General features: G+C 44.2%; 6 protein-coding genes and 1 long non-coding RNA gene across 19 annotated transcripts; 3 read left to right on the top strand and 4 right to left on the bottom strand.

The window, feature by feature from the left end:
* Nucleotides 1–29,500: 29,500 nt before the first annotated feature.
* Hyi (hydroxypyruvate isomerase (putative)) lies at nt 29,501–32,025 on the top strand. 4 transcript variants are annotated; one of them, XM_021719683.3, is made up of 8 exons: nt 29,501–29,910; nt 29,986–30,097; nt 30,809–30,923; nt 31,096–31,174; nt 31,265–31,314; nt 31,422–31,491; nt 31,574–31,736; nt 31,866–32,025. In XM_021719683.3, exons 1-7 carry the CDS (start codon nt 29,712–29,714, stop codon nt 31,711–31,713), a joined length of 765 nt encoding a protein of 254 aa, XP_021575358.1. In that variant the 5' UTR covers nt 29,501–29,711; the 3' UTR covers nt 31,714–31,736; nt 31,866–32,025. The 4 variants fall into 4 exon arrangements, with proteins under 4 accessions (XP_021575358.1, XP_021575356.1, XP_005317970.1 ...); XM_021719681.3 differs by having other exon boundaries at nt 29,503–29,910; nt 31,574–31,754; XM_005317913.5 differs by having other exon boundaries at nt 29,506–29,910; nt 31,620–31,736.
* Nucleotides 32,022–81,280, bottom strand: Szt2 (SZT2 subunit of KICSTOR complex). Of its 5 annotated transcripts, none has more exons than XM_005317910.5 (72): nt 81,159–81,280; nt 73,828–73,953; nt 73,188–73,361; nt 72,722–72,892; nt 68,301–68,432; nt 66,943–67,084; nt 66,425–66,531; nt 63,013–63,223; nt 62,643–62,813; nt 61,971–62,205; nt 61,654–61,783; nt 60,772–60,914; nt 60,416–60,568; nt 60,165–60,279; nt 59,755–59,972; nt 59,458–59,673; nt 59,047–59,125; nt 58,588–58,682; nt 58,138–58,306; nt 57,850–57,964; nt 57,631–57,744; nt 57,262–57,432; nt 56,993–57,084; nt 56,628–56,751; nt 56,348–56,506; nt 56,053–56,257; nt 55,691–55,806; nt 55,320–55,566; nt 54,295–54,436; nt 54,080–54,172; nt 53,788–53,866; nt 53,386–53,679; nt 53,096–53,237; nt 52,836–52,943; nt 52,686–52,749; nt 52,278–52,463; nt 51,749–51,916; nt 51,583–51,670; nt 51,376–51,447; nt 51,019–51,220; nt 50,030–50,129; nt 49,185–49,314; nt 47,003–47,155; nt 46,819–46,921; nt 46,624–46,729; nt 46,425–46,536; nt 45,699–45,817; nt 45,424–45,588; nt 45,107–45,191; nt 44,785–44,949; nt 44,504–44,671; nt 44,015–44,148; nt 43,475–43,641; nt 43,252–43,349; nt 43,034–43,166; nt 42,719–42,849; nt 42,492–42,592; nt 42,244–42,420; nt 41,804–42,071; nt 41,622–41,701; nt 41,410–41,535; nt 41,096–41,295; nt 38,856–38,946; nt 38,561–38,641; nt 38,404–38,478; nt 35,919–36,132; nt 35,421–35,574; nt 35,163–35,285; nt 34,647–35,052; nt 34,424–34,540; nt 33,018–33,086; nt 32,022–32,866 (listed from the first exon to the last, which is right to left on the bottom strand). In XM_005317910.5, the coding sequence occupies exons 1-72, from the start codon at nt 81,183–81,185 to the stop codon at nt 32,723–32,725; spliced, it is 10,290 nt and encodes a 3,429-aa protein (XP_005317967.2). In that variant the 5' UTR covers nt 81,186–81,280; the 3' UTR covers nt 32,022–32,722. The 5 variants fall into 5 exon arrangements, with proteins under 5 accessions (XP_005317967.2, XP_077882219.1, XP_077882218.1 ...); XM_078026093.1 differs by having other exon boundaries at nt 51,829–51,843; XM_078026092.1 differs by lacking the exon at nt 34,424–34,540.
* Nucleotides 81,281–81,307: 27 nt separating this feature from the next.
* On the top strand, nt 81,308–86,664 carry Med8 (mediator complex subunit 8). Of its 2 annotated transcripts, none has more exons than XM_013362153.4 (7): nt 81,308–81,396; nt 82,650–82,768; nt 83,418–83,544; nt 84,000–84,140; nt 84,313–84,394; nt 84,750–84,998; nt 86,281–86,664. In XM_013362153.4, exons 1-7 carry the CDS (start codon nt 81,391–81,393, stop codon nt 86,343–86,345), a joined length of 789 nt encoding a protein of 262 aa, XP_013217607.1. In that variant the 5' UTR covers nt 81,308–81,390; the 3' UTR covers nt 86,346–86,664. The 2 variants fall into 2 exon arrangements, with proteins under 2 accessions (XP_013217607.1, XP_005317965.1); XM_005317908.5 differs by having other exon boundaries at nt 81,309–81,396; nt 83,400–83,544.
* Nucleotides 82,236–89,033, bottom strand: LOC120890745 (uncharacterized). The gene is made up of 3 exons (XR_013427743.1): nt 88,797–89,033; nt 86,104–86,174; nt 82,236–82,414 (listed from the first exon to the last, which is right to left on the bottom strand). It is a non-coding gene; the product is annotated as an uncharacterized LOC120890745 (long non-coding RNA).
* Nucleotides 89,034–89,103: 70 nt separating this feature from the next.
* On the top strand, nt 89,104–104,256 carry Elovl1 (ELOVL fatty acid elongase 1). Of its 4 annotated transcripts, XM_078026096.1 has the most exons (9): nt 89,104–89,185; nt 90,247–90,309; nt 102,117–102,174; nt 102,358–102,548; nt 102,714–102,794; nt 102,920–102,976; nt 103,060–103,165; nt 103,247–103,383; nt 103,514–104,256. In XM_078026096.1, exons 3-9 carry the CDS (start codon nt 102,129–102,131, stop codon nt 103,733–103,735), a joined length of 840 nt encoding a protein of 279 aa, XP_077882222.1. In that variant the 5' UTR covers nt 89,104–89,185; nt 90,247–90,309; nt 102,117–102,128; the 3' UTR covers nt 103,736–104,256. The 4 variants fall into 4 exon arrangements, with proteins under 4 accessions (XP_077882222.1, XP_005317964.1, XP_077882221.1 ...); XM_005317907.5 differs by lacking the exons at nt 89,104–89,185; nt 90,247–90,309 and adding an exon at nt 99,475–99,634; XM_078026095.1 differs by lacking the exons at nt 89,104–89,185; nt 90,247–90,309 and adding an exon at nt 101,293–101,465.
* A 107-nt stretch (nt 104,257–104,363) lies between these two features.
* Nucleotides 104,364–113,901, bottom strand: Cdc20 (cell division cycle 20). 2 transcript variants are annotated; one of them, XM_078026094.1, is made up of 11 exons: nt 113,882–113,901; nt 108,107–108,339; nt 107,847–107,995; nt 107,664–107,760; nt 107,389–107,517; nt 107,094–107,290; nt 106,883–106,977; nt 106,525–106,753; nt 106,239–106,364; nt 104,915–105,032; nt 104,364–104,604 (listed from the first exon to the last, which is right to left on the bottom strand). In XM_078026094.1, the coding sequence occupies exons 2-11, from the start codon at nt 108,285–108,287 to the stop codon at nt 104,426–104,428; spliced, it is 1,500 nt and encodes a 499-aa protein (XP_077882220.1). In that variant the 5' UTR covers nt 108,288–108,339; nt 113,882–113,901; the 3' UTR covers nt 104,364–104,425. The 2 variants fall into 2 exon arrangements, with proteins under 2 accessions (XP_077882220.1, XP_005317963.2); XM_005317906.5 differs by lacking the exon at nt 113,882–113,901 and adding an exon at nt 108,494–108,995.
* Mpl (MPL proto-oncogene, thrombopoietin receptor) lies at nt 112,272–124,733 on the bottom strand. The gene is made up of 12 exons (XM_005317905.4): nt 124,655–124,733; nt 124,364–124,496; nt 123,884–124,062; nt 123,032–123,330; nt 122,486–122,648; nt 122,097–122,223; nt 118,136–118,320; nt 117,834–117,976; nt 116,698–116,857; nt 116,362–116,458; nt 113,882–113,969; nt 112,272–113,668 (listed from the first exon to the last, which is right to left on the bottom strand). The coding sequence occupies exons 1-12, from the start codon at nt 124,731–124,733 to the stop codon at nt 113,375–113,377; spliced, it is 1,947 nt and encodes a 648-aa protein (XP_005317962.1). The 3' UTR covers nt 112,272–113,374.
* Nucleotides 124,734–132,527: the final 7,794 nt, after the last annotated feature.

The following is a 132,527-nucleotide window of genomic DNA, read 5'->3' as shown; positions in this document are numbered from 1 at the left end:
CTAAGATAACTGAATAAAGATTTCACTGGACACATACATACAATGAATATAGATTGCATAGAATTAGTTTGGTAATGTCACTAAATAAACAACTACAACAAGCAGTAACTACAGGGCTGGGGATATAGCTCAGTTGGTAAAGTGCTTGCCTTGTATGCACAAGGCCCTGGGTTTAATCCCCAGCACAACACACACAGGAAAAAAAAAGAAAAAAAATCAGTAATTACAATAAACACTGGAGAAGGAGGAGAATTTGATTTCTAGTTACCACATTATAGTATTTTCAAAATCCACCTTTTTTTCCATTTTCTTTCTTTTTCTTTCCTTTTTCTTTCTTTTTGTGGTGCTGGAGCTCAAACCCAGGACCTTGCATACATTAGGCAAGCACTATACCATTGAGCTAAGCCTCCAGTATCAAAAATCCTCTCTTCAGCTAAAAATTATGAGAAACAAGAATGTTTGGGGCTGGGGTTGTGGCTCACGGTACAGCGCTTGTCTAGCAGGTGCAAGGCGCTGGGTTTGGTCCTCAGCACCACATAAAATAAATAAATAAATAAATAAAGGCATTGTGTCCATCCACAACTAAAAAAAAAATTTTAAAAAAGAATGTTTTCACAGGAAAAGAAAAGAATAAATAGAAACTCTCTCTGAAGAAAACCAGGTGTTGGATTTACTAGGAAAAGACCTAAAAGCATCTATGTATTTTATTTATTTTGTTGCTGCTGTTTTTATTATTATTGCATCAGTGGGGATTGAACGCAGGGCCTCACACATGCTAGGCAAGTGCTCTACCACTGAGAAACACTCCCAGCCCCTTATCTATTTTAAATATGTTCAAACACTGAAGGGCCATGTTTCTAAAGAACTAAAGGAAGGTATAGAAATGATAAATTATATTCAGAATATCCATAAAGAGATAGAAATGATACAAATAACCAAATGGAAATTCTGGAGTTGAAAAATATAATAACTAGAGTGGAAAAGCAGCAAAGATGGCAGAGGAAATACTGATCTTGAAGATAGCTCCAAACTCAAACACAAAAAACTGACAATTATACAGAACAGGAAAGAAACAGAAGAAGTAAACAATGCAATAAACAAATTACCTAACAGATATCTATAGAACACTCCACTCAAGAGCATGGTTTTCTCAAGTGCACATGAACAACTCCTCAGGACAGACCATATGTGAGGCCATACAACAAGGCGCAGTAAATCCACAAGGATTGAACCCATACAATGTATGTCCTTTGATCACAATGGAATGGAATTAGGAATCAATAAGAAAAAGAATATGGGTATTCACAAATGTGTGGATATTAAACAACAGAGTCTTAAATACAATAAACCGATGAGTTAAAGAAGAAATTACAAGGGTAATTAGAAATTACTTTGAGAGGAAAGAAAAGGAAACACAACTTACGGATGCAAAGCAAACAATGCTCAGAGGATAATTCACAGGAATACATTTAATAAGAAGGAAGATCAACAACCCTAACTTCCACCTAAAAACCTATAAAAAAGAAGATGAAATTAAATCTAAACTCAATACAAGAAAGAAAATAATATAGGTTAAAGTAGAAATAAACAAGAGACAAGATATAAAAGCAATAGAAAAAAAAATCAACAAAATTAAAAGTTGGCTCTTTAAAAAGGTCAATGAAGTTGACAAAACTTGCTAGGCAACCCGAGAAAAAAGGGATAAGAGTCAAATTACTAAAATCAGGTACAAAAGTGAGGATATTACTACTCACTTAACAGCAATAAAAAGGATTATAAGGGAATACAACAAATAATGTGTCTAAAAAATTAGACAATCTAGATGAAATAGACAAATTCATAGAAGGATTTAAACTACTGAAACTGACTCAAGAAATAATCTCAATAACCATGTTATGGTTTGGGTATCAGGTGTCCCCAAAAGCTCCTGTTTAATGCAGGAATGTTCAGAGATGAAATGATTGGATTATGAGAGCTGCAACCTTACCAGTCCATCTAGTTTTTTTTTCTTTCTTTCTTTTATTTTATTTTATTTATTGGTTATTCAAAACATTACAAAGATTGCAGAATCACATGGGTTACACATCTAGTTTGAATAAACTAACTGGGTGGCAATTGAAGGCAGGTGGGGTTTGGCTGGAGGACATGAGTCACTGACCGTGTGTCCTGGAAGGATTCCTCTTCCCCTTCCTTTTACTGCTTCTAGCCACTATGAATGGAGTAGTTTTCCTCAGCCACATCCTGGGCCCAAAGCAATGGAGCTGTCTGAACATTGATTGAACCTCTGGAACCATAAGCCCCAAATAAAACTTTCCTCCTCTAAGTTGTTCTTATCAGATATTTTGGTCACAGAGACAAAAAGCATAACAAAGAGATTGAATTAGTAACAAAAATAATTTTTTAAAAAAATATTTATTTTTTGGTTGTAGTTGGACACAATACCTTTATTTATTTCATTTATTTTTATGTGATGCTGAGGATTGAACCCAAGGCCTTGCACTTGCTAGGCAAGTGCTCTACCGCTGAGCCACAACCCCATCTCCAGGAATAATTTTTAAAAAACTATCTACAGGGCGGGAGTTGAAGCTCAGTGCCTAGCATGTGTGAGGCCCTTGGTTCAATCCTCAACACCACATAAAAATAAATAAATAAAATAAAAGTACTGTGTCCATCTACAACTAAGACAACAACAACAACAAAAATAAAACAAAAAACCATCTACAAAGAAAAATCCAGATACAGATGACTTCACTGGTGAATTCTGTCATTTAAAAAAGAATGAATACCAATTCTTCTTTTTTTTGGGGGGTGGGGGGTACCAGGGATTGAACTCAGGGGTACTTGACCACTGAGTCACATCCCCAGCCCTATTTTGTATTTTATTTAGAGACAGGGTCTCACTGAGTTGCTTAGTACCTGGCTTTTGAACTCATGATCCTCCTCCTTCAGCCTCCTAAACTGCTGGGATTACAGGTGTGCGCCACTGTGCCCAGCCCAGTTCTTCACAAAATCTTCCGAAAAAAAAAAAAAATAGAAGAAAAGTGGGGCTGGGGTTGTGGCTCAGTGGTAGAGCACTCGTCTGGCATGTGTGAGGTGCTGAATTCGATCCTCAGCACCACATTAAAAATAAATAAATAAAATAAATGTATTGTATCCATCTACAACTAAAAAAAAAGGATTTTAAAAAATAGAATAAAAGTGAACACTTTCTAATTCATTCTACAAGGCCAGTACTACCCTGATATCAAAACCAGACAAAGCCATCACAAAACTACAGTTCAATGTCTCTTATGAATATGATACAAAAATCCTCAGAAAAATAGTAGCAAACTGAATCTAGGAACATAAAGAATTATACACCTTGGCCATGTGGGATTTATACCAAGAATATAATTTTAGTTTTCCATCTGATAATCAATTAATATAATACACCATATCAAGAGAGTGAGAACCCAAAAGAATATACTTATCTCTATAGGTGCAGAAAAAAATATTTGACAAAATCCAACTCCTTTTCATGTTAAAACACTCAACAAACTAGAAATGGAAGGGAATGTCTTCAACATAATAAGGGACATCTATGGAAACCCCACATGTGACTTCATCCTTAATGGGGAAAGACTGGATGCTTTGGATAAGAAACAAGATAAGTATACCCATTCTTGTCATTTCTGTCCACCATTGTACTAGAGGTTCTCCCTTGGACAGTTGGAAAAAAAAAAGGAAAGAAAAAAATAATAAGCATCAAAATTGTAAAAGAAATATTCAAAAAGAAAGTAAACTATATCTGTAAATGGCATAATATGGTAAATAGAAAATTCTAAGGAATCAAAAGACTTAAAATTAATAAAAAATTAAGTAAGGTGACAGGATTCAAGATCAACTTATTTCTATACATTAGCAATGAACTCTGAAAACAAAATTAAGAAAAAATTCTATTTATCATAATATCAAAATGAATAAAATACATGTAAACTTAATGAAGATGTGCAAGACTTCTATACTGAAGATTACAATACATTGTCAAAAGAAATTTAAAAGATTTAAATAGATAGAAAAATATCCTGTTTGGGGGCTGGGCATGTAGTTCAGTGGTAAAGAGCTTCCCTAGCATGTGTAAGACCCTGGGTTCAATCCTGAGTATGAAAAAAAAATTCCTGTTTTCATTGTTTGAGAGATTTAATATTGTTAAGATCAATCAATTGATCTATAGATTCAATATAATGCTTATCAAAATTCTAACTACTTCTTTTGAAGAAATTACAAGATGATTTGAAAATTCATATGAAATTCAAAGGATATGAATAGCCAAAACAATCTTGGGAAAGAACCAAGTTGGAGGACTCTTATTTTCAAAATATACTGCAAAGCTACAAAAATTAAGACAGTGTGATACTGGCATAAGGATATAGTCATATGTATTAGTGCAATACAATTGAGAGTTTATGGTCAATTAATTCTCGACAAGGATATTAAGACCATCAGATGAGTAAATCATTTTTCAACAAATGATAGTGAGACAACTGGCTGTCTACATGCAAAAGAATGAATAGTGACTTCTCATAGATACCTTGTACAAAAACTAACTCAAAATAGATCAAAGATTTTAATGTAAGAGCTAAAACTATAAATTCTTAGAAAAAATAGGACTAGCTTTTCATGACCTTAATTAGACAAGAGTTTACTAGATATACAATCTAAAGCAAAAACAATGAAAGGAAAAAATAGTTAAACTGTACTTTATCAAAATGAAAAAGTTTTGTGCACAAAAGGACACATCAAGAATGTGAAAAGAGGGGCTGGGGATGTGGCTCAAGCAGTAACGCGCTCCCCTGGCATGTGCAGGGCGCTGGGTTCAATCCTCAGCACTACATAAATAAAGATGTTGTGTCCACTGAAAACTGAAAAATAAGTGTTAAAAAATTTTCTTTCTCTTTCTCTTCTCTCTCTCTCTCTCTTAAAAAAAGAATGTGAAAAGATAGCTCACAGAATAGGAGAAAATATCTGCCCATCACACACTTGACAAGGGACTTACATATAGAATATATAAACAATATATAAAGAACTCTTACAAATCAGTAATAAAAAAATAGATAAACCAATTTGGAAAAAGATAAAAGACCTGAACAGAATTTTCTCCAAATAAGTTCTATAAATGGCCAACATTAAAAGATGCTTTTTTTGTGGGGGCTGGGGTTGTGGCTCAGTGGTAAAGTGCTCGCTAGCATGAATGGGTTATTGGGTTCGATCCTCAGAACCACATAAATGTAAAATAAAGAAATTGTTGGGCTGGAGTTGTGGCTCAGGGGTAGAGCGCTCATCTAGCACATTCGAGATGGTGGGTTCAATCCTCAGCACCACGTAAAAATAAATAAAGGTATTGTGTTCAAATGCAACTAAAAAAAATTTAAAAAAAGAAATTTTGTCCACCTAAAACTAAAAAAAATGAATATTTTTTTAAAAAAGATACTTGACATGAATAGTTATTAGGACAAATGTAAGTCAAGACCATAATGAGATAAGATTTCATACACACTAGAATGACTACAACAATAATTTTAAGAGGACAATAACAAACATTGGTGCAGCTATGAAGAGACTGTAGCAGTTATACAATACTGGTGCAAATGTACAGTGGTGTAGCTTCTGTGACAGTTTGGCAGTTTATATAATAATCAAACACAAGGTTACCATATGCCTTAGTCCCTTTTCTGTTGCTTTAACAAAGTGCCTAAGACTGAGTACTTCATGAAAGATAGAGGTTTATTTGAATCATGATTCTGGAAGCTGGGAAGTCCAAGAGCATGGCACTGCATCTGGCGATGGCCTTCTTGCTGCATCATAACGTGGCAGAGAACATCACATGGTGAGTTACAGCAAGCAGAGTAGCTCAGTTCCTTCTTTCTCTTCTTAAGCCATTAATATGGTCTGGGAATGTAGCTCAGTGGTAAAGCGCTTGCCTCGCATGCAAGAGAGATCCTGGATTCAACCCCTAGCCCTGTGGGGGAAAAAATGCCAATGCATCATGAGTACTGAACTCTTATAACAGGTAATCTTAATTATCTCCCAAAGGCCCCACCTCCAAATATCAATAAGTTATGACTTTGGAGATTAAGTTTTGAGCACATGAATTCCAGAGGACACACCCAAACTATAGCACTATATGACCACTCATAAGATTTACTCAATATGAACATTAATAGTAGCATAATCATAATAGAGAAAAGGTGGAAACAAGCCAAATGATTTCCAACTAATGAATGAATAAACATATTAATATATCCATATAATGAAATATTATTTAGGCATAAAAAGGAATGAAGTATTGATTCATATTACAACACAGATAAACTGTTAAATATATGGTAAGTAAAAGAAGCCAGACACAATGTTAAGTATTTTATTATTTCATTTATATAAAATGTCCAAATCCATAGAGATAGAGAGTAGATCAGTTGCTCACAAATGGAAAAAGGGGAAATAAAAAGTGACTGCTAATGGCTATAGGGCTTCTTTTTAAGGTTAAAAAAAATTGTTCTGGAATTATATAGTGATGGTGGTTTCAGAACTTTCCAAATACACTTTGAACTACTGGATTGTATAATTTAAAATGGCAAATTTTATGATATATAAATTATAGCTGAATTAAAAATAGGCAGGTTGAAATTAGAGAATAGAATAGTGTAAGGGTGTGGTGGAAGGTGAATAGAGAACAATGGTTAATGAGTAGCGGGGTACATTTGGATAAAGGGAATAACTTCTAATGTTCTAAAGCACAGTAGAGTAACTGTGATTGACAACTAGTGTATATATCAAAATGATGTTGGCTGGGTGCAGTGGTGCACGCCTGTAATCCCAGTGGCTTGGGAGGCTAAGGCTAGACGATCATGAGTTCAAAGCCAGCCTCAGCAATGGTGAAGCACTAAGCAGCTCAGTGAGACCTTGTCTCTAAATAAAATACAAAATAAGGCTGGGGATGTGGCACAGTGGTTGAGTGCCTTTGAGTTCAATCCCTGGTATTCCCCGACACCTCCAAAAATGATGTAGAGAAGATTTTGAATGTTTCTAACAAATAAATGATATATATTTGAGGGGATAGCTATGCCAACTACCCTGATCTGATCATTGCACATTACATACATGTATTCAAATGTCACTCTGTACCGCACAAATATGCACAATTACTATGTGTCATTTAAAATGAAAAAAAATATATTAGGAAGGTGGTGGTGCACACCTATAGTTACAGTGACTCAGGAGAGACTGAGGTAGGAAGATTACAAGTTCAAAGCTAGTCCAGCAATTTAGCAAGACTCTGTCTTAAAAATAAAATAATAAAAAAGTGGGTTGGGGATGTAGCTCAGTGGTAGAGTTCTTTCCCATCATGTGCAAGGCCCTAGGTTCAATTCCCAGTACCACAATAATAAAAGACAAAACTATTTTAAAATAAGAAGGTTGAATACATTAAAAAATAAAAGATTAGGGAACTTGAAGATAGGCAAATATAAATAATCTAAATTGAAGCAGAGTGAGGGAAAAAGAAGGAGGAGGAGAAGGAATAGAGATAACAGCTCATCAGTGACATGTGAGTTAACATCAAGAGGTAACACCCACTTAACTGGAATCTAACAGGAAAAAATAAATAGAATGAAGCAGAAAGCATATTTGAATTCTATTTAGAGAAGTTTTGCCTGAAAATGTTCTAAATTTGATTAAAAATATATAGCAACTCCAGATCCAAGAAACTCATAAAGTCCCAGCCTGAATAAATATAAAGATAATCACATTTACACACATCAGAGTTAAACTGCTGAACACTAAAAATAAAGAAATGAATCTTAAAAGTAGCCAGAGAAAAAGAATACATTGTAAGTAGAGGATAATGATAAGAATGTCAGCCCACTTCTCATTAGAAACAACAGAGTCCAGAAGACAATGGAATGGCATCTTTAAAGTGCTGAAAGAAAAAGATTGTAAACCTAGAAATCCACAGAGCAAAAATATATTTTAAAACTGAAAGTGTAATATAGACATTTTCAGATAAGCAGAAGCTGAGAAAATCAATTGCCTATAAACTGTCTTACAAGAAGTACCAAAGGAAGTTTTTCAGGTGGTAGAGAATAATGATTAAGTGGAAACACATCTGGTAATTGCACAGGGGGAAATGAAGAGCAAGATAAATCTATGTATCTGTATCTATCTAGATACCTATATATCTATATCTATCTATGTATCTATATTGTATATCTATATCTTTCTAGATTGATATAGATATATAATATAGATAAATATATGTAGTATAGTAATTCAGAATAGACTAGGCTGATAAAGATGAATGCCATAATCCCTATAAAGCTCATAAATAATAATAAAAATGGTATACATAAAAAGCTAGTAGAGTCCAAAGAAGATATACGAATGTCACTAAATACATGAAAAGATGCTCAACATCATTCACCACCAGGGAAATGCAAATCAAAAGCAGGATAAGGTATCATTTTACATCACCAGATGGTTATAATGAAAAGGGAAGATAATAACAATGATTGGTGAGGATGTGGAAAATTGGAACTCTCTTGCACATTGCTGGTAGGTTGTCAAATGGTACAGTGGCTTCAGAAACAGTCTAGCAGTCCTTCAAAAGTTTAAACACAGGAGTTACCACATGACCCAGTAATTAGACCCTTATGTGTGTGCCCAAGAAAAATAAAAGCATGTTCACACAAAAACTTATACTCAGATATTCATGGTGGGGTTATCCATTAATTGCCAAGAAATAGAAACAACCCAGTGTCCATCAACTGATCAATGGATAAATAAAAATTGGTCTATTAATACAATGGAATCTTATTAGGCAATAGAAAGGAATGAAATATTGATAAATGCTACAATGTGGATAAATTTTGAAAGCATTGTAAGTCAAAGAAGTCAGAAACAAAAGCCACATATTGTAGGATTCCATTTATATAAAATGTCCTCAATAAATAATGCTATACTGATAGAAAGTAGACTCATGGTTGCCTGTGGCTGGGAAAGGGTTGGCAGCAGGCAGAAGGGAATGACTGCTAAAAGGTAAGGTTTTTGGAGGATTAGAGAAGTGATGAAAAGATTCTAAAATTGATTGTGGTAATGATTGCACAACACTATGAATATGCTAAAAACCATTGAATTGAAGAAACAAATAGAGAAAAAAACAATGAAATCAAAAATCAATAAAAAGAGATACTTACAATAACATGGGTTAAATCTTAAAAGCATGTTAAAGTCAACCCAGAGCAAAAGGTTACTTACTGTATAACTCCATTTTTAGAAGGTTCTAGACCGTGGTCCTTTGGCCAAATTTGTCGTGGTGCCTGTTTTTTGGTAGAGCTTTGAGTTAGGTAAGAATATATTTTACTGTTTTTAAGGCTGTAAAAGAGAAGGATGAGGGTGAGGAGTGATAGAAACTATATGTACCCTGAAAAACCTAAAATATTTACTAGCTGTTCCTTTACAGAAAAGTTTTCCAGTGCTTGATGTAGGCAAAGCTAAGTTGTGGTGACAGAAAAGAGGACGGTGGTTAGTTACCTCTGGAGGTGAGAGTGGGAGATGTCTGGAACAGGGCATAAGGGAATTTTTGGTGTGATGGAAATGTTTAATATTTTGATTATGACAATTAGGATGTATGTTCTTATCACCACTCATTAAAACCTGAGTATTTTATTGTATATAAATTTTCTCTTAATAGAAGAACCAGGAGGTCTTTCCTCCCAGCTGGGTTGCATTCACTGATTAAAGCAAAAAACACCTTTAAAGAATATGTTTAACTTTCCCCCATATCTTTCCTCCTAAGTGGAAATGATCTTTTGAATAAAGAGCTTGATTCTAGAAGCCTTGTTTGATATTTTTAGCTTGATTGAGAGCTAATCAAATAAAAATCAGTGTTTATAGGGCTTCAGAAATTGTTTCCTTGGGATTGTGCTTCCCAAGTAACAATTTAACATGATTGAAAATATAAATTTATGTTATGAAAACTGTAACAGATATTTTCTTCTAAATATCTGTCTGTCTATATGTGAATGGGGATGAGCAGTGTATAATTCACTCTATTTATACTAAAATTTATGAAAAACTCATGGTAAATTGTTTTGCAACATGTTCTATTTTCTCTCCTTTGATATGAATTTGGCTGATAGAAAGTCGACTTGGTCTTTAAACTGATATTAAGCTCCTTTCCAGGATGACGTTTGGTTTTGAGAATCCAAAGTTATAAATTCTTTCTTCTTCCAACAGTGTGAATTTTTTAATGCAAAATGCTGTTGACCTCTGTTTGCATCATTTGTAGGTCAGAAGACCTAGTTCCTTTCTCTTTCTGATCAAATTGCTAACATTAGATTGTTAAAAAAAAACTTTGTTATAACGGATTCTGAAAGATTGTTGATTTATTTATAAAGCAATGCACAGGAATAAAAAACCAAGAGCCACCAAAATGGCCAATAGTATTACAATTTTATCTTTGAGATATTTCATTTCCAAGCAGGTTTATAATTCTTTTTAGATATCCAGCTGGCAATGAGAGAAAGAATATGGCGGGCGAGATGTTGTTTTAAAAGCTGATTTAAAGATATCACTTCAGAGGCAAAAGAAGGAAAAATAAACATGGTAGCAGGACTGTTAGACTCCTGCCTCCCATACCACATTTGAAAGCAAAGTTCATACGGGTAAAAAAACCCCACAAATACAGTTAGTCCTCTACAACTGTGGGTTTCACATTCGTAGATCCAACTAACTTTGGATCAAAAATATTTGGGAAAAAATATGTCTGTCCTGAACATATGAAGACTTTTTTTCCTCATCATTATTCCCTAAATAATACAGTATAGCAACTATTTGCATAGCATTTACATTGCATTAGGTATTATAAGTAATCTAGAGATGCATTAAAGTACACAGGAGGATATGTGTAGGTTATATGCAAATACTGTGCCATTTTACATAAGAGATTTGAGCATCCATGGATTTTGGCATCCTGGGGTGGTCCTAGAGCCAATCCCTCACAGATACCAAGGGATAACTGTTGTCTATTTCCAGCAATTGCTGTCTGGAGAAACTCTCCCAGTATAGAGTACTTAAAATGCTGGATGAAATACAAAAAGCATCTTTCTTTTTAAAGGCATGGCAATGTTGTCAGGAAAGGAAGGGAAATGATCAAAAACAAGGAGAAAGCTCCATTGCTGGAAAATTCCAGCTGAAGTTAGTGCTTGCCTGGTGACATCTGCCAATCCTTGGTGACCAAACAAGTACAGAGGACAGGAGTTGAAACTTGAACCCTAAAGGGTAGGGAGAGTGGATTGGAACCCCATCCTCCTCCACAAAGCTGAGATTTCCTAAAGATAAACCAGAAAACTGAGGGAACTAGAAAAATTAGATCCAACAAAAAGAGAGTGAAGACAGCTGATGCCTGATAACTATATGCTTTGAAAAAAAAAATCTTCAAGCCTAAAATGCAATTAAAGTGATTCTGAGTTTGCAGTGCCCCAAACTGCCTGGTGGAATCAAACACAGATTTTCCATGGAGGAACACATTTTCACCCAGGCCTTAATTCCCACAGATCAATTTCCAAAGAATATGAATTGACACACACCATAAGAAAGTCTTCAAACACAGGAGGTAGTAAGAACTACGCGTGTGAAAATCAACAGAAACAATACACAGCAGAATCAGACCTGTAGGTAGGATAGCTACTAGAACTACCAGACATAGGATACAAAATAAGTACTTAACTATGCTTAATGTACTACAAAAGACATCAAAAGCTGACAAAGGAGCAACAGAACATCAAGAGGGATTAGGTGGAGTTCAAAAGAAACCATGTAGAACTTCTGGAAATTAAAACTAAATGGGAAAAAATAGAGAGCTTAAAGCATAGTTTATACAAGGGTGAAAAGAGAAGATATATCTGGGAAATTACAGACAGGACATGATGGTGCATGCCTGTAATTCCAGACACTCAGGAGGCTGAGGCAGGAGGATGACAAGTTCAAGTCTCATCAACTTAGTGGGACCTTGTCTCAAAATAAAAAATAAAAAGGACTGGGGATATTGCTCAGTGCTAATATGCACAAGGCCATGGGTTTAATTCTCAGTATGGCCAGAATAGGCAAAGATAGTGAAAATATGAAAGGTTAAGAAACACGGAGTAGCAAATGAGATCTAACATAAAACTAATAGAAGTTCTGAATAGGAGCTGTGTAATACTCAGAAATTATAGCTGAGATTTTCCAAAATAGAAGAAAGATGCCATTGGTCAGTATCAGATTAAGAAAAATCAAATAATTCTCAAACAGGATAAATAAACATCCTGCACATATGTTAGGGAATTCACAGATCATCAAAGATCAAGAGAAGAGAGAAAAGACAGATTATTGCAAGGAGACACTAATTTGACTGAAGCTGGATTTCATTAGTCAGATGGAAGTTAAAAGATGGGAGAATATTATCCACACAGTGCTGGGAAGAATAGCTGTGGTTCAGTTGCAAGCTCCCAAATGAGGGCAAAGTAAAGGCACTTCTGGGCAAATGAAAACAGTATTTTAGATTTAATTTTGTAAAGAAATTGCTACAGGTTAAATGTATGAAATATTAATCTTCAGTAGTCATTAGGGAGACACAAATTGAAGCCACAATGATACATCTATACACTCACTGGGATGGCTAAAATTAAAGAAGACTGACAATATCCAGTGTTTATGAGAAAGTGGAACAACTGGAACTTTCACGCTGTTGGAAAGTGTAAAGTGATACAATCACTTGGGAGAACCATTTGGCATTTTCTTAAGAAAATATACTATACAATCCAGCCATTCCACCTCTTGATATCTTCCAAAAAGAAAAGCAGATTCTAGCAGTTTTGTTTGTAATAGTAAAGAAACAAAATAAACAAACAAAAACTGAAAACAACTCAAAAGTCCATCAACAGGTGGTTGGATAAATAAATTGTGTATAGTCATGTAATGTAAATATTATCTAGCAATAAAAAGAAATAGAGGGGCTGGGGTTGTGGTTCAGCGGTAGAGTGCACGTGCGAGTCCCTGGGTTCAATCTTCAGCACTACATAAAATAAATAAATAAATAAAATAAAGGTCTTGTGTCCAACTACAACTAAAAAATAAAAAGGCAATGAATTATTGATTCACACAAAATGAATGCACCTCAAAATAAGTATGCCGGAGGAAGCCAAATTTTAAAAAAGTACATTCTGTATCATATATTCTGAATGATTATATAATAATGATGCAAATAATCTTCGGTTTTAGGAGAGTAGACTTGTGGTTTCCTGAAGAGAAGATGGGAGCAGGGATGGGGAAGAAGTGATTACTAAGGGAAACAAGGAAACTTTTTTGGGTGATGGATATATTCATTAATCTTGATTGTGGTAATAATAATATCAGAACTTATAAAATTATACCCATTGTATATAGTTTATGGTTTATCAATTATACTTTAACAAAATTATAAAAACAGAAAGATAATGGGGAGGGGGAGGGAAGGGAAAATAAAAGAAAAAAAGAAAAGAAAGCAGAGTGAATTCAGTGGGGTCCTGGAGCCCATCAATGTGAGCATCTCTTCTACCCTTTACATTCAGTGGTATTACATTGACAGCTTGAAATAAGCCATCAGTGGAATATATTTACACCACAGGAATTGGCTACAATTCAGAGCTAACCCAGAGAGCCATTTATTGCACATGACTGCATGTACATCAGACAGAAGGAGATCAATCCCAGAAGCAGCATCTTAAATGAAAGAAAAAATTCTGAACCCAGAACAGGAAAAACATATGAATAAATCTAAAAATAAAACTATAATATTGGTTAATGTCAAATTTGTGATATTAAAAACTTTGAGATGGATATAACACACAGGACAAAGTGACAGATATGGGGCTGAGGTTGTGGCTTGGTGGTAGAGCGCTCGCCTAGCATGTGCGAGAGATACTTTAAAATTAAATAAAAATAAAAATAAAATAAAGGTATTGCATCCAACTATAATTAAAAATAAATATTAAAAAATGTAGCAGGCTGGGGCTGTGGCTCAGCAGTAGCTCACTTGCCTGGTATGTGTGAGGCCCTGGTTTGGTTCTCAGCATCACATATGAATAAATAAAATAAATAAATAAAGGTCTATCAACAACTAAAAAAAAAAGTTTAAAAAAATGTAGCATATATGATGAAGTAGGGCAATTGAAGTTAAAACATCTTGAGGTTCATGAATTGATTGGGAGGAAGATTTAGATATGACTTTAGATGGGGGTGCTTTACCACTGAACTACATCCCCAGCCTATATATATTTTTAGTTGTAGATGGTCACAATATCTTCATTTTTATTTATTTTTTTAATGTGGTGCTGAGGATGGAACCCATGCATGCGAGGCAAGCGCTCTACCACTGAGCCACAATGTCCGCCCCATTTTTAGTTTATTTTTTAAAATATTTTTTTAGGGGCTAGGGATGTGGCTCAAGCGGTAGCGCGCTCGCCTGGCATGCGTGCAGCCCAGGATCGATCCTCAGCACCACATACAAACAAAGATTTTGTATCCGTCGAAAACTAAAAGAAAATAAATATTAAAATTCTCTAAAAAAAAATTTAAAAAAATATTTTTTTAGTTGGAGATGGACACAATACCTTTATTTTATTTATTTATTTTTATATGGTGCCAGAGATCGAACCCAGTGCCTCATGTATGCTGGGCAAGTGCTCTACCACTGAGCCACAACCCCGACCCCTTTATTTTTTATTTTTGAGACAGGGTCTCACTAAGTTGCTTATGCCTAGCTAAGTCACTAAAGCTGTCCTTAAACTTATAATACTCCTGCCCAGTATCTTGAGTCTCTGATTACAGACACACACCACTGTGTTCAGCTGACTTTAGGTTCTTTAAAATTAAATCTGAATGCTAAAATGTTTACCAAAATAACTAAAAGTATACAATTCAAGTGTATAGTTTCAAAACTAGTAGAGGAAAAATGCAATGAGAGAAAACTTTTAACTAAATCCAAAATGAGGCAAAAAGTGCTGTGATGGAGCCATCTTTTACTTGCTCCTGAAAGTTAAATTTTCAGGAATTTTGTGAACCAGTTGTTACATAGCCACCATTGGAAATTAAAAGAGATACCTTAAAATTAAATAAATCAAATATATTAAAAGCAATGGTAATAAATACTCAAAACTTACCACTTCATAATTTCTTAAGTATTATCTGGGCTCTTGAGGTTATTTACATTGTCAGGTGGGAATACTTTATAATGGCGTGCTACTGCTCAGTCTTTCCAAACTGCCTGTTCAGTAATGTTACATTGGTAGTTTGTAAGGCACCATAATGGGAGTAATTTTGCAAACACTACAAATCAGGGTCTGACTTACTATTTTGTTCATTATTTAGGCACAAGGAGATGATGGGAAAAATATTAATAAGGAAGGGTCTCTCTAAGCTGTGGAGGCTGGCCTCAAACTTGTGATCCTCCTGTCTCAGTCACCTGCATTGTTGAGACCATGCCGTGCACCATAGCACCTGAATCCATTTGTAAATATGTTTAGTCATTCATTTCTATCAGGATGGGCTCATGAATATTTATTTTTATTTGGGTTATAATCCAATACCATTTTTCTTATATTTTTGCTCAAGCTTTTCTAACCTTAGCCTTTAAGAGCTCTTTCATTTGATTCCCGTGTCCTTTTGATATATCCTCATCACTTTTTAAGCACATTTAAAAAAAAATTTTAATTGTAGTTGAACACAATACCTTAATTTTATTTATTTATTTTCATGTGGTGCTGAGGATCTAACCCAGGGCCTCACAAATGCTAGGCGAGCGCTCTACCCCTGAGCCACAACCCCAGCCCTAAGCACATCTTTACTTTATAGCCCTACAAGATAATCAGGCTCATCTTTAGTCATCTATTTCCTTATAGAGATTTGATTTCTTTTACTGGAGAAAGGCATTGATCTGGGTGCTAAATGTGCTCTCTCTGTCATTTCTTCTAGGTCCCCTTAGCTGAGAGAGTAAGAAAACGTGTATACCTGTGTGAATACATACACATGTGTGTGTATATATATAAATGTGTGTGCTTATGTGTGTGTGTGTGATATATGTAAACATATGTATCTTTATTTGTAACTGTGTGTATCGTTATCACTAAATGAGTAAGAAGAGGTTGTAAAATTGACAAGATGATGGAAGAAAAAAATAGAATCATAGCCAGGCATGGTAGTGCACACCTGTAATCCCAGAGGTTCAGGAGGCTGAGACAGGAGACTCACAAGTTTGAAGCCAGCAACAGTAATTTAGCAAGGCCCTAAACAACTTAGTGAGACCCTGTCTCAAAATAAAAAATAAAAAGGGCTGAGGATGTGGCTTAGTGGTTAAGCACCCCTGGGTAAAAAAAAAAAAAAAAAAAAAAATCATAAAAATAATTGGTCCCAAAGAAGGCAAGGACAGAGAGATAAAGGAATAAAAACTAGGTAAAACAAATAGAAAAACAAAGAGCAAGATGGTAGACTTAAACATAGGGAGTCAGAAAAAATTTAGGGCGACAGTTGCCTCTCCACATTCACTGTCTGCCCTTGCTCCTTGCAGCTCAGGGTGCTAGCCTGCAAGGACTGTGCCAATAGGTTCCTTGCCTCTGGCTTCTTGTTGAGCTCAGCATTGCAGATCCCCAGAGGGAGATCTTCCTTAGAGCTCTACGCGGGCTGTCTGTGTCCTCTGACCAACAGTTGTTCTTTCTCTCCAATTGTCCCACTGTACAGAAATTTCATTTTGGATTCAAGAAACCATCTAAATTCTTCATTCTTTCAGTAACTCTGAGGTTATTAGTTCTGGATCATGACTTTATCCCATGTGGGTCCCCTCTATCTGTCCAGGTCTTCATAAGTAGTGCCTGCATAAAATCTTTCGTGAATTATAATAATTTCAATGTACCATCTGTTTCCTATTTGAACTTGGAATGATATCGTAATTATGGAATCAGGAAATAATCCCTTGAAATGGGATTCTGGAATTCAGAAGTTCATAATGTGAGGAACACAGTGATAATCTTGCTGGGAATGAGTTAGGAAATGGGTAATCCATGGCACGAGTGACATCACTGTTGCTCAGATTATCCACGGTGGGAGCATGTGATGAAATGCAGGTGAAGAGCAAGACATTCCAAGATCAGGTGGCTCTGGAACTTACTTGCTATGGCGACAACAGTGATTATAAAACAACAAAACCAAATGGATTCTGTTTACCATCCCAAAATGTTTATATAGGGGAAAAGAAAAAAATAAAAGCTATGAAAATACAATTAAAAAGACAATGGAAAACCAGAACACTATGGTGGCATTGAAGGAGGCCCTTATTTTCCAGTAATTGCAAAATAACCATGCTAAGAAGCAAGACCAGTGCCTGATTTTAGGGCTATAAATTTGCAGCACCAATTAAATGCTTAACACCAATAAATCTCTTAGGCTGAGACAAGGCTATTGAGAGAAGTGGGACTCTAAGCTATAGGAAGGGGATACATGATACCTCCAGAAATGATGAGATGGGGCTGAGAACTTTGAACCTCATGCTTCTCTGAACTTCTTACTCTGATGGAATTCTCTCTCTCCTCTTCATATGGAGTCTTAGAATATTTGTACCCAGGGAAGTTGGCTCACAAGCTGAGGTTAATGCTCCTCAGATCCTATCTGCTTTGCTCTGATCACTCTCAGGCTCCAGAAGGAGATGGGTGATAGACTTAAGGAGTTCTAAATCCCTGACAAGGTGCATAGTCAAGAATCTAGGGAAAATGAGTTGATGAAATAGATGGCAGGGTATTAGACAGGTATTCTCCCAATATGGTCCCTGGACCAACAGTATCAGTATCACCTGAAAACTTAGATCTATACAATTCAAACTTGTGGAGTTGGGCCCAGGAATTTGGGGTTTCCTAAGCCCTTCAAGTGATTTTGATTCATACTAAAGTTTGAGAACCACAGATGTAATAGATCCATGGTTTCCCCCTTTTCCTGAGTCTTCAGAAACTTCCTATATAGCATTGCTTCTGACAGCTGTGATCCCAGAGGAGAAGCACTGGCATTACCTAAGATCTTGTTAGAAAATGCAGAATCTTGGACCCTGCCCCAGACTTACCAAGGCAGATTCTGCATTTAAAAAGATCCTTATGTGATTGACATGCATGTTGAAGCTAGAAAAGCCGTGTTCTGCTGCAGTGGTTCTCAAATTTCACCTTGTATTAGAATTGCCACACTTTGAGAACCACTGTACTGTGCAAACCTGCTCATCTCTGCCTAATGATAGCCCACAGGAAGGCCTGGAGGAATCCCTCACCAAGGCATTAAGAAATCCTTGAAGAGCTCTAGGGAGATTGTCATCATAGACTGGAGATGACAGTTGAAGATAATGCAAAGGAGTTGGGTTCTTTGATTTCAAAGGGAATAATGGGAAAAAGCAGCTAGGTGACTGACTGACTTGATGAGGTAAGCCCTGTGACAGTAAGCCACAGCTACAGAGTGGCAATCAGAGTGTTTCAATTTACATGGAATAGTGGCAAGGAATTCTAAAAATGAAACATTTGGGCGGCCTGCTATTTGATAAATATAGATGAAAAATGCAGTTTCTTGGTAGAGACTGGAGGTAGACTCATGGTCTCTTTTATCCAATTTCCAGATCTAAGTCAGTTCATAGACTCAGAGACCCTTAAACAAAGAAGAACCCATCAACAAGTCCACAGATGTACACTGTGTGTACAAAGCCTGCTCTGGAATGACCTGCAGCCATGAATCAGGATACCTGTACCAGTGGAAGGGAAGTACTAGACTTTCCCAAGGTTAACAGATAATAGGCTCTGCACTCACTTCCATCAGGAAAAATGATCCTGGTTCCAATGAAAAGAAGTTCTCTTTCTTAGGTTGGTGATGAATACTGATTGCCAGAGAAAATTGTGTTACATTGCACAATAGAGGCACAAGCCTTGTTTTTAGGATTCTTAGTTCTCTCCTGCTCTAAGTCCTGGTCAGTGGAAAACTGACAGTTCAAAAATGTTAAGACTCCCAAAGACTCAGATCCTTCAAGAATAAAAGTTTGGGGGCTGGGGATGTGGCTCAAGCGGTAGCGCGCTCTCCTGGCATGCATGCGGCCCAGGTTCGATCCTCAGCACCACATACCAACAAAGATGTTGTGTCCGCCGAGAACTAAAAAATAAATATTAAAAATTCTTTCTCTCTCCTCTCTTATTCTCTCTTTTTTTTTTTGAGAGAGGAGAGAGAGAGAGAGAGAGAATTTTTTTTTTAATATTTATTTTTTAGTTCTCGGCGGACACAACATCCTTGTTGGTATGTGGTGCTGAGGATCGAACCCGGGCCGCACGCATGCCAGGCGAGCATGCTACCGCTTGAGCCACATCCCCAGCCCTCTTATTCTCTCTTTAAAAAAAAAAAAAAAGAATAAAAGTTTGGAACTGGGGCATGGTGTATGCCAGTAATCCCAGTAACTCAGGAGGCTGAGGCAGGAAGATCTCAAGTTTGAGGCTAGCCTCTGCAATTTAGCTAGATCCTGTCTCAAAAAATACAAAAGGCTGGAAATGTTGCCCAGTGGTAGAATGCCCTTGGGTTTAATCCCCAGTACCACACAGAAGAAAAGGAAGGAAGGAAGGAAGGAAGGAAGGAGGGAGGGAGGGAGGAAGGGAGGGAGGAAAGAAAGAAAAAAAAGAAAATTAGTAGTTTGCTTCATCCCATCAAGTACAGAATGCATCCAGCCGAGGTGCTGGATGACAATGGGAACCTGGGTAGAATTATGAAAGGCAGTGGTGATCACCTGTTTAGGCTCCTTTACCAGCTGTAGAAATGGGGACTGTCAAAATCCGTATTTCATGTTACTTTATGTTTACTCCCTGTGTTAGTTTCTAATGCTATCTAATGAATTACCATAAGTTGAGAGGCTTAAAGCAATACCCACTTATTAGCACACGCTTTGTAGGTCAGAAGTCCAGGCATGGCGTAAGCAGCTGGTTCTCTGCTCAGTTTCACAAGGCTAAAATCAAGGTGTGGGATGGGCTGCTGCATTCCCATTTGGACTTCACAGTTCTTTTCCTAACTCATGTGGTTGAGCCTGGATTCAGTTCCCTGTAGTTCCCTAGAAGAGTGAGGCTCCCATTGCTTTGCTGGTTGTGAGCCAGGGGCTGCTCAGTTCCTAGAAGCCACCCACATTCCTTGACACATGGGCCTCTCCATCTTCAAAGCCACCAATGAAGAATTCCTCATATATCAAACTTTGAATCTCTCTCACCAGGCAGAGCCTAGATCCTCTGAAGAAATCACCTGATTAGGGTAGTCTGACCCGGGGCAACCTCTCAGTAACGGATCTGGGAACTTTATTACATTGACAAAGTTCCTTCACAGAAATCCCTTGATTAGGGTTTTACTAAGTAACAGGGAGAAGGTGTGCATACTCCAGGAGGCAGGGATTTGGAGAGGCTACCTTCAGGTTCCATCCAGCCTACCTTTCCTCACTATTACCCAATTCAAGGAACCAGTGGTTCTGCTTTAAGTTTCAGGAGAGATTGTGCCAGGTTGAGATTGCTTGATAAAATGGTAGCCAATGGGCCTTTGTCTGTCCCCTTTGATGAGGACACCACCTTACAGAGGGAGGAAAAGGCGGAACTGTGCCAGATCTACTCTGTTTGTGCCTCCCGATCTCTTTTCTTCCTCTCTGGCTGCCCCAGTAGATGGATCTACGTTGGGTACGTCACTGGGTTCTCTTGACCTTGGCCTCTGCTTGGTTTATCTCGTAGGGAGGCCTAGCAGGAGTGGGGAGAGTAAGGTCAGGGCATTTGTTTCTAGGCTTCCTCCCTGTAATCTGACCTCAGGCTCCCTGTGTTCTTCAGTTCAGGGCCCTTCCTCCTCTCAGGGCAGCCATTCCTACCTGGCCCTCTCCCCCTGGTTTCAGCCCCCCATCTCACCCTTCACCCTTTTGGGCCTCAGAGGCCTTGGGTTGCTGTAGGATCTCACATATCTCCACTACATCCTGCCCACACCTTCACCAAGAGCCCCATTATTAAATCTCCTGAATTATCCTAATTTGAATGTGCCATCTGTTTTCTGTTTGGATTCTGACTGATACAAGACAGGCACAGGAGTGCGGCAGATGGAGATACAAATATTACTTTTATTACCATCAAAACTGATACTGGACAATATGGCCTCGGTCTGCTAGGCAAGCATGTTTGCTAATACGTGACCTCGCAGGTCAGCCCTGCGAGGGTTACCCCTGTGAAGCCCACAGGCAGGAAGGGACAGAGCAGGATGTGTGATTTTTTTTTTTTTTTTTTTAATGAAGAGGGAGGACATAACTGAGCCGAGCATTTCAACCGCTTTCTGCCGAAGTCACCAGCGAAGTCACCAGCCAGTTGAGTCAGTCCCCAGCCCCAGGGGAAAAACCGAGAAGTTGGGGGCAAGAGGCAGGAGACTTATCTTGAAAGGGCTCCTTTTACATGGGATTGTGAAGCTGGACAACATTTTGAATAGCGAATAACACTTTTAAAAAGTTAAACAAACCAACAAATACAAATAAAAACAACAACAACAAAAACAAACCCTGGGCACAGAAGCACATGCCTGTAGTCTAGCACTTGGAGGCCAAAGCAGGAGGATAACTTGAGCCCAGGAGTTCAAGACCAACCTGGACAACATAGCAGTGCCCTATCTCAAAAATTAAAAAAGATCAGCCTATAAGCAAAAGCAGCCAAATATTAAATATTCATAAGTCTCATAAAGAATACCTATAGGGCAGGGGTTGTGGCTTAGTGGTAGAGCACTTGCCTGGCACGTGTGAGGCACTGGGTTCAATCTTTGGCACCACATAAAAATAATAAATAAATGAAATAAAGGTATTGTGTTCATTTACAACTAAAAAAATTTAACACATGGGCTGGGATGCTGGCTCAGTGGTAGAGTGCTTGCCTTGCATGTGTGAGGCACTGGGTTCAATCCTCAGCACCTAAAAATAAGTAAATAAATAAAATTATAAAAAAAAGAACACCTACAGATTACTTGATGAAAACATTAAGAATCTCCTTGTAAAGTGGACAATGACTACTAATAAGTATTTCATATAAAAGGATTTTTTTGTAGTGCTGGATATTGAACCCAATGCCTGGTACATGCCAGGCAAACACTCTACCATTGAGCTATACCCCAACCCTGAGAAGAAAATATTAATGGCCAATAAACATTTGGAAAATGGAGGTGTTCAACTTTAGTCATAATAAAGGGCTTGATTTTTAAAAACGGTTTCTCCTTCAGATTGTCAAAAATTTTATTTTATTATTTTTGTTTCTGGGGATTGAAATATATCCTCAGACCCTCTTGTTGTTTATTTAGAGACAAGGTTTCCCTAAGTTGTTGAGGCTGACCTCAAACTTGTAATCCTCCAGTCTCAGCCTCCCAAATCGCTGGTATTATAGGCCAGAACCAGCACACCCAGCTAGATTGGCAAAAATTTTAAAGACATATTATCTAATATTGAAGATGTAGAGAATTAGGCACTCTTAAATGCTTTTAGTAGGAATGTAAACTGAAGATGTGCTCATCCTTTGACCCAGCAAGTCTGCTTCTAGGGATCTTTATTGAAGAAATATTTGTATTTGTATGCAGAAAAAGCATAGACAAGGATGTTTATTTTTGTAATAGTGAATATTTGGAAGCAATCTTGTTATTCATCAATAGGAGAATAATAAAATCTTCCAATTTTGGAATAAAATGCAGTTAAATACTGGCCAAAGGGAGAGAGAATAATAAGCTAGATTGATTTTATAGACATTTTAAAAATAAGAAAATACTTTCTATATATTGCTAAGTGGAAAAACCAAGTTGCAAATATATATATATATATCTATATCTATCTATCTATATATATGTAATACCATGAATAGTATCCCTGTGTATAAAAAATAAACATGGGAAGGATAGGATTCTGTAGTCAAGGATACTGAGATTTTTCAAAATTGTAAACTTAAAAACTTAAAAAAATTACAACTGTGCCCTTTAATCCATGCATACATGGGTTGTATTACTAAGTTTAAAGTTTGCATGTGGGTGGGTATTCAATTAGTTAACATTCCACCAGACGGCCGAGAGACTTTATTTTTTACTAAGCATACATATGTAAGAGAGGGGATGAGAAGGGTGTTTGGATGTGATCCAACCCCCAGTAATAGCTTAGACAGTAAGGGTAAAGGGCCAGTTATGGTAACTTCCTTTTAAAGATAAAGGTGTGTAACATGAACAGCAAATATTATTATATTCTTCCAAGAATATGGATGATTGCTCATACAAGCCCAAGTTTTGTAAAATGATTCAGTGCTGTTTTGTATACTGACGTTATTATTCAATGTACTGTGTGTGAAAGATCAATGTTTTTTAAATGTGCTGACATTTTAGTTCTAGAGTTCTAATGTACATGTACCATGCATATTCTAGTATAAATGCCTGGAAACAACGAATATCTATGAAAGCAAAATTTAGTTTCTTAGGGGGCTGGGGATGTGGCTCAAGCGGTAGCGCGCTCGCCTGGCATGCGTGCGGCCCGGGTTCGATCCTCAGCACCACATACCAACAAAGATGTTGTGTCCACCGAAAACTAAAAAATAAATATTAAAAATTCTCTCTCTCTCTCTCCTCTCTCTCACTCTATCTTTAAAAAAAAAATTTAGTTTCTTTTTGACATGCTTACAAGCTGAGATGAATCCATGTGATATGAACTATTACTGGTAAAATGAAGTAAAGTAGGAAAGTTAAATTCTAAAGTCTTAGAAATACAGGCTTAATGGCTCAAAAAATAATAGAGTGACACTTGAATGTTGATATTCTTAACTCTAGGCAGCTATAACTGAACACATGGTTGGGTGTGAAAATATATAGCATGATATATGGATTCTGATTTGAGCATAATGATCAGAAGACTAGCAGCTCAAATAAGAAAGTTAAAGAGAAATGAAGATGATCTTGTAGAGAACAAGATAGGGAAGAGTTTAATGAAGAGTGGGCGAACTAAAAAACATTAGCATAATTTCATGACATTGAAAGACAAAGATTCCCTCTTAGATATTGAAATCTCTTAAGTTACTTTGGGATCACTCAGCCTATCACTACAAATTATATGAAATTATATAAATTCACCAATTGATATAAATATATAGCTCCAGCACCCTAAGTTTTCAGGCTTTAAATTGCTTTTTACCGAGAGAACCAGGTATTTCCTGAAATGGTACAATGCTGTCTACTGGGATGGGAAAAGTAAGTTAGTCCTGAGACATCTTGATTTTGCAAAGAGTTAAGATGAAGCAAGAAATCCTACCTGGTTGATTCCCTTATGTAGGTTCAAGTGCTGCCCAGAATACCTCTTTCAGTTTTTCTTTGCTACTTCTCTCTACCTTGGCTTTATCTTCCTGAATGTGCTGAATGTGCCCAGGAGTATAATTCTACTAGGAAGGAGAACAAACGAAATAGATGTTGAATAGGCAACCTACAATGTCTGTAACAAGTACAACGGTTGGTCCAGTTTGACTCAGGTGCCCACTAACTGACCAACACTGTGGTTTGGAAATCAGAATCACATAAGAAATTGGCAACACCTGTTTACATCTTAAAGCAAAGAAGCTTTGAAAGTGCTATACAGTTGTTCCCCTAAACAACAGGACTGTTCCCAGAAAAAGATATCGGTCCTCTATTAAGGATCCATTAACTATTGTTATCTATTGCTACTAACAAATTATCCAAAATTCAGTGGCTTAAAATAACAAATGTTTACTATCAAAGAAATTTCTGTGGATCAGGAAACCAGGTGTGGTTTAATTTAGTGTCTGACTCAAAGTCTCTCACAAGCCTGCAATCAAGGTGTTGGCCAGAGTACAGTCATCTTTTTAAGGTTCAGTTGCGGGGAGGATCTGCTTCTAAACTCGTTCATGTGGCTATGGCCTTGGGTCCTTGACAGCTTGGTCAGTGCTGTCGTTTGGATCTTACGTTTCCTCCCAAAACCTATGTAGAAAAGACTCTTTCTCCAGCTTGTTGGGATTGGGAGGTAGTAGAACCTTAATGGGGCCTAGAGGCAGGTATTCCAATCATCAGAGGGTGGGAATGTGCTCTGGAAGGGAATTGTGCGATTCCAGCCCCTTTCTCTCTTTCACTTCCCAGCCATGAGGTGAATGGTTTTGGTTTACCATGTGCTCTTGCCAAAGGCCCAAAGCAACAAGGCTAATCAGTCGTGGACTGAAGGCTCTCAAGTCATGAGCCCAAATAAACCTTTTCTCTTTACAAGTTGGTTATCTCAGGTATTTGTTATAGTCGTGGGAAACTCACATAGGCTGCTGGACCAAAACACCATAGACTGAGTGGCTTAATCAACAAGCGTTTACTTCTTATAGTTCATGGAGGCTGGGAAGTCAGAGATCAAGCTCTCCTGGTGTGCAGACAGTTGCCTCTTCACTGTGTCCTTATATATAGAAAGAGGGAGAGAGCTCTGGTCTCTTTTTCTCTTCTTACAAGGACAATAATACAATCAAGAGACCCTGCACTCATGATCTCATCTAAACCTAATGATCTCCCAAAAGCTCCATCACATTGGAGATTAGGATTTCAATTATGCATTTTTGTGTGTGTATGGGACAAATTTGGTCAAGAATAATTAACTACATCAGCTCCCCAATACATAGTTTTTTTAAATTGGGCATCACAATATGGTATCTGTTTTTCTCAGAGCAGGCAAGTGAAGGAGAGAGTGTACCCTAGACACAAGCCACAGCCTTTTTGTAACCTAATCTCTGAAGTGACATCATACTACTTTTGTCCTCTTCTCTTTGTTACTGGTGAGGCACACATTCAAGGGGAAAGGAGTACCCAGGGGTATGAGTACTGGGAGATAGAGATGATTGGAGTCCATTTTACAGGCTGTCTACTACTCCAGGTTCTGAGCAGATAACACAATAAAAGACCACTCTGCTAAGCAGAGGCCATCTAAAAAGTAGTGATCATGATCCAAACTATACATATAAACCATACAAACAAGCAGGATCTGTAGATAAACTTCAAGATTATGATGATACCGCAATGAGAATGTTAATATGAAATGTGCTAACAGGTGACAATGATGTGCACAGAAGGTTTTAAATTTGTTTTTATTGAATATGAACCCAACATGTAAAGACAGTATCTATGAAACATTTGTAATCTATAAAGAAGAGTGATAAAATGAACATGACTGTACTACCTAGTATAAGAGAAGGGATGACAAGGACTTTCAAAGCCTCCAAGGCCTTCCCATTCCTTCCCCCTGAAGAAGTCATCTTTACGCTGAATTTTGTGATCATTATTCATTTATCTTCATCATTTTACCACAGATGTTTGTATTCCTACTCAAGATATTCTTTGGTTTTCCCTGCCTTTGGCTTTATAGAAATGGAATCGTACTGTATGTATTTCTTTCAAAAGATTTTGTTTCTGAGATTTATCCATTTGATGCCTTTGCATTGGTATTTTCAACTTGACCCAAACTTCACTAAGTTCTTCATATATTGTTCTAGTACAAGAGCAAGCTCACATTTATCACTTGAGCCTCCAACTTTCTCTTCACTTTTCTTTTTTTTCCTTTTTTAAGGGGTGGTACTGGGGGCTAAACCCAGCAGTGTTCTGCCATCCTCAGTTTTTTTTTTTTTAAATTTTGAGATAGAGTCTTGCTAAGTTGCTTAGGACCCCTCTAAGTTGCTGAGGCTGGCTTTGAGCTTGCAATTCTCCTGCCTCTCTCAGCCTCTTGAGTTGCTGGGATTGCAGTGCACATGAGCACCTAGCTCTGTTCACTTCTTTATACAAAACTGTTTGACTATACTACAACTCATCTGTATATGTCTTGATGGACATTCGTGTTAGTTTCATCTTTTTGCTACATAAATAGTGCTAGTATCAACATCACAGTGCTTGTTCCTGGCACGCTTGTGTAAAAATTTTCTCAGGGAATACACCTGGAAAAAGAATTGTTGGATCAAATACATATAAGCTTTATGAAATAATGCCAAATTGTTTTCCAAAGTGTTTGTCGTGATTTCATTCTTATCAACTGTGAGTAAACATTCCAGTTGTCCCAAATCCTATCCAATATTTGATACTTTTATTTTTGCCAGTCTGGAAGTCATCATATGGAATTTCACTGACATTTCAATTTATATTTCACACATGAATTGTAATATGTTTTACTGCATTGGTAAGTGCTATCCAGTGATCAAATGAGACTCTGAACTCTATACTCGAGTTTTGGCCAATTTACAGGTTGTTGTTACCTTAACTGAACATCAACCCTGTGCAAATTCTTTGGTGAAATGCAAAGAATCAAGACTTGTATTTAGTATAATGTCTATGTTACAAAATGGTATAAGGTAGAGACAATCAAATGGTGAATATAGCAAATAATTTTTAGGCTGGGGTTGGTGATGTAGTTCAGTGCTAGAGCATGAGGCTCTTGGTTCAAGTTTTAGCACATGTATGTGTATGTACACACAAATATACATGCACAAAAAAGAAAGAAATTAAAACAATTTTCATGGATATTGTATTCCTTATATATTTGTTTTAGAATATTATGTGAAGATGTTGTAAAGTAATTAAGAGGAAAAGTGAGTCATGTATGTCTAGTTTATGCAACATCTCTGCTGCCCTAAAGGGTATTCAAGGAAAAGGGGGTGGGCCATTTTGGGTTGGACACATTTTATTCCTGATTCAGAGTCCAAGAGATGAGGGTGCTATAAAGGTCTTCTGTAGAATTTGCATACTCAGGTATTTACAGTGAAGTCTTAATAAAGGAATTACTCCCCTTCAATGTCATTCTGGATTGTCAACTTTGGATTGTGAACCTGCTGATGTGGGGATTCATTAAAATGATAAACTTAATGAAGTCACATCCTGATTGGACTTTACCCAAGAAACACATTCCAGCATAAGCCAAAGGTCCAAGTATAAAGTCAGCTGCTAATGGGCAAGAAATCAGGTGATCAGGTTTAGCTGGTGACAGTGTCCTTGGTGGCAAAGCTGAAAAAATGGAACCTGCCAGTGATATTGGTCAAATTATATTGTTATATTGTATATTGTGTGCATGTATGAATATATAACAACAGATCTCATCAGTATGTATAACTATAATGCACCAATTTTAAAAAGTGAGGAAAAATACAAAAGAAATGGAACCTGACAAGTACTTGGATGAACGAAAGGATGAGACTGGACCCCAGGTGTTTGAGTGGGCTGGCTTGGGATCCCATAGAGAGCAGTGAGAAAACAAATAGTGGAAGCCAGGTACTGGGTGCACCTTGAACTTTTATCAACATTAGCACAGAAAACAGATCAAAATGACTTTACTTGTGGATTGTTGGGAGTATAAATTTACATGTTTGAAAAGCAATTTAGCACATCCATCAAGAACATATTCTTGTTTTTTGGCCATCTAAGTCCACCTGTAAGAGTATGCCCAGTAGATGAAAGTGTATTCATTCAAATTATTTCAGAAAACACCAAGAGGCTAATTAGATGAGGGAACCCAGAAAAGTGGGAACATCCTAACCTTGGGAATTGCACAGACCTAGGAGCAGGTGTGGGTTTGGGCTGCCCTGGAACAGCAGGGGATTCTCAGTGTGCTGCTTTTTCCCTTAGAACTGTTAGCCTCCTCTCTGCTGTATCTTTTCTCTACCATCTAACTCCTGCTTGTCCAGTTTTTACAACCCCATCATCTGCTGGCAACATTACTTCTTAACTCTCAGTTTTTCCTTGTTTGAACTCTCCATAGGGGAATCTGATTGGCCAGATTACCTTTCCAAACTATTTAAGTAAGAGTTATTCCATCTGTCTGTGGATTGGTTGCTCTTGGATCAAGTGTCCCTCCCTTGGCCCAAATCAGCAGGGCTAATATTAGGAGATAGCCAGCCCATAGCTGCTGACCAGTGGTGTGTCAGTTTCCCTTATAAAGGACAAAAACTGAGGACAAACACTGTGATGGACTTGCCTAGAAAAGGAATCTTTAAAAAAAGATGCAAAAATGGGGACCAAGAGGTTCATTAAAGTGCTGTTATAGCACACACAATGTCTATCAATGGAGTAGCATGATATTTATGGGCTGTTTAGGTATGCAACAATGAGCAGCTTAATGAAATTACTGAAGACTATTGAACACAGAAAATACCCACAAGATATTACAAAGGGCAAAAAGGCTATATAACTGCATACACAACATGATTAGAATTTTCTAAGAAAAATGCACATTTACTTTTCAATTTGTAATGGATAGTTTAGGTGTTAGTGATGTGATACCTGGTGGTATAATAGTTCTTTATTTGGTCATAACTTTCAAATCTTTCTTAATTAGCAGATTTTTTTTTTTTTTTTTTAAATAATAACCTGGCCTGGGACGGCCCCTTCCCGGCTCCTAGTCCAGGGGGCGCGCGCGGCCTCTCGGCCTCCTCTTCTCCTCGCCCTTCCTCTTCTCCAGTGGAAAAAGGTCCTTTTCTGCATTGTCGCAGGTTCCAACACGTTGCTTTTCTAACCACAGACCCACACCCGCGGATTCGGAAGGCCAGCCCAGGGAACGCTGGCGCCGCCCGCCGGCCTTCCGCCTTCCGGTGGCTAACGGACACGGTCTGGTCTGTCGCTGCAGCATGGCTCCGCTACGCTTCTCCGCCAATCTGTCCTGGCTGTTCCCGGAACTCCCCGACCTCCCTGCGCGACTGCGGGCTGCGGGCAGCTCGGGCTTCGAGGCCGCCGAAGTGGCCTGGCCGTACGCGGAGCCGCCCGAGGCTCTGGCGCGCGCCGCGCGGGCAGCGGGGCTGCAGCTGGTATTGATCAACACGCCCCCGGGTGAGTCCCGGGGCGAAGGCGGCGGAGCGGCGCGCGGCGTCCCTGAGTTAGAACTGAGGCCCGTTTTCTCCGCAGGAGACCAGGAGAAGAGGGAAATGGGGCTGGGGGCCGTCCCCGGGAGACAGGCGGCTTTCCGAGAAGGGCTGGAGCAGGCTGTGCTGTACGCCAAGGCTCTGGGCTGTCCTAGGTATCCCGCTCTATCCCCCTCCCAAGACCTTAGAGTCAGGGACAGAGAAGAGGTCGCCAGTTCTGAGATGCCGGGACTTAGGGGCCTGGGCCCATTGGCCCTTCTCCAGCCCTCTAGTTGGTCTTTTGTAAATTGTGTTTGTGTATTTTTCTCTGTTTGCCGTGCTTTCATGCACATCCGTGCCCCGATCCCATGCTGGGAGCTCAGTCTGACAGGGAGATAGCAACTTAAATATAGCCTGGGATCCAATGAAGGACAAGAAAGCTGTGGGAACAGGGTGGGCACCTAACCCTGACTGGGTTTAGAGAAAGTTGCTTACAGGTAGCTATAGAAAGGAAGTCAACAGGCAGCATGGAATGCCCAAGAAGGGAAAAGGTCAAAATTATTTTAAAATACTGAGAATCAAACATGTTTATAAGCTGAGGGGAAGGCCAGGGGAAAGGAGAAGTTGAAAGTACAGGAGTTAGGTGAAGACTTGAGGTTCCTGTGGCAGAATGATGAGTTGACCTTAAGATGGCATCTCAGAAAAGACTTGACCTTGGGCTGACACAGGAGTGCCTGAGGATGAGGGGATGCTTGAAACCCCCTACCAGGGTGGTATGGACCACAGACCTGGAGGGATGGGTGAGGGTCAGCATAGTCAGAAGGCATCTGAGAGGAGGTGTACAGGGAACAAATAGCATGAAGCTTCTAGTCCCATTTTCCTTATAGGATCCACCTGATGGCTGGCAGAGTACCCCAGGGGGCTGACCGAGCAGCAGTCACAGGTGAGATGGAGACAGTTTTTCTGGAGAACCTAAGGTATGCAGCTGGAGTTTTGGCTCAGGTAAGTGGAAATATGCATTTACATGTGTGTAGGGAGAGGGGTGCACAGTGAGGAGAGATGAGGCACAAGGGTGAGCACCTGCCCAGGTCCGACTGACAGGTGTGCTGGCCAGTGGTTGATGGAGAACAAACTTGGGAAGGAGTCCTATTCACAGAATCCAATATGGTGCTAGGAGAACCTCGTGGGACTGCTGGAGCCCATTAATACGCGTATCACTGACCCCCAGTACTTCCTGGATACACCCCAGCAGGGTAAGAATCCAGTCTGTTCCTCTTCCCATTCCTTTTGATTCCTATGGTCTCCATGAGTCTAATGGCTCCCCTCCCTGGCTTCTTTCCCAGCGGCTGCCATCTTACAGAAGGTTGGAAGACCCAACCTCCAATTACAAATGGTGAGTGGGAAGAAGGGAGTGCTTCTGAGAGCCTGTTCTCCAAATATAAGAAAAATGGTGGGAGACACCTGAGAGGTCCAACTATAGTATAGTATTCTCTTCCCCAGGATATATTCCACTGGCAGATCATGGATGGGAACCTGACGGGAAACATTCGGGAGTTCCTGCCTATCATTGGTGAGAGGGCTCCCTTTCTTTGTACCTTCTTCATCTGCAGAGCTGCTTCTTTTGCCTGTCCACCTCTGTCTCTGTCTCTTAGGCCTCAACAGGAGCCTGGCCCCATGTCTTTCCACATCTGTCCCTAGGGCACGTACAGGTGGCACAGGTCCCTGGCCGAGGGGAGCCAGGGAGCCCTGGAGAGCTGCATTTCCCCTATCTGTTCCAGCTGCTGGAAGATGAAGGCTACCAAGGCTTTGTGGGCTGTGAGTATCAGCCTCAAGGTGAGATTCCAGGTGTGGCCCTGGGGAAGAAGTCTCTAGAGGGACAGGTATTGGACAGGGGCTATTTTTCTCTTGGTAAGTTGAGATGCCACTGCCTCCCTTTCTCTACAGGAGACACAGTAGAGGGTCTGAGTTGGCTACGTTCATACTGGGATAAGCGGGGCCACCCACGGGTTGTCCAGTGAGGTCCTGCACACTACCCACATGCCTCTCTGGGGCAATGAGTGAGCACCCCGAGTCGTCTTCTTTGAATTAAAGACAACTTACTGAACATTTTCATATGTATATGTTATGGGGTAGAGGACACACAGTGTCTAATGCTTCAGTCTCTTTGAGTTGCTACCCTCCCATTGAGAAGGGACACACAGCTCATGCTCAAATCTTCCAGTTGGTGCCAGAGTTGCTGTGGGAAAAGGAGAGATTTTAAGCCTTCCTCTCACTTACAAGTGAGGAACCAGGGGCCAAGAGTAAAGGAGCTTGATGCTGGTCACATGTGCTTCAAAGGCAGAGTTCAGATAGGAACCAAGGTTTCATCTCAATAGCAATGTCCAGCAGTGATGTCCAAGTGGGAATGAAGACCAGAAGGCTAAGGGGGGCAGGATTCTGGCAGAGCTTAAGGGGTGAGTGCTTATTACCTGCTGTGAAGAATTCCCAAGACTCTAATAGGTGGACAGGAGGGAGTTGTCCCCTTATAGAAGGTCTAAGGAGTCTGAGAGGGGATGGGTGCCTTAGGGAGTTGACCTTACCCCCTAGAGTCCTGGGCTGGTCAGCAGCTACGAGTGTTTGGGGAAGATAATCCCTGCTGCCAGGCTGCAGCAGTAAATCCCCAGAAGTATTCACAAAGCCTTTGGTGTCGCTCAGTATGCAAGTTAGCCCTGGAGCCTGAGAGGGCTAATTAGTCATGCCTCAGGTGGGCAATCTTACAGATTCATGATTCAATGTACAGTGGCGTCCAGTGGTCCACTTCCTCAGAGAAGGCGGGTCCAGAGGGTGAAACAGGCTGTATTGATGACGGACTCTAAGTGGTGGTAGGTGGAGACCAGCTGGGCAGGGGGACTCTCGCTGTCCTGAGGCTGTACTGGGAAGGGCTCTCGGAAAACCACTGTCAGAGACTGTGGGGAACACGGTAAGGGTGAGAGAAGGCCACAGAAAAGGACAGGGAGAAGGGCTCAGGAAGAGTGGGCACCCCGACCTCAGTAGGCTCTGAGGTGATCATCAGGAGAACAGCCTCCCACTGGGCTGTCACAAAGTCCCCGTTCTCACCGTCTTTCCCAAGTGGGAGTCCAGAAACACTAGCACAAAACAGTCAGTGAACTTCTGATTCAGCACAACCTGTAGTGACAGATGATGTGAGATGGGGAGTGAGGTTTGTCTCACTTGGGGGTGGGGTGCTGACCTCCTGCAGGGCATCCTGTGGAGATGGCAGGAAGAGGAAAGGCCTTCTACACCATGCCCAAGCCCAGCTGGACCTGTCTTTACCGAATCTCAGTCCACATGCTCAATGGCCCGCCAATCAGCCTGTCTCACCCTCCTCAAAATGATTCTAGAGGCCCTGCACAGAGCTTGGCACACTGAAGCCAACCAGCAAGGGAGAATTCACGATCCTTGGCATGATGCCTCCTCCTTACTTCCTGTCCTGGGTCTCTTATCTCCGATCCCACCCTTGGAACTATCCCTTAATGTCCAGGTGCTCCCTAACACTTGGCTTTGGGATTCACCCCTGGGTGATTTCTCCTCCCTGCAAGGCTTCATACCACTTGTTCACATGGTTGCTGTGTAGGTCTCTCTCCTGAGCGCAACCCCTGATCCACACACCTCTAGTCAGTGAAGGTCCCTGGCTCAACTTGGCCCAGGCTGAGCTCATTACCCTTTTCCCAAACCCACTTCTGCTTCAGCATTCCCAACACTGCAGGAGCACCCTAAATGCCCATACCCACCTATACCACTGCAGCCTTGTCCTGATGGACCTTGGTTTCTGGATGACACTCAAGACATGACTCCTCGCCACAAGCACCATGTTGCGGGGCCCTTCACTAGGCTCTGATGCCTACTTTCTCACTTGCAGTCTTTTCTCGAATGTCTCGTCTCCTGAACCACAGCTCTCTCTGGGCCATCTGGTTAGTCTCTGTAATTCCCTAGGCACGTGCCCACCACAGTAGTGCTTTTCTCCCTACCTGTCCTTTACAGCTGTGCTTTCAGACTTTATCATGTACACATCACCTGGGGATACTGCTAAGATGCAGATTTGAGTGTGTGTGTGAGGGTGCCATCTGCTTTTCAGCAAACTCCTATGTGATGCTGACACTGCTGATCTGAGGATCATACTTTGAGTAACCAGGTGTTAAAGCCCAGATTCCCTCTGGGACTCCAGACTCCAAGACCAATTACTGATGAATTTCTGAGAGCTCCTTGGGTTGCCAGTTCTAGAGCTTGGTCCTCAGAATTTCAAGCCCAGGTGTGTGTTCTTGGTGAGCTGTTGAGGGCAAAGCTCTTAGTTAATTCTCTGCAAATCACATGCTGGGAATAAATGCTCAAGGGTTTTACATGTATCTGTAGTCATATTCCATCTAGGTCTTACTCTAGGGAAGAGCTTGTGCAGTCTGGCTAAGCTCCTTTGATGAGGATTTCTGTTATCATTCTCCTCTTGGAGGAGGGTCAAGGGAACTTACCAGGTACTGAGTTCCCAAATCTGGGCTCTGGAAATGACGACAGCTCTGGGGGAAACGGCTCAGGAGAACCTTGATCAGGCTCTGGTACCAGGAGACCGTCATGGACAGGAAGCAGTCCTGGGAGAGGGTCCACAGCTCTGAATACACTGTTCCTGAATCTCCTAAGACTCCTTTACCCTCTTACCCTGGCTGTCTTTGGAATTTCTGGAGTCCAGTCTCTTACCAGCTGGGGGTCAATGTCTCCAATAGATTTGGCATGGACTGCCTCTAGGAGCTCCTCCAGCTCTGCCAGGGCCAGGCGCCCCCCAAGCCTTAGCCGGTCAGGTCCTGGTGGCTCCAGCAAGAAGAGGCGCTTCCAGAGGGTGTCCCGACGGCAGTGCCCACCAGCCAGCCGGACCAGCTGAGCCAGCCGTGCCCGGGCCATGCCCACCTCTGCAGCCAGTGGTGGGAACAAAGGAGCTGGTCCAGGGACTAGGACAAGCCCTGAAGTTTCCCCAGGGCTACCAGCTGAGCTCCCAGGAGCCTCTGGCTCAGGGGGCAGTCTGGGTGGCTTCCGGAACCGGCGCATGTCAGCAGTGAGTCTGGGGAAGAGTTCTCTTTGGCTGGTGAGCACCACGAAGAACTGCAGCCTGGTTTGGGGAGGGCAGAAGAGTGGGGGGGGGGGTCACAGTAAGGCACACAGGGCAGGAGCAGGAGGCAGCTGGGAAAGGGGCATGTTCAAAGTGAGGGATCTGCTGACCGTAGAACATGCCGCTCAGCTTCGCCTTGCTCCTCAAAGGGTGCAGCACAGTGACAGACGAGCAAAGACACATCAAAGTCATCCTGGTGGCGAAGTCCCTCAGAGTCTAGGTAGGAGCCAGAGCTGTGCAGTGGGGGTGGGGAAGACGTCAATGAGATGCTAATGAAACCAACCCCACCTTTATGCCCAAGAAAACATGGGTCTCCCTATTTGTGTGACCCCAACCTCAGCCACAACATAGTGTGTTTCCAGTCTTACCTGTGCCATGCTGACACTAGAGCATATTCATTATGTTCTGGACCCCCTGGCCGGGCCATACGTAGTGGCTTCATGTGGTAAGAGCTTGCATGATCAGCCACATAGTTGTACAGCTGGTGGGCAGCAATGAGTGGTGTGGGAAGCTCCAGTGTCCCTAAGGGGAGGGTCACAAAGACAGCAGACACTAAGCCTGGGACAGGCACTCTGATCTGGTGGGGCGGGGGTGGCAGTTGCTAGGGCTAACTGGCAGAGTGGCTCTGCCTTCCTATGGAACATTGAGATAGGATGAAAAGAGACTCAGAACAGAGGGCAGGGTACACACAACATTAGGCCTAACTTTGATATGACAGACCCAGAATAGAAACGGGGACATAGGATGAATGATACGGACAATTAACAATAGGGGACCACTTGCCCTGGCAGATGGTTCTACCAGCCCTGGAGACACCTTGTGGCCTGATCGTTTTGGGGTTCATTGGCTTGCTCTTAGGCACCAACCTTGGTAAATATGATTGCGGCCAAAGTGGGGTCCATCCGGGTGGTGGGCCAAGAAGTGTCGCAGGAAGGTGGTAAGGTGGTAGCCATGCCGAAGCACCAGGTGGGCACCCAGCACATGCTGGTGCACAAGGCGCAGGTGGAAGTCATAGCTGAAGGAGTGCACGTGCATCAGATCCCGCACCTTGTCACACTCCTCTGTGAATAGCATGGACAGCTGGGGAGGCAGCAGCAGGGAACAAGCTATTAGCATGTGGCAGGACAGGCTGCCCAATTCATATTTCCCTCCTTCTGGAGAAGAGGAAGCTTGACAGATTTCCTCTGTTACTGTGGGCCTCGCAGAAATCCCTCTGCCAGAACAGCTTCTAGGGGAAACCCAGTACTGCTGTGGCTGGATGCAGTACTGGACTACCCAGGGTTCAGTCACAGCACCAGAATGCAGAATGACCACTGATGTAGCCAGGCTATGGCACCAGATCAATCACTGGGCCAGACTGCCCACTACATTCTTTGAGGCAGGATTTCCCTATGTTGCCAGGCTGGTCTTGAACTCTTAAGCTCAAATGATCCTCTTGCCCCAATCCCCTGAGTAGCTGGGACTACACCTGATTTATTCTCATTTTTTTTGTTGTTTTTGTTGGACCTTTATTTTTTTTGTATGTGGTGCTGAAGACTGAACACATGCTAAACAAGCACTTTACCACTGAGCCAAAACCCCAGCCCTTATTCTCAGTTTTTAATACCGTATTATCACTCTAGAACCATTCTGAGAGGCTGGGTCTTTTTACTCAGTATCCTAGACCCCACCAGAGTCTAGCCTCCTCTACACTTTGTACCTGTGTGCCCTTCACTGAGAAGGCTGTTCTCCCTGAACCCAACCTGGCTAACTCCTACTTGCTCTTCAAGCTTTATCTGGAACACTTCCCCAGGTGGAATAGGTATCCTGATATGTTGGGGTGGGGGTGGCAATTGCTAAGGCTAGGCCTGCCTGCCTGCCTGTGAATGAACCACTGATGGAAGAAGGAAGGCAGGCTGAGACATGAAACGGGTACAAGTCTTGGTGGAAATCACCAAAACTGTTAAAAACTGGATGTGTGGTGCTGGCATGGCAGAATGTACCTAGCCACTCTGGGGGCACTGGGCTTATGAGTTAATAGGGCAGGAAACAAATGACTGTAGGATTCAAGACTAGTTGTATGACCTTGCATAGTCACAATCTTTCTGTGCTTCAGTTTCCTCACCTGCCATGGAGATAATGAGCTTCTTTTAGAGAAGCTCCTGAATTACAGGTAGTGTGATGAAACAAACAAGGAGAGCTGAGATTTCAACCCCAAAACAGTGCCCCGATGAGCTGTGTGTCCAGGGACAATCCTCTATGAACCTGTCTCCTTATCTAGAGAAATACTGTCTTTACCTAGTATATACACTAAGCACTTCATGGACAATGATAATCATGAAGCAACTTAGAAACCTGGGCAGTGTTAGATAAGAGAGGGCATAGCTGGAGGGAGATCGGGGGACACTGAAGCCAGAAGGAAGCTCAGGACAGTAATGGGGTGGGTCTTTCCCTTCAATTCCACAGGGAGGTCAAGAAGCCCATCCATACTACCCTTCTGAGCACTCTGGCCCAAGCAGTTTCTTGCAAATAAATGTACCACGCTTTTTTCTGAGTCACATTATCCTGTGATCTTCAGTGACCCGGTATCCACACATAAATCAAAGGCAACCATCTATGACTCGATATGAACTGCCAATATGAGCCCCACACAATGGAGAGAAGTCTATGCTGTCTGAACTGGACCCTGTCAGATCCTAATCTTTCAGAAACTAAATACTAGGCAAGGCCCTAATGTGGCATTCCTGGAAACCTGAGGAGCTGAACTAACTAAATACAGCAAGGGCTCCAGGTCCCTGACCTCACCTGATAACCCAACTCCGTGAGTATTCCTGACTGAGTGCTTGGCTCTCCTGGGATACAGAGGTCTGGCCTGGAGGCAGACTGGCAGGGATATAAATAACAACTTAAGTGCCAGGGGTACACTGTGTGGGTCAGAACTATGGTTCTCATTCGCAGTGTTAGTGACATACAGACAATGCCAGGCTGTCTCCATCTCTAGATTAGACCAGGATGGTGCATGGCACTGACCTACCCACTGTGCTCAAATGTCTTTATTGTTCAGCTATCCACAGTTATGGATGACCACTGTGGTAGCTACTGTTAGTGTCAGAAGACCATAGACTGCCTTCTGCCTTGGTGCTGTGGCTGGATGCAGTACTGGACTACCCAGGGTTACACTGGTAGGTGGTTCAGTCCCAGCACCAGAATGCAGAATGACCACTGACATAGCCAGGCTATGGCACTAGATCAATCACTGGGCCAGACTGCCCGCTACATTATTTTTATTACCCACTAGATAGTTCATGGAGCCATGCTGCCCTGACTATGCCTAAGCATTGTCCATCACCTACCTTGGTCCCTCTCACATACCTGAGAGTTGACTGCCTGCCCCATTGGGATTCGGGAACATTCTAAGGCAAACTGTTTGACACAGAAGTAAAAGCCCTGCAGAGAGGGTAAGATGGAGTCAGGTGAGTGAGAGACAGGTGGGTTTGGTTCTTTCCACTTAGTGATTCCCCATGCTCACCTGGAAAGTTAACTCCATGAGGATGATGCCTCCAGGTAGCGCACGCTGCAGGTGGTAGGTAGTGACTGGAGAGCCAGAACTCTGAAGGAAGAAAAAGGGGGGGCAAGTGTTGGGGACTCAGCAGCCTTGAACTAACCAGTAGGATAGAAGTCCCTTTGGGTCCCTGACTTTAGTGGTGTCAGTCTGGGGTTAGCAACCTCAGACCATTACTCAGGGCCACTAATCTGGTGCCTTGGGGAAATAATCCAGGGTTGCTGACACTTGCTAACTGCAAGATTATATGAAACTGAGTTACCTTGGGACTCCCTTCAGTCTTGGTTTTTGGGCAGGAGAAGGAGCCTCGACTTTCTGTTCCAAGGACAGCCATGGCACGCAGCCGGCTGGTACTGTAGGAAATAGAGAAAGGCAAGAGGTTGAAGCAGACTAGGGGGTGAAGGATTATTGTTAGCAGACCATTTTATATGGAACTGTTTTGTAGGAAATGAAACAGGCTCAGAAAGGGGACCTGCTCAGGGTCCTACAGTGAGCAAATGACAAGACTGGGCCTGGAGTCCAGGTCTAGACTGCAGGGCAAAGCTCTCCACAGCTGCTGCTGCTCTGTGGGTGAGTGAGTTGTGCTTGATGGGGAGGGGAGCACATCCTGATTCTCTACTAGTGGAGAGGAGTGGAGAACACAAGAGGGAGGAGGAAGATGAAGCCTAAGACTACATTAGGAAAATTCAAGGAGATGCTTGATGTCCTTGGTAAGAACTCTCTTCTCAGAGGGAAGAGTTGTTCTCTTTTGATTAGAGAATGGTGGTCCCAGAATTTCATAAGCCTACTGTTCTTTATTCTTAACTGGGAAGCAAGGGGAGATGAGAAGAAGGAAAGGACAGTGAACAAAACAGAAAGGGTCTCATTTATTTATACCAAGCAGCCATAAACTGCCAGAACTCTTGCTGGGGGTCAAAACTTGGGTCACTGGCAGACAAAATGTCCTATTTAATCCTCAAGAAAATTGAAGTAAGACTTAAGTAGTGATTGGTGATCATTAAAGATTGGTGAGAAAGGAAGGCTTGACTATAAATTGTTTTTTAAACCTAATGTCTTATAAAAAGGAATTGAGGGCTGGGGATATTGCTCAGTGGTAGAGCACTTACACCCCAGGTTTGATCCTCAGCATTACAAAGGAAAAAAAAAAAGAAATTCAGATTTCATAACCAAAGAGATATAACAAAGAGGTATAAACTAAAGTCTTTTAGAGAAGCTCCTAAAGCTGGGCACTGGCTGTCCAGGAGACCATACTAAGCCACTCCTCCCTGGGATTGTGGAGGAGTGAGCTGGTCACTGTGAATCAGGGATGGGGCTCCCAGGAGGGGCCTTCTCTTCCTAGTACCTGGACAAAAGAGGTATGCCTGGGAAGAAGAGAGGTGGTTACAAAAACACCAATGAGTCAGAATTGGCTTTCTGGACCAAGGAGTTGTCTTGAGTAAGAAAGAAATATATTTTATACTTAAAAAAATTTATATATATATAAAAAACAGAAGCTGGGTATAGTGGTTCACACCTGTATTCTTAGCAACTGGGAAGGATGAAGCGAAAGGATTACAAATTCAAGGCCAGCCTTAGCACTTAGTAAGATCTTGTTTCAAAAAAAAAAAAAAAAAGTTAGAGGACAGATGCTTGGGATGGGGATGTAGCTTGCTGGTAAAGAGCCCCTACATTCAATCCCCAGTACCCCAAACAAACAAATAAATAAATAAAAGTATCTAACTGAAAATGGAGAGGGGCAAGAAAATGTCTTGATAAAGTTACAAGTATGAAGACACAAAAGTAACTGTGTGTGATGTGAACAGACCATTTTTCTCACATAGCCACTGGGAAGGGACTGGGAACACAGACCTTGAAGACCTCAAAAACAGGACTCTGAGATCTTATGCAAGATGGGAAATGTGGCCACAGAGCTGCCAGTGAGTGCAGGGGGATAGAAGGTGGTAAGAGAAGGAGCTTCCTTCCTAAGAGTCAGACCTGACAGTAGGGCCAGGGAGAGAACATGACCAAGAACAGGTCACTGACAGTGATGCAAGTAGGCCCAAGGCAGATGTCCTTGGTAAGAAAAGGACACTGAATCTCAGGAGGCCAAAAGGATGACCAGCACACAAATCAGTGAGGCCTAGACCCAAAAGCTTATTAGAAGCTTTTGGGCCCAGGGGAACAAGGACTAAAGATGTCAGGCTCTGAACCCCAATGGGAGGAGAGGGATACTCATTTACACGAGATTCATGTGTGTATGAACATATGAACAAACATATAAACACATGACGTGTGGGTGGACACAAACTCAGTGAGACTGCACCCAGTTCTGTATGGATGTGCTCATGAGTTCTGTGAATTTTATGAGGTTTGCAGGACATGCATGAAGGCTGCATGGGAGTGTCCAAGATCCTCATGTATGCATGCCATCCAGTTGGATGAACATATACAAGGTTGAAGTTGTCAAAGTAGGAACCATGTGAAGAGGAAGGGCTATGAAGAGGGAAGGAGGGGTAGGCTCACCTGCGAGCGGGTGAGGGGGGCCGCAGTGGAACCAGCACAAAGCCTATGCTCTGCAGATACTGCACATATTGCTGCAGAAAGGCCAAGCTGAGCTCCTTCAGCCAAGGCTCCTCACGGGCTCCTGGTGGAGGCATATCCAAGGATTCACAGCTTGTGGGAGCCTCTCGACTCCCAGACCCTGACTCAGGGCGATGGCGCCTCTGTGGGAGTGGAAATGAAGGTTCTACCCACTGTCAACCACGCAGGCGGGGGTGGAGGAATGAAGGCCACTGTGGGGGTAAATCTGTGGGGAGAAATCTTGGAGTCTGAATCACCTGTCCTTCAGGGGGCCCAGACGTCTCTGGGGGTCCATGCAGCCACGCAGCTGGGTCGAAGAGCAGAGCTGTCGCACAGTAATGCACAAGGCGGGATGACTGTTTTAGGGTCTCCAGCTCCCCGGCCTGGGGATAGGGGGCAGTGAGCAATAGAGCAGTGGTTGGGGAAGGGCACAGGATTCCCATGGTGGATGCAGGTTGGGGTAACTTACACTGATGGGCATGCTGGCTGGGGCAGAACGCTGCTGCCAGGTTACAAACAGGTTCTCCATCTTCATCTGGCGCTCCAACTCTGGGTGTAGGGGACATTAGTAGTAGCCCCAGGAGCTGTCACCCCTCTCCCTCCCAGACTCCACAGATTTCCCCTCCCTACTGCTTGGCTCAGGGTCCTCACCCCTGCGTTCTGACATCTTGATCTCCAGGAACTGCTGTCCATGGTAGGTGACAGGATCAGGAGGTCTGGGCACAGGACCAAGGGTGGAGCTAGGGCGGGTAGCCGTGATGTCCCTCAGAGCTTCGTCAAAGGGGAATGTGTCCAGAGGAAGAGGACCCCCTCCACGAGAGGACCCACTCAGCCGGCCCTGCTCGCGGCTCAGTGGGGGACTAGCACTCCGGATGAGGGTCTCCACTTCCATGGTTGGAAGCAGGAATGGGTTTGGCTCCTGGGAGAGATGGAGGGTCACAATGGGCTTGTGGTATTTGCCCCAGACCCTCTCTCACTCCGGGGTTTCCTATGACTCCTTCCCTGCTACCTCTGCCTTTAATCTGTCCCTTCCCTGCTGCATCATTTCACTAGCTTCTAGCCAGAGCCAGAGGGGGAGCCAGACCAAATACCTTTTCATCTCGCACGGGGAAGTCCAACTGGCCATAATGATGGAAGAGCCCAAGCTTTTGGCTGAGTAGGCAGAAGATAAGATGGGCCCGTGCATTTTGCCACTGCACAAGGCGAACCAGTGCTCGGCCCAAGGCTGCCCCCAGGTCTGGAGCCCAGTTGTAGGTCAGTAGCTGTAGCTGTAGGTTAGGGGTTGGGGTCAGTGAGGTCACAGAATCATTCCTCCCCAAGTCCTTGACCCCACATTTACCTTTTTGTCCACAACCTCCAGCAGTAAGAGCCTCTGTCGGGGAGCATTTCGCCCTGAGCTCCCGTCTCCTCCTGGCTCAAAGCGCTGCACAGCTTTGGCAGCTATAGGGTGGGGAGGAGCACAATGGAGGTCTGTGTGCAGATTACCCTTGATCCCACCCTGCCCCTTGCAGGGTCAGAGACCACTTATGTCACCCAAGCCCACCCTCCCCTTGGCCACACCCTCACCCTGCTGGGTTGGTCTCCTCCACTGCATGAAGTTCCTTCCCAGAAGCAGCAGATGTCGCTCAGCTGCTGGGCGGGGGGCTGGGCCCAGTTGCCCAGGGGAACAAGGACTGAAGATGTCAGGCTCTGAACCTCTATTGGAGGGGAGGGGTACTCAGAAAGGAGAGCATCTATGGCCCCATTCCCTGGCCCAGCTTTCACCTCCCTGGGCCAAGTTCCCACCTCTCCAAGCTCAGCCTCTATGAGTTTGGCTTCCCATAAGTGCAGCTTTTGGGACATCTGGGAAAATTCCCTTCAATTCCATGAGATCCCACTTACAAATGCTGCTCAAAGACACGGACACTGGTGTCGCCAGCCATTGAGGTAACCAGAGTGGTGAACTCAGACAAAATGGAAGGAAGGAGGAATCGGGACACCATGTGGGTGGAGCTTCTGGACACTGAGGCACAACCTGGAAGGCAGAATGTACCTATGACACTGCAGGATAATAGAATAGGCCAGGGGTTCAAAGGATAGGAAAGGGGCTGGAGTCTCACCAATCTGAACCATAAACTCCATCCAATGCTGAATGACATGAGCAAACACAGGGTGAAGGGTTCCCACTTCACCTTCCTCTAGCTGTGCAGTCCGGCGTCTAAAGATAGAGCAAGAGTTAAGAACTTTACTTCCACATATGATACACATTTATGCAAACCAAATGCCCATCTATGACCTCACACCACCTCCTGTAACACAACACCTCAGCATACACATATGTACCTTTGTCTCTGGGCTCCAGAATCTGGGCCTAGTGCTCGCTCAGTTCCACCGGGAGTCCGAACACTCTCAGTTTTATGACGCCTCCTACCTCTAGTGTCTTCCGGTCGATCCAGAACAATATCATCAGTTGTTTTTGGTGAACCCAAATCCCCACCTTCTGTTTTACTCTGGGGAAAATGCAGTGAATGAGGAAGGGCTATTGGGAAGAGGAAGGGGGTGGAACAGTAATGAGCTCAGGGAATTTAGAAGCCTGGGTTCTCGAGGCAGAAGTTAAGTAACCCTAGGCAGGTTACTTAACTTTCCTGAACTTTACTTTTCTCATGTGAAAAATTTCTGCTTATCGGGATATTGTGGAGATCCAACAAGAAAAAGGGAAGTGAAAGCATTTATTAATTTTGGGCTGTCTATATCAGTGAGAACTTGCCATGTTCTATAAATTGCTATCCAAAGAACAGAGTACTCTTATTTCAAAAGAGAACTGTGGCAAAGTCTAAAGGAGGCAAGAAGGTAGAGGCCAACTTCACCACTTGTTCCCATTACCAGCATGTCCCAGAAGCTACGCCGGCCAGCTTTGCTGGGTGGAGTCACAGGTTCCCCAGGGACAGGGGCAGGGGGAAAGGTGCTAGATCGGCCTGCAGGGCTCTTGGTTTCCAATGACCCGCTCCTGAGACTTCCTGTGGACACCAGATTACAGACTCCTATCACTGGTCATCAATCCCCACAGCCCCAAGACCAGTATGCCTTGCCATCTACTCTATTAGTAAACACTGATAATGTTTCAGCTGCATGTGTTTGTGATATGAGCTCCTGAGGACAGACCCCTCCCTGGTGGTGACCAGATGCATGCATACACTTCCACCTTGATGATGCACACAGCCAAAGTGATGGACAACTGTGAATGCATATTTTTGATGGGGCCTCTGTGATACTTTCTCTGAACCCTACCTTTGCACCGTTACCTGCCAAACTGTCCTGCCTGGATTTTCAACATTTTCTGGACTATGGGGGTGGGGCTCTTGACCTGCTTACCTGGGGGTGTATCCTCTGTACATAGTGAAGCTGGCAGCAGTCTCAGCTCCATGACAGCATCAGCAAGGGCCTGGCGAGCTGCTCCCCGGAGCTTCTCTTCCAGTTGCACGATGCTAATGTTCCCCTTTTCCCAAACATCCAATCGAAGCCTTGGAGCCCCATCCTGAGCTGGAAGAAAGAACTGTAATCACCTGGGGGTACACCTAGATCCTACCCTACTTACCACCCTTGTCTTCCACAGCACTGACTGAACACCCCATGCTCTGGCCAAGCTTCCCCACCTGAAGAACTGTCCAGCATGACTGGGCAGCGAATGACCTGAGTTAGTTGCTCAAATTCCTCTTCTCGCAGCAGGTCTGGGGTCCCCGGAGAAGAGGGGGGCCACGAGGCCAATGAGATGGGGGCCCCTCCTTCATCCACAAAGGCTAGAGTGATGCAAGCGACCCCTGGGTAGAAATCCATAGGAAGGCTCAGATCTGGCACTTGCAGACCTCCCCTCCCAAGACCCCTCAGCTGCAAGGTGCAAAAGGCCCTCTCAGCCACAAGACAAGCAATGGCTTTCCCACACCTGGTAGCACCACAGGTCTGTGCCCTGCACTGTACCTTTGCCCCCAGTGCCCTGTCCACCAGGCTTGTTATATAAGTAGATGTCCAAGTCAGGGAGGCCACCCTGTGGTGGGAGTGGATGCTGGGGAGAGAATAGCCACAGAACACTAAGATGGACATCCACAGTAGGAAAGTGGGTACAGGTATACATAGGAGCACAAGAAGACACAGGCAGATAATGAATGTGAGTCGGGGCTGGGTGTGCACAGGTCCATAGGCAAAGGTACAAGTGGGGTATCTGTAGAAAACAGTTATGGTCAGGGTATGCAGGAGGCAGGGGTTCATATGAGCGTGAGAGGTGAGGGCAATCTTACTTGGAAGTGGTTCCGGCTGTTGCTGTCTGTGTATTTGGGAGAGTGCAGAAAGATGAGCAGGTTTTGGCGCAGGTACCAGGCCAGAGAAGGAAGCCACGGCCTGCAGGAGGCAGGAAGGGCCAGATGCAGTACCTCTGAGGGGAGGCTTCCAGGGGGCTGGATGAACTGCAGAGTGGAAGAGGAAGTCAGAGCTGACTGCAGAGTTTCCAGCCTAGATTGCCCCAACACCTATAGGTGGACTTGAGAAGGATGTTGGACTCTGGAAGGGAGCTGACCTCCACATCAGCAGGTGTCAGTTTGCAGTTTCGAACCAGCATGACTGTGATGACATCCAGTGTGGCCTCATCCAGGCGCCGCCGCAAAACCCGCACTAGCTCATCTGTGATCTCAGGACCTTGACATGGACATGATGAAAGGTGAGACACTGGGAGAGGATCCAGCTACTCCAATGCTAGCCCTTGAACCTCAGACTCTTATGATCCCTTGTGAGGCACCATGTTCTATTCTGTCAAGCTATTCACTATGAGTGTGGACACATAAGTTGTACCTCAAACCTCAGGGCCCTCATCCATAAATAAGAATTACAGTAGTACCAAACTCATAGATGTATCACAATGATTAAAGGAGAGGGTGCAAAATAGCCATATCCTGAGATCTGGTACAGAGTACCTGGACCCCACAGGCTCAACACAGCCCCAAATGAACCAATCATCTTCACCCTAGCTAGCTCCTGCCATTAGGCTGGTGGAGCTACCATCTATCCTAGAGTTACCAGGATCTTCTTCTCAAGCTGCATCTCAATTGGCTATGAGTCCAATCCCCTAAATGTCACTGGAGTCTGTCCTCTCCCACTCTATTCTTGCTAGAGCAAAACCCAGAACATAATAGGAACTCGAGGAGAGATTCCAGGGGAGAGTAGGGAGAAGCTGTAAGAGAAGTTCCAGAGGATTTGAGGATTCAGGGACTTCATGGGCCATACCCCAACCCCTCATAGTCCTTACCTGCCTGCCCTACACCATGCACTAGCAGCTGAATATGTCTGTCCACTTGGCCCACAGGGCGAGCAGTATCTGAATTACGGCTGGAAGCCACATCCAGGGGAGAACGAGGACCCTACAGGGACAAATATGGTCAAGACCCTTGTCCAGGGAGCAAAGTACAAAGGGAACACAGGGCATTGGGAGAGGGAACAATACGTGCCGAGGATTCCTCAGAGTAGATGGGCTCCTGGCTTCGGGACAGAGCTAGGGAAGGCGGCAGAGCATCCCCTTCCCATGGCCGGTCACTGCAGGATGTCTCCAGAAGCCTGGGAAAGAGTGGCAAAGTATCTGGATATGTCTCCTCTCATGCCATCCCTGACTCAAGCTTTACTCCATCGTTCCAGGGCCCACATACCGAAGATAGTACACAGCTTTTGTGGCTCGCTCCTGATAAACAAACATATTCTTCCGATTCACCACAGAGAAGGCATTAAGCACAGAGCGCAGGGCCTGGATGGCTGGGGGAGTAACACTAGCTCAGGAAGAGGATCTTCCCCAGATCCTCTGATTCCCACTTGCCCCTCACATCAATCACATACCCCGAGAGACCCCCATACTGGGCCCCATCTTGAGGCGTGAGTGGACTCGGATTATAGTTCCCCATACAACGTCACAGGAGAAATGTCCAGGGACAAACTGCATTGTGGCTGCTAGGTACCCTCGGGGTGCACAGCTCTCATCAGCAGCATAATCTGAAGGGAGAACATGGGTAAGAAACAGGGCACTCAGCCCCTTGCCCTCCAGACTGCTCACCTGAGGACTATCTGACTTGCCACTCTTCCAGATTCTTCATCACCATCTATTCCCAGGGAAAGATGAATTCTTTGGGTAACAAGAAGGGCCAGGCAGAGTCATGCCCTTAGGAAGATAGATCATTGCACACAGACTTTCAAGGAGACTCAGAGAAGGAGCTAAGGAGCAGTGTGGAGAAAGGTACAGTATGAGACAATCCTGAAGACAATGCCAAGGGATTCTGGCCTGTCATAACATGTCAGTGGCACTATAAGCCACTGTTCTCACAGGGGGTTTGCAACAGTAACGTCATTAAAATAAAAAGACTATGTACACCAGCTGCAGAGTGAATGTCCTGTGCTTTGGAGGCCAGATACCCCAATGGGTGGTATAGTGGTACCCAAGAGCCCCTGGCCACAGTCCAATGCTTTGTTTGATCCTTTTCAGGTTTCTGTGTTGATGAGAAATCTTTCAGGAGGTCAAAGAGGCAATCTGGTTTCCCAGAGATGCTGCTGTCAGGTATCAGAAGCATAGAGGATACCCAGGAGACTTCAAAGTTTCTGTGTAGAAACTCTGGCACAGAATGATAGTTGCTAAGGGTTTCAGGGAAAAAATATGGAGATTAAAATGAGGAAGAGTTGTGTCTGGGTTCTGACTGGTCTTACATCCCAGGCTACTGGGAGTCATCTTAGAGTGATGGTTGTCCTGGCTCATTCTCAATTTACAGAAATTGCCTTCAAAATCATGGGAGTCTGCTAATTTTGGGGAGTCTGCTTTAATATGGGGAACATATCAGGATGTGCTGAGAGGTGCACTCTCCTGTTGATGTTAGAAAAGTTGTCTATGGGACTGGTGATGTAGCTTAGTGGTAGAGCACTTGCTTGGCATGCATGAGGCCCTGGTTCAATCCTCAGTAAACAAGCACACACAAGTCATCTACAGAACAGCTGAGAATGTTAAAAGTAAGAAATGGTGTGATTTTAAGGAAAGACTGCAAAAGAATGACATGATTTAGCTTTTTCTTTATGGACTGAGATGACAGGTCATCTGGAAAAAGAAAAGGGAGCTGAAGTTTTGAGACTTGAATTACCATCTCAAGTAGATGTCAGACATCCCAGGAATCCCAAAGGAGTCCTGCCTGCCAGTCTGGTGGCCAACCCTTCAATGGGACCTCAGGCTCCTCCCTCTGGTCTTTTCTCACCTGGGAACTTGTTCTCATTCCCCCAGACTCCTCATCACTGTCTATTCCCCTGCTGGGGAAAGATGAACATTTTGGGTAACAAGACACGGCCAGGTGCAGGTGTGCCCTTCGGAAGACATGTCATAGCACTGTGTCCCTTCAATCTTTTTTTTTTTTTTCCTGTATTCTTCAACCTCTCTTCCTCTTACTGGTTCTTTCTCTATAGAACATGAACATACTCAAGTCTCTATCTTATTTTGTTTTTTTTGGTGGGGGTGGTACTGGGGATTGAACTCAGGGGCATTCAACTATTGAGCCACATTCTCAGCCCTTTTTTGTATTTTATTTAGAGGGCTCACTTTTGCTGAGGCTGGCTTTAAGCTCACACTCCTCCTGCCTCAGCCTCCCGGGCCATGGGGATTACAAGCATGTGCCTCGACATCTGGCATCTACCTTATTTTGAGGCTCCTTCCTTGCCCCCATCTTCCTTCTGTTACTGCCACATCTATTTTCTCTTTCTCTTACTGCCAAGCTAATTGGTAGTTATTCTTTGCTCCACCCATCTATCTGCGCTTTTCCATTTCATCTGGTTTCTATTCCCCCTCTCCACTGAAACTGCTTCCATGAATGTCACTGACAAACTAGAAGCAGCCAAATCCAGGAATTTTTTCCCCTACTATCCTTGCTCTCTATTACTTGGCACCAATGTCAAAATAGTGAGGACCTGCTCTCAGCTTCTCACCAAAGTACTGGATAGAAAAGTGGACAGCAGTATTGCCTTGAGAGGGGGCTACTAAGTGGGATCCTACCATCACTGGGGAGTGGTGCCCGCTGACGGGAGTGGAAGGGGGTCTCACTGCGCCATAGATCTTCTTCACTCTCGGCCACCAGAAGAGAGTTACACACATGACTGTCATGAAGATCTTGAAGAAGCAATCTCTGGGAGAAGGAACAAGATGTTAGAGAACTGAAATATTCCTCATAAGTGGGATGTTGGGTGGGCTGATCAAAGGCCAGAGAGAATGACCACTATCACTGGGGGTCAGATGTCAAAACACCTGTAATCAGAAATGGGTCCCATGGTAACAGAGTTCAGGGCTCTGAGAGCAAACCCAGTGAGAAGCATTTGTCCCTCCTCTTGGCCAGAATCTGATCATATCCTTCAGGTCTCAACTTAAAAACCACTTATTTTCTCTAAAAAGCCTTCCCCGATACTCTGGCTTATCAGATCCCTGATCTCTGCTTTTCCTTTGTAGAATTCTTCACAGTTGTCAATAAATAATGTGATTTAGTTATTCAATGTCTACGTCCCTGCTGTACGTAAGCTCCACAGAATCAGGGTTTCCCTTGTCTGGTTCATATTAATCCCTAATGCTAGCACACTGCAAGGAGAGGGAACATTTCAGAGTTACTGGGAGGGAATAAGATAGTGACCCACTATTATAAGAGGTGAGATGGAGAGCTCCCCAGTCTGCAGTGAGGTGGGGAAGTAATAGCATTCCAGTAATTGTAGGGGAGGTCAAAGAAAACACCCAATAATTATTTTGGGGTCTGCAGTGGAGCAATAGCCTCTGAAAATCAAGTTCCCAGAAACTCCCTTCTCCTGTGGTCTATGCCTCAGTGTCCAAAGAGCCCTTCCCTTGGCTATGCTCACCTGGTTGACCTCTCTGCAGATCTCCCCAACTCGCCTCACCAGGAGCTGCTGCAGGTGGCGACACTCAGTGCCAGGCCCCCCATCCTCCCGGATCAGGCTCCTAGGAAGGAAGGATGAATCCAACACAGAACTGGCAGGAGATTTTAACTGTCAAAAATGGGAGGGCAGGTCATGGAGGTCATGACCAAGGGAAACCATAAAAAGGAGAAAGGATTGGACAAGGGAAGTAAACCTAATGGGAAATGGTAAAAATGGAATTCTTAGAGCAATTCTAAGAGCTTGGGCTCCTTGCTTGCCTTGCCAGTGGGCACCACATTAAGATTTCCATCACTTCTTTAATCTCAAATCCTGGTCAGAATGGTGGTCTTCCTTGCTGTCAACCCCACCCAAGAGAACAGAGCGGTATTTAAGCAGATGCCCATGAACTCTAGCTCTGGCATTTACTGTGACCTTGGGCAAGCATTTCTTTTGTTTCAGTTTCTTTATACCATTAGGGTAAGATTAGGTAAGGTTATTTATACAGATTAAATGCGTTGATCCATGTAAAATGCTAGAATAGTATGTATGTATTTTATGTACTTGTTAAATATCAGCTATTATTCCTTATTTTTATATATCAACCTCTGAAGTTGCTCTGAATGGTAGATGTTTTTAATGTTCAGCTGGAATCCAAATTCTCCATCAGTTTTCCAATTCCATTAACAAAATCTAGAGTTATGTGTTTTGCTAGATGTGGGAAGAGATCTGAAGCTCTAACCTTAGAATTGAAGCCAGATTCCTCTGAAGCTCTCAGTCCCAAGTCTTTTTTTTTTTTTTTTGTGATGCTGGGGATTGAACCCATGGTGTCTTGCATTCGAGGCAAGCACTCTACCAACTGAGCTATATCCCTAGGCCCCAAGTCTTATTTTTAACAACACTGAAGAAAGGTGTGGGAACAGGGAAAAGAGGTTAGTAGCAGTGCCAGGGTGTAGGCCCTGGCTTCTACTCACTGTGCATGTGCATACACTTCCACACGATCCTGTAGTACTCGGACAATGAGCCAGAAGTCAGGCAGGCAGGGCCCAGGAAGGACTGAGAGTGAAGGCTGCAGAGGTGCTTGCCCAGGTGGAGTCCGCAATGTGAAGGGGGTCTTCTCACTCAGGGTCTCATTTGGACCTTCACTGTCTGAGCCACTACTGCCACCATCATAACCTGTATCAAATGTGCTGAAGTTTATTCCCATCCTGAACTGAGCCTGACTTGTCTGGGCCTCCAAGTACATCAGGCTTGAAGGTCCTCTTCAGATGAGCCCCTTCTGATGCCCCCTGCCATCAGCTTAGAGTCCTCTGTCCCTGCCCCCTGCTTACCTAGGTGGTCTGAGTCCACACTACCTTGACTGGATATAAGGCTTAGTCCCCGACTGGGCCCAGGCTGACTCCCTGAATAGAGAAGGAAAATATCTGGAGTTCCTTTTGGTCCTGCCTAGGGCTTCCCTCCAAAAATGAAAGCAGGGCAAGTTAGCTTCAAGTCTCTGGTACTGGTCCCCAAACTTTGCCTCCCAAATTCTCTCTTACCTGCTTGTGGCAGGTTGGGTAGAATGATAAGAGTGGTGCCTTCAGAATCCTCTGGGGAGCCAGGGGCTTGGGGACTGGTGATCAGGGGCTGCAAGGCAGAATATCAAGACTGAAGTACAGTGCCACATACCCACTACCACCTCCCTCTACCCCAGGTCAGACTTACCTCCCTTTCGATGCCTTCAGTCCTGTCCTCATTGCTGTGCCAAGCCCAGGACACTGCAGGGGTTTCCCCATGGGACCCACCTGGCTGTTGGCCAGCTGCCACAAAGAAGAAGCCACTGTTAGGGTCCTCAAGGAGAGCATGGCCAGGGAGGTGGAGGCGGCGGAACTCCTGGGGAGCAGAGACCAAGGTTGTAATTTAGGCAGGAGTAGCCCTCTCTATATAAGGTGACTACACTTCCTCACTAGATACTCCCAGCTACCTGGTGAAGAAGATGCCAGCATCCCTATTGCTGAGGTAAGAAAAGGTTTGGTGACTTTCCAAGGTTCAACAGACCCAGTGACAAGATTGGAGGCTGGGTTTTGTTCTACTGAGTTGGGCTTTTAGGCATGGGGTGAAGAGCAAACAAAATTGTGAGGAGGTATTCAAGAAGGATAATTCCATGGACTAAACTTTGGGCCTTCTAGTCTTGTGCTAGAAGGTCCAAGGATGGGTGCCCAAGGGACCTTGGAGTGTTCTGAGAGCAGATTACCTCCTTGAATTGCGTGAGGGAACGCTCTGGCCCAAACACAAAACTCAGTGGCAGAGTTTGGCGAAGGCAGGTGGAGCGTCCAGGAGAGCTATGGATGTGGGCAGCTACTCGGTGCAGGGCAGGGCTCTGGGGGATGCCCCCTCTTCGGAGTGCCCCCACCATCTCATCTTCTAACAACCAGCGTATCTAGGAAGAACAACGCAGGAAGTGGTAAAGGGCATCTTTCTTGATTACTGGAGCATTACCTCACTCCCAGACTAGAAAACACTAGATGATACTCTGACTCAGACTGAGAAAAGCCTCACTTTAATCCCAGAATAAAGGGGAGTACTTTTCTCATGTATACGATAGAAAGATTATCAGAGCACTGGGAGCTATTGCTTGCACTGGGGGAGAGAAGGCCCTCACCTCACTCATGGTGGTCTCAATAGCCAGTCTGTGGGGTGTGGCCAAACTGGACAGTCCTTGGTGCCTAAGTGGAAGGAAGATTCAGATACTGGTTTCCAGGAATGAAACTGAGGGGGAGTGATGAACTGTGAGAGGGAGATAAGTATATACCTCTCTTCTTCTGGGGGTGGTAGTGGAGGTCCCAGGCCATCATCTGACCTTAAAGATGATGGCTGCCCTGGAGACCGTGGGAATGAAGCACTGCTCTCAGATGTTGATCTAAACACGGTAGAAACAAAGGTCAGGAGACACTACCCCCCCTGGGACCTCCTCAAAGTCTCCTTAGTTCCCACAGTCCCTTATATTCCTTTAATGGTGCCCCTATTCCCACAAAAGTCCCAGACCCTCCACCAAGCTTGCTGCCACCACACCTGTGGTGCTGAGGGTCCGAGGCTGGGGGAAGCTCCACTTCCAGGGGCAAGGTCAGCACGAAGACATCCAGGGTGACACTGAGGTCCCTCAAGGGAACTCGGCCTCTAATTGGGGGGCCCTCCAAACTGGCAAGTACCTGGCCTGGGAGAGGAGGAAAGCCGGGATTGCTGGGGGCCCTGAGAAAAGCATAGATTCAAGTTCTACATGCGAATGAGTCATATTCCTAGGCTTTCCTCCACCCTCACACAGGCAGGCAACCCTGGTCTTCCACAGGCTCCTCTGAACTCACCCAGACAAGTAGGCAGGCTGCACACAGGTACTGAGCTGTGCTGTCCACGAAGCCGCACAGAGCATGTGAGGTGCAAGAAGAGGGGTGGCAGGTCATGCACAAGACTCTCAGGTCCAGTGGGTGAGTCACCCCCCAAGATACTGAAGGAGTCTTCATCAGGGTTCACAGTGTCTGCATCTGATAGTGAGGCAGAGTCTAAACCAGCAGGCCCCAGGTCTGGTTCACGGCTCTCACGGTATTCGACCTCCAGCTCTGGATCACTCTCAGTGACCACACAGCAGGCAGATGTGTCACCTAATGGTGCATGTCATATGGTCAACAAGTTAGACTGGCAGTGGAGGCCTCTCAATCCTGGCTTGAAGCAACCTCCTCCACCTCAACCCACTTGCTCACATCACATACCTTCTTCTCCCACAAGTTCAGCTTCTGAAAACTCCAGATCACTGATTTTTCTGTCTACTGTGTCCCGAGGACCATCATCCTGGGCAAAATAGAAACAAAACAAAACCCCAAATACCAAAACCAAAATCAACCAAACAAATAAAAAACCCAAACAAAACAAAATTTAATCTAAGTAGGCCAAGAACTACAAGGGTCACAAGGAAATAAGATTCAAGAGGATCTAGGCAGGCCAAGTGGGATGACTAGGGCTCTGGGTTTGGGGCACAAAGGAGGGAAGGATAAAGGCACTCACTTCTCGTCTGCTGGAAGGAGGGCAATAGAAGAAGTAGTGGGGATTGGAGGGCACAGTGCGGAAGTGAAGACGACTAATTTCCAGGAATTTCTCCTGTTGTAGGGTTTAGAAGAGGGTTATGATGTCAACTGACCCTTGAAGGTACTACCCCTCCACCAGAATGGGACAGTGCCCAAGAACTCTACCCCTCTTCTGACCTCACCCAAGCTCCCTACCTGGATGAGGCCATGAAGGGCATCATGTGCCTCTCCTTTGAGCTGGCAGACATCTGTCAGAGAGATCTCTGGGCCAGGGTCTGGATTGCCAGGGACACGGGTGCTCTGAAACTCAGGCTCACTTAGGTCTTCAGTCTCTATGCTGAGAGGTGGGAGTGGGGAGAACACCAGTATCAAAAACCACCAAGTGCTAGAGGTACCTGCTTCCCAAGTGAGGAGCAGCACACACCTGTCTCTTGTCTACATAGTATTAACCCAATGGCCTGGGCAGTGACAGAGGCCAAGGAGAACCAACCCACCTATTTGGGCTCTAACCTCCACATTTCTTAAGGGCCAGACTATTTCTGTGAAGTAGAGTGAGGGTGATCCCAGTTTTCTGACTCATATCACTTGATGGAGAGTGGTACTGTTCCCCATGAATGGAGAAAACAGGTGGAGAAGTGAGGTTTGATGGGAAAAAAATAAGTTCACTTAGGGGGCATGAAAAGCAGGAGATCTAGAGCTCCAGAGGGCCCCGGGCTAGAGTTTCAACTAGGAGTCCTCTGTGTACCCACCACTCTAGTTCATTTTTCCCCATGGGCAATACACTGCAGAGACTAATATAGAGCTATCTGCCTGTGATCTTTCTTCTTTCCTCCAGCCTCTCTTCAGTAGGGGCCTGCAAAGGTCTAAAGTTAGCTGGGGACTCAGCAGTGAGCAAATTACATAGTTTTGGTCCCCATGACAAAGAGATTAGCTGGGGAGACTGTTACTATTATATGGAGGTCCTCAGAACAAGTCTCCAATTTGGCAACTGGGAACTCCCTGGCTCATCAGACCATACCACAGCAGGAGAAATGGGGAGTGCCTGAGAGGGAGCATGTTTCCAGGGCCACAGGGGAAAAGGCTGTCTGTATAGGAAAAAGGAAGCCAGCAACAAAATATTGATGCTTCTCTGTGCCCACTCCTGGATTAGAAAGTTCTTGTTTTTAGAGTCTTGGTTTGTTTCCCCACTTTCTCTAACATCATTCAAGAATAATCCTAACCTGGATTCAGAAGCTAGGATAGCTCGTTCCCGAGGCTCTGGACCCTCCTCAATGCTGCTGCTGAAAAGCCCTGGGCTGAGAGGACCAGGGCTTGGGGGTGCATGAGGTAAACCACAAGTGTGGCCACACAGAGCAAGCAAAAATGGGGTGATGTCTACTTCTTGCAGTAGTTCCTCACAAGCATCCACTGCTGTCAGCAAATCCTGGCAAGTCACGTTCTGTGATTGCTGCAAGCTCCGGAATAGCCCTAATGGAAGTGGAAAAGGCCACGAGGGTCAGCTCTGGAATGGACTCTCCAGGTCCCAACCCTGTAATGTCTGTATCTCCACTCCTGGAGCTCCACTCTTCCCTCACGTGGCCTTCCTGCTTACCACGGACATAGCACCGCTGTGCATGCTCCTGCAACAAGGCACAATGGGTAGCTGCCTCTTTATACCTGGGCTCCATCCAGACTGAGGATGCAGAGGGGTGGTCGAGAAACTGAGTCCTAGGAATGGAGGGACAACAGAGTTTGGTTAACTTCCTATATGATACCTTGGATTCATTAGTCAGTGGATATCCAGTCTCTTATATCTAGACTCTTACAAAATGTATTCACTCAGTTGATGAACCTGCTGAGGGAAGCCAGAAGCTGAGTTCCTTTCACTGACCATCAATCTGTTTATCCATACCCATGAGTGTACCCCGAAACCTTTGTAGGAGGAGGACACACATGAATATCAAGAGCACTCACCGGAAGATGAGGTCTCGGGGCGCCTGAGGGGGTTGCATGCCAACCATTTGCTCCCTCAATGCTTCCAGGGAACAGCTATAGACATAGACAGGACACCGGGTCCGGGGCCCCTCTGTACCCTCTGTCTGGGAAGTCTGACGCCCAGCATAAGTCTGTAAGTCCTGGCGGAAGGGAGGGCTCAGCTCTCCTTGATCCTGGGCACTGTCTGTGGGGAAAGGTGTCCCATGGTGTTTAAGCCCTTTATTTGTGTCATACCCCACTCCTATTTAATTGACATCAGAGTCAATGACCTTACCATCAGCTAGGGTTATGCTGAGGATAGGGACTTGGGACTTGGTAGCCTTAACCCCAATTCCTCCTAGATCTCGTGGACTGGGGGTTCCACTCCAATCCCCAAGCTTTGTTTCTTCTTGAGAAGGTCCCTCCAGGCCATAGGCAGTCAGACGCTGAACATCTGAAGAGGAAAAGATGGATACAAATCAGAGTTGTTTGGTGTTCTGGTGAGGGAGTGCAGGGGTTTATATATAGTGTGTGTATCTATGGTGGGGAGTGTTAGTGAAGCCAGTAGTCAGTACCTGTGAAGGTAGCGGGGAGAAAAGTTAGGAACACATGCTGGGGGTTCACCAGCCTGGCATAGCAACGCCACTGAGGAGGCTGGGCAGAGATGAGAGGCCTGAGAGTTTCAGGAAGACCTACATCCTGTAAGAGAGAAACAAAAAATTAGAGCAATCTACAAGGGAACATCTAAGCCCTGTTCCCTTCCTTCACCTTGAGCTGACTCATCTTAGGTATAGTGTATAAGATTCAGAACAAATGGAAATGACAGTGTCCAGTTTCTGTGGCAGAAGGGTGATAGAAATCTGGCATCACTATACATGGATGTATAGCAATGGAAGGAGGTCAGTATGACAAAGGCTTAGGGAGAAGATTCAATGCTGACCAGGGCAGGAAGAGCTGAGTGTCCAGTGGCCAGGGTGCTGCTGACTTGATCCTTTAGGATCCCATGGCTTCCCATTGGTGGCCCCTCTGCACCTACAATAGGCATAGAGATGGTGGAAGAGGGTAGAGCCCCAGAAAGGTGGCTCTAAGTTGAAGAGATGGGGAGGATGGGGAGGAGGGAGTCCAGAGCTTAGACAGAAACCGCCCTGTGGGAGGGGGAGAAAGGGCTGAGCTGGATTCTAGTATTAGAAAAAAAGGTGGGGAGCTCACCTGGATCATGACAGCTCCGCCGCAGTACCTCACTCAAGAAGGCAGCCTGGTCAGCAGGGGTCAGTGGGATCTCCCGGTCACTCAGCTCCTGCCCCAGGCAGCTGTGCAGCAGGCACAGCACCGTGTCGTTGGCAGGACAGGGCCCCTCGGCGAGAGGAACACCCTCTGGCTCTGCCCGACACACACTCTGCTCAGCACCCAGAGCTTCCTGCTATCCAGTGTCCCCAGCTCCACCCTGGCCAGCAGAACCCTTTGGCTGCAGCTTCCTCCTGCCCCATCATTCATTTGCTCCTCTACTCATCTGGTCTCTAATATGCCCAGCATGCTGGCCCCTTAGGAGAGGGGTGAGTAGGTACCAAATTCACCCACCTCTGGAAAGCAAAAGGAAAAACATCTGCAACTGTTGGCACTGTGGCAGCAATCCCATTAGGTCAAAACGGAAAGGGATCTCGTGGACACAGGTATCTCCTCCCTGGTCCAGTCCTAGGAGGGAGGGAAGGATGATAGGATACAACAGTGAGATCCAGATTACCAGCTTTCTCCCTACTCATTCCCCTGTTCCACCCAGGGGCTGCCTTCCCCACTAACCATCAGAGACCCGTGGCTCTGGGGGCAAAGGACCCCATTCCTTGCTCTGGCAGAGCTGTATCAGATATTCAAAGCTCAGCATGGAGCCTATGCAGGCAGCATCCCGTGGGTGCAGCTAGGGAAGAAAACATCAGAGGATGGAGTAACCCCTCATAAAACTAGCCTCTGGTTCTCAATGAAGCCTAAACAGTCACAGACATTCTGAGGCCCCAAGAAGCCCAGGGGCTACTGCATCCAAAGGAGATCCAACCTGGTGAAAGATCAGGGTATGGGTCTCGGGACACTCACAGCTTGAGGGATCTCAGAGTATGTCAAGTTCTGCAGGTGCTTCCAGCTTTCAGGGCCAGGTCCCACTCGCCCATACTGTGGCTCCACCCACACCTCAGTGACCAGATTAAGCTCTGAGTCCCCCTCTAAGGCCTCCACCTCCACATCATTGTCGTCATCTGTTGAGAAGCTAAAGGAGAGAGTGCTCTAAGAAAGAGGGAGAAGGGATCTAACACATAGCCTTGTGGCAGGGAGCGAGCCCATGGAGGAGAGGAAGGAGGCAGGCATAGGATAGCCACAAGTTGCACGTGGCCTCTATATACCATGTCTGCCTGATGAAACATCAAAATATAACATCCCTCTGCCTCAACTTGAGATGAACATCCCAGGATATGTGAGCCAGATGTTTAGGGGACAGTGAGGAGAGAGGGCACTCTGCAGAGATGACTTCCAGGCAGGGCTAAATCTCACCTGTCTTTGGTGGAGGTGGAGTGTGGGGGGAAGAGGATGTACTGGATGACACATGTGTGCTTCTCTTCAGCTGCAGCTTGCCCAGGTGGTTCATTCTGTGGGTAAATAGGAGATCCTAGAGGGCTGGGAACATAGCTCAGTTGGTAGAGTGCTTGCCTTTGCATACACAAGGCCCTGAGTTCAATCCCTAGCAGAACAACAACAACAAAAATAGAAGACCTAGAAAAATCCTAGTGGTGTGAAGACCTGGTCTAGCCTAGCTCTGGCCCTTAAAATTTCAGTACCTTCACCACTCCTCATTATTTCTATGACTCTGGCCTCAAACCTTGGTCCTCTGACCATATCATATGGTCCCTATGAGACAAGGTTTATAGCAGTCCCCACCCAGCTCAGAGGCAAATGTCCCTGAGATTATTATGATGGACCCTGAGGTGAAGTGTCATGAGGGATAGCACACACCTGAATTGGAAGTTCCAGAACCATATTGATGATTCCTTCCGCACTGCAGGCAAAATGGAACCCTTCAGAGAGTCGAACTCTAAAGCCCCATAAAAATGGAAGAAGATGAGAAAGGAGATACTCGGTGCAGTGCCCCAACACATCCATCTCCCAGTAGCCATCGTGACAGCCTAGTCCACTAGATGTTCTGTTCAGACTAACGGTCTCTTAGGGTACAACAGGTCCAATTAGGATCAGAGGCCAAAATAAGCATAGTAGGGGGAAAGCGCAAGGTTAGGTAGCAGCGTGCTCTATGCTTGATATTGGAATGTAGTGATAGAAAGTGGCTTAGGCTTTCTGCCAGTGTTCAAACTCAAAGTCCACCCTTGCTCTACTCCTGTCCCAGTAGCCTGGCAGGCTCCAGTGACATACTCAGTGAGGATGGATAGGAGCTGGGCGATGGCACTGAGTGGTAGTGCAGGAGCCAGTCCTGATGGGACACTCCAGAGCCAGCGCTGATGGTAGAGGTAGCGAGACAGTGATGCTAGGCTAGACGAGGCTGAACGGCCTGAGACTAAGGGCAGTGGCCCTGGTGGTTCCAGTGTCAGCAGGAAGGGTGCCCGGTAGTCCAGGGGTAGCTTCTCATACCTGGGAAATGGGCAATTCCTCAGTTGATCTCTACTACCCTTCCCTCATGTTCCAGGGCCCTTCCCCATCCTCTATACTAACCTGATGAGGAGCTTGTCCAGTGGTTTATGGAGGACCACAAGGCAGGGCCGGTCAGACAGGGCCTGCTGTGGCCCCAGCATGGGGGGTGACTTAGAGGGAGAGCTACCCCCACCAGTGCCACCCAGCCCTTTTCGTTTCACCTTGGGTGTTGGCTCCTTGCTTTGCACCCGGTGGGGGAAACGAAGGCGTAGGATCTCTTCCCTCAAATCTGACACAATCTGCAAGGAAAATGTAGTCTCCAGAAGTCTGAGAAAACAGGCCCAAAGACAAGGTAAGAAAACTGTCTCCTTCAAGCCTTACTTGGTCTGGGAATCACTTCTCCCTACTAAAATTGGCCCTGCGGGGGCACAAGAAATAGAGCTCATCTACACCCGAAAACTCCTTGGTCTGGGAGTAAGGGCCCAGTTTACCTTGTGCCGGGCCTGTGCTGGAGTGCCAATGGGAAAACCCAGGCGAAGAACCATGCATGGGGCCTTGGAAATGATGCGGACCATGTAGAAGGAGGAAGGGGGCTGGTCTGGGGCACTGGGGAGAAATGGGAGAAAGTGAGCAGCCCTAGGCTGGAAGTAGATGGGTTTAGGAGGAGGTAGGGTTGAGGCCTGGCATTAGAGGAGACATGGAATAAGGTGATAGGGGAAAAGTGAGATATCACTTTGCCCACCTGGAGAGCAACTTGACATAAGAATAACCCTCGACCAGCACAAAGCTGCTCCAGTCCCGAAGCAAAGAGGTCAGGGAGGAGTGTGAGATCCTGCACTGGATAGTGCTGTAGCGTCCATTGCTGCCTGGGGTATGCAAGTGCTTGGGGATTGGTCTAGGAAGAAGGTGTTGAATGCAATCAGACCTCCCAGCTCCAATCTTGGGGGGAAGAGTATACTACTTCCTCCCCTAGGCCTGAGATTATCAGGGCTGATAAACAGGAAGACATGGACACAGCTGGTACCCTTCCCATCACTCTCTATCCTCTTACCCCTGCTCCTCCACCCAAACTATGGCCCTAGCCCTGAAGATACACACGTGTCATGCTCTAGGATGAGCACCAGGCGATGCATGTGCAGCCAACGCTGCCATGAATTAGCATCCATAGACAGCACTGGCTTCCAATAGGCAGCAAACTGGGCATGAGATGAGTCAGAACCACTGTGCTGAAGGGAGAGCACCTGGGGACAGAAGAGATAGCCCTATGGGAACATCTGTGGACAACCAGCAAACAGAGTCAAGGTACACTCAGTCCAAGGGGTCAAAGACAGAAGTAGATTAAGGCTAAGGGCTGTAGCCTAATTTGGGATTGAGGAAAAACAGCTTCCAATCTGAAGGCTATATTAGTGTGACTGAGCCAGAGACAAACTGTGAAGCCTTTCCTTAAAGATGAATTCAGCAGGAAGATGGAACCTGCCCAGCTTATGTCACTGACTTTCAAAGAAAAACTGAGTGATGGCAACACCTGGTGATGACGCTGCTGCACACCCATGTAAGCCATGTGCCCATCAGCGCGAGGCTGCCAGCCATGTCTTCACCGAGTGCGAAGACAGCACAGGACAAAGGAAGCTGTGGCATTCAGAAAGCACACAGTTCACAGTGGTTGGTGATGGTTGGGAACAGGTGAAGGTGGCTGGGGAGGTTGGGGTGAGGGAGTGCACAGTCTGCTGAGGGACCACCACCTGAACATTCTGCAAGATGTCAGACACCCATGATCTGTTAAGGACCTTTTGGATCCTTCTCCTCCCCCTCCCCAGGGCCTTAGAAGATAGAAAAGAGATGCTTTCAAGGTCAAAGGGGAAGCTTCTAGTTTCTGTTCCTTGAAAGAGAAGGTACAGAAGTTGGTCTGGGATCCAGATACTGTGCTGATCCCTACCCAGGTGAACAGAAAAGGGGCTACTAAGCATCAGAGCTACTCACCGGGGTGGTGGAGCCTGGAGGGATGTAGAAGAGTGGCACTCCACTCTTGGTGCTGTCTGGAAGTGTGAAGTGCTCTGGCACTGAGGAAAAGGACTGAAGATGGGCTAACATCTGGTCAGTCTGGTTAATGCTGTCAAATAAGGGCCAAGCCTGAGCCACAGCTGACTCTGCTAGGTGCAGTTGAGGGGAACCCCAAGGAGACAGGACCAAAGACCCAGCCTGGTGCTCAGGATGACCCTTCCCCACTCCCAGTTTCACAAACCGGTCCCTCCATACAACAAATAGGGCATTATTCACCAAGTGGTGACCTCACTTACCTCTGCAGTGTGTTCCAGAAACGGCGGATAACATGGGTACGATATAAGGAACGAATGGGTTGCCTTAGTGCACAGGACACATCATGCAAAATGTCATAGCCACCTTCCATTGTCACTTCCACCCGTGTTGCTCGAGGGCCCTCAGGCTCTAGGGGCCAGGGTGCCATAGCCACATACTCAATGCGCATGTTGTGTTTCCAAAGCAACACCAGCTTCACTTCCAATTGGGAGCCTCCTTCAGGGGAGCAGAAGGGCCAGTTGGGTGAAGAAGACTTAGGACTCCAGGCCTAGAGAGATTCCTATCTGAAACCTCACCTACCTCATGGAACTCTAGCCTGGCCAAAGGTTCCAAGCACAGTTCCATAGGTTTCAGGCCCAGAGTCTGTCAACTGACTCAAAAAGAAGTTTGCAGGAGTAATTTGAAAATAAAACAAAGTTCAGGGCATTACACTCGTCTCAGCTGGTTCACCTTGTGCAAAAGGAGATGGAGTTGGGAAATTACTTGCTGGGAGAAGTGAGCCCTGAAGGCAACTCTCAAATGACAAGCAGAGTCTCTCATAGTGATGCTCTTTCAGGGGTGTTACATGGGTGTCTTCCACTCTGTTCAACAGGTCTACCTGCACAAAAGTTCTCAAAGATCTGTGAAATTATAGTAGGACCTAATTACCTCACCTTTGGCCAGTGTGACCTCTCGGACACTGTAGCCCTCTCGAAGTCGTACAGACACAGTGCTGACCAAGTCAGCTGGCACCTCCTTCTCAGTATGCTTCTTCCGGCGCAAGGCCAAGGCAGGGTTGCTGCTTGCAGAGACTAGGTGCTCATTAAATAGACGGTGCTGAGAACCTGGGGGCCCAGTGAAGATGGGGAAAGAGAAATTGGTGATCTATTAGTGGACAGGTACACAAGGGGAAGGGACTATGCCAAAATCACTGTGGGAACAGCTCCAGAGTTGTCAGACTTCCAGTTCTTCCAAAGCCTAGATGGCATAATCTCTGGGCCCATTCTATATTCCCCCTTCCATCCCACCCAGCCTGCCTCTTACCGCAGTAATATTCAGGGTTCAGTGCTTCACCACTGCGTAGGAAGGAGTAGAGCAAGAATGCCCGGTGGTAGACAGTCAGACCCAAGTTGCCTGGCTCAGGTTCAGGACAAGTGGACAGGTAGGAACCAAATGTTGCCATTGCAATGAACTTCATCAATTCCACATTGGGCACATGTCCAAAACTGCAGTCATAAGAGTAAACGCCTCCCACCTGGAGAAAGTGAACAAGTAGAGTCCCTGATCCATCAGAGGAACTGGAGACGATGAATAGCAAGAGAGGGAGCTGGGACTGGGGGAGAAGCGAGCCACCATTCTCCCTCTGTGCCTGCCCTTCCTTGAGTCCTTCTGTCTGAAGCCCATACCATTTGGTTACATCATCTTCTGTCCTTCTTCCTCAACATCAAATACTCTTTTCTTCCTTCACTAAAGATTTTAGCAGGGGCTGGGGATGTGGCTGAAGCGGTAGCGCGCTCGCCTGGCATGCGTGTGGCCTGGGTTCGATCCTCAGCACCACATACAAACAAAGATGTTGTCTCCGCCAAGAACTAAAAAATAAATGTTAAAAAATTCTCTCTCTCTTTAAAAAAAAAAAAAAAAAGATTTTAGCAACTGGTTCATTGGTTTCCTGTCATCATCCTGAAAGACTTCAGTGTGTATCTCTAATAAAGTTTTTCTCAAGCTTCAGAGCATATAGAACCCCACCAATCCCTGCCCCAGAGATACTGTTAAAATGCAGGAGGTCTGGGGTATAGCCTGAGGTCTGCATTGCAAATAAGCTTTCTGAGGCCAATGCAAAGGCTACAGATCAGAAATTGGCAAACTCATATACACTGAGGCCAGATCTAGCCCATCACCTGTTGTTGTCAATAAGGTTTTACTGGAACTCAGCCATGCCATTCATTTTGTATTGTCTTTGGTTGCTTTCACACTACCATCCAAGAGCCTTCACACCACCACAGCACAGCCCAACAGTTGTGACAAACCCCTTTAGGCTTAAATATTCACTATCTGGCCTAGATGATTCATCTAGTTCCCTGGCTGCTTTGTTCCTTAACCCTCATCTCTATTTTATTGCACACTGGTTACATCTTGGGGCTTGGCTTCACTTGGAACAATTCATCTTTGCAATTCTAAATTGCTATAATCCATGACACGTGATTTATCCCTTTAGTTTCCTTCTGCCCTCTTCCTGCTGCTCTTTGACCACATTGGGTCTTCCAGGCCTTCAGTGTGCTCTCTCCAAGTCTAATAGCATTATCCTGACCCTCCTATGCAACCCCTGCCCCACTTGGATCCTTAATTCAAGCAATTTCATAAACATTGTTCTCAAATCCCTGACCTTCTTCACAGTTTGCTGCTCCTACCTCAAAACCCCAACTAGGATCACAACCTCTATACTCAGTCAAATCAATGGTGCGCAAATGGAGAAAATCGCATGGTGTGTAGGCTGGTCCTATGTCAAAACATGACACCCCACCCAACTACTTATTCAGGGTTGTCCTTAAGCCTGTATCATCTTCTCAACATTGGCCTCACTTCCTTATGGTATTCATAATTATATATTTTAAAAAATATTTTATTTACATTTTAGTTTTCCGCAGACACAACATCTTTGTTTGTATGTGGTGCTGAGGCTCCAACCCGGGCCGCAACCACGCCAGGCGAGCGCGCCACTGCTTGAGCCACATCCCCAGCCCCGATCATCATTACCTTTTACTTCAGAGAGAAATGGGGCCTTTGGTATAATTTATCTACATCTTCACTTCTATCTTCTAGTTCAAAGAAAGAAATAACACTTGTCTGCTCTGAAAGAATTCCTCAATCTGTTACTAGAGCCAATGTCCACCTGTCAATTCAGGACTTTACTCCATCAGCTTCTTCTTTTCTTTCCCTTTTTTCAAACTCTTCTTCACTATGACCCCTTAGAACAAAGCCTAAGTCTCTAACTTAAAAAAAAAAAAAAAAAAAAAAAAGAATAAACACCCCTCCTTCTTCCCTGTGCTTTCCTCTGGCTACCATTCTTTCTTGTTCCCCACTTGATCTGAACAGCCAAATTTCTTGTGTCAACACTTATCTCTACTTCCTTCTCTTCTATCCACAGCAAAAATTTCCCTCACAGCCTCTTCACTAAAATGATTCTGAAAAGGATCCCAGTGACCTAATTATTACATCCCAAAGGGTACTTTTCATTCCTCATCCCTCTTAATCTTTCTCTGCATCTTGCAATGTTAACTACTCATTTCTTCCAAAATCTCTGACTTCTCTAATCTACCCTGTCTCTTGAGTATCAGGGTCTGCATATCCAACTGTTAACTGCTATGAATTGCAGCCATTTCATATGTAATTAGGTACTCTCCTCTGTACTTTAAAAGTATGATCTCACCATTGGAGGTAGGTACTCTGATAATCTCCATTTATAAATGAATCCAACCTAGAGGTGAACTGGTGGGTCCAAGGTCACAGAGCTAATAAATATAGCCAGAATTCAGACTGGCATGCCTTATTCCAAAGGCAATGTTCTTAACTATTATATTGTGACCAATCACAGGAACCTCAAACACAACACAGATGAACCTAAACAAAACATATACATACACAAAATTTATCATCTTGTCCCCACTCCACCCCAACTACTTCTCTTTCCATTTGCTCTGCATGTTACCCAGTCAGATACTTGGAGACACAATTAACTTCTCTTTCTCCCTCACCTGTCCCTTTGTATCTTGCTAATCCTAAGTCATTTTAACTCTATCTCTTTATTTTCTCAAACTGCTTGCCCCTAAATTCCCTAATTTAAGCCCTGCTCCTCTTACTAACCATTGCAATTAATTGTCTCTCTGTCTCCACTCCTGCCTTTGACTCAGCAGCAAGAATGGCCTTTATAAAATGTAAATCAACTAGTGATTTTCCTGCTGTATATCTGCATCACCCATAGAACTATGCATTTTACTTCTTAATATGGCCAAACCAGCTTTCCATGCTTGGCTATGTCTACCTCTCTAGTTTACCATCAGCTGTAGTTCCCTGTATATGCCTTCCCTCCCCTTTGCTTAAGCTAGCTTGAGCTGGTTTTTTAACCCTTGAAACCAAAATAATAATAACTAAGCTAATGGGATAGGTGGAGCTGAAACTGACTCAGAGTTTGAAATTTCTATTCTTTTTACTTAACATGCTGTCTCCCAAATCCTAAAGAAAGGGGACAAAAATAGTGGAAGAGAATCCTCTTCCACTATTGCTACCTCCATTGCTCTAGACATGACACGTTCTCCTCAAGGCAACTATGTCATTAGCTTCTCCCCAAGGCAACTTATGTCATTAACTTCATTTGAAAAATCTCACCTGTAAGAAAGTAACCAGCCACACCTGACTTTGTGAGATACCCAACTCCTTCTCCTTCCTATAGAGTACTCACCTGAACAAAGGAACAAGCCACAGTACCACTGCGAAGCTGGTTCAGTAGTGTCTCACAGACAGCAACATCAGGTACGCTAGTCACCCCATCTGTGATCACAATGATACCTGAGGCAGAAAACAAGATTCAGACCTGCAGCACTGGCCAGACCAAACTAACAAGGAGGCACCCAATGGACAGGGCTCTGAAGACCTCAGTGTCCACTCATCAACATGTTTTATAAACCTCTAATACCTTTCCTTCTCTCCTCCCCTCCTGCTTCTTTCTTGTGATGCTAGATCACAATCTCCCCTACATGATGTCCTTGTAATTCTACTCCTTTCCACTAGGGTCCCTGATGGTTGCCAGAGCTGAGGATACTCAAGATATACACTAGTGCAGATTTATATTTTGCAAACAATGAAACAGGTCCTCTTCCCTAAGACCCACTGATCCCCAGGAATCTCTATCTTCGTCAACATCCCCCCACCCTTGCGGATCCCCATTTCCCCATTCCCATCAACATTCTTTTTACTGACCTGCACTGGAGTTTGAGGGCAGTAATTGCAGTGCCAAGATGCCCTGACGAATCATACTGACTAGTCCAAGATCAGCTGTCACCATGGAAACTCCCACCTTCCGGCCCAAGGGCTCTCCTGAGTCTGGGGACTGGTCTTCTGCCTGGCCCCAAGTTACAGAAAAGTTAGACTACGACAGATTGCATTGCTGCCTCATCCACAGCAAAATCAGAATTTATAATTTTTCTTCTGTTTTAAATTTAATCAATTTTTATTTATTTAATATTTATTTATCTGGGAATTGAACTCAGAGTGCACTACCACTGAGCTATGTTTCAGTCCTTTCACTTTTTATTTTAAGACAGGGTTTCACTAAAACCTGCTGAGGCTGGCCTTAAACTAATGATTCTCTGGCCTTAGCCTCCCAAGTAGCTGGTATTACACGCACATACCACCATATCTAGCTTCTTCTTTTTCTTTTTTCTTTTTTTTAAAGAGAGAGAAATTTTTAATATTTATTTTTTAGTTCTTGGTGGACACAACATCTTTGTTGGTATGTGGTGCTGAGGATCGAACCCGGGCTGCACGCATACCAGGTGAGCATGCTACTGCTTGAGCCACATCCCCAGCCCCTTCTTTTTTCTTTATAGTGCTGGGAATTGAATCCAAGCTAAGCATGTGCTCTACCACTGAGCTATGCCTCCAGCTCCCAAACCAGAATTTGTAGCCCTGTACTGCCCAGGCCTAATCATGTGAAGACCCCAAGCTCCCCACGATGCTGCTGAGTCCCACTGTTCTTCCTTCCACACATGTGCTCAGCTGCTGAACCTCAGATGGGAAGGGAGTCAACACCAGACGAACTATCAGATTGTACTGAGGCAGGGCTTCTCTACCTTTTTCGGAGAAGGGCCTTTTTCCATATTCTCCCATCACTATCATGAAATATTTTATAAACAATCCAATTCCATACCAGTCATCAGGCACACAGAACTGCTACTTGCCTGGCAACTTCTGTGATATCCAAAGCAATTCTAGTGAGCCAAGCAGTAATTCTAGTAAGCCTAAGATTGTACAAAATACTAACTCGAAATCAAAGCCACTTATGGTCAGCTTCTCAGATCCTCACAGGACGAGGATCTGGGATTGAAAAAACACAAGCAAATGGCCTTCACCTTTTCTCCCTCCAAGAATGTGAGTCACTGTCCTTTAAAGGTAGTTTTAAGTATTCACTAGCACATCTGTCCTTGTCTCACTCTGCCCCTGGCTATTAGTCCTTTTCTGCCATCCTTACCCTCTCTAGGTGGTACAATCCTCCTCTCTGCCCTCCATCCTATGAACTCTCTTTCAAAATAGTCTCTGCCCATTTCTCTCCCACATACCTGGCTCTGGGGATCATACTGCTGCTGCAGCATGGCAGCCACCTTATCCTCAAAGAGGCAGAGCTGATCATACACCTGCTGAAGGAATGCTTCCCGTTGAGAAGGGTCCAAAAGGCAACCTTGTACAAGCACCTGAGAAGCACAAGGGAAAGATTGAGATAGGACCACAGTGGGGTATTGGCCCCTACAGATCTCTGCTCTCTCTGCTTATTCTCCATAGCTCCCTCTAGGCAATCCTAATTTCTCACCCAACCAGGATCAAATGACTCCACAGCCAGTTCCTCCTTCTTAAATCTACTTCACCAATTCTTAGCCTAGGTACACGGCAATCCTGCACATAGCTTCAAGACATCGTCACCTTAATCTGGGTTCACGATATTTACCTCTGCTTAGGGCCCTCCACCCTGGGCTTCCCCAGTCTCCCACATGGGGGCACCATAAGATCTCCCAGCTCCTTCCATAATGGGCTTTGGTATTTGTCTGTAAACTGCCCACCTCAGCCCAGCAAAGTCCTTTTACTCATTTCTTAAGATACACACAGGTATCCTAGAGGTTATTGCTTCTTTTGAACTCAAAATGTTCTTCTTATTCCCCCCATAAATGTTCCTTCCTTTCCTTTACTCTCAGCAGACAACAATTACCACTTTTCATAGAGAAAGGAGGTCAGCTAATAAGAACTGGCCCTAACCTGGAAATCCACCCCTCTGGAAATTCCCCTCAAAGTCTATGGCATGTTTACATTTATCCATGTTCTTGTTCTCTCTTTGAGACTCTCAAGAAAGGGTTCTTTATCCTACTCTTTCCCCCTAGAGCTAATCTCTCTCCATCTCTTCACAAACTTCTTGTCTCTCTAGGATCTTCACTCTTTCTCCATGGAGTCGTTTTCTTCTACTTCAAATATAACTAAGTGCCCCCTATATACAAATCTGTAAGACCTTATGGTGGACCCTAGGATCTCACCCCTCTTTCCTCATCACACTCCTATAACCTGTCCTTCATGCCCACTTCTTCTCCCTGACTCCTACCCTCCTGTGGAACAACTTCTTCTACTTCTTCACTCTATTCCATACTTTGTAAGGGGATAGGGACAGCCGGAGAGGGAAAGTGGAACACTGTCCCATTCTATAGGCCTGTGAAAAGGAAAACAGAAACAGAGAAGTAGCAGGAACTGGAGCAACAGAAAGATGAGATAAAATGTTCCTATCTATATTGTTTAGAAGTAGTAAAACTGGGACAACACAACTGGCCAACAATAAGGGGCTGGCTAAATATTTCAAGATAAAACAGGATAAAATAGTAAGTTAAGGAGTAATTAAAATCATTTTCAAAGAATATTTCATGGATGTGAGGGTGATCTGGCTATGACATCGGTCACCCCATTGATTGGCAGGGTTGATTCAACTGATCTGGCTGGCTAGGCAGGTGTCCCCAGCCTCCCTCACTGCTCCATGGGAATCCCTCCCAAAGCTGTGAGCTTAGTTTAAGAAGATGACCTTCTCTGATAGAGGAGGATCATTCTTTAGTCAAGAGTATACAACTAGGGCTGGGGTTGTAGCTCAGTGGTAGAGCGCTTGCCTAGTATGTGTGAGACACTGGGTTCAATTCTCAGCACCACATATAAATAAAAAATAAAGGTACATTGACAACTAAAAAAAATAAAAATAAAAAAAAGAGTATACAAGTAGCTGCACTTCCCTTTCAGTATTTCCAAACAAGCTCTCAAAGAAAATTTTCATGACATGGGACAATACATGTATTATAAGAGAGTAGGACACAGAAGTCATATGTCTGGAATGCACCTGACAGTTCTCTTTCTGTCTTTGAATAAAGGGATGGTGGTGGGGGAGAATCAATATATACTCACTAGACTAGAAGGAAATTTCATAAAATGTTAACAATATTTATTTCTGAGTATTATATTATAGGTGAGTTTTGTTTTTTTCCTTTATTTTTTATTGGCATTGGGATTAAATCCAGAGCCTTGCATAGGTTAGGCAAGTGTTCTAGCAATGAACTACACTCCCAGCTCTTTTTATTTTTTGAGACAAGGTCTCACTAAGTTGCCCAGGTTGGCTTCAAACTTGCCATCCTCCTGCCTTAGCCTCTGAAGTAGATGGGAGATGCGTACCACCATGCCCAGCTCTTTATATTTTAATGTGGCTTTCAAATCTTCAAAGGACATGTATTATAAATAAATGCAATTTAACTTTGTTTTTCTTTCTTTCTTTCTTTTGAGGTACTGGGGATTGAGCCCATGGATACTTTATCATTGAGCTAGCTATAATAATCACAAGCCATTTTTATTTTGAGACAGGTATCATGTTAAATTGCCCAAGCTGGCCTCAAACTTATGATCCTCCTGCTTCAGCCTCCCAAGTAGCTGAAATTATAGGCTTGTGTCATCACACCCACTAACTTTTCTTTTAGAGTTGCATGATATACCTTGAGGAACTACAGAGAAGATGTGGAGGCTGGCTTAGGGCTGATTAGTGGCCCTGAGAGCCTACCTAAGAAAATTCTCTCTTTCCCCTCAGCGCTGTCCTTGTTCAGATATCACCCTCTCTCCCAAATGGCAATCATTTTCTGCCTGTTCTCCTTACATCCAGACTTTGTCTCCATTCCATCTTCCACACTTCCCACAAATAAGTATGATCTTACCTGCGCACAAATCTGATTCTGTTGCTGTCCATTCAAAACTTTCAGAGGTTCCCCTCATACCTATGGCTAATTATTTGAAAAGCTAACATTTGTATGTTTTCTCTGGGGCAAGTACTGTTCAACTACTTGATATGTATGAATCCAATCACCGTATATTGGTGCTATTGATATCCCCATTTTGGCTGGGTCTGGTGACTCACGCCTGTAATCCCAGCAGCTTGGGAGGCTGAGACAGGAGGATCTAGAGTTCAAAGCCAGCCTCAGCAAAAGCAAGGTGCTATGCAATTCAGTGAGACCCTGTCTCTAAATAAAATACAAATAGGGATGGAGATGGTCAGGCAAACACAGGCAATGATCCAGTGCTCTTAACTCCCCTATAGAAAAAAGGACAGAGTCCTTAGATTGATATTCTAAGCCTTTCCTAATTGATCCCCCCTCTGTCTCTGGTCTTCTCTGTACCACCACTTTCCTATATTCAAACTTTACCCTATCAAAACTGAATAATGTGTACCTCCTTCAAAAACCTGTGATTGAGAGTGCAGTTTCATAGCTCTGTGCCTTTGCTTTTGCTGGTCTTCCCTTTTTTGAACAGTTAAACCAAGTTCTTTCTTCAAGACTCAGTTCAAATGCTGCTTTGTCTAAAAGACTTCCCTGTCACTGTTCCAGGCTTGATTGGATGCTCCCCCTTGGTGTTCCTGCAGCACCCCAGTCATAACTTATCAGTGCCCTTATCATGTTCAACTGAAATTACCTCCTGCAATATCTGTTTCCCCCTCTGAATGCTAAATTCCTTCCAACAGGATAAAGACAGTACCTGATTCATCTGGGTCTTCAGAACATAGCCTGGGCCTGGCATAGGTCAGGCTTCAGTGTTTGCCAAGCAGAATGAAGTTTTGAGTGATTACCTAACACCCATACTCTCTCTCTTTGGCTATCAGTACCTGCAAAGCCTGGCCTCTGTCTGGGGATGTGGCCTGTAAACACCAGGCTAAAAGTTGTCTCAGAAGAGCACTTTAAACTGGGACAAAGGGCTGACAGTCCCTGCCCTGGGATCTGGCATGCACCAGGTATATTGGTGTATACTTCAGACCTTCAGAGCCTGTTCCTGGCTTATGTCTGTCTCTCCCAAAAAGTTTGATGGCTAAGGTGACAATATAGCCAGCAGGGACAGTTTCAGGAAGAGCCCCTACCAATGAGTTGAGGTTAAAAGCAGATGAGGGGAAATGGGCCAATGTTTATCTAAGCCCCAAACAGATATTTCTGTAATAGAGTTGGCCATTCTCCAAAAGGAGTGTCTTGTGATAGCCTGCTTGGGTGGCAGATGAGCCCTGTAATTATCAGTGTGGTCAGCATTATATCTGACAGTTCACAGGCTCTCAGAAAATATGACCCTTCTCTGTCCCTAAAATAAATTACATTTCTGAATATTTGTAGAAGTTCAAAATCACAAAATATTCAAAAAAATCATCTCCTGGGGGGTAGTGTCAGGAGTTCGTACAAGAGAAACCATCTGACAAAACTCAAGAGGTGAGTGAGATAGGCAATTTTCTAATCAATGTCAACTGACCCATCCTTAGAAAGCATCTTTAAGGCAAGAGGAATTGGTGGTTTTAAGGAAACAGAGACTTATGGGAATAACTGAGAACAGGCTAAAGAAACCAGCAGAGCTGGGGACTTGGTAGAAATAGTAGAGACAGGGTGAGTACTTAGCAGATTACTGGAAATTTGGTCTGTGGGTAGAAAGTTGGAGGGGGATGAACTACCTGGTGGGACTGCAGGCCAATGATCGAGGAGTAGGCCTGGATAGTTACGTAGATCTCAGGCTGGAAGTCGATGCAAGATCCAGGCACTCGGAAGGGCCGAAGCAGCCCACCCAGGCAGCGGGACAGGGCATGGAAAACTTCATCAAACAAGATCTCCCCTGTGGAATCATCCTGAGGGCAATGCAGAGAAAGCTCTCTCAGGGTGCCCAAAAGCAACCCTAAGCAGAGGGCAGAAACAAGCAGCTTCCACAAGTCAGTAGGACTCTCATCTTATGACTAATCACATCCCTAAATATAGTGCCACAGATGGAATGGGACTATCTTTTAACAGTCCTAATTCCTCTATAAGTTCATCTTCTTCCCACAATGGTAGATTGGGATCCTTTTTTACCTCCCCCATAGGCCTTCTCTCTTCCTCACCCTTCACTCCATCCCTGCTTCCCAGAGTCTCCCTCCAACTACTTACCACAATGCCAGTGGATGGGCTAAGATCCAGCTCAATGACAAATCGATACTGCCAAGCCAGGAAGGTAACCCGAGTAGAAGGTACGAGGAGGAATGGTCTTGGGATCACTGGTTCATCTGGCTGCCACCCAGGAGGCAGGACACTGAGGACTTCTAACTCCTGCTCAGACTGAAGCTGGTAATTAAGATGGATATAAGAAGAAAAGGACCAGGAAAGAGTCACTGCTTTCTTCCCAGAATCCCAATTTGGCCACTTATTAGCTGTGAGACTGTACAAAAGGCACCTAATCTCTTTAAGTCTTGGTGTCCTCATTTATAAAATAGAAATAATCCTAATTTTAATCTAAAGTGTGGTAGTGAATCAAATGTTATAAAGTGCTCCCTAGACCTGCCTTTAATATCCTCCTTTAATACTGATTCTGCTTCCCATAAATAATCACCTATTCTTTCCCCCAATTATCTGAAAAAATTATTCAGATTTCCCTTGGGGAATCATCTTGTGGGCAGTCACTTGACCCCCCCTTCCCTCGACCCCCAACTTAGAGCTTTCAGAATTAGTCTCCCCTCCTGTCTGTTTCTAGTACACTCCAACAAAGCAGATCCTTCTGGGTCATTCCCTCATGCCTATCTCCAGACCTCACCAGCAACTCCTGGGGTGTGGCCTGCACAGTTTGATGCAGATGATTGAGGAACCAAGCCAGACGAACATTTCTGGAGATTCGATAATCCTTTTTCATTAACAGGAACACCTGCCCAGCTTCTTCCACCTAGGGACAGAGACATTTTTTTTTTTTAAAGAGAGAGTGAGAGAGAGACAGAGAGAGAGAGAGAGAGAGAGAGAGAGAGAGAGAATCTTTTTTAATATTTATTTTTTAGTTTTCGGCAGGCACAACATCTTTGTTTGTATGTGGTGCTGAGGATCGAACCCGGGCCGCACGCATGCCAGGCAAGCACGCTACCGCTTGAGCCACATCCCCAGCCCAGATAGACATTAATAAATCTAAAAGAAAAGGCACTGAGTTTCAGTATATATATGGATCCTGTGTAAGTAATGTGTCCCAGGAACTGACACTTTGTGAGAGCCAAGACAGCAAGTTCACCCCCGCCACTACGCAAGGTATTACCAGCAAGTCTATTCTCAACCCTCTGTTCCCATTCACTCTGCACAGACCTCCACAAAGATGAAGTGACCCTCCCACATTATGTTTCCACAATGTTTAATGAGAGTTTCTCCTATACCTATAAGCTCTTCAGGGAAGGGATTGGGTCTTGCTCTATTTTTTGTGCCTTTGTACTTAGCAAAAATTGATTCAAACTCAATACTCAGTAGGTCCCTGATACATTACATGAATGTCGGACAGTTTCTCCTAAGTCTTAACAACACCAGGCCCTAAAGAAATAATCAGTAAGTAAATGGCCAGCATCCCAAGTGAATATCTTGAAACCACACCTCTGCAGGTCACCATCTCCATTCACATACCTCTTGATTGCCAACACTCTAGTTTCTTTCCTTTGTGGCTTCAGATGTGGTCACCTCCACAATGTTATAACAAGCATCAGTTCCAAGCCCTTCTACTACACAAGCCCTGCCAAAGGCTTGAGTCAAGATGAATGTGATATTCTCTTCTGTTCACATGTATATCATGGCAGCTGTACTATGATAGGAAGAAACTGTCACTTTGTCAGCAGTGCCAACTCTAGCAGATCTTCACCAGTCCCTTAACCTCTCTCTGATCAACAACCTTCCCAATTCCCTATAGAAGGGTTTCCAATCTTGTAACTCCTGCACTTCCAGCAGATAATTTGCCTATCTGTTCACAAAGGAAATAAGGATCAAATGGCCTGAGCTTTCCCACTTTCTCACTCCCTTACTTTTGCTTGTCCTAGACAAATCACACATTTTTCTTCTTTTGTTCTGCCCAGTGAGGGGACAGATACTAGCTACAAGGACTGAAGAGAGGGTGATGGAGGAGAAATGAACAGCAGCCAATAACTAGCTGTTGAGAAACATGATAGCAAAAGGAAGCAAAAATTTATTCTCCCCATAATGGGGAAATATGCACACAGGAGACTGAAAAGGCCCTGGAAATGCAGTAAGAAAGGGTGCCCAATGTCAGAGAAGACATTGAGACATGGACAGCAGAGATGCAATAGTTAAAGATGTAGAAAGTCTTCTTTTCTAAGACAGAAGGCAAGGATAAAAAGAAACAGAAGCAGATACTGGAAACAAAGATGACAGCAGAAGGGAAGAAGGAATTCACATCTATTGGACACACAAATTGTATTCAACAGCATTCTATAGATGCTAAGTGCAAGAATTTGAGATTTGGATAGCTCAGGCTTGAATCCCAAGTTAGCCACTTATTAGCTGTGTGATTATAGAAAAGGTATTTAATTTCTTTAAGTCTCAGTGCCCTCATTAATAAAAATGGAAATAATCCTAACACCAATCTAAACTGCTGTTATGTGGATCAAAGAAATTACACACATGTTGTGCTCAGCACAGTGTCTGGTACTGAGTAAGAACATAATAAAAGTTAATTATTACAAATTATCACCAGGCCCTGTACTAAGTTTTTTTTTTTAAACCTAAGTAAGATTGTTCAGTCTTCACAGCAAAATATTTAGTAGGAGAAAAACCAGAGTTCTAAAGAGTTAAGTGATTTACTAAGTAGTAGGCATCGGGTCAGAAGTTAACCAATGCACAACGAATCCATTAAATGATGAGCAAAGCTCTTCTACTGAGTGACAAATGGGATGTTTTAATAATGGGCCAGTAGCCCACACCTGTAATCCTATTCACTCAGGAGGCTTCATTAGGAGGATCACATATTTGATCAACCTAGGCAACTTAACTGAAATCCTGTTTCAAAATTAAAAAATGAAGGAAAAAAAAAGGCGGGCACATATCTCAGTGGTAAAACACCCCTGGGTTCAATCCCCATTACCACAGCATGGGGGAAGGGGCAGAGGTTATCCATCTTTTTTTGTTTTGTTTTGTTTTTAGCTGTAGATGGACACAATACCTTTATTTTAATGTGGTGCTGAGGATTGAACCCAGTGCTTCACACGTGTGTGCGAGGCAAGCACTTTGCTACTGAGCCAAAATCCCAGCTCAACCATCTCTATCTTAAGAGCAGAAAAGATTTCAAGCAGTGATAAAAAAGAACATGATGGGGTAATAAATAGAAAGGATGCTTTGACAAAATTAGACAAAAAGACAATTTAAACATTGATGTGAAATGACTCTGTATTATTTTGTGTTAGGTCTGTGAAATCACACGTTAAGAAATACTACTTTATACTGCTTCCCTCCACTATGCTGAAGTAGGCTTTTGCTAGCATTTTATTTTATTAAAATATATATATATTTTTGGTAATAGGGAGTGAACACAGAGGTGCTTTACCACTAAGCTACATCCCTAGCCCCTTTATTTTATTTATTTTAAGGCAGGGTCTCACTAAGTTACTTAGGGCCTTGCTAAGTTGCTAAGGCTGGCCTCAAACTTATGATCCTCTGGCTTCAACTTCCAGAGCTGCTGGGATTACAAGCCTGTGCCACCCCTCCCAGCTCTTGCTAGCATTTTAGATTTTATCCTAAGGGTAAGGTCAACTCCCAACAGGGTTTTGGCATTCACTCTGGCTACCATGTAATTCACAGACTCCCTAAAAGCAAAGGAAGACAGTAGTGACCTAGACTAGAGCTACTCAAAGTAGCCATTCTGTGAACTATTCCCAAGAGACAAGTAATGCTAGAATGCAAAGTTACCACTGCCTTTCATTGAAGAAATCTTCTTATGAAAAGGAAAACAAACAAGAATCAGTGGAATTAAACAATGAGCTTACTTGCATTTTAAAGGGTCTTTAGGATAAGACAGACAAGAGGAAGCTAGGTCATAAGAATAAAATGGAAAGCAAAAATATTAATTCCCTGCTTATCAAATTTACCCTATAATGGAGGACAAAAACATGAATCAAATAACTACTCTATTTATTGTAATATTAGAATCTGAATAAGTTCTTCAAAGGATAAAAATGTGCAAGTAACAAAGTAACCTGACCCAGTTTGGGGTCTTAGGAGAAAGGGATGCTGAAGATTGATTGAGCAGTGTTTACTAAGTGGGGAAATGAGGGTAACCCGGATAGAGGGCAGAGGCAAGCACTATGCTACTAGAAAGCTTTCTTCAGGTTAGTTGGTGCTGAAATTTCACTACTGTACAGCTTCCATTTCTCCACCTTTAAGGTTATTTTGAATGACAGAGTGACAAGCCCAAGGCTAAAATGAAGTCTAGTTCATCAATCAGTTCTTACAGAATCCATCTTCTTGAAACTAGGAACATCTTCCTCATTTTCTTACAATATTCCCCCTTAATATGTGATCCTTCAATGTCAACTCCAGGCCCTAAATCTCCTAAGTTCTCTTCACATTCAAGATGTACTTTATCAGAACCAGAAGATTTAATTTAAGCATGCAGAATGTTTTTCAAAGTGAGATCCAAGAACCCAACTGCATCAGAATTGCCTAAGGTGTTTTATTAAAATACATCTTCAATTCCTGGGCACCACCATAGACCAATCAAATTAAGAGTTGACAGAGCTCAGAAACCTGAATTTTAACAAGATCCCCAAGGGATCCTTCCATATTATTGTAGAGAGTCCTTGAGTTAGTTGTGTTTTCAAAGCATCCACATTCAAATGGAGCTTCATGCCCCCAATATTAAACTCCCTTAAGTCTGAAGTGCACTTCTCTTTAAGTAATCTGGCAAAGATGACAAAGCAGGCTTTTGTAGTCAATGATTTCAAATCTGGTTCTATTATTTGCCATCTAGGTGATCCTGGACAGGTTAATTAATTTTTTCCAGGTCTCAATTTCTTCATTGATAACATGTGAATACAAATATATTCATGGAGATGTGGTTGCAATTAAGCAGGAGAGCCAGAGGAAGGCTATCATTCTTTGGAATATTTATTGAAGTCTACATACCATTTATACCAAGATGAATAAAACACTACTAGGCACTGTATACAAGGATGAATGAAACATGGTTCCGTTCATTACACTGCTGTTTCCAGGTTCTTGCATCTGTGCCTTTGAGGTTAAGGTCTAAATATTTTTTGAGTCTTTTCTAACCCATGTGCTGTCTTCTGTTCACAGATTCCACAAAATAATGTAGATACTCCCAGCCCTGAACTGTCTGAAGCCTCCTCAGCACTATACTAAACCTCTAGCATGGAATCACACTGAATCTTCTCCAGCCTTATCTCTTGCCAATTCTCCACACTGCTCAGATAAGAGTATGCATCTAATTTCAGAGAACCTCGGATTAAATGCTGGTTCTACTGCATATTAGCAATATGGCTTTGGCACAGGGACTTAAACTCTGTGTGCTTCATTTTCTTCATCTTTTAATATATAATAATGCCTATTTTAGGAGAATTAGATACTTTTTGAGGGGGAGTATTAGATACTTAGTAAACTTAAATGTCACTTTTCAAGGCTTTGAGATCCATCCCCCCTCAATTTTTCAATGAAATAGGTTAAATATCCTAGTCAAACATCGTCATTCATTTCATTGTAGCACTTATTATCCTAATTCAATGTTTGCTTACCCCAGAAAAATAGGGAGCATGCACCCTGCACAAAAGTCAACTCAGAAATGGATAAAAGAAGTAGGAATTAGACCAGAAACTAGGCAACACATGGAAGAAAATGTATGGTCAACACTTCAACATGTAAGAGGAGGCAACAACTTCCTCAGTAGGACTCTTAAAAGTTCAGAAATACCACCAAGAATTAATAAATGATGGATTAGGGATGTTGCTCAGTGGTAGACTGCTTGCCTAGCATTTGTGAGGCACTGGGTTTGATTCTCAGCACCACAAATAAATAAAATAAAGGTCTATTGACAGCTAAAAAAAATTAATAAATAAAGTGGCATCAAATTAAAAATCTTTGCTAACTATTCTTTTTTTTTTTTTTTGTAATGAGGATTGAGCTCAGGGGCACTTGACCACTGAGCCACATCTCCAGCTCTATTTTGTATTTTCTTTAGAGACAGGGTCTCACTGAGTTGCTTAGTGCCTCACTTTTGCTGAGGCTGGCTTTGAACTTTGGATCTTCCTGCGTCAGCCTCCCGAGTCGCTTGGATCACAGGCATACACCACCATGCCCAGCTCTACTTTGCTAGCTATTCTTGACAGAGACTTGATATACAGAATACATAAAAATCTCAAAAAACTTATGCCAAAAAAATTAATAAATGGGAAAAATTATTTTCCCATTTATTAACACCTCTTATTATTATTTTCCCATTTATTAACATACACATTAGATTTCTATGGGACATGATTATTTTAACTCTCTGCCTAAAGGGTATGTTGTATTTCCCATGGTTCAAAAACAAAGACATAACAGGGCTGGGGTTGTGGCTCAGTGGTTAAGTACTTGCCTCACATGTGTGAGGCACTGGGTTCAATCCTCGGCACCACATAAAATAAATAAATAAATAAAATGAAGATATTGTGTCCATCTACAACTAAAATATTTAAATAAAACAAAGACAAAACAAAACCCCTTAATGTCCTCTCATTTTTACCTATAAGGAAACATATTCCAACTTTTCATAGTTTTTCTCAATATTGATATTTTTGATGCATGGGCTACTCTATTATCCTTGTGAATATGTCTGATTCTTTTCAGTAGGGCATAGTTTCCTACAACCAGTCATTTTCAATGTTGGGTGTCATCGCAACAAATTCCAATGAAGTAGAGATTTGCCATCCTGTGGCTACTCTGTTATCTATGCTGTCAACATTATGGTTAAGAACAGAAGGTCTGATTGGGCACAGTAGAACATGCCTGTTATCCAAGTTACTTGGGAGACTGAGGCAGAAGGATCACAAATTCAAAACCAGCCTCTGAAAATTAGTAAGATCCTGTCTCAAAATAAAAAACCATAAGGGCTGGGAGCTGGGCAGGTTGGAGCACGTCTGTAATCCCAGAAACTTGGGATGCTGAGGAAGGAGGATCACAAGTTTGAGGTCAGTCTTAGCATCTTAGACTCTTGGCCACTTAGTGAAACCCTCTTTCAAAATTTAAAAAATAAAAAGGGCTGGAAATGTAGCTTGGTGGTAAGCATCTGTGCTTTCAATCCTCAGGATCAAAAATAAGATGAAATAAAATAAAATATAAAGGGCTGGGAATGTAGCTCAGAGATAGAGTGCCCCTGGTTCAATCCCCAGTACTGCAACAAAACAAAACAAAACACAGGAAGTATGGGGCCAGACAGTTTTGTTGTTCTAGCCAAAAAACTCACTAGCTCTGTTAACTTTATTACTATTAACAGCTCTGTGCTTCAATTTCTTCAACTGAAACATCTGGGATGATAATGGTGTTTACTTCATAGGATTGAGAAAATTGATCTTAGAAAGGTGCCTGGCAAGTAGTTAAGTATCCAGCAAGACATGACGACTATTTGTATCATTATACACATCCCAGAATTGCCCGAGGTTGCAGAAATAGCTAAATAGCAGAATAAACACTGGAATAAGGTCTTACCCCTAGTCAAATATTTCTTTCATGAAACCAAAGCTGCTTTTTCCAAAAGCATAAGCCCTAGAACTAAATTAACGCATGCTGTTTATTGCATTTCAACGTTTTAAGAAATGCAGAAGCCGACAAAGGCAGTCTACTGTCGTGTTGCCCACTAAATTGCAACAAATAATCAAAACAAGTTTTGATAATACCACTATCACTAGGTCAAAGGGTCACCGACGCAAACGAAATTTCAGGAAACAAAACAAAGCAAAAAAATTCTCTAGTCGCTCAAGGAAATTGTGGACCACGGAGAGCTGGTTTCAGAGCTGACCCGGCTCGGCCGAAGCTGCGCAGGAGGAGGGCGAAGCCAAATCTGCCCTTTGGACCCTCCCCCTCAAGTCTCGGAGCTCCAGACTGCGCCCGCCCGCCCCTCACCTCCGGCTCCGGGCGCTCCGAGGCCATCACACATCCCTCCCGCACCGGCCCGGGCCAAGGAGGATGTTCCACTCTTGACCCCTGACCTGTCTATCTCGTCACGAAAATAAAACCGGAAGTGGATGGGAAGGCCGAGTTCTGAGCTTTCTGATTGGTGGATGAAGCCCTCTCAGTCGCGCTAGCTGTCTGGGAAACCGGAAGAGGAAGTCGTTGCTGCAGCTGTCCCGCAGCAATGCAGGTGAGAACCCAGTTAGGTCTCCTGGCAGATAGCTAGCCCGGGATAATAAGACTGAGAGTGGCCTGGCTGATGAGAGTGAGGAGCTGGGGAGGCAGAGCCTGCGGCTGTTATGGAAAAACTGAACGGGAGATTAGGGGCGAGGCCAGCTGGAAAGGGAGCGCTGAGGCCAGTGGGGGTTGAGGCGACTGACAGGAGAAGGAAAGACTCGGCTCAGGCGAGAGCAAGGATGCAGCGCTAACCTCCTGAATGTTGGGAAGGATCAGGTTGTCATTTGGGAAAGCTGAGGATCAATCTAAGGAAAGACGGCTCAAGAAAGTGGTGGACTGACTCAGGCCCCAACTAGGCTGTTGGATGCAGACAAACAGGGGATCTGTAATTGGAGAGAAGCCCAAGGGCTGAAGGAATTGTCCGCAGAGGCCAAAAGCTAAACTATTTATAAAAATCTCAGGCTGTGGGTGGAACCCAAGGTCAAGCTCCTGTCGAGCACGCTCCCAGGTTTGCAAGACTGTTTTGCGTCATTCTTAACCAACTTGTGCCCAATAGTTGTTAAGGGTGAAGAAATGGAATAATATAGGATCGTCTGACAATGGGAAGGAAATGCTTTACAGATTCCCAGAATTTAAAATTGTTTGTCTGGCTCTCAGAAATGTGCGAGTTTTCTTGTTTTTCATTTGTCATGTACTTACACTGATAGTCTCTCAATAAATGCTCATGGGTCAACAGACTTGTGAAAGAGGCATGGGAATATTGGCAGAGATAAATGAGTGCACATTAACTCAACAAAGAGAAGGTCAAAACATCAAATGCTAAGGAGGCAGGGCCGAGAGAGAGTGCAGAGCTGGTTTTCAGAGAAAGCTTTATGTATAGGCAGATGTCCCAGAAATTGTGTTGTTGACAAGAATAGCACAAGGCAGATTCTAAGAGGAATATGGTATACATGTGCTGCAGAGGCACCCATAAGATAATGAACAGGCACTGGATCTGGTGAAATTTCTCAATGAGGAACAGTAGGGTGTACCTAAAAAAAATAAAAAAAAAATCATGAGAAGAACCATGCCTGGATTTGGGGTAATAAGAAAATCAGTTGGTAAGTAGGAAGAGTTGAGGTCAGGTGAAGGGGTTGAAAGGTCTAAGGGTTGATGCTGTCTGTAACCCAGATGCCAAAGGTAGAAAACAACTTGGCTTTTCAGCTTTATTCTGTATGTGTCACACTTTTGTGTCTCTCTGGGTAACCAACCTGTTCCTATTTGCAGCGAGAGGAGAAGCAGCTTGAGGCATCATTAGATGCACTGCTGAGTCAAGTGGCTGATCTGAAGAACTCACTGGGAAGTTTCATTTATAAGCTGGAAAACGAGTATGACCGGCTAACCTGGTAAGGGTTTCCAGGGCAAGCTGGGGAGGGCTTACTGGGTGGGGGGGCCAGGCCTCTGATGGATAGGACATTTCTAATGATGTAACCATTTATCAGTTTGTAAACATCTTTGATTTGGAAAGAGTTGGGTTGCCCAACATTGAAGTAAAGTTTGGCTTAGGGCCTCCATGGTAAGGAAGTAGAGAAAAGCTCAGTTTCCCAAGCCAAGTTGTTTTTGATCCTTACACTTGGATTTTTTTTTTTTTTTTTTCTGGTGAAGAGGCTCTCTTTGCTGGATCTCTTTCCACAGATGTGGCTTTTAGTCTTTTAGATCCAACCTACTCAGGAATAGTGGATCTTATTTCCAGGTTGGAAAGGAGAATTTTACCCAGTTTCTGAATTTTCAGTTGTAATACTATAGCTATGATTCCTATTTTGCCAGTGTTTCTCACCCCTTTCAAACAATGAACTGCCTTTTTCTGTATCTGTGTCAGAAACTGAAAGTGTGTCCTTCTTTCCTAACCCCATCATTCCTGTTAGCCAATTTGGTTCTCATCTAGGCTAGTCATAGGGCTATGAGTCTTTTGAGCCTCTTAATTATTACATTACAGGGAAGGGTTGGAACATTCTGATACTTTCTTACCACCACCAGGCCCTCTGTCCTGGACAGTTTTGCATTGCTATCTGGACAGTTGAACACTCTGAACAAGGTTTTGAAGCATGAGAAGACACCACTGTTCCGTAACCAGGTCATTATTCCTCTGGTGTTGTCCCCAGATAGAGATGAAGATCTCATGGTAAGAAGAGAAAAAAGTGTACAACTTGGGAAATTAAGTTCTTAGATGAAAGTCTAAGAATTTTTGATTGGTTATTCTAGAAGTTCTAAATGTGGGCTAATATGTGGCAGTGAGAAGGAAGGACTGCATTTTGGAGGCCTTGCTTTTTTGTCCTGGAGGTGAGAAAGCTCCAGATGCCTATATCACCAAGACTTCTTCCAGTATCTGACTTGCAAAAAAAAGTCCTTTTGTGACTTTGTCTATTCCAGTCTTTGATTAAAATGTGGCAAAGAGAGGGGTTTAATTTGCCCTTAAGTATGGTATAGATAGCCATGTGAGGAGACAGTGTTCTAAGAAGCTAGATATTGTGTTTCAAGTTGTTTTCCCTGAAAATGCACTGTTTGCCTATAGAAAGGAAATAAGGCTAGATTGAATTCTTGGAGTACATGGTAGGATCAATAAAATCTGTGTTACAGCGGCAGACTGAAGGACGAGTACCTGTTTTCAGCCATGAAGTGGTCCCTGACCATCTGAGAACCAAGCCTGATCCTGAGGTTGAAGAGCAGGAGAAACAACTGACAACAGACGCTGCCCGCATTGGTGCTGATGCAGCTCAGGTTGTACTAAGTCACTGCCCTGATGATCCCATCTCCATCCCTTGATGAGAAGCAAACATTACCACTCCTATGTAGTAGAGATACTCAATTATTGCACTAAACTGTCTCTGGAAGAAATTCTCCATAGTCATTTCCTATTTATTTTAATCACTGCACCATTTATATATTACAGAAGCAGATACAGAGCTTGAATAAAATGTGCTCAAACCTTCTGGAGAAAATCAGCAAAGAGGAGCGAGAATCAGAGAGTGGAGGTAAAGGAGTATTGGTGACAGAGGGAGACATGTATAATAAGATGACTGGAATAGCCATGGTGGTTTGGGTGGTAATAAAGTGAAGACACAGAATGAACTGCTTAGAAAAGGGTTTGCAAACATACTGCTAGCCTTTTGTGTTTAAGGCCAGCCCTGAAGCAGGTAGAAGAAATGGCAAAATGAAAAGGGAAAATTTGAGGATAGGTTGGAGGGTATTCTGACTTTTCCTCTGGACTGTGAGAGTCTAGATGATGCTGAAGTCAGAACTCCAAACCCTGGCAATCTGCAGGCCCTCCAGCTGCTAGGTTCAGACCTAGGACCAGATGTATACTTCATGGTCCTCCTTTTTCTTTAGGTCTCCGACCAAACAAGCAGACCTTTAACCCTGCAGACACCAATGCCTTGGTGGCAGCTGTTGCCTTTGGGAAGGGTCTGTCTAATTGGAGACCTTCAGGCAGCAGTGGTCCTGGCCAACCAGGCCAGCCAGGAGCTGGGACAATCCTTGCAGGAACCTCAGGATTACAGCAAGTACAAATGTCAGGAGCTCCAAGCCAGCAGCAGCCAATGCTCAGTGGAGTGCAAATGGCTCAAGCAGGTCAACCTGGTAAGGTGGCAAGGGTGGAAATGTAATTGACTTTGAACAGGGGAGTAGAGATGATCAGGATTATCTAGGCTCCCAGCATCCCCAGACCTGGGAGTTTTCTCCTTTGCATAGTGACTCAGAAAACAATTTTCAGCAGTAAAAATTCTCATCTGAAACTCTGAAGTAGGCATCCGAGAGTAAGGAACAACTTTGAGTAGGAGAAACTGCTCTCAATTTCTACCCCATTTCTTACCTCTTTCTCAACTGTCCTGTCCCATTTACTCTGGAGATTAGGTTTGTGGTCAGTGTCTCTTTGTGGGTAGAAAAATCAATGGTCAGCTAGCTGTGGAGTGCTCTCCTGTAACCCCAGTGATTTAGGAGGCTAAGGCAGGAGGATTGCTTAGGGCCACAGCAACTTAGTGAGGCCCTAAGAAACTTAGAGAGACCCTCCCTCAAAATAAAAAATAAAAAGGGCTAGGGATGTTGGTCAGTATGTAAGTGCCCCTGGGTTTAATCCCCAGTACCAAAGAAAAAAGAAAACCAGAGGTCAGACCTTACTTAATCAAGGTTATTTGGAAGATGCATCAGGAATTGACAAGGAGGCAGTTTCTTGTTCCTACTGGTATTATTTTCTTTGTATCCTGTCTCTCTTGCCTTCCTGCCTTCTCTTGTACTCACTTTTAGTAATTAAGAGAATAGTCTGGAAGAGTTCAGATGCAAGCAGCAAGAAGAGTTATTTCTTACATGCTGTCTAGGAAAAAAAGACAACAGAATCAAGAGAAAACATAGCCTTTTTTTTTTTCTTTCTTTCTTTCTTTCTTTTTTTTTGTGGTACTGGGGATTGAGCCCGGGGCACTCTACCACTGAGCTATATGCCCAGCTGTCTTTTTTTTTTTCTTTGAGCTAGGGTTTTGTTAAATTGTTCAGGCTGGCCTGAAATTTGCAATCCTCCTGCCTCCTGAGTAGCTGGGATTACAGATACGTACCACTGTACCTGGCAAGAATACAGTACTCTTACCTGTAACACTGAAAAAGGATCACACAGGTTTTTGTGTCTTTTCTAGGAGTAGATAAGCAGGACACCTCTCCCACTATTCTCCCAAATCACCCGTTTCCTCCTAGATACCTTCAGGGAGGGAGCTGGTGAAGAACCACGCCTCTGATCTCTGCCAACCAGGGTCAGATGCCACAGGGGTTCTGCAATGATAAAGGAGATGGCAGGAGGGAACCTGAGAAACGACATTTCTGATTTATTGTGAAAGTCTTGCCTTGCTTCAGATGTCTTTCTTCGTATTCCTTTTAGGGAAAATGCCAAGTGGAATAAAAACCAACATCAAATCAGCTTCAATGCATCCCTACCAGCGGTGAGTGTGAACAGCAGCCTCCAGTACCAGGTGATCTTGCACAGTTGTGCAGTCATATTACCTTTGCTCAAGGCTCACCTAGATGGGTGCAATAAACAGAACATGGGCTTTCAGCAACAGACAGAGCCCAGCTCCACTGGTGACTAGCTATATGACTTTGGGCAACAGACCTAAGTTTTCTGAACCTGTTTTCTCATTTGTAAATGGTGATGATACCTACCTCATAGGGTTGTTATGAGGATTAAAATGAGAAAATGACTGTAAAACATTTAGCACAGTATATGAAGTAATGGGTGCTCAATAAATGGTTGTTTTCATAGCCACTTCTTCACCCTGCCCTCCATAGTTCTTGATCCAGAACCCACCTGATGTGCTGCTATTCCATTGTCAATGGTGAGCTGATGAACCCAGAATCAAATAAGCCTGTGCTTATTTTGTGCTACTAGAAACAGTAACAGCCTGGATGTCCTTTGAGGCATATTGGCTCTCAGGTGTCTCCACTCAGGTTCTACCCTGTTGTCCCTCTAAGGTTCAGATGAAGAGACTTCTGGGTGGGGACAAACCTTCTACCTACAGCTGTAATGAAACTTAGGCCTGTCAATCTCTGAAGGCAAGTTAAATTCTTATATGGGAAATATGTAAAAATCCTCATCTTTTATCCCATCTTGTACACATGAAGGAGGATATCAAGGGGCCAGGCGAGACTGTGTGAGAAAGGGTTTTTCTGTAGCACATGTAAATCTCCTTCTTCCTCTTATTTTGGAGGAAGAGGTGATTGCCCTTCACACTGTCTTTAGGGTTTAGTTTGTATATAATTGTGCCTTGTTCCTGAACACTGGTCAGGATGGTTTTCCTCCATTAAATTAACTCTATGGTTTAGGTAAGAGCCAGATCAATAGTGGGAGTGGGCAGCCCAATAGCATTGCCTACTTTATAGAGTTGAAGAGCAGAGTGTGTTTGGACAACCAGCCTGTGCTGCCTTTCTCAGTACTCCTTTTTGAGCAAGTGCAGAGATTGAATCAGCTGAAGTGGACCAAAGGATTTCTCTATGAAATAAAGGTATTTAAATTGATATTAACTAGCTCAGCAATTTATGAGAGCCGATATAGGGAATCAGAGACAATTCCATTAGTGAGTGCTACAAGGCAATTCAAATTTGTTCTCTATAAAACATTAATCTTTAATTAGCTTTGCACTAGAAACCCTGAGACTTTCTTACTTCTCATCCTTCCAGCTGCCTTTCCTGTTCTGTCACACTGGTACTTTGGCCTTTGATTGGTACCAAATAGCACTCTGCCAGGCTGTGGCAGCAGAGGCCAGGACAAGTGGTCCTAGTTGTCACCTGTTGCTGTCCCAACAAGATGCGGAATGATGTCCATAAAGCTTAGTGACCACAATACACTGCAGTAGGGGAGTCCTGTCATCAGCTCTGAGGCAACACCAGACCTTTCCCCCATTTGAATAGTCTGGCCCATTAACCCAGTCACGTGTTGTTTATCTTCTCACCTTTTTCCTTCCCACTGGAAACATCAGAGCTAACTAGGATATTGGACAGAGCTCCAGCCATACTTCTATAAAACCCCTGGAGCAACTTTTGGTGACTTTCTCCTTTACTTCACCAGTGGTACCAACCCTATGTTTCTTTGTTGTCTCAGCCTGATACTGACTTCATTCACATAAAGCTATTAAAGTGGATTCTGTGTCCTCCAAGAACAAATATCCTCCTGTCCCAACAAAAATAAATGTACAAAATTATTTAAAAATAAATGTACAAAATTACCTAAATCTTTTGCCCTTAAGCAAAAGATTTTACTTCTTACTCTGGAGTGCTCATACCTAAGTATTAGTCATTCTGCGAGTACATGCTCTCTTTTCCAACCCACCCCCCGCCTGAGGTACATGCTTTCATTTCCACCTTCCACCTCTGGGTACACAAAGCTGTCACATCTCCCACTTGGGGGCCCATACAACTCAGAACCCAGAATGGAGAGAATGTATCTCTCCTAGCAGTCCCTAAGGAGGGACTGTATATGAAGTTTCCTTTGAAGAAGAGAACATTATCTGCTTACCTGCTCAGATTTAAGATTTGCAAAAGCTGACCGGTGGCCTACTCTGGTAGTTTCTGTTTCTTACTGTCCTGTTTTGCTCAGGGATTGTACTTTCTCCTACCCTTGGGGCCCAGGGAGAAAGGGATTAGGCCTTGTTTCCCAGGTTGTTTCTGGGATAGAGAAAGAAGCAACAGCTGTGAAACCTCAAGTACCACAGCACAGTTCATCCCACAAAAGATGGAGACTTATTGAATTAATGTCAGCCTAATGCCCATTGCTTAGAACCTCTCCAGTTCTACCTTGAGGCTGGGATTCGGTCATTGCTGAATCTCCTTTTCTTCATTGCCCAGGTTGCGGTGTTCTCTTCCCCTCCCTGTGTGTATTGCTTCTCTACTTAGCTGGCTTACCTTACTCAGCCATGAGCTTTTTTGGGAAATGGCTAAGATAGGTTGTAGCCAAGTACTCCTTCCCACTCCATAATGGGTTCCACCATTGGGCCTGAGCTGGAAGGGACGTTATAGCCCACCTCCTGTCATGCTGCTGGAGAAAAGAAGCTGAACTCTGCAGGAATGCCCCAGTGCAAAGCTGGGCCCCTTTCCACCTCCCCCAAGCAGCTGGAAACAACCTCTCCCTTTGTCTGAGTTTCTTGTACAGAATAATCCTCCTTATGGACAATGTATTCTCTGTGTCCCATGGACACAGGAGCCGTGTGAGCTGATCCCAGCACCAGGCAGGACGGAGGCTGAATCCTTCCAAACGCCCACCCTGGGTCAGCTCCTAGAGGAACTACTAAAGGGTGAATATTTTCTTCTGTCTGCCTCAGATTTGGGGGAATAGCCTATTGCAGTTTAGCATTGGCCAGGACCAGAGTTTTCCTTTTTTTGCTCAGCCTTGAGAGTCCACAGTGCCACTTTAAGTATGTTTGATGTGGTTTTTGCCTGAAAGTCTCAAATGCATAGGGGCACGGGGCTTGGTGGTACACTCTTGTAATCTCAGCGACTTGAGAGACTGAGGCAGGAGGATCCCAAGTTCGAGGCCAGCCTCAGCAACTTAGTGAGACCCTATCTTAAAAAATTAAAAAAGGGCTGGGGATGTGGCTCAGTAGTTAAATACCTCTGGGTTCAATCCTGTTACCAAAAAGAAAGAATAGCTAGCACTTGGAAGGGGTGTGCAGACAGTACTTTCTGATTAGAACAGAAGGCAAACTCTACCACCGATCAGGACCATGATGCTTTATCACTTTGACATGTCCCTCAGGACAAACTTTTTCTCTTCTTGTTTTTGAGCTCCCATGTATCACTGAGGCAGATCATGGGTTCTTTATGTGGTCTCTTGATAAGTTATATACTCTCAGGATATCAGCTACCATTTGCACATGGCGACTTCCCTGGGCACAGCATGGAAAAAGCTTCTGAATTCCTGGAACTTAATTTTCTTTTTCTTTTCTTTTTTTGAATTTTTTAATATTTATTTTTTAGTGGACACAACATCTTTGTTTGTATGTGGTGCTGAGGATTGAACCTGGGCCACACGCATGCCAGGCGAGCACGCTACCGCTTGAGCCACATCCCCAGCCCCTGAACTTAATTTTCTTGCCTGAGTGATCCCAGAGATCTTTCTAGCTTATCAGGCTCTGACAGTAATTCTCAAGCCTCTGGTCCCCAGGAATATTTTTGTTTTCTTCACTGTAGGACCATGATACTTAGATAGGCCACTATTTTCCTAAATTTACCCCTAAGTCTCTCAGACTGCTATAAACTGCTCTATAGTTTATAGAGCTCCAAAGATCCCTCTCTGTTGCCTACAACTTTATATATCAGCATCCTTCTAGATCATTTTCCTGGCCCTGTTTTCTAGGTTTCATATCATTCTCTGGTGAAGATCCATCAAAGAGGTGGTTAAGTTACCGAAGAGGTACAGGTATGACAGTGGTCACCTTCCCACTCTGACATCTCTCTTTTTTCTGGGAAAGAGATTTGTAAAGAGAGACTCCTTTGGTATAGGCAAGAAATTGTACTTTTTAATGACAGTAACGTTCTTTTTTTTTTTTTTTAGAGAGAGAGAGAGAGAGAGAGATTTAATTTATTTTTTAGTTTTCGGCGGACACAACATCTTTGTATGTGGTGATGAGGATCGAACCCAGGCCGTACGCATGCCAGGCGAGCGCGCTACTGCTTGAGCCACATCCCCAGCCCAGACAGTAACCTTCTTTACTAGATGAAATATAAAATTTTCTGGGCCTTTTCCTCCTCTCTCTGCTACTACACTGCCTTTTCTCACTCTCACCCTAATTTCCTAGTTTGTGCTCCATTTGATTCTTCATCGTGTTTGCCCACACCCCACATGTAGACCATCCTTTGTTCTTTTTGCTAATTTTCCTGGGCAAAACCTATTGTCATGGACCTAGTTAATGTTGTTTTAGTTAGTATCTCTTCCATATTAAAAATCCTTCTTGACCCTGTATACTCTCTCACTAGCTCACTCACAGGCATGCTCTTGGAAAAAAGAGCCTATAACAACCACCATCTCTTCTACCTTCCTATGTTTCAGCCCCTGTAGTTGGGCTTCTGCTTCCACCATTTTTATGAAACAATATCAAAGACTGTTGTTGATCTAATGGCTAAATAATGAGTTTTCCCCAATTCTTATATTAATATCTCCATTGCATTTAACAATGCTAACTATTTCCTTTACGTCTCTCTCTCCCTATTTGGCTTGTATGGCATACGTTGTCCTTGTTCTTCCACCTCTTTATACATTCCTCCTCTGCAGTTTTTGGACTTCTATACTTCTGCTTGCTTCTTGAATGTGGCTATTCTCTGGAGCTTGTTCTCAACCTTCTTTTCTTCTTATGTTACCCACTTTCTCTGTGACCACCATTTTATGTGCATAAGTCAAACTAAGTTTTACTTTTAGTCCAAACCTCTGCTAAGCTGCAGATTCTAGTTGGGCATCTCTACTCACATGATCCACAGGTACCTCAGGTTATAGATGTCTAAATCCAGTCATCTTTTCCTCTGTATCTGTTTCTCTTCTAGTTTTTCTGGGTGTTACCTAAGCCATGAATATGGAAGCCATTCTAATCTATTCTCCTTCCATGTTCCCAGCTAGTCCCCCTTTATAGCAAATCAGACACCAAATCCTATCAAATTCTCTCTTCAATATCCATCCATCCTGTCCCTCTGAGTCTCTCCATAAAATTATTATTCAGACTCCCTATCCCCAGATCTTAACAAATCTCATCCCATACTCCCTTGATTAAAATCCTTTTGATAGTTCAGCCCCCTTTTCTCAAACTAGAGTCCACATAACCTGGCAGATTAATAGGCATACTGAAAGTCACAGGATAAAATTATCCTAAAATTTTCATTTGAGGGTAAATAATTTAAAGTGGAATGGAAATTTAGCATGCATGCACTAGTAAGAGGAAATAGATGTCAAAAGAATTCCTGCTAGTCTGAAGGGCTTCAAGCTAAGACACCACATTCCCTGGGGATTTTTTTTTTTTTTTGAGTCAGGGACATAACATTCATTCAATGGAAAAGTTTTAAAAGTAACTCACATTTCCTGGAAAGACAAGTAAGATTCTGTGATCTAACCCCTGCCTCCTCCTGACTTATCCTCTACATTGTCTTGCTCTCTACTTAATTCCAAAAACCATACAAACTGCTTACAGTTTCCTGAATGTAATAGGCTCTTTCAAATCTCTATTCCTTTATCCACACTGTTCCTCTGCTTTGCTCTATTGTTCTGTCTGACTAATACCCAATTATCTTTCACAATTCATCTCACAAGTCACCCCCCAGTGAAGCTTTCCATCGTCCCAGTCTGTTCACAACTCAACACCACTCTCACCAGGAAAGGTCAGTTACCTCCTGTTTTATGCTCCTCTTTTGTACCTTGTACACTGCATATTCTGGCTCCTGCTGCACTTTATTGTCCCTCAAGTTTAAGCACACTGAACTGTTAGAGTTTGAATCAGTTCTCCCACCTGAGAACTGACTGATCTTTGGCAAGATAATGTGTGTGTCTTGTGTACTATAGCATCTGGCCCATCATAAACACTACCAGTGTTAGTGCCACTATAATTATTTCTGTTATGATTTGACTTCAGAGAGGTAGTCTAAAATAACATTTTGGTTGAAAGAGCAGGTTCTAGTGCCAGAATTGCCTGGGTTCATGTCTTACCCCAGCCACTTACTAACTGTAATCTTGGGCAAGTTAATTTATCTATGACTCTTATTTTCTTATTTCTGTGAATAATAATAATAGTGGCAATTTCATGGGGTTGCTGCAAGGTTTAAGTGAGTTAAATGCTTAGAATGGTGCCTGGGAGTAGGAGGAATTCAGTATACATTAGCTGTCCCCAGTGTAGCAGCTAGAAATTTGCTCTCAGTAATTGTTGCTTGAATAAATGATTGACAAATCCCTCTAAGAGGTTGTAACCTCTCCCTCTGCACTCCCTGTGCTGATGCTCAGGAACTGTCCTCAGGAGACACCTTTTGTGCAGAATTCATTCCCTATGATAACTCCCTAGCAACTAGTGCAGAGGGGATACGAGGATATTTTTACATTGGATTGCCTGACATGATGAATCAATTTTTAATCTAATTTCTCCCACTTATTTGTTGTCTGTGTTTTTCTCTTAAGTCCCAGTTTGGTATTAAATTGTGTTATTTCAGTTTGAGCACAAATTACAAGCTCCCTCACCATTTTTCATCATTTCTGAATAGTATTTCCTCGCTGTTCAAACCAGTTAAAGGCTCAGTTCCAGTCCTTCTATATTCTCTCCCAGAGGGACCCTTCATCACTCACAGTTTATCTCTCTGCAGTTGTGATGAGTCCCTGCCTCCCTTGTCTGGGCTTGCCAGTTGGGGCTCAAGTCTTCCTGATTGGCTATGTGTAATTCACTGGATCAGAACCAGAGTTCCATGCTTGCTTCTCTTCCCCTCAAACTCATTACCAGTCCTTCAGACTGTATTTTATGGCACCTTTCACCATTCTTTTTTTTTAAATATTTTTAGTTGTACATGGACACAATACCTTTATCCCTGAGCTACAACCCCAGCCCCTTCTACCATTCTTACCACTTTGCTTTTAAGTGCTCTGTTATAGTCATAAGAAAATAAATATCCACAGGCTATATGCTGCCTCACCCCTCCGTGACTTGACATGTTGTACCCACTTGGAATGTCTGCCTTCTCTTTACTGCTTCTACCTGGTAGAAAATTCATCCTTCCAGTTCAAGTGTCACTTGCTCCTGTAAAATCTTCATAACCTCTTCCCTGTATACTTGATCATTCTTCAACTACCTCTCCTGTACCTCTACTCACTTCTTTATAGCACTCAAAATTCTATGGTAATTTATTTTTTATAAGTTCAATTCCTGGCCTGGATACTTACCCACATATGACCTTAGGCAAGTTGCTTTACTTCCAAGAACCTTAGTTGCCACCTCTGTAAAATAGTATTATAGTACTGACCTCAAAAGTATGGAGCATATTTCAAATAAAATTCAAACCTGTAAGTACTCTTAATTTTCTATAGGATTAAATCCAAGCTTCTCAGAAGGGCATACAAGGGCCTTCCAGCAAACTGTCAATGCTATTACTCTATTCTCTCTCCTGAGAAATCATTTTTGTCTGGTGATATATTGGACTGTTCTGATTGTGACACATTACAATTAAATTAGTTTAACCAAAAAAAAAAAATAAAGACCCAATCATATTTGGGTTATGCAAATGATTTTAGATGGGCTCAGAGGCTCAAATGTCTGAGCTCTGTCTCTGTATTTCTCCATTCCACATCATTATATCTCATCTCATGGAAAAACTTTGGGTTTGCCAGGGTTAAATGCCATTTAGATTGGATTAATGGGGGCATGGGGAAGGACACCAGGATTAATGAACTAGAGGAGTCTAGGAGGAAAACCTTAAATGAAAGCGGAGATTGGAGAGTGAATACAGCCTTCACAGTATGCTTTGTATGTTTTCATCTATTCAGAGAATCCTGAGATTTCTATTTTTTCTCCTGTCCCTTCCTTTCTCCTGAACTTAAAATTACTGTTTCTGTTGCCTGCTAAAATGCACCATCTCACCTCAAACTCAGGATAACCCAGATTGCTTTCTTTTTCTCCATTTGCTCCATGTGAGTTATCCAACTTGCCAGTCTTGGTTAGTTTGGGATCCTCTCTCTGCTCTTCCCCCACTTTCCACCGTTGGTCTAGGTCAGGCCTTATTGTGTCAGGGCAGTTCCGCTGTGGGGATCCCCAGCTGGTCTCTTGATAATAAACCTACTGTCACCGGGTTTGTCTTTCAAAACCTAACCGGGGTCATATCAGCCTCCTATGCAATCTTCAGGGACATTCCCTGTACAAATTAAATTCTTCACTTTTTATCCAAAACACTTCATGATTTCAAGCTAATCTACCTTTAACCTTCTATCATAGGAAGGCCTTTCATTCACCACATCTTTTAGACACACTGAGTCCCTTCCGTTACAGTGTGCCTGTCCTTGCTTTCCTGAGTTGGTTTCTTTGTCCCTGTATTTTCCTCAGCCAGAAATACTTGTGTTGCTTCCACCTTGCTTGCTATGCGATCTTGAGCAAACCCCTCAACCTCTCTGATTCTATTATTCTGCTAAGAGGCAATAATTGCATTGACCTTATAGGAGTCAAGAGCATATGGTAAGCAGTTGGCTGCATGATTTTCAGAGAATGTACTCTTGGCCCTTCTCACACATATTCTGGGTCTTTCTAGCTCCTTCATCCTGATAACCTGCCCTGGTTGTTTCCTAACAAAAAGGCTCCCCTCTTCTCTCTCCAGAGCTTTTCCTGCAAGTTTTGTCTCATTCCGTCCTTCTTCCTGAGTTTCTTCAGTTCAAGGAACATGAAATGATATCTACAATGTATGGCACTGGCTATCCACTGATGGATCAGACCTTTCCCTGACTTTTTAGGGGTCCAAGCATGCCTTCAAATACCAAATGATGAGTGTTACATATAGTCTCTCTCTTCTGGCCAGATGTCTTTCCAGACCCAATCCCTTCAGCCAAGATCTCAGGCAGAGGACGCCAGTTAGCTGACTGAGGCACAGGGATGCACAGAATGATTAACTGGTGAACCCTTTGCCCTCATCTTTGTTCCCTGTCCTCTTGGGCTTACCCTCCCTTCAGCTTCTCTGTATGGGTACTATGTAGGAAATGCTCCTTGTCTTTTACAGGATGGGGATGGGAGAAGTTTGAATGCCACCCAGAGGCTGCTTTCATTCCCACCTGTACTTCTATGGCCCTCACCAAAAACCCTCAGGTCCTGTTGTTCTTAGCCGACTGCCTGTGAGTCCCCATTTACTATTCCTTCCTCTGTTCCACCCACTCACTCACTCATGAAAATGCAGGAATGTTTTTTTCCATTTCTTCCTGTCATTTCTACTTCTCTGACCCTTTTAATTTTTGTGCTAATACAGAGCCTCAAACAATCATGGGAGCAGAGTTGATAGAGTTCGTACAGGTGATATTTTTCAGGCTGGACCCTTGGAGAAACTCCGCTGGTTTACCTTCTGGGAAAAGTAAACAGAAGGGCCCCTTCAAGAGAAGTGAATGGAGAGTGAGTCATACAAGGTGGAACTTTGAAGTCATCACTTCACTTCCCATGAGTCAGGAAGACTCTAGGAAGGATGTGGAATTTTAGCTGTTGGACTGAGTATTCTTTCCCCATACCGTGGGCCTTCATTCTTATCAAACCTGTGGATTCAGTTTCCCTAGTTCATTAGCCCACTGTGGTTTGGTTTTCCTTGTATCCAGGTGGAAGAAAGCATGGCCTTGAACCTAGTTTTCCTGCAGATTCCAAAGAGTCCCATTTCTGCTGTCATGCCTCCCATTTCCTGAGCTGGGTTGGGGAGCATCCTCTTCACAGTCTCCCATCTAGAGAGGCCAGTATCTCTGCCCAGTGCTTGTCATCAGCTGCACCAGACTTTTACCATTTTTCAGAAACTCCTCATCCTATAATCCTGTTCAGCGAATGCCTCACCTTCAGACAAAAGAGAAAATAGACTCCTTCAAATAAAAACTCCCTCGGTCTCCTTCCAACCCACTGACAGATACTCTTCTCTTCCACATATTTTAGTCTGCAAGGTATAGCCAAAGACCAATCCCGCCACGTGTGTTGGAGCTCAACGCCTTGTTCTACACAGTATATAAACATGCTCCAGCCTCTTCCTATTGGAAACAACCCTTAGGATCAATCTGGTGTTGAGAACCACATGCTGATATTTTAAAAGTTCCCCAGCCGTTGCTGAAAATATAAACAATAAAATCCAAACGTCTTACCAGGGCTACAAGGCTCTTCATAAACTAACTCCTGCCTACATTTCCTACCTTTACCAATGTGCACTCTGAGCTGGAGTGCTACCAAACTACTTACAGAGTTGCCCAAACCTGCCATATTTTTTGCTTCTGTGTGTATGTGTGTGTCCTTCTTGGAAAGCATTTCCCTGCCATCTAGAAAGTGCTCTAATGTTCAACTTTAGTGTCATTTCTTTGAAGTCTTCAAAAGTAACCTTCGTGCTGTGTGAAGGCGCCCCCCCTTCCCCCATGGGTTTATCTCTTACCACATACAACTCTAGTTGTTCATGGATATGCTCATCTTCCCCACTGGATGGTGAGTGAGTGTAGGAACTACAGAGCCATGGAAATGCCACTTGGTAGACTTGAGTCTATATTAGATATTGGAAGATGCTTTCTCTCAGGAGCAGGACAAGGCTGAATAAAGTGTCTTTGAGTACATTCATTCATGTAGGCACTCAACATTTACTGAGGACTTGCCATGGTCATTTACCAATGTAATCCAGGTGAATAAATCTATAGATGAAGAAGTATCCTGTCACTACTTTGTCTGGCCTCTGGAACAGTCTCATCATCTATAATAGTCTGCTTTGTCTATCTATAGTGGACTCTCATGACAGACACTTAAAACCCCTCAGTTTTCTCAGAACAGTTCTTTGCACACAGTAAGTGTTTAGGAAATATTTTAAATGAATGCTCACAAATCCATATACAAATATGTACCTTCTTCATATATGGGCTTCTTCCCCACTTTGCTAGTTAAATGTTGAGACAGAAACAATGCTACGTATTTCACATGGGTTATCTCCTTTAATCTGCACAATAATTCTATGAAATAGGTATTGTTATGGTTCCCATTTTATTGAGGTTTCAAAATTTACCTAAGGTCATATAAGTACCAATTGAAACATTAAAAATCAGGACTTTGGAGTCAGGTGTGACCTCAAAGCCACTAGAATATATCTGGAAGACATTAGGACTTCAATAAATATTTATTGGCTCCATGAATACTGCTTTCAAGTGGAGGGGAGTGGAAAGGTTTTTGAATTATTTCCCTTCCTACTAGATTCTGGGTCCCTTGGTCTCTTTCCTTTTTCACATTGTCCCATTCACTCTAACATCCACTCAGAAAACATTATAAAGGTTCAGCTGAGTGGGTCAGATGATAGGTTGTATTGATACTTGAGATGACTCAAGTATTGCCCCTGTTGAGAGGAGCTTGTAGTTGGGGTTGAAAATTACATTAGAGTAAAATCATGGGAGGAAGAGAGAGTGACTTACTGGCTGGGAGACTGGATTGTGCTTTTGTGCTGAGCCAGTGGGTAAGGCTCGAGGGTAAGGGAGTATGAAAGACATCTTGGAGGATGGTAAAGCACTGGTATGACTCAGGAGGGTGACAGGTAGAGTAAGAAGACTAGGTAGGGACTAGATCAGGTTGAACCCTAGCATACAATGCTAAGGAGTATGAGTTCTTTGAATACTTGGATTCTTTTGCCATTTTCTTAAAAGTGCAGGTACTAATGGGTTGGGTTAGATCTGTACTTTAGCTTTTACTTCTTATCTAAGTCTAGGATGAAAATCCCATGTGGCTACATCCCATCATTTATGAACATAGTATTCCTCCCAGCTACCATCTTTCCTGAGTTCTCTCAATTCTGTCCACATTCACAGCATCCAATTTTACAAGCAGTTATTGGATCACTGTATGCAAAGCACTGGCCAGGAGCTGCTGGAGGTATAGGTTTCATGAAACTAAGTTTCATGAAACATGGTTCTTGGCCAGAATAGTTAAGTCTAGTTGATGAATGTGAGAGGATCAAGCCAGGTAGTATAGAGCTGACAAATACGGAGAGATATAGTACCTCTTGAGAAGTTTCCACATAGACAACGTGTTTCCTCCAATTTTATCAGGTTCTTCCCAGGTCCTGCTGTTGTCTTTCACTTGGTCTCTCTTCCTTACCCTCCCTGGTCACCTAGACTATAAACCCTGAGTCCAAGGACACTGTCAACAGAACCTAACATGGTCTTACACATTGTAGGGAGTCAATGTATATTTGATGAATGATTGACACAAACCTGATAATAGTCTTGAAATCTTCAATTTCTCCTCTGCTTCTAGAATAAAAATCAGACTGCCCCTTTGGTCTTCAAGACCTTCTAGGTTATGTCACAGCCAACTTCACTTCCTTTTTCCCCTTTCACTACCTTGAAGGCCAGTTTAGCCAGTGATTCACAATTCTTGCCCGGGGCCACTTGTATTCTCCCACCTCCGTTCCAGGAAATCCTCTTGGCGGCTCCTAATGCTAGGACTCATCCAAGTTTATAGGATCGGTGAGAAGGCATCGGTAGCCAGTTGCTCCCTCCCGCTAAGCCCTCCCAGCCACCCCAATAAACCCCTAGCCCGCCTGGCCAGCCGGGCCCCCTTCGAGAACAGGGCTGAATCCTAGAACTTCCTCCCAGAGTCCTAGCAGGGCCTGCCGTCAGACGGCAGGTGTTTGTTGGTGGACTGGTCAGAGGGCCGAGGATGGGACCCGTCGGGTGCTGGACGTCAGAAGAAGCAGGGTGCTCCCAAGGTGGACCAGGCCGCAGGCACCAGCCGCGGCGGGCTGGGAGATGCGAGGGAAGGGGTGGGGAGCCGGGCTGGGTGTGCTTCCTGCCCCGGGATCTGGCGGCCCGCCCCTGCCCCCGCCCCTGCGGCCCAGCCGGCGCTGGACGGCCCCTCCTGCCTGGGCTGGTCGCCCAATCAGCAGGCGCCCCCCGCCCGGTCCGCCCCCTCCCCCTCTGGTGACAGAAAGTCGGCCCAGCAGATGAGGAAGTGGCAGGCAGGATAGCCCTGGGGACTGCTCTCTGGCCCTGCTCCCCCCACCCCCTGAGTCCTCCACCGCTGTCCGCCTGGCCCCCACTGGTGAGTCTGGACCTTCCACAGCTCCCCACGTGCCGGCGCCCCCTGCCTGGCAGGCCCGGCTAGCCTTGCCCTGCCCTGCCCTGCCCTGCCCAGGGTATGGGCGAGGCTGTTCCTGGGGCGAGTGGGTGGGAGGTCCCAGCTCCTGGGGCCGGGCTTCGCCAGCTCCCTCCCTCCCTGCCCCCCTCCGCCCTGGCCCCCCGTTTGCTCACACCTAGGCCTTTCTCCACCACCTTTTGGTCTTGGCCCTCTCCCTCCCCTCCTCTCTTCCTTTCCCCTTCCCCTTCCTTTGCCATATCCTTTTCCCTTCCATCCATCTTAAGGGAAGGAAGGAAGGAACCGGCTAAGCTCCCCTGTGAGGGACACACCCAGATTTTCCTCAAGCTTGTGGAGAGGTCCTTCCCAGAGGCCTGGAGTCCCTCCTGACCTCCAGGGTGCCTGTTCGAGTGCGTGGGGGTGAACTTGAGGCTGGTGGTTGAGGGAGATAAGGAGCTCGCATGTGCCAGAGAGGAGCTGTGTGAGAGCACACGCCTAAGGCTTAGGCCCTGCCACAGCATAGGCCACCAACAGAGTCACTGTGCATGAAGAAATGAGGAGTGTCGCCCGCCAAAACATATCCGTGTATTAGGGAGGTGCATGTCTGCATATGGTGTGAGTGGTCAGATGTTCTCTCACCTCCTAGTAGCTCAGCCATGTGTGAGTAACTTCAGCGCGTGGGCCTGAGCCTGAGCCACTGAGCATATGCTTTTGCACACAGTGCCCTGGGGCTGTGCAGGGTGGTATGTGAGTGCCAGTACCAGTGCAGTCTGGAGCAGGCGTGAGAGTGCATGTCATAGTCCACGGAGGCCTGTTGGGGTGGTGTGTGAGGCAGGGCATTTGTGGCCAGTAGGAGGTGTGTAGGTCCTGTGGATGTGTGCTAGTCCTTAGAGCTGGGCGCATGTTGTAAGAGTGTGTATGTAGAAGGCAGGGCTTGGAGACTGACCATGGTGGGTGTGCAGAAGGGTGGGATGACCTGCAGGCTTGGGGAATCCCTGTGAGATTTGTGTGTGAGAGGGGCTCACACAGCCTCTGTTGGATATCAGAATGTGTATGTCTTCATGGAGCACTGTACAAGTTGTCCTCTGGATGGAGGAAACTGGGAGCACCTGCTGCCCTGGCTTTTGAGAGATTGCCTGGTCCCTCTGGGACAGTCTTATAGAGTCCCAGACTCTCCTGGGTCTAGGCAGAGGTTTTTGTGTCCCTATGAGCCCTCCCCCGACATTCCTTTGGCCTTTGAGGGGGAGGGGGCCTAGCCCATTGGGATCCCTCCCAGAGGGAGGGGAAGATTCCTGAGACCTCCTCCACTCCCCACCTCCTCACATGCCACTGGCTTCCTTGCCCCTCCCTGGAAAGGAAAGGTTCTTGTACCCATTCTGAAGTAGGACAAACTGAGAATTCATGGCTGGTTTGGGAGAGGATGCTGGGTGTGGATTTTTAGCAATCTTTGGGCCAAGGCTGGGACCGGGGCCAGGAGAAGTTTCTGGAGAACCTAGGACCTTAGCTTATCTAGCTGGTCCAGAGTGGTGGGTGGTGAGTTTGGGGCTTTACTTGACTTTCCCAATCCTGGTGGTTCCTGCTCCCCTAGGCACTGACCTGTGGCCTGGACCCACCCTCCATCCCATGCCCAATACAGCGGGGGCGGGCAGAGGGCGGGGCTCCTGCCAGATCTAGTCAGACAGGTGGAGCCGCTGGGGCAGGAGTCTCACAAGAGCCAGGCTGCCAGAGAGGAAGGGCTTTGCAAGAGAAGAGAGCCCAGCAAGCCTACAAGGAGAGGGGAGGAGAAGAGAGGCTGGAGGTGAGAGCCCTGGAAGGCAGAGGGGAGACCTAGGGAAGAGGAAGAACCACAGACCAGTAAGGTTCTGGAAGGGACTGGGGAGGTGAGAATCTTGGCAGGGGAGAGGAGGGACCCTGGGGAGATGAGAGATCCAGAAGGGACTGGACTGGAGGGGAGGATAGATTGAAAGGGAGAATCCCTGAAGAGAAGAATTTCCTCTTATAGCTGGGGAAGTGAGAGACTTTGACAAAGAAGGGTGAAGAGGTTCACTGGTTCACTGGTTCACTGGCGTTGAACTCTCTGTTGGTGAGAAGGGAGGGCTCTAGAAAGGGACCTGGAATTGAGAGGAGGGGAGGCCAGGAAGTAAAACTGTCTGAAAAGGCACCGAGAGGAGAGTAAAGTCTGCAGAGGAGAGGACCAGTGGAATAGCTCTCCCCCAGGCAGGCAGGATGTGTGGGAGCAGATGCCCTCACCAAACTGCCTCCTCTTCCCTCAGACCCCAACAATTCCTTTTACTGTGATTCTGTCCTTTTCTCAAAGAGGCATCAGAATTGTTCTGTGTCTTTAACCTGTTGTCTGGTTCTGTGTCTTATCTTCGTGGGTCAGGTGTGGGCTGGGGATACAGACAGGATGTGTACCTGTCTGACGTCCATCCTCCATCCCTCCCTACAGTCCCTATCCAGGATGGAGGCTATTGTGAACTTGTACCACGAGATGATGAAGTGTGCAGGTGAGATGCTATCCAGCAGCCCTTCCCTCCCTTCTTTTCAGGGATCCTGGGATTTAGGGCTTTGTCTTAATGGAGAGTCCCTATGAATCCCTTGACCCTTTGTGACCTGACCTGAAAGGTATAGATCTGGTGAGGTTCCTTTGAACCTGTGACCCTTCCTGACTCCTTGACATTCATTTACAGATCCCCGGGTCCAGGGTTACCCTCTGATGGAGTCCCCTCTGCTAATGACCTCCATCCTCTTGACATACGTGTACTTTGTCCTCTCACTTGGACCTCGCATCATGGCCAACCGGAAGCCCTTTCAACTCCGAGGTTTCATGATTGCCTACAACTTCTCATTGGTGGCACTCTCCCTCTACATTGTCTATGAGGTGGGCCTGGATGTCTAGGCTTTAATTCCTGCCAGCAGGATAAGGGGTGGGCCAGAGGAGCAGAGCATCTCTCCTTTCCAGAGATTCAGATTCATTTCTTCAGCTAGAGATGGGAGGGATTGCTGGGAGAGGGAACTCTGGTGGTCTAATTCACACTCTTCATAGTTCCTGATGTCTGGCTGGCTGAGTACCTACACCTGGCGCTGTGATCCTGTGGATTATTCCAACAGCCCTGAGGCTATTAGGGTAAGTAAATAGGGGCTGGGATTAGGTCTTAATCAATGACTTGAGCCCATGGCCTAGTCTAGAGAGGCTCTTGAAACAGTCGGGGGTGGGGGGATCCCAACACTGCCTTGATTGACTTTTTGCAGATGGTTCGAGTGGCCTGGCTCTTCTTATTCTCCAAGTTCATTGAGCTAATAGACACGGTAAGTTGTTATGAGATATATGAACTGGGGAGGTGAGGAAGAAAAGCCCCTGGCTCTGAACACCTCCCTGAACTCTTTTTCAGGTGATCTTTATTCTCCGGAAGAAAGATGGGCAGGTGACCTTCTTGCATGTTTTTCATCACTCAGTGCTTCCCTGGAGCTGGTGGTGGGGGGTAAAGATTGCCCCAGGTAAGTATTCAAGACCATTGGAGGAGTGAGCACTGGGAACCAGAGGCTCAACTCTCCTAACCGTTTTACTCTCTCCCACAGGTGGAATGGGGTCTTTCCATGCCATGGTAAACTCCTCTGTGCATGTTGTCATGTACCTATACTACGGATTATCTGCCCTTGGCCCTGTGGCTCAACCTTACCTTTGGTGGAAAAAACACATGACAGCCATTCAGCTGGTAAGGGGTCTGCTGGCCTATAACCATCTCAACATTCCTAGTCTAGATCCTTTTTGTGTAACCTATCTCACCTTTGACCCTATCCCTCCAGTCCTTACTTAACCCATGCCTTTCTCTGTCCTTGTCCTAGATCCAGTTTGTCCTGGTCTCGCTGCACATCTCCCAGTACTACTTCTTGCCCAGCTGCAACTACCAGTACCCAGTCATTATCCACCTCATCTGGATGTATGGCACCATCTTCTTCATTCTGTTCTCCAATTTCTGGTATCACTCTTATACCAAAGGCAAGCGCCTGCCCCGTGCACCTCAGCAAAATGGAGTTCCCAGTATTGCCAAGGTCAAGGCTAACTGAGAAGTGTGGCCTAGATAGATGCCCACCTAAGTGCCTCAGGACTGCACCTTGGGCAGCATCCTTCAGTGTCCTCCCCACCTACACCTGTGACCAGGGCTCAGGAGGTCAGGACTGAACAGGGGACTGGCCCTGCCCCCTGCCCACAGCTGGTCTACAAGGGCCACTGCTTCCATTCCTCACACTTCTGTCGGACAGCTCCAGGGATGTGGCCTCATTGCCCTCTGGCATTTCAGAGTTGGGGGCTGAAAGGGCTGGACATTTACTTCCCCCTCTCTGCTTTAAACTTGGGAGAGGAACACTCAGGGCTGGCCCCCACCAGGGTCTTGTGGCCTTTTTCCTCACACTGAAGAGGTCAGCAATAATCTGTCACTATGGACCCAGGCTCCCTCCCTCCACCCCACACTGAAGCAGGAGCTTCTGGGCCAAAGGTCAGGGTATGTGGGGGGGGGGGGATGCTGGGAATGTAGCCTGTGGAGGCTACTTACTCACTTGTGTCTTAATTAAAGTGACAGAGGAAACCACCAAGGCTTTGTGTGTACATGTGTGAGTGGAACTACAAACAGGAGGTTTCTCACAGGAGAGAGGAGCCCCTGGGAAGGCTACTGGGACCTAGGTCTTACAAGGAAAAGAAAGGAAGACATGACTTTATTAGAAAAATAAAAAAAACTGAGGTGATGGGTTGGTCTGTCATTAACGGATGCCTTGATGGATGAGGCTGCTTTTAGCTGCACTGGCCTTCTCCCGTTCCCGTCGTCGTGCAGGGTCCAACTCAAAGCAGCGCCACAGCCGCAGGGTCTCATCTGCTGCTGCTGATGCCACTGTGGCCCCATCTGGGCTCATGGTCAGACTCAGGACCCGTGCTGTGTGACCTAGGGCAAATTAAGAGTAATTTATGTGAACACTGACATATACATAGTCCTCTAATTTTGACAGCCCCCTTGAAATGTGTAGTACACCATAAGATTAATTAAGATATACAATTCAGTGGTTTTCAGTGTATTCAAAGTTGTGCAACCATTGTAACTAATCTCAAAATATTTTCATCATTCCCATTACCTTCTCCCCTAGGCCCCAATAATCTGTTTTGTCTCTGCATTTACCTGATCTGGATATTTCATATACATGGAGTCATACAATATGTGGCTTTTTGTCTCTGCCTTATTTCATTTTGCCACCTACCTTTGAGCTCAGCCACTTTGGCCATGGTTGGGTATTTCCAAATAACCAGCTGATTCTGGGCAAAGCCATGGCCTGAGATAAGCTCCTTATAGTGGGGAGACCAGAGGATAGAGCACACCTGAGGAGAGAAGCTGGTGTAGGTATGAAATACAGCTAAGGATACTCAAATCAGAACTGAGTCCATTCTAACATAAGGCACCCTGCTAGGTACTACAAACTCACTTGAATGGTCACAGTCCTTAAAAAACCCTTTTAGAGATAATTTTCCATTTTATAGATAATCAGAAAGAAGTTTGATAAATTGCATACAAGTTGTTAGGTGACAGAGCCAGAATCTGAACTTAAGCCATCTGGCTCTAGAGTCCATTTCTAGAGTAAAGGCTACATGTTGGGGGAATGAAAGGAGAGGAAGCCAGAGTGGCTGCAAGGAGGCCTACCCTCAAGACCTCAAATATCCTAATGGATTTGGATTGTATGCTGTAGGTGATGGGAAGCCAGTATAGGTTTAAGGAGGATAGTAGAGACCACTCAGATCAGAGCGCAAAAGGACAGATTGGAGGAGATGAAGAATGTTTAGAGGTAGGCATGGTGGTACACAGCTGAATTTCAGCTATTCAGGAAGCTGAGGCAGGAAGATCACAAATTCAAGGTCAGCCTCCACTACTCAGTGGGACCCTGTCTCAAAATAGAAAAGAACTGGGCAGGGCTGGAGTTGTGGCTCAGTGGTAGAGTCACTTGCCTGGTATGTGTGGTGCCCTCAGCACCACATATAAATAAATAAAAGATCCACTGACGACTAAAAAATAAAATTATAAAAAAGGGTTGGGCACCTAGTTCACTGGTAAAGCTCTTTTGGATTCAATCCCTTGTATGGTTAAAAAAAAAAAATGCTTGGAGATCAGTGAGGAAACCTTATTGTGCCTTTCCTGGGAAGGATGAGGTGAAGTGGAGAGGCCAGATGTGAATGATATTCTAAGGTAAAACTGATAAGATTTTGGTGATTCTGGTGAGGATAAAAAATTCTAGTATACCTCTCAGACTTCTGAGCACGTTCTGTCATTCTGAAGCAATAAGAGGAAGAGGAGGAAGAACACATTTCAGGGAGATGGGACATTAAGGAGGTGGGAGTGCCTAGAGGACATAACAGCCAGAGATAAGTCAGACTGTTATCTGACTTATGGAGCTAATGAATAAGTACTAAGTCAGAAGTTTGGAAATCACTAAGGTATAGAGTTGGTGAAGACACTGGAGTAGACATGGTTGCCTAGGTGGACCACACAGAGTAATAATACTTCAGGACAGGCTGGAATACGTAAAAGACTACCTGGGAATGGGCATCTACAGCACTCAGACAGGCTCCAGAGCAGACATTCCAGATGCGAATGTGTCGGTCACTGGTGCCCCCTCCTGTTGCTAGGATATTGGACTGCCAGGGACACCATGCTACAGCCTAGGTGGGATAAAGGCAAGGTCAGTGGGTACTAGAGATAAACAAGAGGCTATCAAGGTTATAAGATGAACACAATCCAATCTCAACATCCCATCTCCCCTTAATATTACCCAGGTTATAGCTCTGGAATTGTAGAGACCTAGCCCAGCCCCTATCTCACCTTAACAGCACCTTGATGCTGGGTAAATGTTTGCAGGGGAACCCAGCCACTCTCTCCTGGAGCACTAGGCCACACGTTGACCAAGTTGTCATTGCCACCACTAGCCAAATGTCGTCCATCTGGGGCCCAACGCAGTCCACACACTTCCTGGCTGTGGCCACTCAGTGTGGCCACATGGTGGTCTGCTACCCGAACATCATGGTGGTGGATGTGGCCAGAGCGTGAGCCACTGTGGGAATAATTAAGAAATTCAGGTTCTATGGCAGCCCCAAATGCAAGCAAGAGCTGCTTTATTCAGTCAGAGGCATGGGGAGGCAGAAATCAGACTGATTTTGCCAGTTTAGCAAAAACCACTGACCTGGACAGGATATAGCTATTCCAACTTAGGGAGCTCACTCGGGCAGAGTGACTAGTCATGTTTCGAAGTCGTTTCTGCTGTTGTACATCCCATAGCTAGAGAGAGAACACCACTAAGATCAGAAATTGAGGTTTGGCAATAAATATCCTCTAGCTAGACAAGTCCCTGGGGTCTGATGTCAATAGAACTACAGTGTAGGTACCAGTCTCACCTGCACCTCTGCATTGCTGGTGCCTACAGCCAGGTAGTTGCCCTCTTTAATCCAGGCCACAGAGGATACATAGTCTCCAGGCTGCTCCATTTGCAACAACTGCAGGATGTCACCAGAACTTGCACTCCACAAATATACACTGTTGTCCAGTGCCACAGCCAATACATTTCCAGAGCTCCAATCCACAAGGTTTAGGTCTAGCACAGGCAGAAAGGGAAGAGCATGAAATTCCTTGTTTGCCTGGTCCCCAAGTCCTTTTTTCTCCATTGATGGACAACAATAAAACTGCACTTACAATAGTCATTTCGAATTTCAGGAGCATCCAGGATCCGATCTGGCAGGGAAGGAATGTAACGGCAGGTCTTCCGGCTGGAGCCAGGAGTGGCCTTCTGGCTATAGAGTACTTTCAGTCTGTTCTGGTAGCCTGTGGCAACGGAGTGGGTCTAGACCATGGGAAAACTGACACCTCCCTTGCCCTCAGCCTTAGGTGAGAAGAGCAAACAGCATCTCCCTCAGTCCCTGAGAGTGGACTGACACCAACCTCCAAGAACCAAGAACTTCAGGTCTTACCTTCTGGGGCATTTTGTGGTTTTCCACTGAGTCGGAGGATCTTGGCTTCTTCCACATCAAAACCGTTCAGGTTCAAAGCCCAGGCTTTCTGATGCTCCTAGCATATAAGAGTGATGGTGAGGCAGGGTGGGATCCAGAGGCCACAGTCAGATCCCATGCCTTGCTCCTCTCTGAGAAACATACCTTTTTTGTGGGCGTCTGGCTGTTTTCAGGCTGGTTCTCCTTGCTCAGGAGGAAGCTAGCCACCTCCATCTGGGAAGCACTGCGATGGGGGATATAGCGGTCACCGCCAGGTTTGCTAGGGGTGGTCTGAACCTTGGAATTAGATTTGCCTGGGGCCGGGAAAGAAAAGCCATACAGTCTGACCAGGTTCCTGGAGGGAACACGAAGCCTTCTCTGGGCCATCCCCTCTCCTTCCTAGTGTCCCATCGCATGCCACTAACCAGGAGTTCGGCCTGGGGTCCTGCCAGCGCTGTGGGATCGGTTGGCTGCCCGCATGGGCGAGGGGGCCGGCCCCGCTGCTTCTTTGGCTTTGCGCTGCCAGCGCGCGAGGGGTGCATTGGGGATGGGTGCGTCCAGCTGAAGCAGGGAGTGCAGGTCGCTCTCGAACACGAACTGCGCCATGGGAGCGCCCGGAAGGGAAAGGGGTCCTGAGAGTCGGTGCCCACTGTGAGCCCTGGAAGAAGAGGCGACCAGGCTCAGGGAAGGCTTGAGGCTCCTTCGTTCCCGGCCGGCTTCACTACCAGGCCGCCCTCGGCTGCAGCCCCTCCCGGCCTAGCAGCTTCCCCACCCCCCGGCGAGTCCCTCGGTTCGGCCTAGCAGCCCCTCACCGTGCGTTCCGGAGCAGGTTCCAATCCCGGACCGGCTTCTGCACTACTGAGCAGTACCTCTTAAACTCTCCGCTCTGAGCGCTCATTGGCTCCTTCAAAACCCAACCGTCGCAACTGTTGTTCTCGCCCATTGGCCTCTATGGCATAGAGGGCGGGTCTTCCGGTACAAGACAGGTCTCACGAGAGTGCAGTAAAGGAGCGTGATTTGAATGGAGGGTGGGAGAGAGGTCTGAAGCCGGTGTCCCTGGGAGAAGGAGTCTGAAAGTGGTAGGGGCAGGCGCGGCGCGCGTAGGGCGGGGCCTGCGTTGCTTCCGCGTTCCCGAGTCGCTTCCATTCATTCTTCTGGGTTCCCCGCTGCGGGGATCGGCCTCGTTCGCTTGAGGGTCAGAGATCCCGAGGAAGTGCTCACGTAACGCCTACCAGTGGATCATGTTTATGGTACCTACTCGCAGGACTCGGTGAAATGACCCGAAGCACTTGAGCCCTTCAGAGAAGGGAAAGGCGAGCCTGCGGGTGGCCGACAAGCAGGGGTGGGGACAGGAAGAAGACCGGAGCTAGTTAGGGTGCTACCCGCTAGCCAGGAACCCTGCTAGGAGGAACACGTGTGTTTTATTTTGCTTCTCGTTTTACAGACAAGGAAAATGACGCTGAAAGAGAAGTGAATGGAAAATAAGTTTAGACTGCCCTATGGGAGACACTTTTGCTTACTCTTTGGGGCTTTAGGTGTCAAGAACAATAGAGATCCTATCTCACCTGTGCTTGTGCACCCTTCTTATGGGCAACACATTCATATTTTATAGATAAGGAAAACAAGGCCCAGGGAAGGAATTTGCCCAAGGTTATTCAAAGAAGTTGGTATGAATCCAAGTTCAGTTCAATTTAATGCTCTAATGATGACTTGAATGAATTATGTCATTATAATTCACGCTGTCACTCAGAAGTGAAGCAGCAGTAATAGAATTAATGGGCACCATTTATTGACTGTCTGCTAACTACTATGTTAAAATAGTTACATTCATTTTTTAGTTAAATCCTCGAACCCACAAGGCAAATATTTGCATTTCACAGAAAAAGAAACTGGGTCAGAATGAGGTTAGAAACTTGAGCAAAGGCACACAACCAATATTAAGTAGTGGAGCCAGGATTCAAATTATTGAAGTAACTTCTGCAATCCTAACAATATGTTATACTGTTTAGGAACGGCTGACAAGTCAGGTTTTCAATCATTAGCCAGAGATCAACCCTGATGATGACAGAGAAAAAACTATGGCTGTTAGTCCAAACTTAATATTGTTATCTTCAACTTTGAAGAATTCATTTTTTCTGTTTCCAATTCACTTGGAAAACAAGAGGGTTAATGTCTTAGGGTTATAAGTGGGGAGTTCCTGAACCCAAAAAAAACTTAGAAAAGGCAGTCTAGTGTCAGGCTTAAGTGTTAAGCTAAGGAGTTTGGATATTATCTATCAGGTACTGTGAAGCCATTGGGGCTTTCTGTGTAGAGAAGGACCAAACAAAACATATCTGAGGTGGAAAACTGGCCAAAAATTACAACTTCTGGACTCAGGATAATTAGAGAAGAAGGAAGAGAATACAACCTCAGAGAATCTGTACATTTCAAAGTAAAGGCATGAAAGAGATTATATGGACATGGATCTCACAGTGGGAGGGCCTGAAATGTGATAGAAAGTGGTCAAACTGAATGATGACAGTAGAGGTCAACTCTGACCATGGAGAAATAAACCACTGGTGACTTTGGAGAGGACATGATCAGAAAAGTGGTGCTGGAGACCTATTTAAAAGGGGTTGTGCAGGGTTCGGTGGCCCATGCCTGTAATTCCAGTGGCTTGGAAGGCTGAGGCAGGAGGATTATGAGTTCAAAGCCAGCCTCAGCAAAAGTGAGGCACTAAGGAACTTAGTGAGACCTTGTCTCTAAATAAAATACAAAATAGGGCTGGAGATGTGGCTCAGTGGTTGAGTGCCCCTGGTACCAAAAAAATAAAAATTTTAAAAAAGAGTTGCAGCCAGGCATGGTAGTGCACACTGCTAATCCCAGTGACTCAGAAAATGGAGGCAAGAAGATTGCAAGTTTAAGGCCTGCTTCAGCAACTAAGTAAGACCCTGTTTCAAAGTAAATAAATAAATAAATAAAAACCGGGGTTGGGGTTGTGGCTCAGTGGTAGAGTGCTCACTTAAAGCAGATGAGGCACTGGGTTTGATCCTCAGCATCACATAAAAATAAAGGCATTGTGTCCACCTACAACTAAAATAATAAAATAAAATAAATTTAAAAAATAAAATAAAAACTGGAGATGAAGCTCAGTGGTAAAGCACTCCTGGGTTTAATCCCCAGTATCAAAATAAACAAAAAGGGTTGCAGAAAGAATGGGATAGGGAGAATGTGGTATGGAGCCTGCAATCATGGGCTACTTCTGTAGCCCAGCCTCTGATCTCTGTAAGTTTTTTTTTTTTTTTAAAGAAAGAATGAGAGAGGAGAGAGAGAGAATTTTTAATATTTATTTTTTAGTTCTCGGCGGACACAACATCTTTGTTGGTATGTGGTGTTGAGGATCGAACCCGGGCTGCACGCATGCCAGGCGAGCGCGCTACCGCTTGAGCCACATCCCCAGCCCCTGATCTCTGTAAGTTTTCTAGGACTACTATAACAAATTATAAACTGGGATGCTTAAATGAGAAAAATCTGTCTCACAGTTCTGGGGACTAGAAGTAACAGGTCAAAATGTCAGTAGGTTTAGTTCTTTCTGAGGCTGTGAGGAAGAATCTGTTCTATTCCTCTCCCCTAGCTTCTGGGGTTTCCTGGCAATACTTATAAAAGTATTCCCCTGATCTCTGCCTTCATCTCCACTTGGCTTTCTTCCTGTGTTGATTGATCTATGTCCAAATTTCCCTTTGTATAAGAGTACCATTCATATTGGATTAGGGCCTAGGACCTCATCTTAACTAATTTTTTATGCAATAACCCTATTTCCAAATAAGGTCATATTTGAGGTACTTGGGTTAAGACTTCAACATAAGAATTTGGGAAGGGGACACAATTAAACCCATAATATCCCATTAATGGAACCAAAAAAAAAAAAAAAACCAAAGGCCAAGGAAACCCACTGCTTCAGGCCATATGAATCAGCCTTACAGAGAATAGGGCAGGGTGGAAAAAGATAGAGTGGATCTGGATAGGGCAAATGGAAGACATACAGCATATCCATTCCCATAATTCACCCCCACCCCAAGCCATGTTAAAAGTTCTGACTCTACTCCTAAGGACTCAAGGTGGGGGGAGCATGAGCTTGAGCTGTTTATTCCCCTGGCTTCCTCCTGGCCACATCCCCAGAGATTGACTGCATGACCCTACTACCAAAGGCCACAACACCTGTCAGGCAGCCCTCTCTCCAGGTCTGGTAACCACTCCCTCTCCTTACTCCTGATGTTTAGGATTGATGCCAGCTTCCTGATTTTTGTTAGCCTTGGGGATACTGCATTGTTCTTTGATGGTTTTCCCAAATCTTGCCCTCATCTTTTGTCCTTTATTAAACTCTCAACAAATTACCCAGTTTGAGTGTACCATTGGTTCCTTCCAAGACCCTGATTTAAAATAGGGGGTATATTTGGAGCTAGCAAACAAACAAAAATCATTTGTTTGAGAATTAGAATAGGTTAGGGGAATCTATAACCTGAGTTGTTTAAGCATATTTATTGCTGCTCATGAATGGCTTAGAACACGAAGGAAGTTAGTATGAGGTTAAGGTAACATTGTCCAGAAAGATTTTATTCATTTATAAAACATTTATTAAAGGCCTAGCATCATGCACCACGTAATATTCTAGGTGCTAGAGGAAAAAGACAAATAAATCATGGTTCTTGCCCCCTGCAAAGAACTCACAATATAGTAGCAGGAGGCAGACATGTAAACAGTTACTTGCATAAAGTATAACAATACTAAAGAAGTCTGGGTTGGATCTAAGAACTTTGGAATTGTCAACATATAGTAAAGTCCATGAGAACACACAGGCTGGAGATTAAGAACGGAGTCTTGGAGCTGGGGATGCAGATCAGTGGCCAAAAGCGTGCCTAGCAAGATTCTGGATTCCATCCCCAGTACTGCCAGAAGAAAAACAAGTAATGGAATCTTGAAGGACTACAATAGTTAAAGAATCAAAGAAATTCTGGAATAAGTGAAGAAGGAATAATTATAACAGTAGTTCAGATATATTAAGCATTTACTATATCCTAGGCACTTTTGTTTTACCTAAGTTGTCTCACTAATTCTTTTCATGACACCAGTGGCGCTGTTGTTATCTGTTTTATTGATGCAAAAACTAAGGATCAAAGCAATTCAGTTTTTTGCCTTAGGTTGCACAGCTAGCAAGTATGAAAGACAGAAACTGAACCTATGTCTGGCTCCACAGTTTATCTCTAACAGTATACTTAGGCAGGAGCAGAATCCAAAGAGGTGCCCGTGTGGAAGCCAAGGTAGGAAAGAATTTAAAGGAGAAATTAGTCAACTATAACAAATGCCACAGAGAGATCAAATAAATTGATGATTAACAAGATCCTATGGGCCTTTATAACTAGAAGATTTGAACTGAACTTTGCCTGAGCAGTTTCATTAGCAAAGTGGTAGAAGGGGAACTAATAGAAGTATTCTGGAGTCAATGAGAGTTGGAATTTGGTGTTCAAGGGGACATAGGGTAAAAGTCAAGAGAAATTAGGCTGGCTGTGGAGAAAGGGGCCCAGATCTGGCAGCAGCAGCATGAAAGATCAGTTCTATGAGGTTGAGCTAGGTGGGCAGGCAAAGGGGGAATGAAAGTGAGATCTGAGGTGTTGGTGTTGGAGGGTAGAATAGGGTAGAGTGGTTCACAGAGAGGTCTAGATCTGTCCAGAGTACTGGGAGTGAGGAGCCAGCCTGCAAGGCTGCTGCCAACAGCTTAGTGGTAGGTAGGAATGGTTGGCAATGTGGGTAGTGCAGCAGGACCCTGACTCAGCCATGGGTGGACATGCAGAGAGGGGCATGGTTCCCAGGCAAGAAGGCTGCAATCCTCGGTAGTCCATCTGGGCTTGGGAGGGACACAGGGGCAAGGGAATCCTCTCTGAAGACTTAGGTAAGATTTCAAGGAGGCTGGGTTCCACTTCTTCATAGGTATCTGTGACTGTGGCTTTGGGCTGGAGAGATATGAAAGGAGTGGATTAGAGCAGATGGTGTGTTGGGTGGGTGGGTGGGGGTGGGATTGGATTGTGTGGAAAGGAGCATTGGGCTGGGGTTAGTTCCTGGGGGTGGGTATGCTGCTAGGCAAGGACCTTGAACAAGTTACACTGTGGGGTCAAGGATCGTTGGCGATGGGGAAAGGGGTAGGGAAGGAAGAAGAGTGCACTCACCGGACTCAGGGCCGCACTATCCCTAAGGTACTGGCCTAGGACCCGGTGAAGGTCTGGAAGTGAGGGCCACAGGGCATGCCTCAGTCTCCTAGAGAACAAGGAAGAAAAGGAGAATGAATCTTGGGAGTGAATTGGGAGGGATAAGGAAAGCACTGAAGTGGGGCAGTTGGGGAGGCAGTAAGGCTGAGGGCTAAGCCTCAGAGAGACAGGAGCATAGCTAAGGCTATAAAGTAAGGGAGAGGAGTAGAGGTGGGAAGAAAAACCTCAGGTGGGAGAGGGAAGCTGGTGTATAAAGTGTAGCACAGAGCTTTCTCAAACATTCCTATCTCAGGGCATTTGCCCTTCTTCCTGCCTGGACACAATTTATTCCCTCACTTCATTTAAGTCTGTCCTAAATCTTAACAGAGACATCATCCCTGACTACCTTAAAATTGTAACATCTCTTTTCCCCATCACTCTATTTCCTGCTATATTTTCCTTTATAGCACTTATTGCATATTTATTATATTGTTACATTCATTTGTTTTTAGCTGTCTTACCCCACTATAGCACAAGCTCTTTGAGAGAAAAAGTTTATTTTTTCACTCCTAAATCTCCAGTGTCTGGCCGATAATAGGTGCTCAAGAAATTATTAGAACCAGTGGAGCTTATTACTAAATTCCTAAGGAGAGTGGTCTATGTGGGAAGAGCATGGGTTAAGCTGTGTTGGGACCTCCAATTTTTGTTTTGTTTTGGTGCTGGGAGTCAAACCCAGGGCCTCACACAAGAGGCAAATCTCTCCATTCTTCCTTCCTTCCTTCATTTATTTTTGGTTCTAGAGACTGAACTCAGGGGTTCTTTACCACTGAGCCACATCCCGGCCCTTTTTATTTTATTTTATTTTTTAATTTTGAGATAGGGCCTTGATAAGTTGCATAGGGCCTAACTAATTTGCCAAAGCTAGTTTCAAACTTACAATCCTCCTTAAGCAAAAACTTTAAACATTTAGCTACAGCCCCAGCCCTATCCTTCAGTTTCTTTAGCCTCACATTTTCATGTGGAAAGACTTTAGCTGGGCATTTCTGGCCTCTTCCACTACTTCACTCCCATTTCCTTAGGAGTGGTTGGGGAAAAAGAACTGAGAATGCCTAGTTCAGAAGCTCCCTCTCCCTCTTCTCTGCAAATGTTTTTGTCATTACCTTCTACCTTCATAGAGGCTACATTCCAGTCTGTTCATACACATAGGCAGGTTGAAAGTTCAGAGAAGGGACTGGGGTGTAGTTCAGTGGGAGAGCACTTGCCAAGGATGTGCAAAGCCTTGGACTCAATCCCCAGTACCAATAAAACAAACAAACAAAAAACATAAAAAAGTTCAGAGAGTGACATGTTTAAAGATGGAAGCCTCCAACACATTGCCTGGAGCACCTGACTTCTGAGCTAAGACTGTAAGAACGAGCTGATATTACCAGTTGAAGGGTTGAGGTGGAATGGATTCTATCCTTCGTGTTTATAATTTCCAGTGACATTTCTCCTCAGCCTCCACATATGTGAGTCACTCATTACTAACATTTATTTAAGAGCCTGCTACTTGGCAGGCATGGTGCTAAGAACTTAAAAATGACCAAGTAAGGTCTAATATAGGCATACAAAGAAATAAATACAGGGCTGGGGGTATAGCTCAGTAGCAGAGCATGTGCTTAGCAAGGTTCTAGGTTCAATCTCCAGTACTCAAAAACAGAAAAATAAATAAATGCTGTAAAATGCTATTGGTACCATATTGGGGCACAAAAGAGCAGCCAATAAGGGAGGGTCAGGGAGGTTTCTTAAGAGCTGGTGGAGAAAGCTATTTAAAGATGAATGGTTATTAGCCAGCTAGGAAGGATATTCCAGGCAGAAGGGACATGATGTGCAAAGACACTGACAAGTAAGACAGCCTGACTTGTGGAGGAAATCAACACTTCGGCAAGGCTAATGCGCAGGGTAGAAGATGGTGGACGTGCTGGCAGGAAACATATTTTGCAGAGCCTTGCCTGTCATTCTACAAATTCTGGATTCTCTCCTGGGGAGGTACTGAAAAGATTTCAGGTGGGGAAAGATAGGCTCATGTGTGCGTTTTAAAAAGATTATTCTGATGGCTGTGTAAAGCTAGATTGAAAAGAACAGGCTCCGTTTCAGTGAGTCAGACTGTGTCTGTCGGGCTACAAAAAGGGAGCCATTGTTTGAGCTAGGTTTTAGGAGGTGGAATGACCAGACCTGATGGCCACTGGATGGGGTGGGGGTGGGGAGGGAGAAGCATAAGTGCCTGAGCTTGCGCCAAAGGTGGGCAGTAGCCAGGAGGTAGGGCTGTTGGAGGACAACGGTAGAGTGGGCAAGTTAAGAGACTGTCACTGCCGGAAGCGGCTGAAGCCATAGGTGTAGGCGTGCGGTGGTCCGAGAGCAAGTGTCATGGAGTGACCCCAAGATGCTGGTTTAGAAACCTCTGCCCCTGGAGGAGGTGGTACCTGTAGCGCGCAGGAAACTGCCACCTCAGCAGTAGCAGGCCCAGGAGGGCGCTGACGCCCAGCAACAGGAGCAGAGCGGTCACCAAGGAGATCCAGGCTAGGGACAAAACCCGTCAGATCTCGGCCGACTCTTGGCCCGCCCGGCTGGCGCACCAGATCCTGCCGCGTCTCCGCCCCTCAAGCCACCCTTGGTCACCCCAGGTCACCCCTGGGTACCGAACGCACAGCACATCCACGCAGCCTCAGACCGGTGCGCTCAGGACCCCGCCCTGTGACCAGCGCCCCGCCCCTCGCGCAGCCGTAGAAAGGCTTTGGCCACGCCCGACCCGGGCTCACCGGTCTCCGAGGCGGTCTCTACTCTCGCTGGGTCTGACCAGGCGCTCCAGGGACCTTGGTAGGTGGGGCCGTTGAGCCTGGCGCGCAGCTGTAAGTGGTAACGAGATCTCGGGCGCAGCTCCAAGGTCCCTCCCCGGGCCCCGAGAGGTGGCTCCAACATCTGCGCAGAGATCTCACATTCATATTGACCCCGAGATATGAAGACCCTTCCGGGTTCTTTTATTACTATTCCTGGTCGGGCATAGCCGCTCAGACCTACACTCAGATACTCAGCCACACGGACCATGGACGAGTACCACTCATGCTGCAAAGGATGCCAGATTTGCCATAGGTGCTGGAGGGTACAAGTATCATGTGCACGAACAGTAAGACTTAATCACTTAGCAAACCGTTATGAATTGCTTGAGAAATGCCAAACATTGCACTAGGCACTGTAGAAAAAGATAAATAAATAGAACCGTCTCTCACATATCTAATGATGGAGACTTCCAAACAAGTAAATAATCACAACAATTAATTAGTAGGGGGTACCATGAGAGCACAAAGAAACGTGAGTGCTGCCTGTGCTGCTAGGTTGGGGATCACAGTTCAGTATGCTGAAAGCACAAGTGGGAAGGATGGATGGATAAAGAGAAGGCAAAAGCAGTCGTAGTAGGAGGCTGAGGAGTGTTTGTACATTATTCAACTTGTTGATAAGTAAGGAGAAGAAGGGGTAAGGGGAAAGAAAGAGTGCCAGTGTCGGACAGAAGAGAGCTTAAAGAAGAAATTCTGGATGGTTTTATTTTACAAATTTATAGTTGAAGGAATCCATGGTTGCATCAGAATAGTGATTACTTTTGATGGGAAGGTGACTGTAGAGGGCATAAGGAGATTCTGGGGTGCTGGAAATAATTTATGTCTTGATCTTGATAATAGTTGCATGGGTGTATACCCAAAGAAGATTAACTGTACATTTAAAGTTTGTATACCTCATATAAAATATACCTTGGTAAAAACAAAATACATTCAGGAAGAAAGATGAATTCAGTTTTGAATACATTGAGTTTGAACTCAACACAGTCCTTCTGATAAGAAACATAATAAACCCTAGGAACACACAGTATCAAGCTCTGCAGGCATTTGTCACTTGACCATACCTTCCAATCCTGATGGTCTTCTCCCGTGTATCGCAGCTGATAGCAGGTCTCTTGGGCTGCCCAAGGTGATGGGTGCTGCCATTCCAATTCCAGCTGCCCACTGGAGATCTCCTTCCAAAGCAGGTTTGGAGTGGGGATGAGCACTACAGGGATTTTAGCAGGACTAGTTTAAGCCCTTCTGTGTGTGAGACATCATGCTAACAGGGTCATGGAGCAGAAGTGCCAGAATTGGGAATCCTGGACATAGGGTCGGATTTGGGGAGGGGAGGCTGTGTGGTTGGAATGAGGAAGAAAGTTCTTACCAACTTGGTGGATCCAAAAAGGAGAACCCAGGTAGCTGTAAACAGCACCCTTGGCTGTGGTCACCTCTACAAGGATGTGAATAACACTGTCATTTTGTGACTTGAAGTGGCATCGAGAGAACTGAGGGGGCTGTAATCCTGGATTTGTTTCCTCCTCCTCTTCACACTTCTCCCACATGGGGTCCCTAAGAACCAGTCCCACAGAGTCATTAAATCAGGCCTGCCCCAGAAACTAATCCCCATCCTCACCATGATACAGGACTATGGTCTGTATGGATTATAATCTAACTTCTCCCTTGGATAGCCCTCCAGAGCTTTCCCTTTATCTCTGACTTGACACCCAGCCTCTTCCCCTTAAGGAAAGAGCTAGCATGATATATGAAAATAGTATAGTCAATAGAGTTCAGGTCTTGGCCTACTAGTGTATAATGATGGGCAAAATATTTATTTCTGCTTTAATTTCCTTCCTTTTATAAAATAGGTTGACATCTCACAGGATTGTTTCAAAGATTAAAGAGTCTTCATCTTTCTGGAGGGAAATATCTTTAGAGTTTTAAACTTATTCTCATAAGCAGCCCTCTTATTTGGTTATTTTCCATTAATTTATTACAACCATCTTCTAACTGGTTTTTCTGCTGCTGTTTTCACCATTATCTTCAGTTAGTTCTCCACATGGCTACCAGATTTTGTTTTCAAAAATATTGCTCTGGTAATGTCCAGAATATATCACAAATCTGTTTATTTTGATCTTTACCACTGCCACATAAGGTGAAACCACCATTATCTCTTGTCTGGATGAAGGCAAATTTTTTAACTGCTGACCTTGCTCCCACTCTTATTTATTATTCCACAGAGAAACATCTTTTAAAATTTTAAGTCAGGTTATTTTTCTGTTTAAAATCCTTCAATGATCCTTATCTCATTATGATTTGATGCCTCATTATCTCACCATATTCATCTCTGACTCTCATGCCAATTTAGCACCCTTCATCTCCATGGGCCTTCTTTCTGTGCCACAAATGTGCCAAATGCACTGTCTTTGCATTTTGTCTTTGCCCTGGATTGCTTTGACTTTAGGTCTGGACAGGATTCATTCTGTTTGCTATGTAGATATCAGCTCACCTGTTCTGGCGAGCCTTTTCCTGAGCACTCAGTCTAAATTAACACCTCCCCCACCTTCTACAAGCACTCTACCGCTAAGCTACATCCTCAGCCCAAGAACATTTTCTATTTTATTTGTCACTCTGTTTCCAGTACCTGGCACATAATCTTCTCAATAATAATTGTTTATTGAGCAAATGAATCATGTCTCCTTCTTGATTATATTCCCAAAGTAACTCTACATCCATTAAAATTATCACTCTGAGTATTTATATATTTATTCAACAAATAATTGATACCCATGTACAAAGGCCTTGTGCTATCCTATGAGTATATAGAGGAATAATTGTCAAGGAGCTCTCATTTCAGTGGGAGAGACAGAAAAACAAACAGATGCTATTTTTTCTGGGATGTGCAGACTGGCTTTAAATCATCTAGGGGGAGCATCTGACATACTGGGAGGTGTTTAGACTGAATCTTGGACTATAAATAGGCTGAGCAAAGGGAATAATTGGGCATCCCGGACACAGACTCATGCACAAATAGAAGAGTGTGCTTTGGAGAAGTCTCCAAGTGGTATGGAATGATTTTAGGATTGAGGGCTTGGTGGCAAATGGTAAATGTAGAACATGTCATGGATATGCCCTTGTGGCCTCTCTAAAGAGCTTGAACTTAAATCTTATAGTGATTATTGGAAACATTTAAAGATTTTAAACAGAGAAATGTCATAATTACCTTTGTACTTCTGGAAGATCACTTTAACTACAGTTTGTAGGAAGGATTTTTGAGGGGAGAGTAGAAACAGAGAAATTCATTAGGACAGTGTTGTGGGTTTTTTTTTTTTAATGTGCAAAGTGGAAAGGGCTTGAAAATAGGGTGGTAGCAGCAGGGATAGAGTGAAAGATATGATCCAAGAAATATTAAAGAGGCAGGAGCAATAAGACTGGAGGGATGGAGCAAATCCAGGGCAATTTGTATATTTCAGGCTTGAAAAACCGAGTATATAGAAGGATGGAGGACATTAAAGAGAAGGGGCAGGTTTTGGTAGAAGAAATGATGACTTCAGTTTTGTCAATCCTTAATCCTTGCACGGCACCTCTATATTATTGGAAATCTGTGTAGTTATTAAAAATGAACGAGTTAACGCTTTTTGTAATGAGCTCCAAGATATATATATATATATATATATATATATATATATATATATATATATATATTTTTTTTTTAAGTAAAAAGGTGAGTTAACCATGTGGGGCTGGTAGCTCAGAAGTAGAGTGCTTGCCCAGCATGCGCAAGGCCCAGGGTTTCAAACAAAAAGCAAATTATATATATAAATGTGATCCAATATATATTTTTAAATGTATGTAGGCATATATAAATGCATAGAAAAAACTAAAGAACACATTAAAACTGTTAATAGTGGATTTTCCATTATTCATTCATTGGAACAATTTTTAACTGAGTACCTACTGGCACTGTGATAGGAGAGAATATATTGGTGAGTAACAATGTTTGTTGATTTTGCCCTAATGGGTCATGTATAGTCAAGATCAGCCTTTCTCAACTGGAATTCTATGATAATTTTTAAAATCAACTGAATAGTCATATTAAGTATAAATGTTAAATTGTAACTGTGGTGAATACATAAGAAGAAGTACGTGGTACAATAAGAGTGTATAATCATGCCATTGGATCTAATAAGGAAGAACTGTAATAAAGGAGGGTTTCCTGAAATTTTGAAGGATAAGTAGTAGTAAAGATGGAAGAGCTGGAAAACAACACGTGCGTAGATAAAGATGTAGAGGAAATAGAGGGAACCAGGGAAGGCTAGTACTGGGACAGAAAACGCAAAGGGGCTAGGATAAGATGAAGCTGAAAGCATATGTAGGGGCTGGGTCTTTTAGAATTTTATAAGGCTTCAGTACATTCTAACACCAGTGAAAAGCTATCAAGGACTTTAACTTTTTTTTTTTTTTGGTAATGGGGAACCCAGGGCCTTGTGCATGCTAGGCAAGAGCTTTACCACTGAGCTACATCCCTAGCCCACTATCAAAAGATTTTAAAGTAGGGAGTGTTTTGTTCATCTTTTGAACTTTTTCTTCCCTCTCTCTCTTCTTTCCTTTTTTCTTTTTCTCTTTAATGCTGGGGATTGAACCCAGGATGTTGCACATGCTAAGCAAACGCTCTACACCCCAGCCCTCATTTTTACACTTTTGAAAGATCAGTCAAGCTTCTATAAAGAGAATGACTTGGTGATTAATTAATAGGTCTTAGGTCTTTTCAGTAGCCCAAGTGAGAGATGATGATGGCTTGTACCAGGGCAATGGCAGAGATAAAGTGTACATATTCTAAAGATATTTTATAGATAAAATTAACAAAACTTGGTAATAAATTCGGAGAGGATTAAGGATCAGTGAGGTGTTTGGTTGAAGTCCTTGAAGGCCAGGCTAACTTTTGTATGGATTTAACAGATCTCAAATCATGGGAAATTGAAATACATACCTATGTATGGAAAGGCCATGCAAAGTTACAGTTTTACAAAGATGGGGCAATATTTGATGTTAACAAAGGTCACTTAGTCCACAGCATGGAGAATAAATTGGAGGTGAATGAGACTATAGGTTTTGTAATGGTCCAGATGACATAAATAAGGCTGACATAAACCAAGGCATTACCAGTGAGAATGGAAAAAGGTTGAGAAGATAAAGCTCTCATTGGAAATGGGAGAATAGGTACTGGAGGCTGTTCAGTTTGGGGACAAGGTAGGAGAGTGAAAAGGATCAAGAGTACTCTCTTCCCTCTTTCTGCAGATTTGTCTTTTTCTCATAGCATCAGATTCAACCAGTAGTGTAACTCTTACCTATCTCTGGGGCAGCATCGTGTCCTGCTGTGGTAAAAGAAGCCTTGAGAGTTAGTATGGTCCTGTTGCTGCCACTGACAGGTAACATTCTTCAGGTCCAAGGTAAAGCACTGCAGTCCAATTGCCACTGAAGTCAAAGAAGTAAGTCCTATCAGGTCCATGTGTCCCTACTCTTTAGAGTATCTGGATCATTTTTATATACACAATATAGAACATTTATTCTTATTCTCTCTTCTCTCTCTGATCAGAGTTCATCGTGTGCAAAGGCTAGTTTGAGGTCATCAGGAAGGACATGATTCCTAGAGTCTCCATATCCAGCCCAATCCTCCCTAGAGATCTTTTTTACTTTTTAATCTTCTCCCCATCTACCCATTTCTTTGTTGACCCACCTGCATTCCTGGGCAAGTCCACAGTCACAGGAGAGGACCAGGAGCCCCAGGAGCCCCGGAGGGAGACCCCATCAGGTTGGCTGCGTAGCTGGATCCAGTAGGAGTTGCCAGGCTGGAGGCCAGAGATAAGGCAGCTTCTACGCATCACTGTCAGAGATGGATCCTTGGGAGAAGAATCCAAGTGTCAGAATCTAGGCCTGCCTCTCATCCAAGACAGCCTCTGTCCCTTATACTGGAAGCCCTACAGTACCCCTGGGCAGACCTCAGCTCCCTATTGAATAGATATGCACCCAGACTGGGGGCCAGGTTGTTGGGTTTCAGGTGATGTTCAGGGATTTTTAGGGAAATTTACTTTACTTTGGAGGTCTACAGCCCTGAATTTTGTCAGTGTGGATGACTCAAAGGGGGAAACCCCTAAATAAATCCCGAGGGCTAATAATTCCCCAAGAACCAGTCCAGTGTTGAGTCCCCAAAGTATGTATACTGTGGCAAAACTGAGGATAGAGGATAGGATGTAGGAGGTGAAGCAGAAGAAGGTTAGAATACTTCTCCAGTTGGGGAGGTTTGTGTTGGTCCATCCTGTTGGGGTGCTGTGGACTGAACACATGGAGGTTGGTCTAGAGAGGAGGCTGCATTCAGCCTCCACCGAGTTGGGCAGCAGGTTTCTGTGGAGAGTAGCTGTATCACTGTGGGGCCGCTGGAGTTCCTGGGATCCTTGGGGCAATAACGGAGTTCATGCCTCAGGAAATCACTGATTTCAGGAGCTGGGGCCTCCCAGTGGATCTGAAGTTCTCCTGGCTGGCTCCCGCCCACAGCCTTGATGATATTAGGGGGAGATGGCAGGCCTGAGGGCAAAACAGGGCATATCAGAATTTTGAATACCATGTTCTTTGGTTCAATCCATGGTCTATAGAAAGGGGTACTAAATTGAGGGTAGCCATTGGGTTAAAAAAAAAGATCACAGATTGTCACTCTTTTGGGGAGATGGCAGGGTAGGAAGGCTCTTTATCCTCTCCTGCTTTCCTCATGAGAATAGAGACATCACTGCGATGTAATAGTTTGTTAGACTGCTCCTTGAACTTCTTTTCATGTTTGTATCCTTGTCATCTAGCATAGTACTAGGCATACAGTAGGTATTCTGTAACTGTAGAATGAGTGACTCAATGAATATATTAATGATGAGGGGACTGGGATGTCCTTGGTGTGAAATGGTTTTTGAGACAAATCTAGATTTGGATGCCAAGATTGGGAGGGATGATCACAGGATCTTGAGATGCCTCTGGGAATCTGGTAATGGGGGGCATCCACGTTGTCTCAAAAGGCTGCAGGCAAGTCGGATTCTAGGAGCTGGAATGCAGGCAACAAATGGGGGCGCGAGGGTGGTAGGGGTGCCCTTACCCACATTTTCCACAAAGAGTACCCGATGGGTCAAAGTCTGATTCAGGAACATATCCTTCACCCAGAGGTGCAGTGGAAAGAAGAGGCGTACTTCATCCTGGGCTGGAAACTGGCACATATATCGGGTTCCAAAGGGGGGTATACTCCGGGAACTCAGGGGGCAGGCACGGGGCTTCTCTCTGTTGGTATAGGAGAAGTCTCCCTACATAATTGCCTTACTCAACCCTGAGGACCCAGGCCTTGGCCCATTCCCAACATCTGTTTTCATTGCTGCCATTTTTCTTTTCACTGCTAGAGATAGTTGGGATTTGGAATTACATAGGGGCTTGAGCTGAGCTGTTCATAAGGTGACTACTTAACACGTATTCTTAGAGTAAGTCCTCCAGTAGGGCCCCAAACAGGGAAGCTCTTAGAGTGGGACTCAGGAGAGCTAACCACAGGGACAAATATATGGGGAGTGAGGTACAACCCAGCACCTACCCTGGGTAGGCATACAGCAGCTGGTATGTCCCATTGGGCGCTGCCTCTTCATCATTCCAGAAGCAAGTGAGGTCCTCAAATGTTTGGGAGAAACACCTCAGGGGCTCTGAGTCCAAGGCCAGCAAGGAGACATCTGAGGAACAGCTGGTAAGTTGGGTTCTGGGTCCTACCAGGTGTGAGTAGGGGACCAGTGGGAACCTCTTACCCTACATCCCCTCCAAGGACTCTGCATCCCCTCCCAGGGGTCCCTCTTCCTGGGCATAGGTGATCTCCACCCTCTACCCACCTCACCTTGGCTGGTGACTTGTGCCAGGTTTTGTGGGACCAGGAGGAGGCAGGAGGTGACCATGAAGAGGGCCCAAAAGGGCATCTTCTCCGGCACTGTGTGCCTGCCCTAGCCCATCCTCCCTTCAGGAAGCTGGGCCCCAATCCCCTCCCAGGCCAGCCCCTCAGGTTCCTGTCAGATACAGCCCCACGTCCTGTCCCTGTCCCTGCCCTGCTGGGGCCCATCCAGACCACACTGGGGCCAGGGGCCAGAGGAGGGGTAGTAGGCAGGAGGGTAAGAAAAAATTGAAAAAAAAGGGCATAGGCCTTTTGGTGGGAGGTATATATTCATACACAAAAAATAAAATAAGCCTGAGTGTGTCTATGTGTGAGTCTATTATAGAAGGGCATACTGTCATCAAGAATGGCAACATTTACTGAGCACCTAACTAAAATCTATTGACTCATTTCATCTTCACAATAGTCTTATTATTTCCATTATAAAGATGAGGAAATGGAGAGACAGAGACAATTTGCCTATGATCACATACTCCTCAGAGGTAAATTGCAGAAGGTCAACATTCAGAACCCAAGTGCTTAACAGCCATGTAATGCTTCTGGCAGATGTAATTAGTCAAGAAATAACTATCTGGCTCACAACCATGACAGATGGTGGGTATTTGCATTTTAATAGGTTCTGGACTATATGCATAAATAAACACATTCCCCTGGATCTAGGCATGCCATCTCCATTGTGGGTGGCCTCCACAGAAGCCTCTGGTCACTCTACTCAAAGTGGTCTATAGACAGTAGCAACAGCAGAACTGGGAGTTTTATAAAATGTGAAATTCTAGGCCCTGCCCCAGACCTGCTAAAACAGAACTTGCATTCAACAAAATCCCCAGACGATTTGATAAAGTTTGTGAAGAGATGATCTTCAGTATTTCCATCTGGCTTGCTCAGAATCAGGGATGTTTGGTCTCAAACCTAGCTTGTGTTGGTCTTCGTGTTAGTACCAGAGTAGTAGTTATGATCTCTTCATGGAGGCCAAGGCCTCCTGGGCACACTGGTGTTTCCTATTCTGACTCTGGGAGTTCAGATGCTGGCTTAGGCAGGGAAGGGCAGGTTGGGAGGGAGGAGTATGCATAGCCATGTTAACTCCTACATTTAACCCCTTGACCTCAACTGGGGCTTCCATTGCTGGCTCCTGCAGACCAGGTGTCCTCATATCTTTCTATCTTCCTCCTTCTGAATTACTTTTACTAACAAGGAATTTCAATAGGGGAGGGGTGGGTAGAGGGAAGTGTTTCCGCCCTCCTGTGAAGTCTTAGTTTCTCTGGTACCATTTTTCAGCAAGTTGTCCCTGATTCAGGTTGTCATAAGCCCTGTCAGCCTTCAGATTACAAAGACCAATGGTAATGACTTTGGATGCCTCCCTCTGCCTCAGTCTCCAATCAAGGGCTACCCAACTTCTATCAGATCAAGGAAGAGAGGAAACACAACTTTAATGTTCATGCAGTCCATAGCTTTGGATGCTAAGTGAATACTCCTCTGGGCCCCAGATTTAGTGGCCAACTGCTTACTTGGCTTCTCCATTTGTATATCTAATAAACATCTTACAATTATGATGGCCAAGCTAGGTGTGGTAGTATGTACCTTTAGTCACAACTTCTCAGGAGGCCGAGGGAGGATCCTTGAGCCCACAGGTTCAAGACCAACTTGGGCAACAGAATAAGATCCCATCTCAAAAAAAAAAAAAAAAAAAAAGGCAAAAGAAAACTCTTGATTCTGGTTCTTACTTCCGAAATTTTGTTTTCCTACTTTTTTTTTTCTTTTTGTAGTGCTGGGGATCGAACCCAGGGCCTTGTGCATTCGAGGCAAGTACTCTACCAACTAAGATATATCCCCAGTCCCCCCCCTCATTTTTTATACTATGTTTTTAAGAATTTGTTCTAATTAGTTATACATGATAGTAGAATGCACTTTGATACATCATACATAGATGGAGTATAATTTCTCATTCTTCTGGTTGTACATGATGTGGAATGCCATCAGATGCATAGTTTATATATCTACATAAGGTAATAATATTTGATCCAATCTACTATCCTTCCTACCCCTATTTTCCTAACTCTTGCCTACCTCTGTAAATAACAACTCCATCTACTGAGTTGATCAAACCCAAAAGCTCATTACTCCTTGATTCCTATCTTTCTCTTAACCTACATCCAATTAATTAGTAGGTCCTGCACTTCCTTCCAAGTGTGCACTAAACCTGAACATTTTTTTACCCCTTCTCCTCCCATCCTGGTCCATGTCTGTGTTACCGCAGTAGCTTTCTAACTGGTGTCTCTGCCTCCGCTCTTACTCCTTCCATCCATCTTCCATACAATAGTCTGATGTTTAAAACACACATCCAGGGCTGGGGCTGTGGCTCAGAGGCAGAGCGCTCACCTGGCATGAGTGAGGCACTGGGTTCGATCCTCAGCACCACATAAAATTAAAAAAAGTTATTGTGTCCACCTATAATTAAAAAAAAACACATCTAATGTCTTCACTCCCCTCTTAAAATCCCCCAAAGACTTCCCATTGCACTTAGAATATAATTCACATGCCTGCTAATGGCACACAAGGCCCTATCTGACCTGACCCCTGCCTGCTTGAACCTCATCTTCTAAGACTTTCTTCTTCATCCTCCACCAGCCACAATAAACATTGTGTCTCTCATCTTCATTGAACTCAAATTTTCTGCAACATTCAGTATTCTTCCCCTTAGGTTGTACAATGTCACATTCTCTTGGCTTCTTCCCACCTACTATGACATTCCCTCTCAGTTTATTTCTGTGGTTTCTCTTTCTTTTAAATATTGCTGTTCCCCAGGTGTTCTTGCTTAGCCCTGAGTGATCGAATGACTTCAATTTGTTGTATACACCAGAAAGTCCTAATCACTCTCTTGAAATTCAGTTCTCAAATTACTTTTTGGAAATCTCTATTTGTTGTTCCATGGGCACTTCAAACCCACCAAGTGCTAAACAAAACTATTACTAATTTTCACATGTCCTTTTGGGTCTTTTTTCCTATGTTCTGCATCTCATATAGGCTACCCAGCCATCTAAATCTGAAACTAGAGAGTGATTATCAAATCTTTATTCTCCTTCTACTCTTGCATCCAAGTCCTTTCCAAGTCCTATGACTTCTACAGGGAAGCAGTATAATAGTGATTAAGGGTGCAGAGCCCATATGGGGCTTGTCTGTGACTGTCAAAGAGTTGACATTAGGAATGTTCCTCCTCCATGGGATGAGGCCCAGCTACCTGTCCTTGTCATTTTCCCATTCCCTCCTACTTTCACATAGCTAGAAAAAGCTGCCTTCCCCAGTCCTTTGCTTCTTTAGAAAATCAAGCAGGAACTGGGTTAGGCCTAAGAAAAAGGAGGCCATGTGGATCTTCCCACTTTGGCTAAAAAGTTGAAGACTCTTTAAGGTTCAGCCCAGTTTATCAGGCCTAGCCTTTTCTTTTGGAATATAAGGCCAAAGTCCTGGTTTTTGAAAGCTGGCATTTGATCTCTGGGTAGCCATTGTTCAGTAACTTTAGGGGTTGCTGGATGAGGACAGGCTCAGTAGAGTGCTGTGAAACTGGCTCTCAGAGAGGAGGGAGTCCTGTTTTGTAGGCTTTGCTGCTTTTTGTGGTGTTACATACTTCATAGGCAGTTTCAAACTGCTAACATGATGCCACTGGATGGTGAATTGGGAAAAGAACTGGCTCTTGGGAGCACCTACCTGGGTCTTTGCCTTTCATCTTTGTCATTCCAGATTTCCTAACACCAGACATTTTATCCAATCAGGAAGCCTGAGTTCAAGTAGCTCTAGGCACCAGGATTCTGTATCTCTTCATCACTTTTCCAACATTGCCAAACTTCTCTCTGAGACAAGGGTCTATTTATACCCCTACAGTGTACAGAGCACTGTACTTCCCCTTCCCTTTGTCAACATTAAGTTTGCCACTCTAGTCTACAAATGTTATCTTCTTACACAATATTTTCTGAGGCTTAAATTTGCTTTTATTTTTTCCCTACTCTAAACTCCTTTCATGGCTCCACATAATCCTCTGGATCAAGACTTCTCCCTAGATTCTGGGACATGGACGCTTCCCATCTAATTGCTCTCTTGAAATTTGAATTCTCAATTATTTGTTGGACATCTCTAGTTGTTGTTCCATAGGCACTTCAAACTCACCAAGCCCCCAACAGAACTATCACTTTTACATACCCTTTTGGAGACCAACTTTTACACACCCTTACCCTTCCCACCTTTGTGCCTTCCCATTCTTAGAATCTCTGTTTCATGATGTGCCATTCACTATCATTAAGCTCAACTCCTCCTCCTTTGCTCCACCTCCCCCAGGGTCTAACCAGGTTCAGAACCTTTCCAACTTAATAGCCTGTTGGATCTTTCTTTATGATTTCAGACCTATCCCCAAGTCACTAGTTCTCAGGAGTCATTTCTTACTTTCCAAATATATGTAATGAGGCAAAATTCTAATTTAAAAAGAGAAATGCAATTTACATTCTTTTCAGAAGCCCATAGCTCTCTTGTGATAAGAAACAACTTGATAGACTTGGACTTTATTTATTTATTTTAATGAGAGCTTTGGGAATGATCTTGATAGGAAGCAAAGAGCTAAATTTACTGAATATGGAATAACTTCAGAGAAAAAGGAGAGGGGCCAGTAAGGGAAAGATGGCAACCTGGAAGGGCTAACCAGAGAGAAAAACTTCTTGAGGAGTATTTCAAAACAGTGATGCTCAATACTCATTTTAAATTTGTTCCCTATCCTGTGAATATTTAGTTTTCCTCCCTCTTGCCCATCCAGTGAAAGATTTCCTGTGCTTAAAGCTCGTATTCATGGTGCTTTAGGAACAAAGAGAAAGAGGTAATTACATCTGTGGAGTTGAGAGAGGAATGGGGTCCATAGAAAATGAGCAGCCCAATAATCAAGAATTAGCAAGAACAAGGATTCAGATTGAGGGGTGATGATGAGGACTAAACCTTGAGGAATCCTGGTAGAAGAGAAGGGTGCAAGGACTTCCCAGAGGATGAGGAATAAGGATGGAGCTACCCTAATTAGATGTAAATGGAAAAGGAAGCCACAAGGACCTGCAAGCTTTGAGGACATCTGGGTTGCACACACATTAATCTTTCCTTCTTCTATGTCCCCACAAAATCTTGCACTTCTTTTGGGGCATTTTTGTATGAAAATAGTCATGCCATGCTCTTCCACTAATTAGATGAGATGTGAACACCAAAGAAGAGACTTCAGCTCCCCTAGGGTGAGAACTGGGCAAGAGTGGCCTCCTCCTACTGACTCCCTCCCTTATTACTATTCTGTCTGCTACTGAAATCAACCGTGCTGTTGTTTACCAGTGTGATGCTTGTGCTTTGTCTCCTTTCATCCTACAATAACTATTTAGCACTCAGTCCTCACTTTTCAGAAGAGGAAACTGAGGCTTAGAAGGAGTAAATGAATTGTCCAAAGTTACTATTAAAGGATAGATCTGAGATTCAGGTCTGTTTGACTCTGAAATTTGTTTGTTTGTTTGTTTGTTTGTTTAATGCTAATTCCTATATTGCCTAGGCTTGTCTTAAGTTCCTGGGCTCATGCAATCCTGCTGCCTCAGCCTCCCAAGTAGCTGGGATTGCAGGTGTGTGCCACCATGCCCAGCTAAATCTTGTGGGTTTTTAAAAATTTTATTTTATTTATTTTTTATTTTTTAGTTGTGGTTAGACACAATTCATTTATTTTATCTATTTGATTATGGTGCTGAGAATCGAACCCAGGGCTTCGAATGTGCTAGGCAAATGCTCTACTGCTGAGCCACAACCCCAGCCCCAAGCCTGTGTTTTTAACCCCTCCATGGACACCTTTGACTAGGGCCACGTTAGAGCTGTTTCCTCTGTTTTGTTCACTTATTTAATATTAAGTGTCTGGCACTGGGCTTAATGTGAGTCTCTCCCACAGTGTGATGCTGAGTCCAAAGCAGGCATCTGGAGAGGTAGAATACTAATCAATGGGAAAAGGACCAGTAAAAAAGCTACAGGGACCCATCTGGTTAATCCTGTGCCTGTACTCCATGCAGCATCCTGACTCCCGTGCTGCCCTTACTTTGGCTGCTGGCCTCTCTCTGATCCCTGGATTCAAGGCCTGCTGAGGAAAGAGGAGGGCCAGCCCCACCATTGCCAGCTTCTGCTTTGCCCCAGGAGAGGGCCTGGGGTGAGATAAGAGGATACACAGCCCATGGGAGGAGCCTGAGCTGCTCAGAGGGCCCTGCAGGAAACCACTCTTTCCTTGGGGGTGAGAAGGGAATGAATGACTCAGGACTGACTGGTGGGAGTTCCGCTTTTTGTGGTCAGGATGGGCAGCCAGGAGGCCCCTCAGACCAAGTGCCCACCAGGTTCACCTTTCCTGATGCCTGTCTAATGAGGCTTTTCCTTTTGCCTTTTCCATCATTTCTCTGGAAACAAGTTTGTGTTACTGGGCTAATCTCTTGCTCCAACCCCTGCCCAACCCAGGCCATCTCCCATGGGAACCGGGTGGTAAAGTGAGCAGTGAGAAATGAAGCTAGAACTGGGTGGGGCAGGTGAGGTGGAGAATTTATGACCATGCTGTGTGCCTGCAGTTCCCAGTGGGGCCTTGGGTCCTTATGGTGCCACAGCAGGGGTTCTTCTGTGTGGGGAGGGTGCCTTTGGAACTACCAACTTAGGATGGAGTATGTGATCAATGTATTTGTGTTGGGCTTGGAAGTGTGCTATACCCAAATCTGGTTCTTACCCATAGTGTCAGAGGCAGCTCAGTGTTATGGCTAAGAAAGCAACTCTGGAGCCAAAGGTTAGAATTCCAGCCCTGCCACCGACTAGCTGTCAGACTTTAGCTAAGTTACTTAACCTCTCTGAGCCTTAAAATGAGGATAATAATAATGGTATCTACCTAATAGGTTGTTGAAGATTAAATGAATTAATATGTGCAAAGTGCTTGGCATTTAAGCATCATACAAGTGTTAGCTGTTTTTATCCTTTTAGTGGCTGACAGTCCAGTTGTATCAACAGAAGTTTGGCAGTAATCTTAGACTGTTCCCTCTCCAGATCCAATCCCTGCCCATTCTTTCTCCTAGGTATTTCTTCAGCTCACTAGTGCCACACTGTCATATCACCTGCACTCTTGGAGTAGTCTTGCATTGATTTTTTTTTTTTTTTTTTTTTGGAGGAGGGTATCGGGAATTGAACTCAGGGGCACTCAACTGCTAAGCCACATCCCAGCCCTATTTTGTATTTTTTTTTTAAAGTACTTTTAGGTTTAGATGGACAAAATATCTTTATTTTGTTTTATTTTTTTTTAATGTGGTGCTGGGGATAGAACCCAGTGCCTCATATGTGGTAGGCAAGCACTCTACCACTAAGCCACAACTCCAGCCCCTACTTTGTATTTTATTTAGAGACAGGGTCTCACTGCTTAGTGCTTCGCTTTTGCTGAGGCTGGCTTTGAACTCGTGATCCTCCTGCCTCAGCCTCCCAAGCTGGCATGTGCCACGGTGCCTGGCTTGCACTGATTATTTTTTACTTCATTATTTTTCTTCTTTTTAAATAGTTTTATTGAAATATAATCACATATCATATAATCCACCCATGTAAGATGCACAATTCAGTGGTTTTTACTGTATTTACACATGTGTATAACCACAATCAATTTCTTTCTTTTTTAAAAACTTTTAAATATTTATTTTTTTTAGTTTTTCAGCGGACACAACATCTTTTTTTTTTTTATCTTTGCAACTATTTTTTTTTTTATTGTCGGCAGAATACAACAGACACTAGTATGACAATATGTAAATCAATGGAAGTGTAACTG

This window comes from Ictidomys tridecemlineatus, chromosome 11, assembly GCF_052094955.1.
Source record: "Ictidomys tridecemlineatus isolate mIctTri1 chromosome 11, mIctTri1.hap1, whole genome shotgun sequence".
Taxonomy (NCBI): Eukaryota; Metazoa; Chordata; class Mammalia; order Rodentia; family Sciuridae; genus Ictidomys; species Ictidomys tridecemlineatus.
Note: the sequence above shows the minus strand (reverse complement) of the source record. Positions and strands in the feature narration are given on the sequence as shown.

Coding starts and splice junctions, on each gene's coding strand:
- Hyi (XM_005317912.5), top strand. CDS start 29,712: ATGGCTCCGCTACGCTTCTCCGCCAATCTGTCCTGGCTGTTCCCGGAA. Junction 30,924..31,095: donor CAGCTGGAGTTTTGGCTCAG/GTAAGTGGAAAT, acceptor ATATGGTGCTAG/GAGAACCTCGTGGGACTGCT. Junction 31,315..31,421: donor CCAACCTCCAATTACAAATG/GTGAGTGGGAAG, acceptor TCTCTTCCCCAG/GATATATTCCACTGGCAGAT.
- Szt2 (XM_005317910.5), bottom strand. CDS start 81,185: ATGGCCTCGGAGCGCCCGGAGCCGGAG. Junction 73,362..73,827: donor CCACACCCCAGGAGTTGCTG/GTGAGGTCTGGA, acceptor CTTAATTACCAG/CTTCAGTCTGAGCAGGAGTT. Junction 46,730..46,818: donor AAAGCTGTGTACTATCTTCG/GTATGTGGGCCC, acceptor ACTCTTTCCCAG/GCTTCTGGAGACATCCTGCA.
- Med8 (XM_005317908.5), top strand. Junction 82,769..83,399: donor GAGTATGACCGGCTAACCTG/GTAAGGGTTTCC, acceptor TACCACCACCAG/GCCCTCTGTCCTGGACAGTT. Junction 83,545..83,999: donor ATAGAGATGAAGATCTCATG/GTAAGAAGAGAA, acceptor TCTGTGTTACAG/CGGCAGACTGAAGGACGAGT.
- Elovl1 (XM_078026096.1), top strand. CDS start 102,129: ATGGAGGCTATTGTGAACTTGTACCACGAGATGATGAAGTGTGCAG. Junction 102,549..102,713: donor CCCTCTACATTGTCTATGAG/GTGGGCCTGGAT, acceptor CACTCTTCATAG/TTCCTGATGTCTGGCTGGCT. Junction 102,795..102,919: donor ACAGCCCTGAGGCTATTAGG/GTAAGTAAATAG, acceptor GACTTTTTGCAG/ATGGTTCGAGTGGCCTGGCT.
- Cdc20 (XM_005317906.5), bottom strand. CDS start 108,624: ATGGGCGAGAACAACAGTTGCGACGGTTGGGTTTTGAAGGAGCCAATG. Junction 106,754..106,882: donor AATAGCTATATCCTGTCCAG/GTCAGTGGTTTT, acceptor TTATTCCCACAG/TGGCTCACGCTCTGGCCACA. Junction 105,033..106,238: donor CTGTAGATGCCCATTCCCAG/GTAGTCTTTTAC, acceptor TTCTCTCCTCAG/GTGTGCTCTATCCTCTGGTC.
- Mpl (XM_005317905.4), bottom strand. CDS start 124,733: ATGCCCTTTTGGGCCCTCTTCATGGTCACCTCCTGCCTCCTCCTGGTC. Junction 124,497..124,654: donor GGCACAAGTCACCAGCCAAG/GTGAGGTGGGTA, acceptor GCTGTTCCTCAG/ATGTCTCCTTGCTGGCCTTG. Junction 116,459..116,697: donor AGAGACCGCCTCGGAGACCG/GTGAGCCCGGGT, acceptor TTTTGTCCCTAG/CCTGGATCTCCTTGGTGACC.